General features: G+C 38.8%; 6 protein-coding genes and 1 long non-coding RNA gene across 12 annotated transcripts; 5 read left to right on the forward strand and 2 right to left on the reverse strand.

Annotated features, from left to right (window-relative positions):
- Nucleotides 1-1,458: 1,458 nt before the first annotated feature.
- Nucleotides 1,459-12,260, forward strand: sgk2a (serum/glucocorticoid regulated kinase 2a). The gene is made up of 13 exons (XM_067446978.1): nucleotides 1,459-1,597; nucleotides 2,078-2,199; nucleotides 2,281-2,330; nucleotides 2,494-2,551; nucleotides 2,740-2,823; nucleotides 3,187-3,318; nucleotides 4,439-4,551; nucleotides 4,645-4,681; nucleotides 4,778-4,864; nucleotides 8,151-8,246; nucleotides 8,341-8,496; nucleotides 8,590-8,679; nucleotides 11,415-12,260. The coding sequence occupies exons 2-13, from the start codon at nucleotides 2,182-2,184 to the stop codon at nucleotides 11,574-11,576; spliced, it is 1,083 nt and encodes a 360-aa protein (XP_067303079.1). The 5' UTR covers nucleotides 1,459-1,597; nucleotides 2,078-2,181; the 3' UTR covers nucleotides 11,577-12,260.
- A 1,796-nt stretch (nucleotides 12,261-14,056) lies between these two features.
- mybl2a (v-myb avian myeloblastosis viral oncogene homolog-like 2a) lies at nucleotides 14,057-38,563 on the forward strand. 3 transcript variants are annotated; one of them, XM_067446979.1, is made up of 7 exons: nucleotides 14,057-14,230; nucleotides 23,246-23,351; nucleotides 28,446-28,517; nucleotides 30,795-30,887; nucleotides 31,206-31,426; nucleotides 33,231-33,378; nucleotides 36,082-38,563. In XM_067446979.1, the coding sequence occupies exons 1-7, from the start codon at nucleotides 14,193-14,195 to the stop codon at nucleotides 37,837-37,839; spliced, it is 2,436 nt and encodes an 811-aa protein (XP_067303080.1). In that variant the 5' UTR covers nucleotides 14,057-14,192; the 3' UTR covers nucleotides 37,840-38,563. The 3 variants fall into 3 exon arrangements, with proteins under 3 accessions (XP_067303080.1, XP_067303081.1, XP_067303082.1); XM_067446981.1 differs by having other exon boundaries at nucleotides 14,091-14,230; nucleotides 23,246-23,383; XM_067446980.1 differs by lacking the exon at nucleotides 28,446-28,517.
- Nucleotides 38,564-41,203: 2,640 nt separating this feature from the next.
- adtrp1 (androgen dependent TFPI regulating protein 1) lies at nucleotides 41,204-50,569 on the forward strand. The gene is made up of 6 exons (XM_067447388.1): nucleotides 41,204-41,439; nucleotides 41,541-41,690; nucleotides 44,275-44,376; nucleotides 44,538-44,653; nucleotides 44,742-44,902; nucleotides 49,450-50,569. The coding sequence occupies exons 1-6, from the start codon at nucleotides 41,266-41,268 to the stop codon at nucleotides 49,473-49,475; spliced, it is 729 nt and encodes a 242-aa protein (XP_067303489.1). The 5' UTR covers nucleotides 41,204-41,265; the 3' UTR covers nucleotides 49,476-50,569.
- Nucleotides 50,570-51,053: 484 nt separating this feature from the next.
- On the forward strand, nucleotides 51,054-62,549 carry ptpdc1b (protein tyrosine phosphatase domain containing 1b). 3 transcript variants are annotated; one of them, XM_067447389.1, is made up of 10 exons: nucleotides 51,054-51,388; nucleotides 53,036-53,070; nucleotides 53,386-53,560; nucleotides 55,469-55,549; nucleotides 55,646-55,764; nucleotides 55,920-56,057; nucleotides 57,100-58,142; nucleotides 61,885-62,067; nucleotides 62,139-62,249; nucleotides 62,325-62,549. In XM_067447389.1, exons 2-10 carry the CDS (start codon nucleotides 53,061-53,063, stop codon nucleotides 62,409-62,411), a joined length of 1,947 nt encoding a protein of 648 aa, XP_067303490.1. In that variant the 5' UTR covers nucleotides 51,054-51,388; nucleotides 53,036-53,060; the 3' UTR covers nucleotides 62,412-62,549. The 3 variants fall into 3 exon arrangements, with proteins under 3 accessions (XP_067303490.1, XP_067303492.1, XP_067303491.1); XM_067447390.1 differs by lacking the exon at nucleotides 51,054-51,388 and having other exon boundaries at nucleotides 52,311-53,070; XM_067447391.1 differs by lacking the exons at nucleotides 62,139-62,249; nucleotides 62,325-62,549 and having other exon boundaries at nucleotides 61,885-62,128.
- A 416-nt stretch (nucleotides 62,550-62,965) lies between these two features.
- Nucleotides 62,966-78,227, reverse strand: fbxw12 (F-box and WD repeat domain containing 12). 2 transcript variants are annotated; one of them, XM_067446982.1, is made up of 10 exons: nucleotides 78,082-78,227; nucleotides 77,216-77,253; nucleotides 73,843-74,012; nucleotides 72,043-72,164; nucleotides 70,135-70,341; nucleotides 69,879-70,043; nucleotides 66,077-66,287; nucleotides 64,402-64,580; nucleotides 64,190-64,320; nucleotides 62,966-63,100 (listed from the first exon to the last, which is right to left on the reverse strand). In XM_067446982.1, exons 1-10 carry the CDS (start codon nucleotides 78,175-78,177, stop codon nucleotides 63,001-63,003), a joined length of 1,419 nt encoding a protein of 472 aa, XP_067303083.1. In that variant the 5' UTR covers nucleotides 78,178-78,227; the 3' UTR covers nucleotides 62,966-63,000. The 2 variants fall into 2 exon arrangements, with proteins under 2 accessions (XP_067303083.1, XP_067303084.1); XM_067446983.1 differs by having other exon boundaries at nucleotides 73,843-74,055; nucleotides 78,082-78,219.
- Nucleotides 78,228-89,294: 11,067 nt separating this feature from the next.
- On the forward strand, nucleotides 89,295-110,166 carry LOC137079048 (protein Wnt-7a). Its single transcript, XM_067446985.1, has 4 exons — nucleotides 89,295-89,693; nucleotides 90,119-90,345; nucleotides 96,975-97,246; nucleotides 107,484-110,166. Exons 1-4 carry the CDS (start codon nucleotides 89,623-89,625, stop codon nucleotides 107,964-107,966), a joined length of 1,053 nt encoding a protein of 350 aa, XP_067303086.1. The 5' UTR covers nucleotides 89,295-89,622; the 3' UTR covers nucleotides 107,967-110,166.
- A 25,570-nt stretch (nucleotides 110,167-135,736) lies between these two features.
- On the reverse strand, nucleotides 135,737-136,587 carry LOC137079578 (uncharacterized). Its single transcript, XR_010905529.1, has 3 exons — nucleotides 136,541-136,587; nucleotides 135,975-136,044; nucleotides 135,737-135,756 (listed from the first exon to the last, which is right to left on the reverse strand). It is a non-coding gene; the product is annotated as an uncharacterized lncRNA (long non-coding RNA).
- Between the last annotated feature and the right edge of the window lie 7,592 nt (nucleotides 136,588-144,179).

Consider the following 144,179-nt stretch of genomic DNA (forward strand, 5'->3'; position numbering starts at 1 on the left):
CGTTTTAAGTAAGGCCTAAAGAAAAGCAATGACTACCTTATAACTATACTGTTCATATATCTATGTCACTTTAAAATTTTGTAGTCTATTAAATTATGTTTTAATTATTCTATGTAGCCTACTGTATGATAATTATCTTTTTTTTACGCTGCTGGTCCTGAGTACGTATTTCGTTCTTATGTGGTAACATGTACAGAACGTCAATAAAAGACCTTGAGTTCTTGAGTTGAGTTCCATGTTTGATGTCTAACAGGAAAATTATGATACCACTGAGCTGAATAGCAGTGCAGTGCAATGAACACACACGGATGAACTTGCTGAATAAAAAGACTGATAAAGTGATTTTCACTAACCATCAAAGAAACATTTTTAATTGACACCAGAGTTTAAAAGGCAAAAACAGCACACGATAACAAATTTTGCTGGACAATAAATTGGTCAAGAAATTATTGCGATAAATGATAAGATTTTTCGTTCTAAACCCATTTTCATCTAAAATAATGATAATGGCATAATAATGCAGGTACACCTTTTTTAAGATCAATAAACTTTTATCTCTAAAGACTCTGATATGGAAAACATTTTAAATATCCACAATAAATTAACAAAACAACCAAAAAACAAGAAAAGCAATGGACTCTCAGTCTGTTAACAAAAAATACACTTGAATAAATACCAAAAGCAATAAATAAAATTGATGAAAACTGCTTTAGGTACACATTAGGGGTGGCACGGTTCACAAAAGCCACGGTTCGGTTCATATCACGGCTTTAGGGTCACGGTTTTTAAGTTCTGTACGGTTGTTGTTGTTGTTTTTGCTTTTACTTGTTAACACTCCAGAAATTTACTTCAGCATAATATGATATATAGCTTACTTATCCACAATTCAGGATACAGTATTAACACAATTGTTATATCATGTAATCATGCACAAACTGAACTTGACTATCTCTGAGGAAAGCTAGGTGAGATTTTGATACAGCAAGAGAAAGACATTGATGACATGCTTTCATTTATTTGGCAAAAAAAAGGAGAATGTGTATTGCTATCTCTACAGGAACTTATGTGCCTTTTTTAGACACAAAGATTGAACTGAAGAATTAACTTGCATTTATCAAACGGCCAACTTCAGTGTAGCTTTAAGCCTTGTTTATACTTGACGAGTCCGCACGAGCGCGGCAAAAATTGCTTCAACGAGGAGTGCGCGAGACCCAATTTCGCTTGGCGGTGTGCACGTCAAATTTTGTAACTTTGCGTGCGGCTCCGCAACCGAAGAAGCTCGAGGCGAATCTGGCCGAGCATGACGTCTCATCACGCCTGCACCCAGTCTGCGCTTCGAGTATAATAAACACCTCCCCAAACAGATGAGGCGAGGTGCGTGCGCTCTCTAGGGGGCCCTCTGCAGGCCACGGGGCCCTTTGCAATTGCAAGGGTCGCTTAGTGGCTGGGCCGGCTCTGCATGCACACATGGGTTGATCATTCACCCGGGCCTTCAGCCAAACCAGCTGCGAAACGAGACGGTTCTGAGACATGATGCACTTCAACAACACTTTATCAGCAAAACTTCATAAACTATAGCTACATTTAACGCTGACAGGTAAGCTAGCTGTTTTATTTTTAGCAAATTATTTCAAATGCATGTTTTTGTCTGACATGTTTACTCTGTTTTTATATTATCAGAAACTGTAGCATTAAAACTGCTTGTCAGTGTATATAAAAAGATTTAATATAAACATATTTATTATTATGTGAGTTATTATTATTATTTAAGGTTATCCATATGGTGTTGAATAAGATAAATAAAAACACAAATAACTTAATGATTATGGTTACCACTTAACAAAGTGATCTTTTTGTTTTAGTCCATTGTGTCTATCAAACAAAGAGCACATTTAGTCAGTCCTGTACACTAACTAGTGTACTAGAGATGACCTTTTGGAACAGTGTTTATTCCTAGTCCTAATTTGCAGGAGAATTGCTGTATTTACTGTGTAAACTCGTTAATGCTGAGTTACCAAACGTCCTTCATGGGTCTGGTGTGTCACCAAAACCTGAACATCCAGTTTCTCATTTACAGTCGGACCAGCATAAGGGCTCAGTGCTGGTGGACACATCGGATCTTTACATTCAGGACAGCAATTGCTGTGAGGCTCTCCACAGAAAACACAACAGGAACAGAAGATGGCTCATTATAATCCAGTAAGAAGTTTTTATACTTTACTGTTAGGTTTTAGATTAGCCATGCAATCTATGTTTAATATATTTCAACGTCCCCTTTAGCCATCGTCTCCATCAGACGAGGTCAATCTGGGTGTGTCCGTCAATCCTCAGTAAGATTTTATTAGTCATTTGTCAAAAGAATCCTGTAAACCTTTCAGATGCACAAATGAAAACAGTAATGGATTTATGTGCATAGATAGTGATTGTGATGCTGTATCATAACAATTTTTTGCTAGACTGTTGACATTTATTGTGTCTTCTTGTGTGCTTCAGTGCCAAACCCACTGACTTTGATTTCCTGGCCGTGATTGGTAAAGGAACATTTGGGAAGGTGAGGCGCCTGATTAACAGAATTCACAAATGATTAACACTTCAGAAGGAAGTCTACTAAGGTTACCTTGATGAAAGATTTTTGATTTTTTCCCCCACTGGGGTTGTTTTGAAGGCGTAAGTGACCTGTGCAAGAAAAAAAGTGCTATTTTCTCCAAAACAATATCTGAGATATCATGTGGGTTGCAGGTGCTCTTAGCAAAACTGAAAGCAGATGGAAAATTCTATGCAGTGAAGGTTTTGCAAAAGAAGGTTATATTGAAGAAAAAAGAGGTTTGTATTTGTTTTTCCATACCCAGCCCTATAGAAAGATCAAAACACTTGCTCTGATAATGAGAGAAGCTAATCTAATCTAACGTTTACTCTGTCCTTTGTACCATGGCAATCTACTTGCTGGTCAAAAGACAGATTTTTTATTTACTACAGTTGTAGCAGTGAATAATAATACCACAAGTTTTGATGTTGGAATATAATTAGTGAAACTAACCCTAACCCAGTGTGTAATACACATACAAGTACTGTACTTATGTCATTGTGTTGTCATTTAAAAGCTCAATTGTAGGCTGTAGCATTGTTACTTGTCTCATGTCTGTATTCTCTTGTTTACCTCTGTCAACGCTGCGTTGTGTACGACAGCAAAAGAATATAATGGCCGAGAGGAACGTGCTGCTCAAGAGTCTGAAACATCCTTTTCTAGTCGGGCTGCACTACTCCTTTCAGACCACTGAGAAGCTCTATTTTGTCCTGGATTATGTCAATGGCGGAGAGGTATGGGATGAAAGCATGACTGATAGTGATTTCAAACTTTTTATTATCTGTGAAGAAAATTCTTTAGAAAAAAATTCTTAAAATGGAGTATTAAATAATTGTGAAAAAGTAAAACAATATAGAAACAACAACAACAACAAAAAATGTAGTGCAGCTACGGTGTGGTTGTCATGTCATATTTAACTCCATGTCAAAAGTTGACCTCTTTCAACCACTACTAAACAATTGCATTGGTGTTTTGAGGTTTTCTATTTAGTCGCTATTTAGTGGTGGCCAGTGCGAGCGCATATAGTATATACACTATATTGCCAAAAGTTTTGTGACGCCTGCCTTTACATGCTCATGAACTTTAATGACATCCCACTTTTAATCTGTAGAGTTTAATATGAAGTCGGCCCACCCTTTGCAGCTCTAACAGCTTCAGCTCTTCTGGGAAGGCTTTCCTCAAGGTTTAGGAGTGTGTTTATAGGGATTTTTGACCATTTTAGAAGCGCATTAGTGAGGTCAGGCACTGATGTTGGACGAGAAGGCCTGGCTCTCAGTCTCCGCTCTAATTCATCCCAAAGGTGATCGATCGGGTTGAGCTCAGGACTCTGTGCAGGCCAGTCACGTTCCTCCACACCAATCTCGCTCATCCATGTCTTTATGGACCGCCGTTTTGTCATGTTGGAACAGGAAGGGGCCATTGTTGTGGTCTGATTGGTTGAAGGACTATCCAATTGCATACAGAGTCATTTGAATTATGCTCGTTTATCATGCCTCTTGTGCAGTAGAAAATACAGAGCAGACTCTCCAGAACAATGTTCAATCTTAAATTTAGCTTGGTCTAGTGATAGCCAGACAAGAGAGCGACTCATTCTTCACAAATGATTGTAGAAGCGTCTGCATGCCTGGTTTTATGCACATGTGGCCATGGAAGTTATTGGGAGACCTAAATGTAATTATTTGGAGGGGCATTTCAATACTTGGGACAATATAGTGTGTTTTGATATGCTCTTATGTTTACAGGCAAACTGTAGGTTTAAATAGATTTTTTACAATTTACCTTGTGGGGACAAGCAGCATTATTGCCTGAATGTGTTAAAGCAGGTCTAAGTGTTCCTCTCTTGTCGCCCTTCAGCTGTTTTATCACCTGCAGCGAGAGCGATGTTTCTCAGAGGCACGAGCTCGCTTCTACTCCGCTGAGGTGGCCAGTGCCATCGGCTACCTTCACTCTCTCAATATAGTATACAGGTCAGTAATGGGGACACTTTTTATTCACAGCACAGTATAATCCCATTTACAGTTGGCCTGACCTCACTTTCATATCTTCATGCTCCCATCTAGAGATCTCAAGCCAGAAAACATTCTATTAGACTACCAGGTAATACACATTTGAATTTAGAAGTCACATAGTATGTACAACAATAGATACATTTTGGCAGTGCATTTATTTATTTATTTATTTATTTTCATTCAGGGCCATGTGGTCTTAACAGATTTTGGCTTGTGTAAAGAAGGCATAGAACCAGAAGGAACCACCACAACCTTTTGTGGCACTCCAGAGGTACGAATCAAGATGCAAATAGTTCTGACCTGAGTTAAAGATACACTATGGCTGCGTCCGAGAACTTAAAAATGCTGGCTTTGGGGGACACATTTCAAGGTAGGAAGGCTTCAAGGCACTTAGTCCAATGTTAGCTTTACTTCCTGCCTCCTGAAAGACCTTCATCTGATTAATTTTTGAAGGAGCATAGATACAGAGGGGAAAAAAAAGTATTTAGTCAGCCACCAATTGTGCAAGTTCTCCCACTTAACAAGATGAGAGAGGCCTGTAATTTTAATCATAGGTGCACTTCAACTATGAGAGACAGAATGAGAAAAAAAATCTGATTTTTAAAGAATTTATTTGCAAATTATGGTGAACATTAAGTATTTGGTCACCTACAAAAAAAGCAAGATTTTGTGGCTCTCACAGACCTGTAACTTCTTCTTTAAGAGGCTCCTCTGTCCTCCACTCGTTACCTGTATTAATGACACCTGTTTGAACTCGTTATCAATATAAAAGACGCCTGTCCACAACCTCAAACAGTCAGACTCTAAACTTCACTATGGCCAAGACCAAAGAGCTGTCAAAGGACACCAGAAACAAAATTGTAGACTTTTAGTAATTGTAGTGCACTAGGCTGGGAAGACTGAGTCTGCAATAGGTAACAAGCTTGGTGTGAATAAATCAACTGTGGGAGCAATTAAGAATATGGAAGACAACTGATAATCTCCCTCGACCTGGGGCTCCACGCAAGATCTCAACCCAAGGGGTCAAAATTATCACATTAACAGTGAGCAAAAATCCCAGAACCACATGGGGGGACCTAGTGAATGACCTGCAGAGAGCTGGGATTAAAGGGATCATATTTGTATACGTTAGTTCATTGACAGATTGTTACAGCTAATGCCAATAAAAACTTTTGTGCATCTGTTAATGTCAGTTTGTCAGTGATGCATAGCGTTATCTATGCATTGTAATAACTGTTACAACACAATTTGTTTTTTCAGTAACAGACACCGTTATAAACCAGCTACATAATTAAGCTTAGTGTAGTGTTACCACGTCCAAATTAACTTTAAAACCAGCGTTTCAAACTACACTCACTTCTGGAGGGGCAGCAGGAACATGACAGATCTGAATCCTTTATTCAGGAGCAGCCTCTTAGCAAAACTTTATACTGACCCTCATTTATAAAGCAGTCTGGTAAGAAATGCTTCGCGGTTCGCGCAAACAAAAGCATTGACGAAAACAAAACTCAGCCACTGCATCTTCAGCGGTTCGGATTTAGGAACATCAAAATGACTGCTGTGTTTATTATTAGACCCAAGATCAGAACACAACAATCGCTTAGACGCCATTCTGCCCCAGCCTATCCACAATGGCGGACTATGATGAGCTCACTCAAGGCAGGTCTGAGTTGAAACGCTGCTTGTCAATCAACCGTAGTGGGAGGGGCGTGTGTGATGTCACACGGTCGAACGGCTTGATTTGAGATGGGAAAACATATAAGGAGACTTAAAAAAAAACACTGGATGGATTTTTATCATTATAGGATGGTTGTGTACAGGCACTGCCAACACACATTTCCAAACAATCGGCTTGTAAAAGTGCATGTACCATTATATGACCCCTTAAAAGTAACAAAGGCTACCATCAGTAACACACTACACCCCCAGGGACTCAAATCCTGCAGTGCTAGACGTGTCCCCTTGCATAAGCCAGTACATGTCCAGGCCCATCTAAAGTTAGCTAGAGAGCATTTGGACGATCCAGTAGAGATTGTCATATGGTCAGATTAAACCAAAATATAACTTTTTGGTAACAACTCAACTTGTCGTGTTTGGAGGAGAAAGAATGCTGAGTTGCACCATACCTACTGTGAAGCACGGGGGTGAAACATCATGCTCTGGGGCTGTTTTTCTGCAAAGGGACCAGGACGACTGATCCATGTAAAGGAAAGAATGAATGGGGCATGTTTCATGAGATTTTTTATAAAAACCTCCTTCAATCAGCTAGGGCATTGAAGATTAAACTTGGCTGGGTCTTTCAGCATGACAATGATCCCAAATACACCGCCCCGGGCAACAAAGGAGTGGCTTCGTAAGAAGCATTTCAAGGCCCTGGAGTGGCCTAGCCAGTCTCCAGATCTCAACTCCATAACAAATTTTTGGAGGAAGTTGAAAACCTTGTTGCCCAGCGACAGCCCCAAAACATCACTGCTCTAGAGGAGATCTGCACGGAGGAATGGGCCAAACTACAAGCAAAAGTGTTTAAAAGCCTTTACGTGGCGACTTACAGAAAACGTTTGACATCTGTCATTGCCATCAAAAGAGTATATAACAAAGTATTGGGATTAACTTTTGTTATTGACTAAATACTTATTTTGCACCATAACTAGCGAACGCTAGAAAAGCTGCTGATAATGCATAACATTTGTGGATAAATAACGCAATACCTTATTTTAATAAACAATTTGGTTTTTAATGTATGACTTCCATAAACAGTGCACCCGTAGGAGCTGCCATTGTTGTTTCAAAAAATGCCATTGTTGTTATATCAAAAAATTCTTACATTAAGAAACATTTACTAGATAAGTAAAAATTATTGTCTTGTTTTGGGAAAAAATAACTCAAAATAAAGAGAGTTTTTGCTTAAAATAAGCAAAATAATCTGCCAGTGGGGTAAGTAAAATAATGTTGTTTTAGATTATTTTGCTTTCCCCATTGGCAGATTATTTATCTTATTTTAAGCAAAAACTCTCTTTATTTTGAGTTATTCTTTCCAAAAACAAGACAATTACTTTTGCTTGTCTAGTAAATACTTCTTGTTTTAAGATTTTGTAAATATTTAGACTAGAAACAAGACAAAAATACTAAGTAAGAAAAGCATTTTTTGCAGTGCAGTGCACTTTCACAGGTAGAGGTTGGAGAAACACGGGTAACGGTTAAAGTCCTGCCTTCTAAATAAAAGAGCCCATCAGCGATGGGTAAAGTCATTGTGTCACTGCAGCTGCCATTAAACGCTTATAACTGCACATGCACATTGGCGGCTCCAGCTTGAATTTTATTTCTTTATTTTTTTCTTCATGATTTGAGCATTTAGAGATACAATTTATTAAACAGTTTTCATATTTCATTGAGTATTTCAAATATGAAATTTAGTTGTAAGCTTGGTGAACAGCTTTGCAGAATTTTAATGTACTGGCATGCCCGAGAGGCGTTTCAAAGATGGCCACAGAGTGAAATGACTTGCCTTACAGGGACTTTAACGTGACCCAAAGCATGTGATATTCTCTCTCTCTTAGTATCTGGCACCCGAGGTCCTACGGAAAGAGCCGTATGACCGCACGGTGGACTGGTGGTGTCTCGGAGCTGTGCTCTATGAGATGCTCTACAGCTTGGTAAGTTCACGATCGCCTCAATATATTTTATTCAGCTAAGCCCAGATTTAATGGAATATAATCAGATTTGTTTTTGGATGATTGCGACACACAGCCTCCATTCTACAGCCGTGATGTGTCTGAGATGTATGATGCGATCCTGCATAAAGCGCTCCACCTGCCGCCGGGTAAGTCTGAGGCCACGTGTCACCTGCTCCACGGACTCCTGCAGAAAGATCAGCATCGCAGAACTGGAGCTATTGCCGATTTTGTGAGTGACCATCTGGATATCTTTGTCATTGTGAAATTGTTTATCAGGCCAAGCGTCACAAGTGCTAATGTGTCAATTGTTGTGATTTTGCAGTTGGAGATTAAAAATCACATGTTCTTTGCCCCCATAAACTGGGACGACCTCTACCACAAGCGAATCACGCCGCCATATAACCCCAATGTGGTAGGTTCTTACGAACTCCCTCTGGGCCTTTGGTCTTTATTGGGTAGCAAATACAGAGATTGTTACATTATGTATGATGTATTCAGTTCTGACACTAAAGGCGATTTGGGTACACTGTAAAAAAAGAAAAGTTGACATAACTCAGTATTTTTTAGTTTACTCAACTTTTACACAAAGTAGGTCACTCAACTTCATTAACTGAGTACGGTCACATGTCTCCCAATTTAAGATCTTTTGTTCAACTGATTGAGTTTTAATCTTTCTTCTTTTTTTGCCTTGAATTTATTTGTATATTTTATGTCACCATCATGGTGTTTAGTGTTTTCTTTAGTTGGGCAGTTTGACTACTTTTTAAATGCTAGTGTTTCTCTGGCTTTCTGAATAAGAGCTTAATCATTGTGTAGTGGTTTAATTCACTGATTTTATGACTTGATTTATGAGTTTAATATGAGCAATATACTATTAACTTTGCTTTATTGTAATTCTAGAAAAGATCCAGCATAGTTTTAATCAGAAAAGCTGGATAAAGTTTAAACCCAATTGTACATTATTAAGCCCTTTGACCTCCTGTGAGATTTACCTCAGCCTATGAATCTCAACATCGGTGACATGCTTCAGCCGCAATGCATGCTGGGAGCCGTGGATGAGTTATGCAGGATGCTCCCAGAATAACTTGTTGCAACTTGTATGCTTGTTAAGTTGCAATTACAAATCGAATTTACAGTTAATACTAGGTTGATCCAACAATTGTTGAACCAACTTCTTTTCACTGGTTAAGCCAACTTTTTAGCATTTAATTGTCCAGTTAAAGGGATACGTCACAGTTTTTTCATATTAAACTGTTATTCCCTTAACTAAGATAAATTGACACACACCTCTCTCGTCTGAGTGCGTGACTTAATCTCTCTGATGCGCGGTGACGAGCTTTGCCCAGTAAGCCCAGTTCATTCACTATGGTACCAAACAGAGATCAAGTTAGAAGCCACCAAACACCTCCATGTTTTCTCTATTTAAATACAGTTACACGAATAGCTGAACGACCTAGTATGTAGTGTTGTCAAAAATATCGATATTTCGATATGTATCGATATGAAACGATATGAACTCAGTTTCTATCGCTCTCCTCTCCGACCGACAGCGAGTGGACACGCAGCCGCATATTCTCATTCAGCCCGGTTAACCTCTGAACACGGCGAACGCACGTTCTGCTAGACTTTTCCTCATGACTGTGTGTTAGTGTGTGTGTGTGTTCGGTCTGAATTTCGCGCGGGATTGCACATAATTCTACTAATTCCCACAGATTTTGCGCTCACATCTGAAGCGCACAGACACAACGTAATAAAGCCGCCTCTGACATACAAGTGCAAACATTTGCTTCTTTTTCCAGCTTATTATTGGTCAAATACACACACAAAAATTCTCAGTGCCCATCTTGAAGAGTATTAATGTAAACACAGTCGTAAATAATTCAGGAAGAAATGAAGAATGAGTAACAGGAACAGTGTTCAGGATCCATGCGTGCGTTAGTCTTAAAGGGACAGCAGTTATTCAAAGTCAAACTACAAACTACTTTTTTTTTTTTTTTACAAAGAACATTATCCAATGTTGTTTTAAATTGAATTACTTTGCTTTTTTTTAAATTCAGTTTCTTATCTGAATGTTAGACCTACCTGAAACAGTAAAGCAGTCTATTTCATTTGTATCTTTTATTCTATTATATGTATTTTTGCTATTGTTTGTAATCTGTTTATTTGTTCTTATTTTATTACTGTTTACTCGTCTTTTTAAATTCAATTTACCATTCGAAATCAAGCTTTCTTGTGCTGTGTGTAAGCTATTGCAACACAATTACCCCGTTGTAAAAAATACATTGAGTTAGCAAATATTTGTGAGAATTTTAATAGTAATTGATCAATGTTTATATATGAGAAAAAGCTTAAAAGCTTTATCATATAAAGTGATCTCTTCAGAAGAAATTTGATTGCCTAGACTTTCAATAGATGGACAAAAAAAATATTATATTAAAAATATCTATTTGACAGTATATGCAGCGCTTTCCCCCCGTGGTATCAAAAATAGCATTGAATATCCAGTAGGAATAATAAGTTCTGTTGTCATAATATTCATATTATCTTTTTTTTTTACTGTGGTATCGATTTAGTATCGGTATCGAGGTATTTTAGTCTAGTATCGTATCAAAGTCATGATTTTGGTATCGTGACAACACTACTAGTATGGTGACACAGAATAAAACGTGGTGCTTTTCTAAGTACAAATCTCCCCCTCACCCTCTCATTTCGTCAATACACTGTCAGAAAAAAAGGTACATTGCTGTCACTGGGGCGGTACCCTAATGTACAAAACCATATATACCATTAAGGTACTACTATGTTCCTTTAAGGTACTAATTTGCACTCTTAAAGTACTGATATGTACCTTTTAAGGTATTAATATGTACCAGGTAGGGGTTAGTAAGGAACAAAGCTGTACCTTTTCACTTTTGTACCTTAGGTTACCGCCCCCCAGTGACAGAACTGTACCTTTTTTTCTGAGAGTGTAGGTGTGGAGGTGTTTGGTTTAAGATTTTGGTCTGTTCTTGGCTTGGTTAAGGGAATAACATAGTTTATTATGAAAAAGCAGTGGAGTGTCCCTTTAGCTAAAACATAATCATTAGCCTACATTTTTGGGAGTTTGATTTTTTACAGTGTATAAAGAAATGTGGCTTGTTTCTCCAGAGAGGCCCGGCAGACCTTCAGCACATTGACCCAGAGTTCACCAGAGAGATGGTGCCTAATTCTGTGGGCCGAACGCCAGAGCCCACGCCCAGCCTGGCCACCAGCAGCTCCAACGCCTTCACCGGCTTCTCATATATCTCTGAAGGAGATAGCTTCCTCTGAGGCCACTGAGAGCGCTTGCAGCCGTTTCTGGACAATGGGAAACACTGGACTGTAATCGGGGTAAAAGCTGCACGAAACGCAGCTGCTGGATGCCGAGTTTTGCTCATTTTGCATTCGCAATAAAATGTCATATTTCATCAGTGTGCATTGCACTCATCTCATGTTCGTTGTGTAAGGACATTGCTGGAGATGTATTTGTTGATTGCACCACTGGAAAAGCAGCTAGTTGCAAAATCTGTAAAAGTCTTGATTTCTTGCTCGTCTCTTAGGGATTGTGGATCTCCGGGCCATCATCTGATATTCTTTATCTGATTACTGAAACGAGCGTTGGAAAAAAACAGCTTTGCTCTGAGCAAAACTTGCTCTTCTGCTGTTATTAAAAATGTCACAATCAAATCTATATCATGTATGATCCATAAATGTGAACAATATAGGACTGTGCTTTATGAAATCACATATAATGATAATAATAATAATAATAAATTTTATTTATAATGCACTTTATATTAAACAAAATCTCAAAGTGCTAAAATATAATATATATAATGCTTAACATGTCTTATGAAATGTGATACTACTGACAAATATACATAATATTTTTTTTCTCATCGTGTCTATACAGATATACTGCTAATATTGTTACATGTTTTTGTGTACAGTTTAATAAATCCTTTGCTTAAGGTTCCCTTGCTAATCTGTGGGATGTCAGATTTCACTGTGGAAAAAAGTACAGATAGAAGTAACGTCACTTTCCTCTGATGCGGCAATTTTTGTTTCCATATGACAAAGCAGCAATGAATTCAGGCATGACATTTCATTCACACACACTCTTTAATTCAACTGCACTGAGCAGAGCTTATCCACTTATTTCAATGGTAACATTCATTCCTCTTATGTTAACTGGCATTTAACTGCTAAATTAACTATTTGTGTGATTTTATAGTGAACCCATTCACCAGCTGTGTAGACGGTAGACAACCAGAAAGAGCCATTAACCCTCGTGTGGTGTTCATATTTTTGTTATTCAGCCAGTGTTCGTGGGTCTGGTGGACCCACTGCATTTTGGGGTTTTTAATTCAGCACAATCAAAAATGTTATGTTAAGAATTTTCTTTTGCTTTTTACTTTAAGATTATTAGAAACTATTATTAAGCCAGTCGTCTAGGCTTCACATATGGGCCCTTGTCAAACTCCGTCAAATCCTTACGCGTGCCCATTTTTCCTGCTTCTAACACATCAACTTTAAGGACAAAATGTTCACTTGCTGCCTATTATATCCCACCCACTGACATGTGCCGTGATGAAGAGATCATCAGTGTTATTCACCAAGGTCATAATGTTATGGCTGATCAGTGTATATGTTATATATAACTCAGAGGACATTCGCAGAAGGCATGTGGTCACATATACTGCTATTATGAGTTTGTTTTGCGAAGAAAATACTGGTCATGGCTTAGAGTTTAGGGGCTGATTGAAGGTGTAAAAGCAGTGTGTGTATTTTGGTCTTCATACTTATTTACAAATGATTGTTTTGCATCTGTTCCTGTGACCAGCAGATGAAAAATAGACAAAAATGAATTGACAAAAAATAGACAAATAAACTCTGGTCACAACGCTAATCCAGTATATGCATACAGAACTGAACTCCTGTCAATTACAATTACATAATTTTAAATAAATGGGCCATACTGACTTTAATAATTTAAATAAATGCACTTCTGCTTCTCAGCTCTGGCATGCTGCAGAGAGTTATGTTGTATTATCAGTAGCTATTATTCTGCAAATGTTTTCAGCCACAAATTGTATAATTCACAATCAGCCAGGATTAATTTATCCTGCAGCAGAAGTGTGCTTCGTGAGCTCAGGCCTCTATCCTGCAATTCCCACATTCTGCAAATGGCTTTCCACCGCTGACATAATTATAAATACATAAATAAATATACAAATTGGTATTTATATTTAGACAAAGAAAAGTGGCAATAAATAGAGATACATACAATTATACATAAAATAAACATGGAAATAATTAAATGTGAAAATAAATAAATGTAGAAATAAATAAAAATATACATAAATAAACTTGGAAAATTAAATGTTAAAATAAATAAATGTAGACATACATACAAATATACAAAAATAAATGTGTAAATAAATAAATGCGAAAATAAAATAATGGGAAAATACAATCATACATAAATAAGGAAATAAACGTAAACAATTTATTTGTATTTAGGTTATTTATTTATTAGTATAATTTTGTCAGCTTTGGAATTCCATAAACTGCAGTGGGAGGAAAGACCCGTAGGCCTCTGTGTGTGTGTGTGTGTGTGTGTGTGTGTGTGTGTGTGTGTGTGTGTGTGTGTGTGTGTGTGTGTGTGTGTGTGTGTGTGTGTGTGTGTGTGTGTGTGTGTGTGTGTGTGTGTGTGTTCTGCACACAGTGCGCGCAGACATGACGCTGTGCAACACAGAAGCCGCGCGCGCGGGCTCAGCAGCAGCAGTTGGAGGTTGGAGGAGGCGAGGCGGCAAACTAACGACACAAACAAATACACTGGAGATCATTGCGCATAACAAACACACATATCGACTCCTGAATTAATGGTGGAATTGAAGAAACCCCATGCAGATCAGCGAATATATGTCCGGGCAAGCTTGTGGGTAAGAAAGAAAAACAACAGTTAAAAAGAGTTGCTTTAAAATGGCTGTAAATGTTCTCCACTGTATTCAAACGAAAGACTAAATAATCTAGTCTCTGTCAACTGACCGATGGCCAGATCAGCAGAAGTGCTAGCAGCCGTTGAGCCAACTGTCGAAGTTTTGTGCTCTTTGAGTCTGGAATATACCAGAACAACTAGGAGTAAGCTTGTTAGTAGATTAATGTTAACTTACACGTTACTAAAACATCTAAAGTTAACGTTACTTCAGCGCGAGTTTAACGGTTTTCCCCAGGGCTGTTGGTGGTTAGTTTGCCTCTGAAATAACGTTAGCTAGACATGCTAATCATGAAGTTTCACTGTCTGAAATCGCTCACTATCACCCTAAACACGGTGCAAACGGTGTTTTGTAGTGTTTTCCTTGAACAATTTTCTTTACTTAACCGTTTGCCTTTTATTAACTACACGTTTTGGTGTATAATATGCAGTATGTTCACTAACGGTCGTGGTTGTGCCCATAATGCAACGCGCGAGAAGAACCGAGCTGGTGACCGTCGAAGTATCGCAACAGGCAGTGTTGGGTCGACATTTTCCAGCCCAAAAGCTCACCAAAACCCGCCAACTCCAAGAAAACACGCACAAAACATTAACTGACAAAATAATGTGATACAATTGAATTGCCATAACAATCAGGGTTGATCAAAGCACTATTTTGATCTCCTTGCTTTAAACAAAACAATTTCCCAGCAACGGATCAAAACAGCGCACATACATTAAAGGTGCACTATGTAGTATTTTTGCATTAAAATATCCAAAAACCACTAGGCCGGTGTTATATAGTTTGTTCAGTTGAGTACCTACAATATCCCAGATGTTTCTAAATATTTGTAAATTGTGAGAAAATTGCTATTTTAACGGCGGACCGGGACGGTTCAGCATTGCGTTTGAGGGAGTCGCCTGTCAATTGCGTCATATCTGCGTTACCCTCGGTTTCAGCTTTTATTTGGCAGGAGTGCTTTACTCTTAGCAGTGTGAACAAGTGAACGCACGGAGTAACGTCATAACATCGTTTTAAACACACTTAAATGTATCTAATATGATAAACAGAGCTGCATTACCTCAAAACCGGAAAAAGCGGATCAGTGCAGGCTCACGGCGAATGTGTCACGTCCCGTCATAATAAAAGTCCCGGTATTCGCGAGGCGGGTATTTGTTTAACAATCGCTCCAGTAGCTGTGCTCAGGTCCATAACACTCGGTCCTGCTCTGCTTCACTACAGTAACGTTAATAACCGCATCAATGAACGTGATTCTGTCAGTGTCCTATTTTCCTCCAGCTGTGATGTGAAGACCACATCTCCCAAGATGCTGCGCTCACACTTTGCGTCATAAAACTACGCATTTGTTTTGAATAGGCGCCCTCAAGTGGACGGAAAGATGCATAGTGCACCTTTAAAGAGTATTGTAAATATAAAATGTCGAGGTGGAAACTGTCAAAATGGTAAATAATAGAAAGAAATTCATATACAAAATTAACTGATGACTAACCATCAGAAATAAACACATGCATAATTTTGAATGTCAACATTATAAATAAGCCAATTTAAGTGCAAAAAGTACCCAATATAAGAGTTAAAATGAGCGATTAGCAGGCCTTTCACACACATTAATGCACACACACCACAGCCAAAATGTGTCATTCATTGATACATACTGTACTTTAGGGCTGTGCGATATTGAAGAAAAAATGCGATACCATGTTAAATAATGCGATATTCAATATGCGAGACGATATTGCAATTAGTGTGTAAAATATATTTAAATAAATAAAATAAAAAAACTGAGAATACCATTTATGTGTTTCACATTCTTTCTGGGAAAAGAAAGCATCACTACAACTTCAAAAAGTGACCAGCAGTGTTTTAGCAAAAATGTGTGTCACAAATCTGACAATATAATTTTTACATCAATGTCAACAAACAAAAAATGTAATTTCAAATATAATGCAGACACGAAACTGAACTGAAGGGATCACACACGTTTCGGTATGTGTGTGTGTGTGCGTGTCAAACAGTGCGAGACTGCAAGTTGTTGTTTTTCGCAAGTTATTGCGTATAATAACTCTTTTTCAAGGGATTGGGACACTTTTTTCCCCAATTATTTCAAAGGCAAAAACTGTTAGAATCATTTTATTTTGTAAACTATCCGATACACGCAATAATCTAATATAGTCTATATTTCAAACTGACTGTCAAAGTGCAACATTGCTAAAAATTTAACACTAGTGCAGGAACAAAATGTATGCAACTTAAATTAAATATTCAGGAGTCAGGATTAGGTTTATCACCATAAAACAAACCAAATGTGGGACGATTACTAAGTTTGTGTGGGACAATGTGAGAAATGTTACAGACAATAAAACATAACCTGAAACTGTACTTATATAAAGGTCCTTCTCAAAAAATTAGCATATTGTGATAAAGTTCATTATTTTCCATAATGTAATGATAAAAATTAAACTTTCATATATTTTAGATTCATTGCACACCAACTGAAATATTTCAGGTCTTTTATTGTTTTAATACTGATGATTTTGGCACACAGCTCATGAAAACCCCAAATTCCTGTCTCAAAAAATTAGCATATCATGAAAAGGTTCTCTAAACGAGCTATTAATCTAATCATCTGAATCAACTAATTAACTCTAAACACCTGCAAAAGATTCCTGAGGCTCTTAAAAACTCCCAGCCTGGTTCATTACTCAAAACCGCAATCATGGGTAAGACTGCCGGCCTGACTGCTGTCCAGAAGGCCATCATTGACACCCTCAAGCGAGAGGGGAAGACACAGAAAGAAATTTCTGAACGAATAGGCTGTTCCCAGAGTGCTGCATCAAGGCACCTCAGCGGGAAGTCTGTGGGAAGGAAAAAGTGTGGCAAAAAACGCTGCACAACGAGAAGAGGTGAGCGGACCCTGAGGAAGATTGTGGAGAAGGACCGATTCCAGACCTTGGGGGACCTGCGGAAGCAGTGGACTGAGTCTGGAGTAGAAACATCCAGAGCCGCCGTGCACAGGCGTGAGCAGGAAATGGGCTACAGGTGCCGCATTCCCCAGGTCAAGACACTTTTGGGCTACAGAGAAGCAGCACTGAACTGTTGCTCAGTGGTCCAAAGTACTTTTTTCGGATGAAAGCAAATTTTGCATGTCATTCTGAAATCAAGGTGCCAGAGTCTGGAGGAAGACTGGGGAGAAGGAAATGCCAAAATGCCTGAAGTCCAGTGTCAAGTACCCACAGTCAGTGATGGTCTGGGGTGCCATGTCAGCTGCTGGTGTTGGTCCACTGTGTTTTATCAAGGGCAGGGTCAATGCAGCTCTAGCTATCAGGAGATTTTGGAGCACTTCATGCTTCCATCTGCTGAAAAGCTTTATGGAGATGAAGAATTGGTTTTTCAGCACGACCTGGCACCTGCTCACAGTGCCAAAACCACTGGTAAATGGTTTACTGACCATGGTATTACTGTGCTCAATTGGCCTGCCAACTCTCCCGACCTGAACCCCATAGAGAATCTGTGGGATATTGTGAAGAGAAAGTTGAGAGACGCAAGACCCAACACTCTGGATGAGCTTAAGGCCGCTATCGAAGCATCCTGGGCCTCCAGAACACCTCAGCAGTGCCACAGGCTGATCGCCTCCATGCCACGCCGCACTGAAGCAGTCATTTCTGCAAAAGGATTCCCCACCAACTATTGAGTGCATAACTGAACATAATTATTTGAGGGTTGACTTTTTTGTATTAAAAACACTTTTCTTTTATTGGTCGGATGAAATATGCTAATTTTTTTAGATGAGCTGTCTGCCAAAATCATCAGTATTAAAACAATAAAACACCTGAAATATTTCAATTGGAGTGCAATTAATTTAAAATATATGAAAGTTAAATTTTTATCATTACATTATGGAAAATAATGAACTTCATCACAATATGCTAAGTTTTTGAGAAGGACCTGTAATGTCTAAGTTAATAAAAAACATTTGTATTCTGCCTTTCAGATGATAAAAATATTTTGTTCTTTAGTCCCTACCAGAAGACACCATTACATCACAATGTAACATGACATGTCTTTATTTTACATTTAATTTAAATTCAACATCACTGAGCCCAAAGGCAGCAGGCATCATGCAGATAAACTATTTTTGAAAGAGTTCTGACCAAGTCCAACTAAAACCCAACAAAATAAATCAAGAACATATTAGGGATGGCGAAAGCTAAACATTTTCTTGACCGACCACTGAGCCTCATTAGCCGGTTGAAACCGGTTAACCGATTAGTTTAAAATATGCTGCGCTATTTGAAATGACAGTCGTGAGCCGTGCCTGCAATTTCGCAACTCTGTCGGATCTCTCTATGCTCTCTCTGCCGCTCTGCCTCACACACACACACACACACACACACACACACACAGTCCCGGCGTCGCTGCCTCCCTTCCACTCACGTCACTTTTTTAAAATCCCCTACAGCATGAAACATGAGTCCCGCAAACGCGGCGCCGAGAAACTTGTATGTAATCAGAGGACAAATGGCTCCTTAGTTTCGAAATGGTTTGGGTACAAGGTGATCGCGTTGAAAATAAAGGCATTTGTCACGCGTTAGAAGCTCATTTATAACATTGCCGCGGCTCATTTAAGAAAATGACAGCTCCGAAGAGACGCCGCTTTAGTTCGAGGTAGTGCTAACAATAATAAAGAAAGACGATGATCGACACCTTATGTGTTACCACTGAAATTTAGTTGTAATATATTTTCGAATGTAAGCCCATCTTATGCGGAATTACGCGGGTACACGCAAAGCGGGACGGGTGGTCACCCTAATAAGGATTAGTCTGAAATGCAGGTTAAACTCACAGCACATGCAGTGATGGAGCGCATCATTATGAACAGAACCACTGCGAGTATCATGAGCTGCTCGCGTGAACAGTGCAGGTGCTTTGCTTGCCTTTGGTTTCGTTTAAAAGTGGACATCAAAGCTTTCTAAAGCCTACACATGATATATATCATGTCTGAGGCAAGTAGCCTGCTGAGTTTTGGTTTATTTACAATGTTGTTTTACCGCTGAGCGGCCCAGGAGTGAAGCGCGTCTGCATAGAGCAGATTATTGAGCTGAGCGTCCGTCACTCCGCTCCTGGCGGCCATTCGCACAGGGCGTAGGTTTTAACGCTTCCCATTTACTTTGAATGGGTGACATCATCCGTTGCCGAACTGAATTAATAATAATAATAATAATAATAAATTTTATTTATAATGCACTTTATATTAAACAAAATCTCAAAGTGCTACAGAATTTAAAAAAACAAAACAATCAACAACAATAAATAAATAAAACCGAAAAATAAAATTAAATAAATTAAACAAGTAGCAAGTCAATTAAAAGCTCTGCTAAAAAGGTGGGTTTTAAGACCACGCTTAAAAGTATCTATAGTCTGTGGAGTCCGCAGGTGGTCAGGGAGAGCATTCCACAGACTGGGGGCTGCAGAGCAGAAGGCCCGATCTCCCATAGTACGGAGATTGGCTGTGGGAGTTTTGAGGCGATAGAGCGAAACAGAGCGGAGGTTACGAGTGGCTGTTTGTGTGGTGAGGAGTTCCTTTTGAATTGTGGGTTCCGTCGCGTTGCTTCACTCGCATTGCAAGCGGCAGAAGTTGAAGATTTCTTAACGTTTCTAGCACCAGCGCAGGCGCCATTCAATCAGATCGCCGTATGCAAATGTCCTAGAGCAGACGCTGGCAAATTGCGTTCATTACTGCTCAAACAGTGAACCATAAAGACGCAGCTCCCGGACCAGTACGTGATATTCTCCCCGCTGTCGGCGCTTTTTCAGGATTTAATGTACCCAACAGCTTCGAGCACCTGTGCAGTGCACTGACAACAACTACATGAGCAATCGCATTCGCACATATAACCAAATCGGCATCCATTTAGTCTCACAGACTAGCTGTCAAAAAGGCGCTTTTTTGTGTTGTGTTGTGGTCCAAGCGGCAAGTAATGTGATTGGCTGTTGTCACTATGGCGATCGCGTCAGCACCAAGCTTCAGCCACGCCCTCCGTCAAGTGTTGACGCCTACGCCCCGTGTGAATGCAGCGTTACAGGCTCGTTCTCGTCGGTCAGATTCAGAACCCAAAAACTGAATGTAGCCTTTGATAAAAATAGCAATAAATAAAATAGGGCTAGTTATTGTTTTAGTTGTTTTTAGTCCATGTTACCTTAATAAAAAAGGTTATGACACCAAACACTAATAGCCTGACTTGTGTAATTAATGTCATTAAAGACAGCCAGTATTAAAATAATAACAAATTATCAAATTATGAGCAATAGCACAAATAAATACAACAGAACAAACATACAAATAAAAAAATATTTTATTTTAGTTTTTTTTATGTAGGTTTAAATTTAGATTTTCAGGTACAGAAATAGTGATCAAATGCACTTTATAAATATATATAAACCCTTCAGTCAAGAGCAGTGACTTTGCTTGTCTTTTGTTTGGTTATTATATAAAAACTTTTGACTATATTGAGGTCCGAATCCAGAATGTCAGTGTTTTTCTCTCGGGATGCACCGAAATAAAAGTTCTTGACTGAAACCGAAAAAGAGGAACCCAAGGCCGAAAACCGAAACGCAGAAAGAAATTATGGCTATTATTAGTAATTGTTACCTATAGTAATCATACACATACATGCATTTATTGCTATGACTAAAAATTAAGGCATTGCAATTGCATAAATTAATAATAACGTTTCAAATAATAAATCAATTACAAATCATGCATACATTTATTTAGCACATTGCAACAATGCACAGTATAAAATAAAATTCAAACTAAAATGTTTAACTTGACCTCAATCATGTGTAGCCTACATTAAATAATATACAAGCCTACTAGTCTGCAGAAAGGTACAGACATTTAATAAAGTAATCAAATGTAAAATAACTGCATATTTAATTGTTTAAATGAAAGATTAATACTTATTAAACTTACAAAAGCTATTCAATTAAAAGCAGTGAGTGATGTCCTTATCTTTTGTTTGACATGAAACAGAGTAAGGCCGTGTGTGCACCAAAGCGTTTTTAGACGTTTTGCATGTTTTTCTTTTATTATCGCTGGAGCCAGTAACGTGACGTGTATCCATCAACAGAAACATAAACAGCATTATTTTCAAGTTACAACCCATATTATAGATGCGTCATCAGATGTGAGATGAACCACATACGTCTCGATCAGCTCCCTAGTTCAGTAGTCAGGGCACTGATCAGGACATAAGTCAATGGGCTGACTCCCTTATCAGTGCCCTGACTACTGAACTAGGGATCGGATTGAGACGCACTCAAGCACGTGCAGGTCGTAGTGTCTGTTTGCGTCATCACATTATTGTTTCGGTGATAAAAGTCATGTTTTTGGGCCATTTTCGGACGAAAATTTTCAGTGGCCGAAAATTCAGTGCATCCCTATTTTTCTCCCACCACCACAAATCTCCGGCCGAATTATCTCCTGTTTTTTGACAAAACACACGTTTTTAACAAAAGGTAGTGTGGTGATTTAATTGCCGTCCTAATCCACATCTCTAAAGATCGCTTCAAAATGAACTGTTTATATCCACAGCGGAGCACCGTATCGTTGCGCTTAGCTGTAATGTGAATGCATTTAACGATCTAGCCTACACTTTTATTACTGAAATGCTGGAAAGTATTTACAAGAATAAGCTTTCATTACTGCTCAAAAGAGAAAAACAAACAAACACGTCAACATTTGAAATGAGGCTTTATAACAGCAGTAATTAATGTAATATAGGTTAAATTTGCAGCATTGTAGTAACTTATTTGCGCTCATTTCCACATTTTTAAAATGGCATCTTCCTATTTATAAACAGGAGATTTAAATAATTTCCTTTTATTAAATAAAATTTTATTTTATTATTATTATTCCAAGCATATGACATTTTTACAGCAGACAATCTTTCACCTGACCCCGTGAGCAGCGTTCCCAGGTGCGGATCACTAAACTCGCTCCTCCACCGATTAATAAACAGCCATCCGAACGCACGAGTTTTATAACTGAGGTGGCAAGCACATACATTTTTACGGACGTCCACATGAGAAACAATTACCATCCGAATAGCTTATGTCTGTTCAAACTCAGAAAGAGTATTTGCATGCTGTGAAACGCGGCGTTCTGGGTGCGAATGTTGGATGTGGTTTGCTGCCATGGATAGACTGTAAAGAAATATAGACGTACTGTCCGTGACATCAGCCATAGGTTTCTAAACAGCATTTTTAAAGCCCAAAGTCAGCCGTTACCATCCTGGCAGCACGTCACTCCCGGATAACTGAAAATTGTGAAAGAGGCTGGATGTGGGCGGAGCTGAGGTGATGCAGTGACTATAGATGGCGGATAAATGGCTATCTTAAGTCACTTCCGTATTGGTTTCAAGAGAGATCGCGGGAGTTTGCTATGCACACAAAACTTATCACACAGCGCACGAGTACCAAACTGAGCTTAGGGGTGGGAATCTTAAGGCACTTAAAGATCCGATTCTGGGAGTAACGATCCGATTCCCAAAATGATTCTTAACAAGCTTTTTTGGTAACTAATTATCCTGCTGTGCAAATACATTAACTTTACATTTTAGCCAAAATTGGAGTTGCTATGCTTTTTTATAGTTAGAATAGAGAGAGTCTATTGAATGTAAAAACCACTCGAACGTCATTCCCTTAGACAACAGTATAAAAAAAATGTAAAAAGCCAGTTCTTGTCACCTTTAAAACACAAATATGTTTATAAATGTTTACAAAGAAATTATGAAAACGTTACTAGATTTTGCATGTAGGAATATTTAATTGCATCCTGTTTGCAACCTCAATTCAAATTTAGCACTTGAACTGGAAAAATTAGACATTATACAATGAACAAAAATACAGCTGGGAGCAGAAAGCAGTGTGGTGTGCTGATTGTCATCTCTGTGCTTGCAGTGTAATGGAAGCTGTGCTAAGTCTTAACCCTAAGTGTGCGACTGATCTTGAGTCTGATATTGATGAAGATATTGAGCCACTGAAGAGCAAATGGACTTCCAAAGAGGTGAGCTGAGGTGCTTTCAAATCATCAATAAGGTAAAATACATCACTTGAGTTAATTCACATGGTTTCAGTATTTAATGCGAGACAGTGACGCTGCCCAGTTGAATAATTACAAGATATAATATGTATAGATGTTTTTAATTAAAAACTGTACAGTCTTCCTGTAACCAGTGTTAAGGAAAGTTACTTTGAAAAGTAATGCATTACAATATCACATCCCTAATAAAAGTAACTAATTGCCCTATTTAGTTACTTTTCATGGAAAATAATGTGTTCTGTTTTTCTCATCTGGGCTTGCTTGCTTGTTTTTGATGACGACTAGGACTGTGCGATATTGAAGAGAAATGCGATATGTAACACCTTGATATTCGGTATGCGTTACGATATTGCTATTAGTGTGTAAAATCTATTTAAATTATATTTAAAAAAATATTTAAAGACTGAAAATGACACCATTTATTTGTTTTACATTCTTTCTGGGTAAAGAAAGCATCGCTACAACAAAAATGTATGTCACAAATCTGACAGTATAATTTTAACATCAATGTAAACAAAACAAAAAAAAGCAAATATTTAAATGATTGACTTGGTAATATATAGTTATATCTGCCTAGAACTGAACATCAAGAACATCCAGGGAAAAAACAAAGAAACCTGAACTAGAGGTGGACGATTAGTTTTGTTATTTTAATTATTAAAAATAATATCTAAAAACAGTAGTCTTTACATGAATTAAATATACACTGATACGTCATAAAGCTACAAAGGTTATTCAGCCGAGAGCACAGTGATTTTAATAACCCTTTTTAACATCAAACAAGTCGCATAAGTAACAGTAATGTCCAGTTTATTTTCTGCTATACGCGTCGACCTAAAACATACACTTTTCACAATGTTGAAGTAGCCTATTAAAATCACTCAGATGTTGCGTGCCGTTGCGATATGCATATTGCAATATTTCGATAATTTTTATATATTGCACAACCCTAATGACGACCAGTTTTTGTCAAATGAAATGGCTCTTTCACACCAACAGTGAAACGAATAAGCCTCAGGCTAAAGGTAATGCAGATTCGCACCTGTACAGTAGAGGATGCAGCTCAATCCTTTCAGCTCTGCTGCTATTCTTATGTTTCTGTCGATGGATACACGTGCTGGCTGCTCAGTGATACACTCAGGGTATCCGCGGGGTCTTGAAAAGTCTTAAAAGGTGATAAATCAATTTTGGGAAAATTAAGACCCTTATAAAGTAAGTCTTATCACGGCTTTATAAAGTCTTAAATTTTGAAAGTATTTTGTTCAAGCTTTGTCAAAAGAGTTTGACTCCAAAAAGTATTTATGAATATATTTATTTTCATCCCCATAAGTATTAAAAAACAACGGGCTGCTCAGTCTGAGATCTGCTCGGAGCGCGCGCGCCAGGGATGGAAATTAGCACCGCTACCACCCAAATGCGGCTGATTTAGAGTTGTGGCGGGTAAACTCGCCTACCAAGCTGTTTCACCTCTTTGTAAACTGTGTTCAATACATGAGAGTGCTGCCGTATGTGCGCATATAACCAGTCGTTTTCTCCATCATCACTCGCGTGAAGACGCGCTGTGAGACTCGCGCGCGCTGAGAGATCTGACGCTATGCATCATCCGAGAGCGCGCGCGAGTCTCGCAAGCGCGCAAATATTGAGTTCTCTTTCAAGTCTTGCGCTTATATGGACTAACTCACACAAGAAGTATGTCAACATGTCCATCTTGATGAGTATCCTAGCAGACATAGTCTGAATATGCCTTAAGAGAACTGTATAGTATGCACAGTCGAGAAAGACGAGCATATCCCTGCCTCAGGTCTTAAAGGCGCAGTAGCCTTCTATGCTGCCTGAGTGATGTCCTTATATTTAGTTTGACATTAAACAATGCTCTTGATTGAATAGCTTTTGTAAGTTTAGTAAGGATTAATCTTTCATTTAAACAGTTAAATATGCAGTTATTTTACATTTGATTGCTTTATTCAATTTCTGTACCTTTCTGCAGGCCAGTAGGCATGTGCATTATTATTTAATGTACACATGAGTGAGGTTGAGTTAAACATTCTAGTTTGAATTTTATTTTTCGGTTTTCGGCTTTGGTTTCTTCTTTTTTTGTTTCGGCCAAGAATTTTGATTTCGGTGCTTCCCAATCCCTACTGACAATGTTCTGCTCGGTATGTTGTCAACACGCTTCAAAGATGCCAAAAAGAATAGTTTCATTCTTGGGACTAAAAACCATAAAACTGGAAGCCATAAAAGTGTCAGTATTTCATTGAGACTTGAGATTAAATAAACTGCCCAAGTATTGTAGAGCTTGTAGTATTAATTTGTTAAAAACAAAAAAGTGGCTGGTAAAAACATTGAGTGGTAGACTTTGAAAAAAGTTAATTTCCATCCCTGGTGAGCGCTGTCTACGGGTGACGTCATGTATTTTGCGAAATGCACAGTTCTCTTGAGTTCTCTTTCAAGTCTTGCACTTGAACGGACAAACTCACACTAAAAGTATGTCAACATGTCCTTCTTGATGAGTATCCAAGCAGACATCGTCTGAATATGCCTTAAGATAACTTTATTCAGTCGAGAAAGACGACACATATCCGTTGATTAGCTCTTAAAGGGGCAGTAGCCTTTACTGCTCTGTTAAATGGCAAACAAAAGATAGACATCACTCACTGCTCTTTAATGAATCGCTTTTGTAAGTTTAATAAGGATTAATCTTTAATATAAACCGTTAAATATGCAGTTATTTTACATTTGATTACTTTATTATGTATGCTTGCACATTATAATGTACACATGATTGAGGTCAAGTTAAACATTTTAGTTTGAATTTTATTTTATACTGTGCATTGTTGCAATGTGCTATATAAATATTTGCATAATTTGTAATTGATTTATTATTTGAAACTTTAATATTTATGCAATTGCAATGCCTTGATTTTAGTAGGGCTGCAACGATTCATCGAGTAACTCGAGTTAATCGAATCAAAAAAATCCTCGAGGCAAAATCATCTGCCTCGACGCTTCGCTTAGTCCATTTAACTACACACAGATATTGGAGAAAGACATTTTTTGTGTAAGGACTCGGAGTATGAGCGGATTGCGGTTATATCCGCGGTTCAGGTGCGTAAACATCCCAAACATTGCAGGTGGATGAGAGAAATCGTTAATATGTTGATTTTAATAAAGACGCGGAACTCTCATATCACGCTAAAACACAATGAATGCGTGTCGTTCTTTAACTTTCGTTTTCAGCTCATGTCGAGATCAAAGACCGCAATGCGAGAGATAGAGAGAGAGAGAGAGAGCGGGCGGGCATCAGCACTGGTAATATCATTTAATATCGCTGTTTTTAAATGAAGAAAACTGTGTGTTGAGCTTCAGGATGCGACGCTGAACATTTAAGTTTCATTTGCGGCAGTTCACGCGTCAGCTGAGGAGATACGAGCAACTCCAAACACATTAACTCGATGGAGTTTGCAGCTTTGCACATGGATCACCGTCATTGTGATGTGTGTGAAATCTTTAATGAGACTTTATATATCCTACTTGATAATATCTTCGAAATGCACCATTAGATGTTCTCAATACTAGGCGCAACAAATATCAGAACAAGCTGTAACGCGCGCGTGTGCGTGTGTGTGTGTGTGTGTGTGTGTGTGTGTGTGTGATTAGCAGCGCTCGTGCTTTCAGAGCTCAGAGCTGCGTGCTTTCATTGATTTGTGTAATTTAAATATCACACTTTAATCATATTTATAGCTACTAACTTAAAGCAAGCTGTGTTACAATGATGAATGATTAGCTCAAAAGATCAGCATGTGTGATGTACTTTATCTGAATTAAACATATCTCGCGTTTGATCACGTTCTAGCGGTTATTCCTCTGTGTGATGTATAGGTTGTCGACCCTGGTTTATGTAAATGTAATTTTGCCAAAATAATTTTTTTTGTTTTGTTTAGCAACCTACTTCAGTGTAGCTAATATGTGACGATCGGGTGCGGGTGAATGGTTTGCTTCTAACAGCTGATTCGGTGACGATAGAGCTGATCCGCACATCTCTTATTCCAAGTTAACCTGTCCAATATGTGTTGCTCCAGTAAAGGAGTAAATAAGACAGTAAATGCTTATGTCATGCCTGAGCTGAAGCTGATACATGAAAGTTAAGTTGCACAACATAAATACAATGTTTAGTTATTTATATTATTTATAGAATATTTATAGAATATTAGAATATTTATATTATATAGAATTTATAGAATATTTATATTATTTATATTGGCATTATTGTTATTTATATTACTACTATTTAGATTTATTGGTTGTAGGTTTAGTTTTAGATTGAACTATGTTTACCTTTTTAAAGTAATTTGAAATAGATTTTTATTTAATATAATATGGCAATTGTATGCATTAAAATTGTTTAGTTTCACAGTTATTAATGTATGCAATTTCAGCAATAAAACTTAATTTTTCTAAAAAGAAGACAAATTAGATGTTAATTTTAAGATACCCGTCTTATTGTCTCTTATTGCTCTTTAATAAAGAAAAAGTAATTATTATCCGATTAATCGATTAATCGATCGATTAAGTGGTAGATTAATCGATTACAAAAAGAATCGATAGCTGCAGCCCTAGATTTTAGTAAAGTTACACAGTCATAGCCATAAATGCAATGGTACTAATAATTGGCATAATTTCTTTCAGTTTTCAGCCTTGGTTTCCTCTTTTCCGGTTTCGGCCATGAATTTTGATTTCGGTGCATCCCTAATAATGAGTTCTTTTGTCGGGTCGCATTACGCCACTCTTGTCTGGTGTAGACTCGGTGTTAAGCTGCCTCCCAATTCGCCTACTATACTAAAAATATGTGCTCTATTTGTGAAGGAAAAGTACATATTTTTTAGTGTGTAGCAAAACAGTAGACAAGGCTTTGTGACATACTATCATATTATAAAATAGCATCTTTAAGGAAGTGGCGAAATCACGGAGGCTGTGACGGATCATTGACGGCAGAAGAAAGTCCAAAAATATGACTATGAAGGTTTCTTGATATTTAACCGTTATATGGCTTACTTTTAGGATGAAAGTCTTGCGTCCCTCGTGGGGAGGTTTGGAAGGGATGAGTGGGAACTGATTGCAGGCTACCTACCTGTGAGTGATCTAATTTCAAGTGCCAATTCATAAATATTGAATGTTTATGTGGTAGGGGTGTGCGATATATATCGTCTGTGATAATATCATAATTGTTGTTTTAACGACAGATGCAGCCTCTGATACTTATTTAATTTGATTGGTAACAGCCCTATTGTGTCTCATTGTTAAAATTAAATTTGACTATATTTATGAAACTGACACAAAAGATGTCACATGGATATAATTAGGTTTAAAAAATAAATGTATAAAGGTAAAGTGCACATGAAAGGTAAACCTTAATTTAAACTTTTTGGAAAAGATTATTTCTGTCTAGGACTGGGACGGTTACTGTTTTACCGCAATACCGCGGTCACGTGATGCCTACCGCGGGAGTCTGAGATCGTCACCGCCATCACCGCAAAAATAAATAAATAAATTACATTCCAGCCTTCATATTTTTTGCTAGAAAAACTAGCATGTTCACTTTATCGTTTTTTTTTTAAAAATTGTATAAAAAGATATAATTTACTATAGGCTACTCTATTTGATCTCTTTACATAAATATATTTTCTACTTAAAAACTAAATGTTCTTATTTTAGTAACCCGAATAAGGACTCATCCGCGCTAGTTTGCACGTGAGAGGAAAAAGTAGCTTGCTTCCACTTAGGAGGAGCTGTGCACTTTTGATTTAAATATCTCCTTTCATACCTACTATTTTCTACTTAAAACTATAATTTCGAACTATAATATTGACCCAGTGTTTTTTTATGTAAACGCCGTTTTACGTGATTTTTACCACAGGGGTGAAGCACAAAGCTTTTACAAGGGAAATACATTTGCAGATGTTACATCGCAGTCATGAAAACAGGCTGTGGATTCATGCCGAATGAGAGAGGGAGGCTGAGCCCAATTTAAGATTTGCCAGCTTTTTAATTCTGTTTTGCAATCTGGTCATCCGATATTCCGATTTCTGTGAATTTTCACAATAGGCCGAACGTTAGTTCATCTTATCCCACGGGACCTCTCGTTTCTATTCCCAAATCTTCACTCGCGGCGCACTTATTTTTGCAGGGAATTATAAACGTTTCTTTCTTTCGTTTGCTTAAGTCTATTCCACCCGTTCACATCTTTTACTGTGGTAAAGTAGGAAAACACTGTAGGACGAAATATTATTTAACACAGTTTGTGCTATTTATATTAGACTTGAGGCGCGTTAAGTTTATTTGAATAGCGCAGTTCACCTGCACCCAGCGGTTTTACTTTCGTTTTCTCTCGCAGTGATAATAAAATGAAAATGATGAGAATAAATGTATAAAAGTAAAGTGCACCTGAAAGGTAAACCTCAATGTAAACTTTTTGGAAAAGATGATTTCTGTCACTACTGTAAACCCAGTGGTTTTACTTTCGTTTTCTCTAGCAGTGCATAATCAAACATAGCCTAAATGTCTTGACCCTGTGGAAGATAAAACTCGCTCTTCAGACGTTTTACAACAAGTGAAAACATGAAGACGAGAGTCGAGACGGTGTCTATCCAGCTCGTGTCCCACATTCATCTCAAAGCGCAGACCGGCATAGGACGCATCTTTGCGGGGCAATAGGCTATAAAACAAATATTTAATTTTCTTATATTCTTAAGATTACCATTATTTACTTATAATCATTTAAATGTTTTACAGGCTGTAGGCTATGTGTTGTTTCACTGACGGAAAATAAACACACATGCTTATGAAAATGGAAGTTTGTGCGTTTATTATTGTAACATGTAGGCTATATATATCTGGAATACAGTACAGTATTTAAAATAGCATACATTAGTTATACTCTCAATTTAATTTACAGAGCAAACTATAGAAAAAGATTAGTGTGTGTGGCACTCACAACAAGACCCGCTACAGGGGGCGCGGTGCCACGCCTGTTGCACGTTTTCTTAAACTTTTTTTTTAATATCACGGGTTTAAAAGCGGTTTACCATTGAACCACGAGAATTTCTTGCTTTTCAACCGCTGTAAAAAAAAAAAATCATACCGTCCCAGCCCTATTTCTGTCACTGCTGTGAATTGATCACCACAGAATATGAAGAATATCAAAGTCAGCTGACCACTGCAGTCATAAACTTGCAAGGTAAAAACACAATAACACACTCAGCTAACTATCCTCTAATTATTGTTATCGATAAAATCCCAGAAAATATTGAGATATAATTTTTGGCCAATATTGCGCACCCCTATTATGTGGATATTTGTGGTTTGGACATATTTGAGAAATTGTTGGAACTATGATATTATGTATTGCAGGGACGCTCTCCACAGGAATGTAAAAACAGATTCACGGTTGTCTTAGACCCAGAGCTCATTAAAGGAACCTGGACCAAAGAAGAAGATGAAAGGGTGAGCATTATTTGGTGTATTTATTAGACTTAAAGTGTCAGGGCTGCACTAAAGGGCATGGTTTGTGTTACTTGCCCTATATTTAAATGTTATGGCATCAGTCGATGACACAGTTTGCATCTGTGTTATCAGACAACCTCACCATTGCACCAAATGCATGGACCGCATGCATCTTTGCAACGAAGTAGGCATATCAAGGGTGTGGTTATATCCATATCTTCAGTCTTTTCTAAGAAGTATTGTCTTGAGGGCAACAATTAAGAAAACGGATCATCTTGTTAGCTCATCATCTAACTGTGTTGTCCTTTCTCTCTGTAGCTCATTCAGCTGGTGTCTTTGTATGGTGACAAAAAGTGGAGCACAATTGCAAAGAACCTAAAAGGTCGAAGGGGCAAACAGTGCAGAGAGCGGTGGCATAATCATCTCGACCCTTCTGTGATTAAGACGCCCTGGACCACAGAGGAGGATCTTCTGATCATAAAATGTCATTGTGTTCTGGGATCTCGTTGGGCACAAATTGCAAAGTTTCTCCCTGGAAGGTAATTTAGAAATTTGTAGATTTTTAACTTGTCGTGCTTGTGTTGTTAAATATACACTGATCAGGCATAACAGGTGAAGGTGAAGTGAATAACACTGATTATCTCTTCATCACGGCTCCTGTTAGTGGGTGGGATATATTAGGCAGCAAGTGAACATTTTATCCTCAAAGTTGATGTGTTAGAAGCAGGAAAGGATTTGAGCGATTTTGACAAGGGCCAAAGGACCAGTCTCTATCAAAAGTGCTCCAAGAGGAACAGTGGAGAACCGGCCACAGGGTCATGGGCGGCCAAGGCTCATTGATGCACGTGGGGAGCGAAGGCTGGCACGTGAGGTTCGATCAAACAGACGAGCTATTGGAGCTCAAACTGCTCCAGAAGTTAATGCTGGCTCTGATAGAAAGCTGTCAGAATACACAGAGCATCGCAGTTTATTACGCATGGGGCTGCACAGCCGCAGACCAGTCAGGGTGCCCATCAGGGATATGATGTTGAAGAAATTTTCCCACTGGTTAATAAATGGGTGTGACAACACCGAGAATACCGGTATCACCAGCAGGGAGCTTTTAACCCACTAATTCTAAACCAAAAGTGAAAATACGTACAGCCACTTGGGCATTCATAACAATGAATTTCAATGCATGAACTGAAAGCATGCCAGTGGACACGCACTGTGAATGACAGTGCAGCCCTAAATGCGTGCACCTGTGTGGCCGTGAATGAATAACTGCGGCCATGCACATTTTTCTTTCGGTATAGAATTGACACCAATTCGGGGGTGGGTTGCTTGAAGTATGGGTTCATTAGCCTATTATTCTTAATTAAAAACACAACAACAAATCAGTAGCCTATAATGACCAACTCACTTAAACAGGCGCTTTTACATTTCACTTTAAATCTAAATTTTCTGCGGTAATCTTGTCAATCATCTCACTCTCGTGATGAATGAAATCTGACTCCTGCTGCGACTCGCGTACGGCTCACGCTTCATTTAGCAGACACGTTCAGTTTTTATTTGTAGTGTCTGTTCTCTAAATGAAATAAATTATTTTATTACTATAGAAATCAAAACAATGGTGCCAGCAGTGCCAGGGTGGGAAAGCGATGTAACCAGTGTTTTGCCTAAACACCGTCAACACCGACTATCACAGCAAGCCTAGTGCCCATGCTCACCCCTGTCCACCTCCGAAAAGCAGCAACAGGGGCACGTGAGCATCAGAACTGGACCACAGAGTAATGGAAGAAGGTGGCCTGGTCTGATGAATCACGTTTTGTTTTATATCACATGGTTGGCCAGGTGTGTCACTTAGTGGGGATCACGTGGCCCCAGGATGCACTATGGGAAGAAGGCAAGCCGGCGGAGGCAGTGTGATGCTTTGGGTAATGTTCTGCTGGGAAACCTTGGGTCCTCCATCCATGCGTATGTAACTTTGACACATAACTCCTACCTAAGCATTGCTGCAGACCATGTTCAGCCTTTCATGGAAACGGTATTCTGGTGGCTGTGGCTGTTCAAGCAGGATAATGCTCCTGACACAAAGCAAAACTGGTTCAGGAAGGGTTTGAGGAGCACAACGAGTTTGAGGTGTTGATTTGGCCTCCAAATTCCCCAGATCGCAATCCAATCGAGCGTCTGTGGGATAATGTTATGCCTGATCAGTGTATAGATGGTGTTAAATAGTCTTATTGTATTGTCATCTATTTTATCTTTATTTTTAATTACTGTTCTAATTTTAGGCATTGTACTAATTTAGTTTCCTATTGGTTAAGGCACAGAAACTGATCAGCATTTGGTATTGTCTGATAGGACGGATAATTCCATAAAGAACCATTGGTATTCAACCTTAAAGCGTAAAATGGACAAGGGCAACTATAAGATGGAGGATGTTGATTTGAGTGATCTTGGAATCTACATGACACAAAAAGAAACATCTGCTTCCACAAGTCATGAAAAGGTATTTTGATATCTTTACCTTGTACTGTTGTGTTAATATCCAGCTTGTTTAGCACTAGATCTAGTTTAGTCAGACTATGAATTTACTGTAGGTGGATTTGTTCGTGAAATGGAATCTGCTAGTAGTCTTTTACCGTGGTCGGTATATCATCGGTCGTATATCGTCAGTGTTGATTTCAGCAGTCAGGTTATCCACGATGCCAGAAAAAAATGACACCCATAACCATTACCATAACCATTCACATCTTTGTTTTATTGTTTTAGCATTTAAACACGATTTCAATAGGCCTACATTCAATACGTATGGCGATATGCTGTTTAAAAGCGGCTACCTGAGTCATGAGACTATTTCTCAATATGAAAGCTATCTGTGTAGTTCACCATCTCTTAACTCTGTATCATGCTTGAAGAAAATTGTGTCTTGTTTGCACTTTGAATTAGAGGTCGACCGATTCATCGGATTTGCCGATTAATCGGCGCCGATAGCTGATTGGTGGAACAATCGGTTATCGGCAAAAATCAATACCGATAGTTTTTCAGGTTTGCGTCCGTTGCGGGAGCGGCTGAGAAGGCTGCTGTCATTACACAGTAGCCTACGAGAGCTCTGAGAAGGGTCTGCTGGCATTATATAGCGCGAGAGCGGCCTCTAGAGGCCAAATAAAAAACTATCACTGATTACATTAGCACGCGTGAGGCTGTATGCTTCACAGCACACGCTGCACAGAGCGCGCAGACTAATCTGATGCGCGTTTAAAACACCAACAGAGAAACGGTATGAATACAGAACACTTCAGTACATGTTGCCAAATCATTATAAAGTAATTGATTTGTTGACTAGATGCTTTAGCAGGGGAAGAACAGCAGTATATGTACTTTGTCGTCGAGGCTGACAGGACGCTAATATTAGCAGCAACGGTTACCTCAAGCATTTAAAACGATGTAACTGAAAAACTTTTTTTAATGTGAGAAACTGTATCATGCATCCAACAGAAATATAAACGCATTAGACGTCAATACGTGTTGTTATTTTGATAAGAAAACTGTTGTGTTCTAAAAAAGCAAACTGTTTGGATTTATATGAAATGATAACACTTAATATAATACAATAATATTCAATGTATAACATTAAGTAAGGTTAATAAATGCTGTAGAAGTATTATTCATTGTTAGTTTTATCTGTTAACCTTTTTTATGCACTATGAACTAACATGAATGATTAAGGTACAATTGTATTGCTCGAATATCAATACATGCTGTAAAATGTACATTACATAATGCATTTAGTTCATGTAAGCTAGCTAAATAAATACATCATTGTTAACAAATGGGATTTGCAGTCTGTTACCTGACATTTACACACATGTTTATAGGTTATAGCTAAAGAAACATTTATTTGTAATATTTTAATGTTTTAGTTATTTTCTGTAGAATTTTTTTTCTATTTTTAATATTTACATTTGGTTCAGTACTTTTTAAAATGTCTTGTAATAAAGTTCAGCACTGCTTTTTTACCTGTTATTTTATGTATTATTATTATATTTTAATCTAGTGTCTTTTTAAAAACTATCGGTCGATTAATCGGTTATCGGCAAGCGAGGTCCAACCTAGCTATCGGTATCGGTAAAATCCACTATCGGTCGACCTCTACTTTGAATATTGAGAATATTGAGTACTTTGATTATGGTTGTACTTATTGTTTGCACTTGATCTATGGTCAATTTGTGAAAAGGAGTTCAGTTAAGAGGTTAAAAGGTTGTAAAAGCGCGTAACTCGTGCAGTTCTAAGGTCTGAAGAACAATCAAAAAAGAAGCCAGTGAGATGAGTTTGTGCAAAACTTTTTACAGTGCTTGAGTATTGTTGTCTTTTATGGCATATGATAATTCATACTAAGAAAGTAGAACTGAAATTACATTCATTACAAGATGATGAGTTAAAACATTTCAAATGAAACAATTTTTTTAGTCATGTATTTCAACAGTTAGGGTTTCTTAAAAATACTATGTAAAAAATCTTGTCTCGTGAAATAAGTGTCTCGTTACAACCCTACTATATTGTGATATAAGATTTTGGTCATATCGCCCACCCCTAGTCTATGTATTTTACATGAACATTTCTTCTTAGCTTTTGTGTTTAGTTAACTATTGACATCAGTCGTTCGAGTCTGTTTGTGACAGCGCACACCCTGAGAAGATTTAGACTCTCAAAGCCGTGCTGGAAAAGTCACCCATGATGGTCATGTAATAATTAATATGTAGGACAAATGCAGGATCGATCTATTTAATTGCTGGCATTTGCTGCTTTTCCACCGTTGGGCTGAATGGTAAGGAACAGTTCCAGTTGTATTTCACGTTGAGCTTGGTTCAGCACGGCACAATTACAAACTTGGCTAACCATTCTGAACCTTGCTGGCATAATGCGTGTATTGACAATGCCACAAAGGATTGGTCACTTGTTTGTTGTCTGCACCAGTTTCTCTAGCTGGTGACATACTCAAATGAATAATAAAATTAAATAAAGTGTAAACTCTTGCATTACCAAGACTGATGCATTTGGATGCCAAACATCTCTGCTGTGGAAAGTGAAACCATATTATGAACGCTTAAGCAAAAAGAGCGGTGGAAAAGCTGCTACTGTAATTGGGATTAGTTAGAAGTTAATGTGTTTGCCTACACTTGTCATTTTAATCTTTGACTTTAACCCACAGTTGAAAAGTACAATGGAGCCATTGCCCAAGGTGAAAGAGAAGAATAGGACAGCTTTAGAAACAAACCTGAAGGCCAACAGTCCACCTCTCTATCCATGTTCAGCTTCACCCTCTTTCTCCAGAAGTCCTCCCATTGTGGAGTCGAAACATAAAGCATTTGTAGAAGATGTTTTGCAAATGATTGCAGAGGACATGCTACCGCTAAACTTCACTGAAGGTTCTGGGTTTCGTAAGTTCATGACTTCAATGGGCCCTCAATACCCACAGCTCTCACAGCGCACAATAGCTTCACACCTTTATAATGCTGTGGAGAAAACCATCAAGCCACAGCTGATCCAACAGCTCAGCAACTGTGTATCTTTGAGTGGAGGTCATAATGTTGTTCACATCACTGCTGATATTTGGGCTAGTGAACATACAGAACCACTTCTTGCTGTTCAGATGCACTTTCTTGATGCCGACTGGAACATTCACAGGCCGACTGTGGCTTTCCGCCATTTGGAGTGTAAACAGTTTACAACAAAGATTGGAGCAGAAATCGAATCAGTTCTTCTAAGCTATGGGCTTTTCCCCCATAACATTGGTTACAGTATCATCCACGAGGCCAAGAACACTATTACCACACATGATATTTTCTCTGACTACAAGGTCATGTATTCTGCACAGAAAAACGATCCAGATGAAGTTGAATTATTGAGTTTTCTTGATGATCAGGTCGCCATAAATGATTTCTCTATAGCTGAAATTTCCTCCAGCAAACATTTGGATTGTATTACTACCCTACTGCATTGTGTAATTAAGGAGGCCATAAAGAAGTCCAGAGTTGTTGAGCGTATACTATTTGAGGTACAGGGTGTGGTGTCTTTTTTTCGCCGCAGCGCCTACTGGCTTGAGGTTCTTTCAAAGAAGTGTAAGCTCTCACTATCTGGTACTTACAGCACAAGCAGCTACACCTGGAACTCCACAATCACTATCATCCGTGAAATAATGCAAGAATCAGTATGGGACTCGGTGATGAGCCTTGTGAACCAAGCCCACACAGATGAAAAAAGCTGCCACGTTTGCCCACCAGTGGTTAATGTAACGCGTGATAAAGTGGTGGACTTTGTTGGCTTACTGGAGCCTTTTGAAGAGGTGGTCCAGGTACTTCAAGAAGATGGTGTCACCTTATCCCTCGTCATTCCAGCCATCATTGGACTTGATAAAACACTCGAGACCAAGGCCACAAAGTTCAGCCTTTTCTGCTCATCTCTCCGCTCCGGTCTCCGTTCTTACTTCCAACCGCTTGTTTTGCGAAGGGATTTCATACTAGCCACAGTTCTGGATCCACGAATCAAGCTTCAACCCTTTCACAGTGGAAAAGAGAAATTCAAGAGTAGCACACTGTTTATACCTTCCAAAAACCGTGCCTCCTCAGTTGTAAAATCAGCATTGAACGAAACTGCAACAGAAACGGGATGTGATAAACCAGAACACGTTGAGTCCACTGAGCTGCATCAGTATTTATCAGAGCTCTTGTCTGAGGAAGATGTTTCCGTTCAAACCTTCTGGAAAGAAGCCACCCGCTTCCCTCGCCTACGAAGCATTTGCCGCAATTTGTTGGCTGTCCCGGCATCTTCAGGGGGATTTAAAAAACTATTTCCTTTAGCTTGCTGTATCATACGGGCCCGAAGAAGCAGGCTACCGCAGCACACGACAGAACGACTTCTGCTGTACAGAGAGTCTCTAAAGAAGGACAGCAGAAATGCAATGGACTAAATACTGAGCATTTTGCCTTAAAAGAACTGGGAAAGATATGTAGATATAATGTGTTTGTACTTGTGTTTTGTTTTTGAGTGGATTTTTTATTTTTTTGAGTGACTTTTCATGAGTATGCCACTGACAATAAACCTGAAACTTGAATGTTCTTGAAACTTTTGACATCTAGAACTATATAGAGGGATAGTCTGTTTATATATGACCTGCCTTATCAGACACTTTCACCTCTGCATCCTCCACTTTGGGGTACCAATGGGCGGGATGTGCGAGGCCCACGTATGACACTTTGTCTGGCTACCTCTTTATGATTCTGTCAGTAACGTGATTGTCTGAAGACACGTGTTCAGAAATAAGTGTGAACATTTGGCTGAAGTTGCAGTAAGAGATTCTGACAAACACTGTTGATATGTGAAATGAAGCCAAACAAACACACCCCTTCTTTCGTTGTTCTGCCCCCAAACTGCACAAACAAGCAAAAATTGATGTAACTTGCATATGGACCACATAACTGTCTATTTTCAGGCCTTCCCGCTCTAGGGTCTGCTGGTTGGCTCACTCTCCTCCCCATTATGAGTAGTAGCTGTTCTCCATGTACACATTCTCTCGCTCTCTTCACTGTACTGCATTAGACATGAAAACCTGATCAATCAAAGCACAGTGTGAAAGCATCTCTTCTCTGAAAGCTGTGTGGCTAATAAAGGTTTAATCCAGAATATCTGCTCCATTTAGTTTGCAACGCACACTTTTTCTTTGCTTCTTTCAGATATATGTCACATTGAGAAAAGAAGAATCGCCGCAGTGTATTGGGGTCAGTTTGGCCATAATGCTACTGGATACTATAGTTCTTTCTTCAAGGACAAACTGAACCAGTGAATGTCAACTAAGCAATTGCATGATTATGGTTCTGATTAAGGACAGCAGCAGGACCAAATGATCCAGTGGATGTAGTCTGTTAGCTTAAGATTGAAGGTAGTCAGAGTTTGTTGAGACTCATTAATCCTCAATTCATATTTCTGAGGTTGCATTAGGCAGAAAAACATGGGAATAAAAACCCTTGTTACTGTTTTTGAATGGAAATGTGTGCATTGCAACAATAAACTAGAAAGTAACCAAATCAAGGAAAATGTTATATTTAATTATTATGCACATTACCAGGTTATTATTAATATTATACTGTATGAAACAAAAAACACATAAAGGAGAACAGAATTCACCTCTACAGGAATTAAATCACATCAGAGCTTTATGTAAAGTTTCACCAACACAAGAGAGGGAGAGACTAACACAAACAGGGGAAGCATGCATCAGTGGCATTAGCACAACAACAACAAAATCTCTTTTAAGAATCTTTCACTTTTCTTGTTTTCAATTAACCAGATAGATTTGAGAAATGTGTCAATTTAAGAAATGTGAAAGTAAGCTGAGTTAGAGAAGTTTTGCTTATGAAATCAGTTTTCCAAAAAAACCATGTAATTCATTGACGTATTAATTGTACCTTTATAGTAATCAAATATATATATACAGTGAGGAAAATAAGTATTTGAACACCCTGCTATTTTGCAAGTTCTCCCACTTAGATATCATGGAGGGGTCTGAAATTGTCACCATAGGTGCACTGTCAACTGTGAGAGACATAATCTATTAAAAAAAATCACAATGTTTGATTTTTGAACTATTTATTTGTATGATACAGCTGCAAATAATTATTTGAACACCTGAGATAATCAATGTTAATATTTGGTACAGCACCCTTTGTTTGTAATTACAGAGGTCAAACGTTTCCTGTAGTTTTTCTCCAGGTTTACACACACTGCAGGATGGATTTTGGCCCACTCCTCCGCACAGATCTTCTCTAGATCAGTCAGGTTTTTGGCCTGTCGCTGAGAAACACTGAGTTTGAGCTCCCACCAAAGATTCTCTATTGGGTTTAGGTCTGGAGACTGGCTAGGCCACGCCAGAACCTTGGTATGCTTCTTACAGAGCCACTCCTTGGTTATCCTGGCTGTGTGCTTCAGGTCATTGTCATGTTGGAAGACCCAGTCTCGACCCATCTTCAATGCTCTAACTGAGGGAAGGAGGTTGTTCCCCAAAATCTCGCAATACTTGACCCCCTGGTCATCCTCTATGTCTCAAACATATATGAAGATACAAACTATTCCAAAAATTATTAGTTTTTTCAAATTGGAAAAATAAATTGATCAGTTTCATCCTTATTCTCACAAAAAGAGCAAGAACTGTCAACATTCATATATTTTGCCACAGTATCATTCACAGGATATATATTTCATGTAATATCTTAAAATGAACTTATTTAGTATTATTGGGAATGCAATACTTATTTATTCTGATTTTTTTAGATAGTATTGTTTTATTCTGAAGAATTTATTGAATGCTTATTTTTTTTGTTACGTATACTTATTCCATCTAATCAGACGGGAAGGAATCGCTTCATGAACTGCATTATATTCTTTAAATGGCAAGGGGAAATTATGAATACACAAATTCTTTATAAGACAAAAAAATACCAGATTTATTGAAAATTGAAAGAATCTCTGTTAAATTCCTGGTAAATAAACCATGCGAGAGGAATCATTTTTGTATTCCTAATCATTATATCGGAGTTGTTCCATATAAAGGTTTTATGTGGTGAAAAATTAACATAACGAAAATGTAACTTCCCAGCAAGAAGAGCCTGCTGATAAAATTTACACAGTGCAACTGGCAATCTATTAGGTAAGAAGTAAAACAAAACAAAAACAAGGAAGGCCACTAATATGAAACGGAGAGAAATGACATGATGGGGATGGGAATAACAGGATGTGGAGTAATGGGATGCTGGAGGAGTGGACAAGAAGGTCCCTGAACTGCTTCCTAATAAAAACAAATGCTGCTTTGAAAATGAGTTTGAGGGATAGTTCACGCAAAAATGAAAATTATCATTGGAAGAGGATAATTACAACTTGTAAGGGCCTGGACATTTTTTATTTTAACTCTGATTGTATTTGTCTCAAAGAAGGATTTCATATACACTTAGGAGGGCTTGAGGGTTATAGGATCATTTTTATTTTTGGGTGAACTATCCCTTTAAAAACACTAACTAAACTTTCAAATATTAACGATTAATTTTCACTCTATGATGTTGCGATATGTATGAACGATATTATGCTTTCACTCTATGATGACAATTTGCAGTTGGCTGCCATTATAAAGCTTGTATTAGCCAGGACATTTTTTTTTAACATAACAGAACTCAGATTGTGTTAATCTAAAAGAAGAATGTCATACACACCTAGGATGGCATGAGGGTGAATAAATTATGGGATAATTTTCATTTTTGGGTGAACTATCCCTCGCTAACTCCAGAGGATGGCAGTAGCGCAACCGTCAGGCTGCCGGTAAAATCCAAAGAAGAAGAAGGCGACGACCATGGCTGCCATCGCCACAAGAACCGGACCAAAGGTGTGCCTGCTGGTTCATCTGCTGATTTTCTGCTGGTATTTGTTCACTATCTGGAGTAACTGCACCCTACAGACCTCCGACAAACACCCGGGTGTGCGCTCATACGGAGGCCGCTGGAAGTACCTGACCTTCATCAATCTGGTAAGAGAAGCCCGGCAGAATCCGTCAATGTCACTGCTGTCAGTCAGGTGTGAGCGCGTGTTCATAGCACACCTGTGTGTTTGTGTGTGTGTTTCTGGCAGGTACTGCAGGCGGTGTTTTTCGGACTGTGTGTGTTAGTGGATGCGATACACACCGCAGTGCCAGTGAAGCAGACCCGGAGCGGGACTCCTCTGACCCTCACTAAAGCCAGAGACTTTTACTACACTGCCCTGGCGTTTCCTGTCGGGACTGTGAGTAACCTTGACACCAAAGTCCGTTTTACACACACACACACGCGTGACCCTAGAGCACAAAACCATGAAACATTCTTGCATTCTTGCATCTTGAAAATTCACAGAAAGTTTAAGTTTTTTTTTGTCCATTTTAATTATGTTTTAGAGAGTATCCAGGGTATTTCTTTGAATAAATGCCGTTTTTCATTTTTAGCTAATTTATTAAATAATTTTAAATATTGCAGAGACATTTGAGCATGACTAGGTGTATTTTTTGGAAAAGACCAAATACATATGGTTTATATTAAAATATAAATATATTAAAAAAAAAAAAAAACTTGGGTAGCACTTTATTTTACAGTGTCCTTGTTACACATCATCCATGTACTTACCAGTGATGCCAGTAACGCGTTACATAGTAACGCGTTACTCTAATCTGACTACTTTTTTCCAGTAACGAGTAATCTAACGCGTTACTATTTCCAAACCAGTAATCAGATTAAAGTTACTTATCCAAGTCACTGTGAGTTACTATTTTAGTCATTTTCCTTAGTAAAAACCGACAGCTTATCAAAATTCTCAGCCCGAGTCCGGCTGGAGCCCGTGTTTTTTATTTATTTATTTTACTTTTTACATTGTTGCAGCCATTAAAATAGTTCAGTTTTGTTTTTAATGTCAGAGTAGTTATTTTTCGTTTCGTTTCTTTTTTATCCTTATTTAGAACAATGTTCAGAGCAATTTTTTGTTTGTTAAAAATTAAAACTTTAATTTAACAAACAAAAATTGCTCTAAACATTTTTCTAAATGAACTCAATAAAGAAATGAAACGAAATATAACCACTTTGACATTAAAAACAAAGTAGGCTAGTTATTATACCACCATAAAGGCATTTCTGACGAGCTGAGGCAGGCTGGTAGATTAGCCTATTGCTCGCAACGGTGCTCAAAACAACGAAACGGGCTACACAATCTAAAAAAAAAAAAAGGACATGCAGGTTGTCTTATAGCCTACCTTAGACTTCAGCTAAATTAATATAAATCCGATCTTCAATTCCCGCGGTATAGCCTATGCTCATTTAACGGAGTTTACATCAAAGCAAAAGATTCTAGCATTTTATTCAGCAGCCCATTTCAAATTCAAAGATCGCAATATGAGAGAGAGAGCGACCTAAGCACTGGTAAGATCATTAGTCTCATTAATTTATATTGAAGATGATTGTGTTTTGTGTGACTTATTTTAAAGTTTCATTAACGGCCATTTGCGTTGGCTTGCTTTACTCATTTGCAGCGATGTAGCAGTAGCACCGTCATATCTATCTGACTACACCATAACACGCTCTCACACATTTATTTCTTAATTATTTGCCAGGAGTAAAATTTACACAAGTGGTTTAAACAACCAGATATATTTACATTTGTCCGGTTTAGTTTGAAATGCTTTCATGCACCTTCTGAATCGGTTTGTTTGAGTGATCAGAATTAAATACGTCTCGAAAGACTCTCGGAAGGCATTTAGGCCTAACGTTACTCCTGGTCATTTAGCAATCCGATAGATACCTGCTCAGAGAAAACGAATGAAGGAACCGGTTGTAAAAAGGCCATAACTCTAGCAGCTGCACTGAAGAAACGGACTCTTTAACCCTGCGCGAGCCATTTCTCGACAGTGGCGCAAGCTATCATGGTCTCATGTTGTTTCCACCAGCACATCTCATTGTTCATTTTAATTATTAAAATAAATATAAAACGAAGGAGAAGCCTAAAAAAGGGGCGTAAAAAAGTCGGGACCGTCAGGCTCGGGCATAAATGCAATAAAGTGTGTTGCCAAAAACGGTTGTCATTTCTATTTTGAGGCGGCAGGGGTGTTGTCGGCAACTCCTGAATGTAACTAATAAAGTAACTTGTAATCTAACTTAGTTACTTTTAAAATCAAGTAATCTGTAAAGTAACTAAGTTACTTTTTAAAGGAGTAATCAGTAATCAGTAATCAGATTACTTTTTCAAAGTAACTGTGGCAACACTGGTACTTACCATAATAATAACAACAGTAAATTATGCATAAATTCAACCAAACCCTAATCCTACCCTAACCCTATAGTGAGAGCATGTTGTTAATTCATATTAGATTACTTAAATATATTTACACTGTAACAGACACCTTACAATAAAGTGAAAACAAAACGTTTTTATGAATTTTAAAAGTTTTAGTTTTTCCCAGTTTTAGGTTCAGTTTTGTAATTTTGAAAGTGTTTCTGACATGAGTATGTGAATAACTGACAAATAACATGACAATAACAACACAAATTATGTTACTGATAGGTTTAAATGTATAGGAGGAGAGTGTATCTTAGATTACCATTTCAGTTTTTCACCAATAGTCCAATATATTTTTAAAACGGTATTTCATGCATCGTACAAATATTTAATGCCGTCTCAACATAAGCATCAATATGAGCTCTTAAAATAACAATAGTAGAACTAGAAGATTGCTATTTAAAATAGTTTATTATTGTGTGAAGTGACAAGCCTTAGATATCAGTATTTGGTGCTTTATTGCTCAAATACTAATGTTACAGTTGAATTTATTGATCATCTTTGCTTGCAGTTTGTGTTTGCTTCCTTCTGGACTCTCTACACTTACAACCGAGAGCTGGTGTATCCCAAAATTTTAGATGAGATCATTCCCATCTGGCTGAATCATGCAATGGTGAGAACATTATTTAATATTATATACTGCAGTATTAATTGACCCTTGAATGCATGTGCACAGCCTCAGTATAGATCTCATTTAATGCAGGATGGACACATGTTTCAGGATTGTTTTTCAGCAGACGCATGTTCACGGATGATTTGTTTATTTTCCTCCAGCACACAGTGATCATGCCTTTGCTTCTGGTTCAGATGTTCCTTCAGAATCACAAATATTCCAGTCGCACAAAAGGGATTTCCGCTTTGGCTTTATTTGCTGTCCTGTATTTGTTATGGTAATCTCGCTTACATGGATCTTTTTGTCTCTTTTTATGTCTCTTATTACCAGACCTCCATTCATGTGTTTTTATGCTTGTGTCTCAGGGTGTTGTGGGTGCGCCATGCTTCAGGGATTTGGGTGTACCCGATCATGGGTCACTTAAGTCCCGTTGGATTGTGTCTTTTCCTGGGAGGCGCATCCCTCAGCATGGCTCCTCTTTACCTGTTAGGAGAGAGGCTCAACCTCATGATGTGGAGCACCACAGGTGAGAAACTGACCAAACGGCCATTAGACGGAGCTATCTTTTAAAAAGCGATGATATTTAACAGTAACTGGTGACTTTAAACCATTTTAAAAGCTACTGCTTTGCTTAAAGGTGTAGTTCACCCATAAAATTAAGAGTTACTCACCCCCAGCCGTGCATGACTTTCTTCAACTGGAGAGAATTTAAGGTTTTAGGTGAAAACGTTCCAGGATTTTTCTCCATCTAATGCAAGTGAACGGGGATCATCGCAGTCCATTTTTGACTGTCCAAAAGCAGCTTTAAAGGCCACCACACGACCCCACGAATAAGGGTCTTCTCTTGAAATGACAATCAACAAACCCTTGAACAAGCCCTTAACCCTTAACAAACCCTTAAAATGACAATCAGTCATTTTCTGGAGAAAGAAAACAACTGTACTTACTTTTTAACTATTAATGTTCGCCTTGGTCCAGCTTTGCAATGCTCAAGACTCATGACTTCACCTCCTTTATGACCTACTGTATCGATGCTGGGAAGGTCACGCTTGACGTAGGCAACAGGAACCGCCTCATTTTGAGATGTTTTTGAGAAAGAAATGTATTATCTGACTTGCATGTACAAGAATCAGGAGTGCCTCAAGGAAGTTTACTTTCAGTAACACTTTTTAGTATTAAATGAAAGGTATTGTAGGTGTTATGGGATCTAATATATTCTGTGGTGTATATGCAGATGATGTGTGTATTTGTTATAAAGGCAAAAAATGAACATAATTGAGACGTTGACTGGTCAGTACAGAACGGCTTTCAATTTTCTAGGTCAAAAACCGTATATATGCATTTTTGTCTTTTGCAGTCTATGCACTTACAGTGCCTTGCGAAAGTATTCGGCCCCCTTGAACTTTGCCACCTTTTGCCACATTTCAGTCTTCAAACATAATGATATGAAACTGTCATTTTTTTGTGAAGAATCAACAACACGTGGGACACAATCATGAAGTGGAACGAAATGTATTGGATATTTCAAACTTTTTTAACAAATCAAAAACGAAAAAATTGGGCGTGCAAAATTATTCGTCCCCTTAATTTAATACTTTGTAGCGCCACCTTTTGCTGCGATTACAGCTGTAAGTGGCTTGGGGTGTGTCTCTATCAGTTTTGCACATCGAGAGACTGAAGTTTTTGCCCGTTCCTCCTCCAGAACAGCTGGAGCTCAGTGAGGTTGGATGGAGAGCGTTTGTGAACAGCAGTTTTCAGTTCTCTCCACAGATTCTCGATTGGATTCAGGTCTGGACTTTGACTTGGCCATTCTAACACCTGGAGATGTTTATTTCTGAACCACTCCATTGTAGATTTTGCTTTATGTTTTGGATCATTGTCTTGTTGGAAGACAAATCTCCGTCCCAGTCTCAGGTCTTTTGCAGACTCCATCAGGTTTTCTTCCAGAATGGTCCTGTATTTGGCTCCATCCATCTTCCCATCAACTTTAACCATCTTCCCTGTCCCTGCTGAAGAAAAGCAGGCCCACACCATGATGCTGCCGCCACCATGTCTGACAGTGGGGATGGTGTGTGTTCAGGGTGATGAGCTGTGTTGCTTTTACGCCAAACATAACGTTTTGCATTGTTGCCAAAAATTTCAATTTTGGTTTCATCTGACCAGAGCACCTTCTTCCACATGTTTGGTGTGTCTCCCGGGTGGCTTGTGGCAAACTTTAAACAACACTTTTTATGGATATCTTTAAGAAATGGCTTTCTTCTTGCCACTCTTCCAGAAAGGCCAGATTTGTGCAGTATACGACTGATTGCTGTCCTATGGACAGAGTCTCCCACCTCAGGTGTAGATCTCTGCAGTTCCTCCAGAGTGATCATGGGCCTCTTGGCTGCATCTCTGATCAGTCTTCTCCTTGTATGAGCTGAAAGTTTAGAGGGACGGCCAGGTCTTGGTAGATTTGCAGTGGTCTGATACTCCTTCCATTTCAATATTATCGCTTGCACAGCGCTCCTTGGGATGTTTAAAGCTTGGGAAATCTTTTTGTATCCAAATCCGGCTTTAAACTTCTCCACAACAGTATCTCGGACCTGCCTGGTGTGTTCCTTGTTCTTCATGATGCTCTCTGTGCTTTAAACGGACCTCTGAGACTATCACAGTGCAGGTGCATTTATACGGAGACTTGATTACACACAGGTGGACTCTATTTATCATCATTAGTCATTTAGGTCAACATTGGATCATCCAGAGATCCTCACTGAACTTCTGGAGAGAGTTTGCTGCACTGAAAGTAAAGGGGCCGAATAATTTTGCACGCCCAATTTTTCAATTTTTGATTTGTTAAAAAAGTTGAAATATCCAATAAATTTCGTTCCACTTCATGATTGTGTCCCACTTGTTGTTGATTCTTCACAAAAAATTACAGTTTCATATCTTTATGTTTGAAGCCTGAAATGTGGCAAAAGGTCGCAAAGTTCAAGGGGGCCGAATACTTTCGCAAGGCACTGTAGATCCAGAGCTTCTTTTGGATAAAGAACCTATAGAAAAAGAGATTAAATATTTAGGACTTAATTGCAATAACAAACTGAATTTTGATAACAATCTAAACAAACCAATTCCTCATATAAAATTATGCTGCGAAATAGATGTTTTAAAGCAATAGATATAATAAAAGTGCTTAAATGGGAGTGGAGTACTCTTGAGACTTTATAGGACACTTGTTCGATCAAAAATGGACTATGGGAGTATAGTTTATGGCTCTGCCAGGAAGTCATACATCAAACTACTGGACACAGTACATCTTACAGGATTGAGACTTGCCCTAGGAGCATTTAGGACCTCTCCAATTCAGAGCTTGTGTACAGGATCAAGAGAACTATCACTATTTAACAGAACTATTTAACTCAACTATGTATGAAAGTACACCCAGCATATCCGTCAGTCTTTCACATCTGTATGAAGCCAAACCCAGACATCAGTCCTTTTGAAATTCGCTTGGAAAATATGAACATTAATCTGGATTTTCTAACATTGACACGCATCTGTGCCCTAGACTAACACTGAACATTAACAAACCAACCATCATCATGAACCTGGTTCAGTATTTTTTTTTTAAATCTGGATATAAGATGCAGCTTACCATCCATCTCAAGATCCATCTCATGTACCAGTGTACCCAAATGGATCAAAGTCAGACAGTCAGGTTTCTGCTGCTGTTGTGCACTCGAGCCCATCTGTTCGCGCATTTGTTAGCACTTTATTTTAATGAACTGTATTTTTTTATGTTATTTAAAGAACGGGTGTTAATGTGCACCTATAAGTGAGTGCACAACATGCATACACTCTGATTATTACACACACATGCCAAATAATAAAAATAAAAGATTTCCTCTCTAGAAGCATTCAGTCTTTCCGTTCGTATGTAAATAGTGAATTCGACATGGTGTAACACCCAAAACACACCCATGACTTATTAAGAGACGAGGTACACCCCTTTTGGACCATGCGCCCGGCCTGTGACAGTTTTTTTTCCGTTGTTAAACAAACAAAAGTGGATTCGGACTAAGTGCACCTTTGCCATGCGCTTCAGTCCGTGGCCTGACTGCATTGTGGCAAGTGTAAAGTTTGGTGGAGGGGGGGATTATGGTATGGGGTTGTTTTTCAGGGGTTGAGCTTGGCCCCTTAGTTCCATTGAAAGGATCTCTTAATGCTTCAGCACACCAAGACATTTTGGACAATTTCATGCTCCCAACTTTACGGGAACAGTGGGGATGGCCTCTTCCTGTCCCAACATGACTGCGCTCCAGTTCACAAAGCGTCGGCCCATAAAGACATCTGACCTCACAAATGCACTTCTAGAAGAATGGTCAACAATTCCCATAAACACACTCCTAAACCTTGTGGAAACCCTTCCCAGAGGAGCTGAAGCTGTTATTATGGGATGTCATTTAAGTTCATGTGCATGTAAAGGCAGACGTCCAAAACTTTTGGCAATATAGTGCGTGTCTGATTTTATATATTGTATGTATTTTAAGATTATACTTTAAGATTTTAAATGTATTCAAGTGATTGTAATCAATTATTTTTAGATAAACGTTAAAACTGTAGATAAATATAGCCATTGATGCTGATGTGTTGTTAAATCGTGAATAAATAAATAATTTACAGCAATGACTATTCAACTTTTGGACCGCACTCCTCCACACTTGTAAACAATGGGGCAGTTCTTGCCGTATGACGTACTGTATGCATGTTGGAAAGGTCACGCTTGACAAGCTGATGGCTAAAGTATATTATTATAATTCAGAAAATGGCTGGGGTCTTGGGAAGGCCTTTAAAGCTCCTTTTGGACCGTCAAAAATGGACTACAGTGATCCCCGTTCACTTGCATTAGATGGAGAAAAATCCTGAAATGATTTCCTTAAATCATGTTTAAATCATGGGGTGAGTAATTAATGAGGAAATTTTCATTTTTGGGGTGAACGATACCTGAATATTTAGCTAACTATATTTTTTGCGCTATCAGAGTGTGGTAGACTTTTGTTGTTATGATCCATACTGACTGTAATTTTTCTCTATAAGGGAATCAGAAGAAGAAAAGGAAGTAAATGTCATCTACTGGAATCCGCATTAACCACGTAGGTCTCAATACCAGCCAAACAAAACATTTTACAGGGAACAAACGCAACAGATGAAGTGATTGCTTGTGTTTTTCACAAGAGGGGCTTAATTCACCCCAGCATACATACCGAAAGAAACTAGAACACATAAGTGCATACATACAAGGTATGTATACTAATAGTTTTATTCAATTTTCTCTTTTGATTTAATTGTGTGATGTAAATGAAAATCAGCTGCACTTACAAATTAAAATGCTGTATTTGTAATTTACAAGACTGAAATATCCCAGAATGCTGTGTTGCTGTATGGTTAAGGGACAGTTAATACTGAGCACTTTTCCTGAAGCTGCTGACCAATTTTCCTGATAATATTCAATTTAATTTCTATGTTAGCGTCTAACTGTGCATCTAATGAAAGCGATGAGGCGTTTTATTAATTGAATAAACTAATTTCTAGAATAATCATGAGCTGAGTTTGAGGGCTTCTTGAATGAGGCGTCATCCTGCGTAAACTCACGTAATCTCACCCGTGAAGCCCTTAATGTGATTTTCCAGCTTTACCGAGAGTTTGATGATGGACTTTATTGGAAGCAAGTAAACCCAAGTAATCTGCCTCCTCGCTGTAAGGTGCATTTCATTATTTCGTTGACATATGCACAGAAATGGCTCTGCAGTAATGCTTTCAGTGGCATTTCATGGACTCTGAAAATGTTTTTTTTATTGTTTTGTCACCTTGTTATAAAGCAGAATAGTGTTACATTGTCATTACAGTGTATTATGCTGTTTGTTTTGTTTTTTGCATTTTAATATGCGTGTAATCTTATCTTGTTTGCATTAATCAAAAACAAATATTGTAGAAACACCCGAAACAGAAAGGACTAATCCGTTTTCTGATGTTTACAAGGTCACGAATATGCAAATGATTCCTCCGTTGAAATATGGCACTTGTGGAAAATGTGTGATGATACACCTAAGAGGGCCAATCAGGGTCACCGTTGCTGCTCTACACAATGTATGATTGTTTATGTCATTTATGTCCTCTACTCATACACAATAAATGCTCAGAGCTATTCTTTTATTCAGCTAAAGTGTCTTGGTGTCTTTAAATATGAATCATCTCCCTGCATCACAGCCAGCACTGGCTCTTGATGCTGATGTAAATGTGAAGCAGTACGTCAGCTGTTTATTAACTTCCTACTTAGGAGACTCTCCTTTAATCAGATTTGCTGTAAGTCGATCAGTTTGCAAAGCTTTGAGAGCCTCACCTCATTTTCAGTTACTGGGTTCAGTACGAAGCTGTATTGACCTCTTTTTTGCTCAAAATTGAAGGCCGTAAACGAAAAGAAACTGAATGTTTGCAATATGTTGGTCTGGCTCAATTTGTGCAGTGTTTATCTACTCCAGGTTTGAACAAAGGAGAAGTTATTTTACACTTTTGCAGAGATTCTGATCGATCATAGAAGGAAATTGTTTTCCCCTAATTTTCTTTCTGGAATTAATTGTAAAATAAGAGTTGAAACAACTGCAGATAGAAGCAGTGTGCGCTGAGGTCAGGGGCCAGAGAAATGGGCTATTTCAGGAGTAAGTGGATTAGTTGGTAAATCTTGGGTGAGTCTCAATAGCTGCTTTATTCACTCTTTGGCCTGGTGTGACTGCTTGCATGGCAAAAGAACAGCAGCATTGACTTCACCTCAACCCAAACGCTCGCCATTTGAAAATGACCAGGATGTACAGCTTATCTGGATGGATCCATACGTTTCACACAGAGAACGAGATTGTGCATCTGTAAAACAAATGATAAAGAGGCATTTGCTTTTTACTCTAACATCAAGTTGTCAAATCTGCTGAGGATTCAATGGATCGCAGAGAGAGAAAAGTTCATTTTCTCTAGCAGTGTTTGGGTGAGTAATCACAACTCGTTATTTCACATGATGGCAAAGGATTCGCGACGACTTGAATGTCTCTGAACACTTTGTGCAAGGAGAAAATAAAAGGTGGCTTTATAAAATGAGAATAAAGTGTGTATGAAGACCAGTTGAAAAGCCTTGGATTCCTGGAACTCCCATGGAGTTAGTCTTTCTTCCTATTTTACACACAGAATGAAACGTGATTTTGTGGCTTTTCATGGCACACTACCATCCCAAATTTACTGCATCCAGATATTTAACTTTTTAGGAGGTTTTATAGTAAACATTACTGTAATAGCTACAATATTTTATTTTAATCAACATAAATTTTATGCAACATTATAAATACCACAATGAGCAAAATGTGTAATTTTCACATTACACTAATGAGAACTGAGGAAAAATTGTTCTGATTGTCACAATGCAAAAAATCATAAGACTTCAAAACTTTGGTTACATTGAGATTTTTTAAAGAAAAAAAACACTTATTCAGCAAGGACATTAAATTGATCACAAATGACAGTAAAGACAAAATTACAAACGATTTCTATTTCACAGTAATGTTTTCTTTTTTTCTGTTCATCAAAGAATCCTAGGGGGGGAGTACAGTTTCCATAAAATGTTTTCAACACATATGTTCAACACTGATAATAATCATAAATGTTTCTTGAGCAGCAAATCCTCTTATTAGAGTGACTTCTGAAGGATCATGTGACACTGAAGACTGGAATAATGATGCTATTGCCATCACTGGAATAAATCGCATTTTACAATATTCAAATAGAAAACTAGAAAAAAAGCCATACTATCACTGGATTTTTGACCTAATAAATGCAGGCTTGGTGAACATAAGAGACTCATTCTTGACTCACGTTTGAACAGCAGTCTGAGCTTAAAAGATATACACTCACCTAAAGGATTATTAGGAACACCATACTAATGCTGTAGCCCATCCGCCTCAAGGTTGTGTGTGTTGTGGCTTCACAAATGCTTTGCTGCATACCTCGGTTGTAACAAGTGGTTATTTCAGTCAAAGTTGCTCTTCTATTGGCTTGAATCAGTCGGCCCATTCTCCTCTGACCTCGAGCATCAACAAGGCATTTTCGCCCACAGGACTGCCGCATACTGGATGCTCTTCCCTTTTCACACCATTCTTTGTTCACCATGGATCTATCATGCCTTGTTACCACTGTGCAGGCTGGTGGTGGTGTAATGGTGTGGGGGGTGTTTTCTTGGCACACCTCACAAAGCTCGAATCATTTCAAATTGGTTTCTTGAACCTGACAATGAGTTGACTGTACTAAAATGGCCGCCACAGTCACCAGATCTCAACCCAATAGAGCATCTTTGGGATGTGGTGGAACGGGAGCTTCGTGCCCTGGATGTGCATCCCACAAATCTCCATCAACTGCAAGATGCTCTCCTATTAATATGGGCCAACATTTCTAAAGAATGCTTTCAGCTCCTTGGTGAATCAATGCCACGTAGAATTAAGGCAGGTGAAAGGGGGTCAAACACATTAGTATGGTGCTCCTAATAATCCTTTAGGTGAATGTATACCAGTTTGTTAAATTGTTTGCCAAGGTTCTGAAATGACTTTGCGAGCTGTAGTGCTAGTTGGTTCTTCCTGTGCCCAAACAGATATTGCCATGGAGGAGGGTGTATCATGGACTTTGGTAAGCAATGACAAATAGTTACAGCCACAGTGTAGATCTGTTGTTTTAATAGGCAAGTAGTAACCATCAGAATGATTTTACAATGTGTTCTTCTAGAGTCCAACTATCATCTTGCCTTTTTTAAAGGCATTTTGATTTCATGCTGTAATCAGTAAAGCAACAAGGATTTATGCATCTACTAGACATCCATATTGAGCCAATCTCATTAGTTAGCGAATTGTTTTTGCTCACCTGAGTAGAGTAGAAATAGATTTCAGACAGTCTTTCCCTAATACGAAGTGACTCGACTCTTAATATATGATTTTCTTTTTAAAGTGACGGGTTCCCGGGTTCCCAGAGCAAAATACACAATGGTTGGAGAGGCACTGCGTTATGTCATTCCCTGCCACATGCAGTGCTCCATGGGATGTGGAGGGCAGGCCTGCAAATATGAGGACCCTTCGCACTGGAGCGAGGACAGTCAGGCCATCAGAGGAATCTACTCATCCTGGTACACTTACACGCTTCAATTGTGGTCTTCAAATATAAAGCCTTTGGACTAGGGGTGTTACGATTCGGTTTAACAACGATTTCGATTCGTATCGCGAGTTAAGGTTGTCGATACGATTTAAGGACGATATTGGTTTATTTAGAACGATATGATCCGAAACGATTCAGTGACTTGAAATCGATTCAGTAACTTTTTAGCCAAAAATTTAAATCAGTGACATATTTTTTTTTAGTCGAATTGAATCGTTGTTAAAACGAATCGTTACACCCCTACTTTGGACACTTATGGGAGTTTTTTTGCCTCTTACCTCGATTTCGCGCTGCATGTAAACGCATTAACCTGCTTTATGTCAGCTTACTGAAGTGTGCATGTGTGATAGGTGACAAAAACGCAAACGGAGCAGATTTAAACACATCCAGACAGAGCGAGCTAACGTTTTGCATGAAATAAGGACATACATCACAAACGCAGACTCGTTTAAGACCCAGAAAATTGTAAAGATGTGTTATTCTCATCTCATTCAGTCAAAACGCTGCATAATGGCATACGGGATAATATGAGCCGTAAATCTCCCACTGACACGCTTTATTTAACATCACACCTGACGTAACATTTGGAAAACTCAGAGTCAGATACGGACATTATTATTATTGACGTCATTACAAGGAAATAACCTGGTTAATTTTATTTTATTAATAAAGTCATGTAAACGCGGTGTACTTGCGATGCCAGTTTACTGGTTTGCAGGTAAACGGGGAAAACTGGTTACTTCAATAAGCTGATTTTTTGAGTTATCAGCTTACAGGTGTGTAAGCACACTCACTGTTGGCATGTTGCTATTTTGAGGAACTGAAAACGACTGTGCCATTGACCAGCAAAAACCTGCTGTAAAGTCAATAGTGCAGTATTTTTGTGTTATTTAAAGGCCGTGTTAGTAACGTGCGCCTATAGGCAGGTGCACAATGCACATACACTGATTATTACACACACATAACAAATATCAAAACCAAAAGATTTCCTCTTTGGAGAAGTGTTCAGTTTTGCCAGTTCTGGCATGTAAATAGCGAATCCGCCATGGTGTGTAGCCAACTGGCTTTTAAAGGGAATGGGAGATGAGACTTAGTTGCAAAACACACCCATCATTAAGAGGTACACTGCAAAAAATGCTTTTCTTACTTAGTATTTTTGTCTTGTATCAAGTCAAAATATCAAAAAATTCTTACATTAAGAAACATTTACTAGACAAGTAAAACATTATTGTCTTGTTTTGGGAAAAGTTTTTTCTTAAAATAAGCAAAATAATCTGCCAATGCGGTAAGCAAAATAATCTTGTTTTCTGTTTGAAATGTGATTATTTTGCTGACCCCATTGGCAGATTATTTTTCTTATTTTAGGCAAAAACTCTCTTAATTTCAAGTCATTTTTCCCCAAAATGTATTTTTGTTGTCTAGTAAATATTTCTTGTTTTAAGAATTTGTAGATGTTTAAACTAGAAACAAGACAAAAATACGAGGATTTTTTTCAGTGTACACCCCTTTTGGGCCATGCGCCTGATGCGCAGACTGTTCTTTCCACCGTTAAACCATCAAAACTGGATTCGGACACGCCATGTGCTTACCATGCACTCAGACCGTTAAAAATTAGGCCCTTTGGGTGTGACTATGAACAGTGAACCTATATCTATATATTCTGCTGAGATTTGTCAAAGCATGTTCATTTTTCCTTATTAAATGCCAAACAGAATTCCTAAAATAATGAAAGTCGACATATAATTAAACGCCTGTTTTTAAATGCCAAAAATTCAGCTTCAAGATTTTTCTTTTTTGAAGTGACAAAAGGTTTATCAGCTTTATCTAGTTTTAATAGATTAGTTGTTAATTAATGGTTCCTTTTTGTCTCTTTTTCTAGGATCACTGATAATCTGCTCGCCATGGCCCGCCCTTCCTCTGAAATTATTGAAAAATTTGACATAATAGACCAGTTTTTGAGGTAAACCCGAACACCTCAACTAGAAGTGCCTTTAGAAAACTGGTTCTGGGTTGTGCGTTTGGTACACTCTTGTAAGTCAATGTTTTTTGTGTTAAGATGTGGTTTGAAGACTGTTATTAACCTCCAATGTCCTGGCGAACATGCCAGCTGTGGCAACCCGCTTGATCCCAAGAGTGGCTTTACTTACCGACCGGAGACGTTCATGGAGGCTGGCAGTGAGTAACATTCAATTCTGCCAAAATCAGCTTTCCTGTGTAATGTGACATAAAGAGGTTAAAGAATCTTCTTAAAGTAATGACGCGATAACATAGTAGCTGTGGTTGTTCTTATGCCTTCAAGTTATAAAGCTACTCTTGTTGCTCTATTGTAGTATATTTCTACAACTTTAGATGGAATGACTATGGTGTGGCGTCTCTCACGTCAATCCTGGATATGGTGAAAGTCATGTCTTTTGCCATTCTAGAAGGCAAGATCGCGGTTCACTGCCATGCGGGGCTTGGCAGAACAGGTACAGTTCTGTTTTGTATGTTGACAGTATATTTTGATGAAAGTGGAGCAGTGGTGGCATCCTTTTCGAGGTGATGTGGCTTATAGGCTTAAGACGCTAAAGGTGGCTGGCAGCTTTAAGCTATCATTATTGTGTCCTCGAGCAAGACACTAAACCTCAGGTAACTCCAGAGGGATTGTCTCGGATAGCGCAAGCATCTGCGTAAGCACTACAAGGCAAGATATTTTAACAAAGAAAGAATATTTGGTAACATTTTAATTTTACAGTGTCCTTGCTACACATTTTACATGTAGTTAATATAGTAATAACTACACTGCAAAAACTGTTCTTCTTACTTAAAACTTTTGTCTTGTTTCTAGTCTCAATATCTAAAAAAATCTTACATCAAGATACATTTACTATATAAATCAAATGACATAAGATATTTTTCCTTGTTTTCTTAAAAAAAAAAAAAAAAAACAATGAAGTGAGTTTTTGCTTAAACAGGCAAAATGATCTGCCAATGGGGTGAGAAATATAATCTTATTTCTGATTGAAATCTTGTTTCTTGTTTCCGTCCCAAACAGAAATAAGATTATTTTTCTCACCCCACTGGCAAAGAATTTTGCTTATTTTAAGGAAAATCTCATTTAATTTGGATTTTTCTCCCCAGAAAACAAGAAAAAATATATTATGTCATTTTACTTATCTAATAAATGCATCTTGATTTAAGAATATTTAGATATTTGGACTGGAAACAAGAAAAAAAAACTTAAGCATTTTTTGCAGTGTATAAATTGTGCATAAGTACATGCATAGTGTAAGTATATGTAGTTAATAAATAATACGTAGTACTTAAATGTACAATTACACTGTAAGATGGACAACTTAAAACTAATGGACTATTTTAACTACAAATACGTTAACCTCATGTCTTGTTTTGGTAACAATATTTAGTTTCCTAGAAAGTAAAGTACTGAAACAACCTAGCCTCAAACAAAATGCAATGTTGTGGTATGTATGATAGCTGGATACTAACTCTTTTTGCACATTTTTGTCATAGGTGTGTTGCTGGCCTGTTTCTTGTTGTTCACCACACAGATGACTGCGGATCAAGCCATTCTGTTAATCCGAGGCAAACGCCCAAACTCGATCCAGACTAGAGGACAGCTCCAATGCGTCAGGCAGTTCGCTCAGTTCCTCGTTCCCCTAAGGAACCTGTTTGCTAACGCTGAGCCTAGAGCACCGTCTGTCACTCTTTCACAGTATTTAATGCGGCAGAAACATTTACTGCACGGATACGAGGCTCGGCAGCTGAGGTACGTGCCAAAGCTCGTTCCCCTCATCTGCAAACTTCTGCTGGACATCGCAGAGAACCGTCAGGTTATTGAGGAGGACATTGTCGAAGTTCCCGACATCACACCTGTGGTAGAGAAAGTGTTTAATGAAAACGCGACATACCAGTTGAATCAGCAGATTTTGGGAAATGGGGTGACTATGATCAGGCCACGTCTTCCTGGTCTACCCAGGGCCAATCGAGACAACGCACAACCTCTTTATTACGTCCGTAAGAGCCTTAGCTACAGTGATTCGGACCTCCGGAGGTTAGCTGCCTCTTTAAACCTCTCAGATAACCCTCTCGGTGTTTTAGCCTGTATCCACTCATCTACCATCAGCGATCAGATGGGACTTTCCCAGAACTATGTCCCCCCTTCTCTGGGGACTTATAAGGACAATCCTGTTTACAGCTCAACCAGCAATATATGGGAGCTGAAAACACTGATGGACCAGACAGAAGGATCTCTACTGCTCAAAACCAGAAGGCAGTCTGTCCTGCAGCGAAGCCGATCTCTGGGCGTTTCGGACGAGAAAGACTCCACAAGCATCGCCAAAATGCTGTCATTCTGGAAGAAAGACCACAAGCAAAGTTCTGACCCTGACGAGAATAAAAATATTAATGAGATAGACCATTCAGAGGTGCCTGTCATCACTGTCCAGTCCGAGTTGTCTCTGGAGTCACGCCGCCTCCTGGTGGCTCAGTCCCTTGCGGTGGACCTTGAGAAGGACGGAGAGAAGGAACACATTCAGAAAATGGCTACATGGCAGGTATAGGTGCTTATGTACTAAGAATCATAACTATCTAGGGTGTGAGTTAGGAGCTTTAGAACAAACATACACTAGATTGCCAAAAGTTTTGGGAGGCCTGCCTTTACACACACATGAACTTTGTTGCCATCCCATTGTTAATCCGTGGAGTTAAATATGGAGTCGGCCCACCCTTTGCAGCTCTAACAGCTTCAGCTCTTCTGGGAAGGCTTTCCTCAAGGTTTAGGAGTGTGCTTATGGGATGTTTTGACCCTTTTAGAAGCGCATTTGCGAGTTCAGGCACTGATGTTGGACGAGAAGGCCTGGCTCTCAGTCTCCGCTCTTATTCATCCCAAAGCTGATCTATCGGGTTGAGCTCAGGACTCTGTGCAGGCCAGTCAAGTTCCTCCACATCAAACTCGCTCATCCATGTCTTTATGGACCGACGCTTTGTGAACTGGAGCGCAGTCATGGTGGGACAGGAAGGGGCCGTACCCAGACTGTTCCCACAAAGTTAGGAGCATGAAATTGTCCGAAATGTCTTGGGATGCTGAAGCATTAAGAGTTCCTTTCACTGGAACTAATGGGTCCTGCACACTGTGCGATTTTTAAAAATCCTTTGCGAATGTCCCTTGTCAGACTGTACGAACATGACCCCCTATGTAAGCCATGTCACACTGTAAGATCTCAGTTGGCATTAATGTCAGACATGCACGATGGTGAAGGCGCGCTAAAAACGGACGCGCACAAGAAAACTCGTCCAGAGTTTTTATATCATCAGTGAATGACGCGTTCGGTGACGGTGAGCTGCATTACACGCGGGACTGAAATGCTGGCTACAAAGAAATCTCTAGCTCTCGTTTCGTCATAGTTTGTCTTGAAAAACGGAAATATTTGACTGTTGTCGTAGGAGAAGTCACACTGCAGGATTCTGTGGCTAATCTTCTGACACTGCCAGAATTTTGTCTGAGGTAAAATTTGATCGCAGCGCTCATTAATCGGCTGCCGGTGAACATGTCAAACTAACGACCAAAGACGTCAGATTTTAGCCTAGGATCAGAGGAATCTTTTAGGATTTGCTAAATTTGTCTCAGACGGCCAAAATTGCACAGTGTGCACCCGGCTTAAGGGGCCAAGCCCAACCCCTGAAAAAAACACAAAAAATCCCAAAAAAGCAAAATCCCCCCTCCACCAAACTTTACACTTGGCACAATGCAGTCAGGCAAGTCCCGTTCTCCTGGCAACCACCAAACCCAGACTCGTCCATGGGATTGTCAGACTGAAGTGTGATTGGTCGCTCAGAGAACACGTCTCACTGCTCTAGAGTCCAGTGGCGGCTGCTTTACTCCACTGCATCCCACGCTTTGCATTGCTCTTGGTGATGTAAGGCTTGGATGAGCTGCTCGGCCATGAAAACCCAATCCATGAAGCTCTCTACACTTGAGCTCATCTGAAGGCCCCACGAAGTTTGGAGGCATGTAGCTATTGACTCTGCAGAAAGTTGGCTACTTCTGCGCACTGTGACCCTCAGCATGCGCTGACCCCACTCTGATTTTACATGGCCTTCCACTTCATAGCTAAGTTGTTGTTGTTCCCAATAGCTTTCACTTTGTTATAATCCCACTAACAGTAGGCCGTGGGAATATTTAGTAGTGCGGAAATGTCAGGAATGGACTTATTGCACAGGTGGAAACCTATCACGGCCCCACGCTTGAGTTCACTGAGCTCCTGAGAGCGACCCATTCTTAGACTAATGTGTGTAGAAGCGTCTGCATGCCTAGTGCTGGATTTATACACCTGTGGCTGTGGAAGTGATTGAACACCTGAACTCAGTGATTTGGAGGGGTGTCCCAATAATTTTGGTAATATAGTGTACCTCTAGATACAAGTCTTCCTGTTTACCACTTCTCCGCTATTCAGAAGTTTGGCTCTAGTGGTCTAGTTCTTGTTCTGGTTTTGGCAAAATGCACTTTATTTTACTTTATGTGAACTTACAGCAGTGGTTCTCAAACCTGCCCTGGACTCCCCACCAGTGCACATTTTACATGTCTCCCTCATCAGGGGGAGAATTAATCAACTCATCAGTATAGCCTGCAAGACTTAAACTGGGTGTGTCTAATGAAGGATAATGGCTTCTTAGTTTTTCTTAGTTCATAAATAGTTTCTGAGAGAAGTTTATGAGAAACACATTCATTTATTCTGACCAATCAGCGCCTGAGCAGGGGTATATAAGCAGCTGCTTACCTCTGTCCTACGTACTACTGTCCGGCATCCCTTCGCCTCCCAAACTGAGCCTTCTCAGTTGGTCACCCCTAAAGCCAGAAAAGCAAGTTCTAGGAGGGCACTTCGGAGACCGTGTAGTGCTTTGAATGCGATTAGTAGTATCTTGTATTGAATACGGAAGTGAAAGGTTATTTAATGGAGTCTGCATATGATAGGAGTAATGTGGGAAGATTTATTTTTATATGTGAGGACCCGTACTTCTAAATATATTGGATCTTATTTATTTATGTATTAAGCCATAGAAAAGAGAATTACAGCCATAAAGGGATGAAAGCATGAACTAGGGGCTCAGCTTTGCTGACATTTAAAAACAGACGTACTTGTCTTAGTGCTGTGAGGATGAGAAAGTCGGAATGGAAACATTCAGGAGGACAAAACAAAGGTTACGAGATGACAAATACACTTGAAGTAGAGTAGTGACCACTGTCTCAAGCAGCTTTGAAATGAATGGAAGATTCACTGCAAAAAATGCTTTTCTTACTTAGTATTTTTGTCTTGTTTCTAGTCTAAATATCTAAAAATTCTTACATTAAGAAACATTTACTAGACAAGTACATTTACATTTTACGTGTATGCATTTGCCAAACGCTTTTATCCAAAGCGACTTGTGTTCAAGGTACACATTTTACATTATTGTCAGTTCTTGCTTTCCCAGGGAATCAAACCCATGCCCTCGGTGTTGCTAGTGCCACGCTCTACTGGTTGAGCTACAGGACAGCATCATATTAAAATTGAAAAAAAGTTAAAATTAAGTAAAAATTGTTGTCTTGTTTTGGAGAAAAATAACTCAAAATGAAGAGAGTATTTCTGCTTAAAATTGTAAGCAAAAACTCTCTTAATTTTAAGTAATTTTTCCCCAAAACAAGAAAATTACTTTTGTTTGTCTAGTAAATACTTTTTTTTTTTTTTTTTTTTTAAAGATTTTCTAGATGTTTGGACTAGAAACAAGACAAAAATACTAAGTAAGAAAAGCATTTTTTTGTTGTTGTTGCAGTGTTCAAAACTGGTCTGTAATTTGCATGTCAGAAAGGTTAAAGGTTTCTTTAGGACAGGGGTGATAGCAAGCATTTTTAATTTCAGAGGAACAACACCAAGACAGAGTAGTTGGGAAATGAAAAATGAAATGGGCATAACAGGTAAATAACGATTACATGAACATGTGAAATGAATGCTGCTAAAAATTCAGCACCTTCTCTGTTTGTTTAGTTCATTAAAATGCCTAGCCAAGTTGCTAACCCACAGGTCAGGGGTTAATGTGGCCTGGCATTGACAAATCTGCATCCCAGTCCTTTCAATAGCTTCAGCATGTGAAGTCTTAGTCTGCCTCCTTCCCATCCATCCTCACTGTCCTGCTGAAGAAAGGCAGCTCTTCATACAGGACCTAGCTGTTGTCTTATCTGGCTAAAAACAACAATCTATTCACATATTAGAAAAGCTTTCTGAATGCAAGATTAGTACATATGTTCATTCTTTCCTGCAGACCGATCTCAATCGCCAGGGTGCGTGGGAGCGACTGTGTTTGGAAAAAGACCCGTTTATTCTGTCTGGAATATTGTGGTCCTGGCTGGAGCAGCTGAAAGAGCCAATCATCTCAGCTCATGATGTCCACAGGCTAGAAGAGAGCAGTCAGGACCCCACCACTGTCCTCAACGGCCTAGATAGGGTAAGATTAACAACAGGCATTATACTAAATGGAACTCCATGAACTAAATCCATTCTTGTTACCAACTTTAGGCTTCGAGAGAAACAGTGACATGTATTCTGGACTGTTTTGCTCATTTATTCACAATACCCGAGGAAGTCGAGAGCGCTTTTCTGGAGCGAGCAGCAAAAGCTTTCACAAAGGTACTGTCTGTCATTCTAAAGTTATGCCCGAAATACTTACAAGCATACTTGTATTCACTTCGGTTCTTTCTTCAGATGAATAACACAGACGGCGGGAAGAGTGTCTTGAAGCTTGTTCTGCATAATTTGAGGTCGGCTGCCATGAACGAGTTTGAGGTGTAACAAAACCTAAATGAACACCTTATCTACAAAGATAATTAGTTAATTTACATCTTTGTCCATCATCAAAGAAAGGCTCTTCACATCGGTTGCTTCAGGTTCTCAGTAATCAGTGAAGCTTGGTACAGAACTGAAAAGCGGTGTCATGGGAGAGCGGTGTCATTATTGAAGTCTTTATTTGTTCCTCGGGTGACAGTTCAGATGAAGAATACATGATATCATGCACACTGTAATTCAGTCCACAGACTAAATTATACTGCTCCCACTTGTAAAAGCTGAAAAATGTATCTTATATGTAGAAAATCACACACTGTATGTTATGTGCCATGGTGTTAATACTTGAAAAGCACTCATTTTTGTACCATGTTTGTACAGTTATTTGTAATAAAATAAGTAGACTGAACTAAATATAAAAAGCTGTCTTCATCTTACATGAATGTAAAAGTGAAGGTGTGTAGGCTAACTGAAAATTACCTTATTGCAAAGAAGAACAGTTTTATGCAAACAATCAACCCCTTTTAACAGTTTTGATATTAGTTTTTATTGTCTCTAATCTGTCTCAGTGCAAAAGATCTGAATACATTTGGTGGTTTCAGAAATCAAAGGTGTAAGCCTTCAAAACATCCTTCCCATCCAATGACTCCACAGAGGCCACAATACTCGAATAATCACAGGCAACGTTGGTGAATCCTCTGGAAATAGAAGAAAAGAAGAATAAAAGTCCATTTACAAACACACACACTATATTGCCAAACGTTTTGGGAAGCCTGCCTATATATGCACATTAACTTTAATGACATCCCATTCTTGATCCGTAGTGTTAGATGTGGATTTTCCCATTCTTTTAGAAGCACATTTGTGAGGTCAGGCACTGATGTTGGACGAGAAGGCCTAGCTCTCAGTCTTCGCTCTAATTCATCACAAAGGTGATATAAAGGGTTACCCAAAGGGTTGAGGTCAGGACTCTTTGCAGGCCAGGAACGGGCCACCCCCAAACTGTTCCCACAAAGTTGAAAGCATGAAATTGTTCAAAATGTCTTAGTATGCTGAAGCATTAAGAGTTCCTTTCACTGGAACTAAGGGGCCAAGCCCAACCCCTGAAAAACAACCCCACACTATAATCCCCCCTCCACCAAACTTTACAATTGGCACAATGCAGTCAGACAAGTCCCGTTTTCCTGGCAACCGCCAAACCCATACTCGTCCATGGGATTGCCAGACTGAAGCGTGATTGGTCGCTCAGAGAACACGTCTCACTGCTCTAGAGTCCAGTGGTGGCTGCTTTACTCCACTGCATCCCACGCTTTGCATTGCTCTTGGTGATGTAAGGCTTGGATGAGCTGCTCGGCCATGGAAACCCAATCCATGAAGCTCTCTACACTTGAGCTCATCTGAAGGACACACAAAGTTTTGAGGTCTGTAGCTATTGACTCAAAAAGTTGGTTACTTCTGCGCACTGTGACCCTTAGCATGCACTGACCCCGCTCAGTGATTTTACGGGGCAGAGTTGCTGTTGTTCCCAATTGCTTACACTTTGTTCCACCTATCACAGTACCACGCTTGAGTTCACTGAGCTCCTGAGAGCGACCCATTCTTTCACTAATGTGTGTAGAAGCGTCTGCAGGCCTAGTGCTTGATTTATACACCTGTGGCCATGAAGTGATTGAACACCTGAACTCAGTGATTTGGAGGGGTGTCCCAATACTTTTGGCAATATAGTGTACCTGTCAAAACATGGTGCATGTAAACATCACTCGCCAGTATGGGCGATAATTCTGTACCTGGACCTTGTGTGGGAGCCTCCGAGCAAGTGATACTGGCTCTCAAGGGTAAGCCCATGTTCTGGATCATTTTTCCAGGTCAGTACTCTGAGAGACAGGTCACGAGATGCTGTCACCACCCTAAAACTGTCCTGCAAGATCAGCACAATTTATGCTTTATGAGTGAGACTATTCACAGGGAAAGTTTTGATATGAATGTTGAAAGAGCTTACCACACAAAGACCAGTGATTGGCTCTAAATGGTCTTCAAAACTAGCTACAAGTTCTCCTTTAAATGTGTAGACCTTCAGATGGTTTCCGTCTGCGACTAAAAGAGCGCTGCTCCCTCTCGCCTCAAGAATGATGTCTGAGCGATGGCTCAGTTCTACCCGAAAAGATGCGACTTGCTGAGCTAAATTGGGATGGCATGACATACTATTTATCAGTATATATTATTACATCCTAATACCTTCAATTGACCAATCGGTAAGCCCCGCCCCTCGAACACAGATGAGCCAATAGCAGTTGAGCATCAGTTGCACTGGCACCGGAACTCGGACATCTTTAGGTTTCAGCGCCATAGAGAAACATTGGAAAATCTGAAGCTCTCATCAGTTTGATGGTGTTTTTGCTACAAAAAGGGTAAAACGATGTTCTGTGACACTGATCCCAGGTATCCTGAGAGGAATTTTTTTTGGGTTGTCATACTCTCATTAAGTAACGATTAAAGTGATAGGTGAACTGTTCTCACGTCACGTAACGGTGTAAGCTAAACCAAAAACACAAACAATGATCTACATTCAGTGCATCTCTCCATTTTAAAGCTACACTGTGTAACTTTTTTAGTTTATTCTTAGCTAAAAACACTTAGTTCTTTCAAACATATATGTGCTCATTAATGTATATTTACTTCTTTCAAGTAATAAAGTATTCTGGTAAGTTTATAATATGCCATTGAAAATACATACGGGTGAGGGTTTCGAATGCCAGTCGCCATGTTGGCCCTCCATCTTGAAAGCCAAAGAGGGACATACCCGTAAATTCAAGCTTCAACTTTCGCGTTTTAACACTCGATGGCACCGTGTCGAATGTGAAGAGGGGGATTGCCGTGTTAATCTTGGACTAAATCGGCCACCGTAGGAGTTAAAACGAAATCAGAATTGAGAGGAACAGAAACTATTATTCAATGGATGGTCATATACCTTTACACCGCTAGATGGGGGAAAATATCACACAGTGGAGCTTTAAGATGGTTACATGTGCATTAATTTAACCTAACCCTAACCTGTGCATGAACAGTGTTGATCCTGGATGTTATCATCTGCGATCGTAATGATCAAGGCTTCTCCTCATATTCTTCTTTATCGTTTTGTTTGTTTTTGTAAACATTTTTGATATTTCTGTGAGTTTAAATATGTTTAAGGTCTACATTATCTGTCTTACTATAGTTAAGGGATTCCTATTTTGATGGGTATTATAGTTCACGGGTAACGTTAGTGAAAGTAGTTTAGATTCACCAGTTATAAACTGCACCCACAAAAAAGGCACATGGTCTGTTTATTTTTGTTTATTTTTAGAGTGTTTTTGTGTAATTTGCTGTGTATGTAAAGGATAATGCAACAGAGTGAGAGTTTGTGAATGAGACGTTAATGCGCACGTTTGTTTGTTCAGCTTTTACAGTGATTTTTTGGAGTGAAAAACGATGTAATAAACGTTATAAACCATCAGTAAAGTTTGGTGTTCATTCAGTGTCAAATCCGTTTGTTTCTCCGAGTTAGCAACAGTAACTAAGGGGGGCAGGGCTTACCGATAGGTCAATAATAATATGTAGGTACGTGAAGACTGTAAACAAAAATATAGCATTAATTAAACCTCCAGCAAGAAAAACAAAACAATTCTATGGCTGACCTTGTGGTTCCTTTTTGTATTTGGATTCCTTTAAGGTCAGGTCAAAGACTGTGAGTGTTTTGTTGCTGAAGAGGCCGTCAGATTGGATCAGTGCGAGCCGAGCCGGATGAGATGGGAGGAAGACAGCGGCACAGCAGCCAGTCACTGGCAGACTATAACACACACTGTCCTCGTCTTCAGCAGGAAAACACACACTCTCACTGTAGAAAACCTCCCCAAACACACACACACACCAGATGTCATTAGTTTCCAAACTAATTTAAACACGCTTTTTCAAACGGGGTGTCTTATAATGCTTTAGTGCTGCAGGGATGATGTGTTTTTGTAGGCTCAAACCAAGTTTGCCGCACACAAAAGTGAAGCCAAAAGCGTCTCAATCTAGCCTGGATGGCAGCCGAACTTAGCCCCGCCCACAACATTTGAGTGTCCAGTTCGGTCTGGACTTGATCCATAGAGGAAAGTAATTATGCCTGAAGAGAAACTGACCAATGAAATCATCAGGGCGGGCTTTAGACGATGATGGACAGATGATCAACAGTCACGTTATCATCCACGTCATCAAAGGCGCTTGGACTGAGTTTGTTCTAATCCTTAACGGAGAACTTGTTCGTATCTGCATTCACCTTCACTATTTCTCTCTGAAATGATGATCATGTTGGTAAGTGCATGTTGGTGTGTATTATTAAAATCTTTTATTTTTTTACAACACCGGCTAAGATCGTTTATTTCAGCGTGCGTGCAGACAGGGTTGCCAAGTTTTTACAACAAAACCCGCCAACTACTAGCCCTAAACAAGCCCAATGGCTTCTCGGGAGGGTTCTCCGGAAAAAAATGGTGTTCGGGGGTAAAATGTTATTTTGACAGGGTTGCCTGCTAAGATTCGCATTCCTGGGTCTAAATATCACATAATTGAGGTCGCTTCAACCCGCGGACAAGGAAAACATCCCGCGTAAATAAACCGCAGACTTGGCAACACAGTGCAGTTGAGCTCTGTTGACATTTGACAACTAGCGCAATGCGTCGCTCCGCTGCTCTGATTGGTTGTAGGACTGTCCAATCGAGGTCTTTCCTGGTTCGGTTGAAACACGCCCCCATAATCACAGCCCAATGGAGCATCAGACTCATATTCTGACTAGGGTTGATAATAGGCTTGTTCGAGATCCATTGGTGCTGCGCAGACTGATCAGCATATGACATCAAAGTACCGCGAGAACGATTGTAGAGCAAACTCCTTATGCTTTTGAATCTCTCTCGCGGTACTTTGATGTCATACACCGATCGCTTTCCGCAGCGCCAATGGATCTCGAACAAGCCTTATGACCACGTCAGGCTAGTCTCGATCGCCCTCAGGTGGTTGGTCTCATAAACCCCGCCCCCTCCATTTATTATAATGAGCCACGAGAGGAAACTAAACAATCAAATTACACTTCAAATACATTTTTTCTAAAGATGGTTTGTTCCAAAATAAGTTTAGTTTTAGTTAGTTATTTGATGCTATAAAAAGGCGGGGTGAGACGTCATGATTGACAGCTGAGATTGACAGCTTCTCTGAGTGAGGCACCAACAGACTTTTTTCAGGAGGAGATTGGACCTTTAGGTTTCATTTTTTACATTTCCATAACTGTTTATTTCACACCAACATGATGAGTTGTTCTGCAGTAAACTGTGCTAACAGATACTACACCCCGTTGATATCGCGGCTCTACTTCCTGCTCTCTCTGCTCTGTGCCAGATCAGCACAAAATATCAGCGCCATATTCGGACATTGGCAGCTTCACTTTTCTTCAATGGACAAAAGTGAAGGGTCCATCTTTTTTTGATTACATATTCCGTCCTAATGGCTTCTGGGCTTCTGGTTAAATGCCTGAAATAAGATCTGGGATGAACACAAGCTTATATTATCACGTTTCATTTTACAACGTAAAATACATCAGTATTGGAACTACAGATGCTGTCGGGACATTAAACATCACACCAAACAGATAAACTCTACTCACTAGTCGCTTTCACAGCCTCATTGTGTTTATAATGGCACTCTATTATAACACTATTATAACTCAAACTTTCAGGGAAACTGTTTTTCAAATAAAGACTGAAAGAGTTGTCGAAAGCTTAGCTATGGTGGCGTTGAAGCCTATGTTTTTACTTCTGCCGATTGCATTTAGGCTTCAAAATTCATGTGATTACTTGTAAATTATCATGATAAACAAAAAATATATGAATCATAATCTTTTGTTGTTCACAGAGAATATTTTCTGCAAGTAATCTAGAAAAATCCTATTGGGAGGGAACCCGTGTGATGCTGACTCCAAAAATACGTCATCGCTGCTCATCGTTTAACAACTCTCAGTTGTTTCTCCACAGGCATTATAGTTTTAACCCTTGAGCTCCAACATCATACACTACAGTAAAACATTTGATCTGAAGCAAAATAATTTTTGAAAGTTGGAAAAAGACCAAAAGGTACAAAATTACATACTTAGCACATTTTAAGAGACTATGACCTGATTTAGATTTATACAGCATTGAGAACGATAATCAGATATAAAAATGACAGTAGAATTTATTGACTTTAATTACAATAACTTTAAGATTATCACAAAACACAATTCCATACACATCTCAAACTGTAATTATCTCAATGGCAGTGCTTTATGGGACTGGGTGATTGCTATAGTCTATTTTTTCCACTGAGAATTTGACCATTAAACAATGTTGTACAAGTGAAGATAAAATTACACTTTTGGTTTGTGCAGAAGTATATGTGAATGGGGGCTCTGTCTGGAAAGGTTGATATGTTGATATGTTATATATATATATTATATACACACCGATCAGGCATTATGACCACTGACAGGTCTGATCTCGTCATCACCGCTCCTGTTAGTGGGTGGGATATATTAAGCAGCAAGTGAACATTTTGTCCTCAGAGTTGATGTGTTAGAAGCAGGAGAAATGGGCAAGCGTAAGGATTTGAGTGAGTTTGACAAGGGCCAGATTGTGACGGTTAGACGACTGGGTCAGAGCGTCTCCAAAACTGCAGCTCTTGTGGGCTGTTCCCGGTCTGCAGTGGTCAGTCTCTATCAAAAGTGCTCCAAGAGGAACAGTGGAGAACCGGCCACAGGGTCATGGGCGGCCAAGGCTCATTGATGCACGTGGGGAGTGAAGGCTGGCCCGTGTGGTCCGATCAAACAGACGAGCTACTGGAGCTCAAACTGCTCCAGAAGTTAATGCTGGCTCTGATAGAAAGCTGTCAGAATACTCAGAGCATCTCAGTTTGTTGTGTATGGGGCGGCACAGCCCATGCTGACCTCTGACCCCGCTGAAAGCACCAACAGTGGCATGTCAGCATCAGAACTGGACCACGGAGCAATGGAAGAAGGAGGCCTGGTCTGAGGATCACGTTTTCTTTTAAAACGAGTTTGAGGAGCACAACAAGTTTGAGGTGTTGACTTCTCCTCCAAATTCCCCAGATCTCAATCCAATCGAGCATCTGTGGGATGTGCTGAACAAACAAATCCGATCCATGCAGGCCCCTCCTTGTAACTTACAGGACTTAAAGGATCTGCTGCTAACATCTTGGTGCCAGATACCACAGCATACCTTCAGGGGTCTAGTGGAGGCCATGCCTCGACGGGTCAGGGCTGCTTTGGCAGCAAAAGGGGGAACAACACAATATCAGGTCATAATGTTATGCCTGATCAGTGTATATATCTATGGAGATTTTGTTTTGTTTTTTATTTCTGGAACCCTACTGCTGTGCTCACTTTCTGATCTGGACTGAAATCTGGACTTGGCTTACCTTTGGGCTGGAGTTAAAATTTTCTTTGGAGGCAGCGAGTATCCATTTTCTATCTGGCGACGAGAGAAGGAGGTTTAGCCTGAAGGAGTCGCACACCATGTGCCTCGACACTTCACACAGAGCAGGACAAGTCAGGACGAGCAGAGACCCCAGAACACTTCCCACCTAAAAGGTGAAATACTACATATTCATTGGGCAGCTACACATTTAACAAAGAAGTCTATAAATTATATTATATATCTATAATTTATTCTACCATGAGGAAAGAGCTGTCTCTGTGGCTGAATGACAGTAGTGTGGTCTCAGAGAATCCAGATGTGAAGGAGGACAGCTCCTCTCCGGTTGCACCCTTCCAGGTTTTGATGGTTCCTGTGCTGTCAGACGTGACCACCACAGACTGCACCGGGTCAACTGTGATGTCCTTCATAGGGCTTTGGGCAGGACTTGACCATAAATTAACACCCTGCATCAAACAAGAATCAAAAACTGGCAAACTTGATTTTGGATGTGCTTAGTTGTCATAAAAAATGTCATAGCACAAAAAATGAGTTCAGTTTCTTTATGCATAATAAATATGAGATGACGCAGAGTCATCCTGCCAAGTAAAATGATGAAATATATATTTTTAAATTCAATAATATTCAGAATCAGAATTGGATTATTTCTTCATTTTCAGTCACATGATTTGAGTTTGGGTCACTGTCACATCTGTCTTGCTTGGGTAAAACCAGACAAGGCTTAAAGGTTCACCCAAAAATGAAATTTATGTCATTAACTCCTCACCCTAATGTCGTTCATCTTCACACACAGTTTGAGATATTTTATATTTAGTCCGAGAGCGTATGCAAGTGTATGCACACTATACTGTCCATGTCCAGAAAGGGAATAAAATCATCATCATAGTAGTCCATATGAGACATCAGTGGGTTAATCAGAGTCTCTTGAAGCATCCAAAATACATTTGGGTCCAAAAATATCAAAAACGATGCTGAATAAAGTCATAGTCTTCTCTTCCGGGTTTGTTTACATAAAGATTGATTCGGATCGCGTGTCAAACTGCTGAAATCACGTGACATTGGCGATCCGAATCATGAATCAATCCGCTGAATCATAACCCGAACTTGAATCTTTATTTGAGGATTGAACACAAATAAGGAAGAGAAGACAATGCTGAATAAAGTCGTAGTTTTTGTTCTTTTTGGATCAAAATGTATTTTGGATGCTTCAAGAGACTCTGATTAACCCACTGATGTCTCATATGGACTACTGTGATGATGTTTTTATTCCCTCTCTGGACATGGACAGTATAGTGTGCATTCACTTGCATACGCTCTCGGACTAAATATAAAATATCTTAAACTGTGTGTGAAGATGAACGGAGGTCTTATGGGTGTGGAACGACATTAGGGAGAGATTAAATTTCATTTTTGGGTGAACTAAACCTTTCAGCTAGCCTGACAAGCCAGTCCCACATCAAGATGTTTGGTCTGGAAACTCACCATTGACAGCTCAATCCGAGGGGCGGGATAAACGGTTGTCTTTCAAACTCCCTCTGCACGCGATAGGATAGCGCTACACCAACCAGAGCAACGAAGGAGAAGCAGAGCTGGCTGACTGATTAAACATTCGCCGTATTCGGTCGGCTAAACTCCGAACACATCTTCCCTTTTTAAGAATGACTTCAGTGCCGTTCTTTGTTCTTTTCTCAGAGAAAAGCTTAACTCCAAGTCTTCCAGAGTCGCGGTCAAAGCTGATTCGAAAGACCGCCGCCGTTCGCCAGTTTCTGTGTTTACTAGAAGCACACAACCCCAACTCGGCCGTCGTCATTATGGCCCCGCCCACTGACTCTACACGCGATGTGATTGGCCCGACCAGAGTGAGAGGAATACAGCTCAGAAGGGTATTGAGAGTTCCTAGACGACACTTGCGGGCAAATTAAATTTGCTGCCGCTAGGGTGCGTCTAGATTTCTAGGCTACCTTTCAGCTAGTCCCAGACTAAAATGCATGTTTGAGCTGTTTTAACTGAAAGCAACTTGCACTGACATATTTTAAAATGTCAGTGCCATTGTTTATGTCTCAAGATACACACCAGTGCACTTGTATTATGTATCTGCCACATGAATTAGAATACCTGTAATACCTTGTGATATGAGCCTGCGGTACCTTGTGAATGTCCCACGCTTTGACTGTGCCATCTGTCGATGCACTGCAGACAACTGGTGTACTCTTCCAAACCTCTGAGCAGCTATCGCTTCCCGTCAGGTATGCAAAACCAACAATGCTGCCTATGGGATCAGAGAACGACTCAAAAAATACACAAATACATTCACATGCACTGATTTTCCTCAATTCAACTCAATCTGATTTCAGATTCATAAAGTTCTGTTTATATGAACCCAAAACTTGTAAACCGATTCACATTACATGTAAGATTCATGCTTTCTTTGGTTCTGAATGCAGTGACATGGCAGTTTTTTTAGAAGCATGATATGTACAAGTGAAATCTTACAATTATTTGGGGTGTGTGATGGATAATAAGTTGAATTTCAATTCCAATGTAGAGATGATTTGTAAAAAGGGCCAGCAACACTTGTTCTGTTTACAGAAATGGTCTAAGTTTAATATTGACAGGTCGCTGATGACCTCGCTTTATTAGTCTTACGACAGTGAGTCACATTAATTTCTCTTTAAATAGTGAATAGTGGTGAAAATAGTGAATACCAGTAGTAATATTATAGGAGCTCATCAGAGTCCCCCTACTGACTTGTGTATACTGTATCAGGAATCGTAAGAAAGCCCGATCCATTCTAATGAATTCCTCCCATCCACTACAGTCTGAATTTAGTTTCCTACCTTCTGGACATAGATTCAAATTTCCTACTGTTATAAGCAATAGGTATATAAACTGGTATATTGAGGTATATGAATATTATATAAGGTATAGTACCTTATACTGTAAAAAAAATATTGTTGGTTTAACTTAAAGTAATTAACCTGGTTGCCTTAAAATTTTGAGTTTAATGAAATTAAAAATTTGAGTTGATACAATGAAGGAAATTGGTTTAATAAATAGACACTCAAAGTATTATTGTATCTGAACCACATAAAAATGTGATAAATCATGAAAATAGCACTATTTGGCATGTTTCATTGTGTCATCACAAATAAAACACACACAATCACCCAATATGCTTACTAAATCGTTTAATAATATTCTAATAATGGTTGTGGATTCTCAAAAAATGTAATTGTATTAACTCACATTTTTAATTTAAATGAACTCAAAAAAAAAAAAAAAAAAAAAAAAAAATTATATATATATATATATATATATATATATATATATATATATATATATATATATATATATATATATATATATATATTTTTTTTTTTTTTACAGTGCATGAATTCATTTATTCCTACTGCGGTTTCTTTGTTAAATTCTGGTATGGGAGAAGTTGTGTGAAGTAGATCAATTTTTGGCCTTCTTTGGTGTTGTTTTTTTGGTGTTTTTTAATGTTTGTAAACTGTTTTTATGTATATGTGCTGGTCTGGTAACAAAGCAAATTTCCCTTCGGGGATATAAATAAATACAGTAAAAGTGAATGTCACAGTGAGTGTAATTTTTTTTGCCTTTATGACATATCTAAAACAAAAGCTGACATATGTCAGCAGAGCTTTGAGCAAATATTTAGTCTCCTCCACTGAACAGTTCCTAAGACAAAAGATGAAAATAAATGTTTGTGAGCTGTACAATTTATGAGTGATGATTTTCAAGCATTATTTCTGCACCACCCCTTACAACCTGATTTACTTTACTAACAGATTATTTGGTTGTATGTAAATGTGGCCAATGACTCGTAAAATATCCTGATGAGTATTTAAAGTAGCCCTTGATGTGATTTGCATTGGCATTATTACAGCTCTATGTTTGCTGAGCTCTCTGATGAGACCGCTTGCCTTTATGGCCCCGTAGGCTGTAGCAGGTGTAGTCCGCACATGCCCTGCCGGTTTTCATTTTCATCTCCAGGTGAGAACGGCGCAGGTAATAGGCTTTCCATGAGTGTGTCCCCGTGTCTGAGAGAAGCTGGGAAACATTGCAGAAACTCCACCTCTGCAGACACATTCTCCTGCACAAGGACTTCTTCTTAAGTTTCTCATCAGAAAAATGTGCTTTAAAACACAAGATATAAACTTCCTAAGATAAATGCTTTTGAAGGGTCCTTCCTGGTATTCGGTGCCTTTTGGACATTTTTTTCAAACATTTGAAACTTTTTTTAAATAAATGTGATCATTTATTAAACAAAATCATTGACGTGGTAGATCAACAATTTTCACCTTAGAGACAAAACAACAACTTAAAATACACTGCCCAGCCCAACACACACAAAAAAGTCACTATTTGGATTTAGATAAGAAATACTTACGAGTCTATTATCGGATCGTTACGAGTCTATGATCGGATCGTTGCGAGTCTATGATCGGATCGTTGCGAGTCTATGATCGGATCGTTGCGAGTCTATGATCGGATCGTTGCGAGTCTATGATCGGATCGTTGCGAGTCTATGATCGGATCGTTGCGAGTCTATGATCGGATCGTTGCGAGTCTATGATCGGATCGTTGCGAGTCTATGATCGGATCGTTGCGAGTCTATGATCGGATCGTTGCGAGTCTATGATCGGATCGTTGCGAGTCTATGATCGGATCGTTGCGAGTCTATGATCGGATCGTTGCGAGTCTATGATCGGATCGTTGCGAGTCTATGATCGGATCGTTGCGAGTCTATGATCGGATCGTTGCGAGTCTATGATCGGATCGTTGCGAGTCTATGATCGGATCGTTGCGAGTCTATGATCGGATCGTTGCGAGTCTATGATCGGATCGTTGCGAGTCTATGATCGGATCGTTGCGAGTCTATGATCGGATCGTTGCGAGTCTATGATCGGATCGTTGCGAGTCTATGATCGGATCGTTGCGAGTCTATGATCGGATCGTTGCGAGTCTATGATCGGATCGTTGCGAGTCTATGATCGGATCGTTACGAGTCTATGATCGGATCGTTACGAGTCTATGATCGGATCGTTACGAGTCTATGATCGGATCGTTACGAGTCTATGATCGGATCGTTACGAGTCTATGATCGGATCGTTACGAGTCTATGATCGGATCGTTACGAGTCTATGATCGGATCGTTACGAGTCTATGATCGGATCGTTGCGAGTCTATGATCGGATCGTTGCGAGTCTATGATCGGATCGTTGCGAGTCTATGATCGGATCGTTGCGAGTCTATGATCGGATCGTTGCGAGTCTATGATCGGATCGTTGCGAGTCTATGATCGGATCGTTGCGAGTCTATGATCGGATCGTTGCGAGTCTATGATCGGATCGTTGCGAGTCTATGATCGGATCGTTGCGAGTCTATGATCGGATCGTTGCGAGTCTATGATCGGATCGTTGCGAGTCTATGATCGGATCGTTACGAGTCTATGATCGGATCGTTACGAGTCTATGATCGGATCGTTACGAGTCTTTGATCGGATCGTTACGAGTCTATGATCGGATCGTTACGAGTCTATGATCGGATCGTTACGAGTCTTTGATCGGATCGTTACGAGTCTTTGATCGGATCGTTACGAGTCTATGATCGGATCGTTACGAGTCTATGATCGGATCGTTACGAGTCTATGATCGGATCGTTACGAGTCTATGATCGGATCGTTACGAGTCTATGATCGGATCGTTACGAGTCTATGATCGGATCGTTAGGAGTCTATGATCGGATCGTTACGAGTCTATGATCGGATCGTTACGAGTCTATGATCGGATCGTTTCGAGTCTATGATCGGATCGTTACGAGTCTATGATGGGATCATTACGAGTCTATGATCGGATCGTTACGAGTCTATGATCGGATCGTTACGAGTCTATGATCGGATCGTTACGAGTCTATGATCGGATCGTTACGAGTCTATGATCGGATCGTTACGAGTCTATGATCGGATCGTTACGAGTCTATGATCGGATCGTTACGAGTCTATGATCGGATCGTTACGAGTCTATGATCGGATCATTACGAGTCTATGATCGGATCGTTACGAGTCTATGATCGGATCCTTACGAGTCTATGATGGGATCATTACGAGTCTATGATCGGATCGTTACGAGTCTATGATCGGATCGTTACGAGTCTATGATCGGATCGTTACGAGTCTATGATCGGATATTTACGAGTCTATGATCGGATCTTTACGAGTCTATGATCGGATCGTTACGAGTCTATGATCGGATCGTTACGAGTCTATGATCGGATCGTTACGAGTCTATGATCGGATCGTTACGAGTCTATGATCGGATCGTTACGAGTCTATGATTGGATCGTTACGAGTCTATGATCGGATCGTTACGAGTCTATGATCGGATCGTTACGAGTCTATGATCGGATCGTTACGAGTCTATGATCGGATCGTTACGAGTCTATGATCGGATCGTTACGAGTCTATGATCGGATCGTTACGAGTCTATGATTGGATCATTACGAGTCTATGATTGGATCATTATTGCAACGATTTTTATGTTCCTAGCATGTTAAATGTTTGCCATCAGTTCTCTTAACCCTGATCGTTTTTTTTTGTTTTTTATGTTGTATTTATCATGCAAATGGGATACACAAGCCTGGGGACGTGTGAAAAATAGTGATATACAGTCAAAACAACATTTATTAAGAGACCTTCAACAGTTTCTGCAACAGTTTATTCGCTATAGTTTAGAAAATGGTAATAAAATATGACAAGAACTCAGAGTTGAACAGTGTCAGAGCAATTTCATCTTGATAATGCCAGATAACTGCGATAGAAAGGGATGCAATGGATAACAATCAACTGTTAAATTGAAGGATGCAATTAGATAATACCAGTTTAGCTCAACCAATGGCCAAGCAATGGTTAATTGTGTTCAGTCAGTGGTGTTAAAGGTCACATTAGCAATCAAAGAAAAAACACTGAAGCACAGCATGCTTAGGTCAAAGTGTCTGAATCATTTGGGCATTTTTGGTTTGTCTGTATGGTCAAAATGCAGTAAAATGGCAATTATTTGATCAACTTCAAAAGAGTTCAAATGGTGTTTTTTATGATGTTTTTTTAGTTTTATACAGCTTTAAAATGGATATTGATCAAGATTTTAAGGCAGTAATCATGATAAAATCATGATCCTAACTGGGGACACAAAGGGCACTGAATCCCAGGAATGACCCTTATATAGTACAGGTACAGTACAGATAATTATTGTAATTTTATGGTTTAAGCCAAGTTTCATGACACTTTTAGTGACTTACCTCCACAACCATGGTGTCTCGGCAGCATTGTACCATTCCTACACAAACATAATAATTATATACAGTGAGGTCCACAAGTCTGGCCACTAGGGAAAATGCTTCTATATAGCTCTTTATTTTAATTTCATTATAATTTTACAAATTATATTATCAGCATCACAATTTCAGTGCAAAATCGAAACATGTACATTGAATTCTCAGTATTTTGGTATGTCTTCTTCTTACTTTATGATTAAAAAAACTGATCTCTGTGAATCCATGAATCATGATGAATCACTGAGAACCAGTGAACCAGTGTTTGACCTGATCTCTTTTCAGCATTTGTAGACATTAGTATAATTAAAAGGAATAATAGTCTCGCATTGGCCTGTTTATCTGAGCCACCCATGGAACAAACAAAACAAGCCCTGACAACTGATTAAATAAAATATAGACACGTAATATTTATTTGTATTATATGATTAGTTAATTGCATTTGAAAGATTTTACTTTCAATAAAACAAAACGATTTGTGCAAGGTGTTTTTACAAAGCATGTTTGGCCTTGGGTTTTTGTTGCAGTGACATGTTCTGACCAGCAGCGGTCGCCGTAGAGTCGGGTGTGTCAGATTGAAACTTGGACACAACAACACGACACATTCTTCAAATGCTTCAGTTAAGGTCTGCACATCACTATATTCAGGCGACAATTCATTTGTGTGTGTGAAATATAATATATATATATATATATGAAAATGACAAAAGGCCGTCCAGCCCCAGTAGCAAGGGATAATAATCGATCTCTTTCTGATGAAAACAAGGAAGGAGTGTCCAGAGTAAAAAAGCCTCTCTGTGGTGTCGATTAACACTTGGATGTCGTTTGCTCACCTTACAGACTTTGGATGATCTGATTAAATCTTCATCTTGAAGAAGAGAGAAAACACTGATCAGACAGTCCAGCGGTAAACTTTGCCAAATCTCCATTTCCACAGCCGCTGCCTGTTTGGTGTTATATTCAGTTCCGGTAAAAGACTGCGCCAGTGGGTGGAGTACACATGAATATTCATGATATATCCCTTGCTGTGGGCGTGGCAAACGAACTGAAATACCTGGTTCAAATGGGTAGAGCTCACATGAATAGTCATGAGACCCTCATTAAACACAACCATTAATCCATGTACAAATATATAAATAAATCGTGCGCACAGTTTACCCTACTAGTTTTTTTTCCTGCATGTCATGTGCGGGGCTCCGTAGGTTTTGAAGCCTGAAATAAAGATTTTTCTATTGGATTTTTTATTTTTTTTATTAAAGGGTGGTTTAACTTCCAAATCGTGTGTCTTTAACGTAGCCTACGACAACACTGAACGTCTCGGGGGAAAATCACCCGGTCCTAATTTCATTATTTAATCTAATGTCTCATAAAACTATAAATGTTAAAGGAACTGTATGTAAGAAATGTATTTCAATTAATCATAAACTGGCCCTGATATGTCACTAGACATTAAGAAATCATGTTAATTTCAAATACTTATATCACTGACAACAGGAGTCCGGCCAGGATATTGTCATTTAAAAGCATAGACAGTAAAAGAAATAGACAGAGCTATCCCATAGACTTCAACGGCGGAAAGTGAGGTCAGTAGCACTCGCTTCCTGATGGCTGAGCGAACTGCGCAGGCGCAGACTGAGCGAGCCTCCTGTCTGACAGCTGTAAGTCTTCTAGTAGTTGTGGAAAGTAAAATCTGAATCACGTTGTTTAAATATTTGTCCCATTGCTTTTGGCTCACTATGGGCTTCTCCCCATTCTTCCCTCTTGACTTTATCAGACTTTATGTCTCTACGCATCCCCCTGACTGTCTCATAGACAGTAAAAGATTGCTTCTGAGCGTCTCCTCCTGTCTATACGGTAATTTCTCAACTGTACGACAGAGTCGAGTTGGTTATAACGCAATCGTTAGCCTATTTTTACAAAAACAGCTTCTACGGGCGATAGTGTAAGATACAAGGTAATGGAGCCTTTTATGCATTGTCGTGTTTCTTTAGAAATAAACAATGGACAAATGGAGTCTTTAAACGCCTCAGATGTAAAGTTATTCACTGTCAAAGTGACTCAAAAATGAATGGGAGTCAATGGGATGCTAACAGCAGGTGATGGCTTGGTTAGCAATGGCCACTATGGGTGGAGCGCTTTCCGAGCGCTAGATTACCCCCTTGTTTAAAAGTTGTTGTTGCAGCCCTCAGCTGATGTTGATGTTGACATGTTGTGTTTTGGTCTGAAGCTCCGCCCTCCACCTATCGACCAATCACAAAGTCAGTAGTGTTTGGGGTTGCCAGATCTGCTCTAGCTGCAAAGCTGCAGATCTACAAACATTCCTGCAGCCAATCTGGCAACCTCGAGTCAGGGGGAGGGGGATACACCGTTGTACCATAATTTGAAAGGGATTGCAGTACCAGTTTTGGCCACAATCTTATACACACTTCCTTTAATGTCACTGGATTGTGAAGTTAGAAGTAAGTTGGTTTCGCTCTCAGTCCCCTCTGTCAGCCGCCTCCAAAACTGAATCATATTCAGAAAATCATTTTCAGACCACTGGGGAAATGAAAAAAAGAAAGAAAAGTAAAGTAAATTGGAAAGTTATTGCATATCGATGATGCAGAGAAAACACAGGCTCAACAATCACAGACAGAGACACGTGTATAGACACGTATAACTGTTTTTTTGTTGTTTTTGTTATTGTTCATAATATCGAGTAGCTTAAATGTCAGGGGTTTTCAAACTTTATTATGCCAAGGGCCACCAAATATATGAGGGACCCCCTTTCCTAAAAATCTAAACTGTCTAAATAGCAAGTGTAACATTATAAAGACAACATATATTTTCTAATAATACTATACTAATACTAAAATTGGCTATACTTAATGTTGGATGTATAAACCTGAAGAATGTTGTTTTATATAAGCAATATAAATGTGTGTAAGCAGCTTGCATACTGCTTTAAGGACCCCAGTGAGCGAGATATAGGGGACTATAGGGAGAAAAACTCACCAGAAAGTTACAAAGCAAACATATACAATTCTGGAAAGTATATATTCGGCAAGAAAGGAGAGAAGCATTTAGGGTGTACTCACACTAGCCAGTTTGAACCGTGCCCGAGTGCGTTTGACTACCAAAGCGCGGTTCGTTTGACTAGTGTGAGTGCTCTGAACCGTGCCCGGGCGCGGCTCGAATAGCCGGCCCTGGCCCGCTTGGAAGAGGTGGGCTAGAGCGCGATTCAGTTGGACTTGGGCGCGGTTCACATGCAGTGTGAGCGCTAACCGTGCTGGAGTCCGTAATCAAAGCTGTAAAGTCCTTGCTACACTTCAGCTGGTACCTTGCAAACCTCAGAATACGAGCAGCACGATTACGTGAACATTTTCGCGCCACTAAGGCGACACATCTGTTTAACAACAGGCTGTGAGAGGGCTGTGGACCAAACGACACAAAATTATGCACAAAGAAAACAGAGCGATGGACTCGATCGTGTTCAGAGAGCGCCGCTCTTCCTGTTTATCCCGAAACCGTCGCACCTTAATGACGTAAGCGTGCTCCGGCACGAATGCTGGAACCCGAAACCGTCGCACCATAATGACGTAAGCGTGCTCCGCCACGAATGCTGGAACCCGAAACCGTCGCACCATAATGACGTAAGCGTGCTCCGGCACGAATGCTGAAACCCGAAACCGTCGCACCATAATGACGTAAGCGTGCTCCGGCACGAATGCCGAAACCCGACACCGTCGCACCATAATGACGTAAGCGTGCTCCGGCACGAATGCCGAAACCCGACACCGTCGCACCATAATGACGTAAGCGTGCTCCGGCACGAATGCTGAAACCCGACACCGTCGCACCATAATGACGTAAGCGTGCTCCGGCACGAATGCTGGAACCCGAAACCGTCGCACCATAATGACGTAAGCGTGCTCCGGCACGAATGCTGAAACCCGAAACCGTCGCACCATAATGACGTAAGCGTGCTCCGGCACGAATGCTGAAACCCGACACCGTCGCACCATAATGACGTAAGCGTGTTCCGGCACGAATGCTGAAACCCGACACCGTCGCACCATAATGACGTAAGCGTGCTCCGGCACGAATGCTGGAACCCGAAACCGTCGCACCATAATGACGTAAGCGTGCTCCGGCACGAATGCTGGAACCCGAAACCGTCGCACCATAATGACGTAAGCGTGCTCCGACACGAATGCTGAAACCCGAAACCGTCGCACCATAATGACGTAAGCGTGCTCCGGCACGAATGCTGAAACCCGAAACCGTCGCACCATAATGACGTAAGCGTGCTCCGGCACGAATGCTGAAACCCGAAACCGTCGCACCATAATGACGTAAGCGTGCTCCGGCACGAATGCTGGAACCCGAAACCGTCGCACCATAATGACGTAAGCGTGCTCCGGCACGAATGCTGGAACCCGAAACCGTCGCACCATAATGACGTAAGCGTGCTCCGGCACGAATGCTGAAACCCGAAACCGTCGCACCATAATGACGTAAGCGTGCTCCGGCACGAATGCTGGAACCCGAAACCGTCGCACCATAATGACGTAAGCGTGCTCCGGCACGAATGCTGAAACCCGAAACCGTCGCACCATAATGACGTAAGCGTGCTCCGGCACGAATGCTGAAACCCGAAACCGTCGCACCATAATGACGTAAGCGTGCTCCGGCACGAATGCTGGAACCCGAAACCGTCGCACCATAATGACGTAAGCGTGCTCCGGCACGAATGCTGAAACCCGAAACCGTCGCACCATAATGACGTAAGCGTGCTCCGGCACGAATGCTGAAACCCGACACCGTCGCACCATAATGACGTAAGCGTGCTCCGGCACGAATGCTGAAACCCGAAACCGTCGCACCATAATGACGTAAGCGTGCTCCGGCACGAATGCTGAAACCCGAAACCGTCGCACCATAATGACGTAAGCGTGCTCCGGCACGAATGCTGAAACCCGAAACCGTCGCACCATAATGACGTAAGCGTGCTCCGGCACGAATGCTGAAACCCGAAACCGTCGCACCATAATGACGTAAGCGTGCTCCGGCACGAATGCTGAAACCCGAAACCGTCGCACCATAATGACGTAAGCGTGCTCCGGCACGAATGCTGAAACCCGAAACCGTCGCACCATAATGACGTAAGCGTGCTCCGGCACGAATGCTGAAACCCGAAACCGTCGCACCATAATGACGTAAGCGTGCTCCGGCACGAATGCTGAAACCCTATGTGAGTGCAGGCCAGCGGGGGAGTGGGGAGGGGGGACAATCGTACTCGGGCCCGGTTCATGACAACCGTGCCTAGTGTGAGTACACCCTTAGAAATGAAACAGTTAAAGATGCCCTAGAATGATTTGCAACAATGTTAAATTGTTCTCTGGTATCTACATAGAGGGAATGTGGCTCCATTTACAACCCTATAAATTGTCCCTGGGATGTAATGCTCTGTTTTGTGCCTTATTTGGAAGGTTCATGAATATTAATGTATACTCTGCTCTGATTGGCTTATTTCAGCAGCTCACAGCAGTTCACAGAGTTTTTCTGTGAAAAGAACTCGTATACTATCCGGTATTTTACCTAAACATGTCCAATCTGGCAACCATATGCACGCGACCTCTCTCTCGCGCAGCGGTGAACTGAAAACACCAATAAACAAGTAAGCTGCATTTCAGCAATCTCTATTTGAGATGTTCTGCTTAAAGTGTCATTCAGTCTACATTTTAGACTTGTCTTTTTTCGTCAGAGATATTGCATGTTTATGTAACGTTAGTCTCAATGTAGGCTAACGTTACGCAGTCACTGTGATGTACTCTGAAATACAAATAGGTAAAAACATCATCAGAAACACCATACTTCAGTTCTCAGAAATATTAATATATAACATATTTTTACAAAATGAATAGCCTTGTCAAATGACTGTCGTTTTAACTTCTATGGTGGAAAAGGTGACGTTTGCTAGAAGGATCGAGTGAACGATCTGTAAGCAAAGCACACGGTTGTATTTTGTAATAAAAAGTAATATTACCCTTCGTCATTAGACACACTATTTAGTTTTGTATGGTACTTGGTGTTTCCTATTGTTACTGTAAGCATCTTGCGAACATTTCTGTCTCTCTAAGAAATTTTCAATTTAATCAGAAATTGTTTAAACAGTCAATAAGTGGATAAATCACTACTTACTGCTTGCAGGAATCAGTTGTAATCGCCTCTTTCTTCAGTTTAAGACGCTGAGCGAAGATTGCTTGAAATGGGCCGAACAAACGAACGATCTTGAATTAAATTGTTGTGGTATCGGATTATAAACATCAACCATGTCTGTTGACATTTTTTATCTGTGGGAAGGATAGAAAAGTCCTCACGTCTCCTGGAACATGAAGTGTGTCCTTGCGAGCAGTTTTGATCTTTTGATGATTTGCTGCCTGACAATGAACATGTTTGGACAGATGCAAATGTTGGGGGCGTGCATATAAATGATCCCCAACGCTTACATCACGGTTGGGTTTATGCTGAGAATCAACTTTTTTTTCCGTGGTGTTTTTTGATTGACAAGATTTACATAAGAAGGAGTCACAGTATGTGATGTCCGGTACTGAACTCTTATTATTTCACTATGGTAATTCAATTTTTCATTCTAGGGCACCTTTAATGTTTGGTTGACCTTATCCATTTTTGCTCTGTCTTTTCTGGGGACCCCATAGATCCTTCTGGAGGACCCCTGGGGCTCCCCGGACCCAAAACCCCAAGTCTAGATTTTAGAGGCCTAATTTTATAGTTTATATTTTATTTGTTTGGTTTTATTTGTATTCATTAGCCCACATAGGAACTTATATTACAGTTTTTTTTCAACTGCTTACACACATTTTCCAAAGGTTTCCTCTTTTTTTTCAAAACTTAACACACAAATTCAAGAATTCCACACACAAGATGCAAAATGCCTCACATCTCTTTCAAAATGAAACAACACAGTCAAAATATCACAAACATATTTCAAAAGCAAACATTTGTCTTACATTGTAAACAACTTTACCATAAGGTTATATTTTTGATTATGTCATATACACACTGTTATTCAAAACCTAAAGCTCTTCTTTTAAAAGCTCACATGTACATGAATGAATGTAATTGGGAGAGAGCTGTTGAATATATAAAGTAAAAACAAAAGCAAAATTGAAACCAAAACTTTTATTTATGTTTTTATTTATTTTTTGCTCTTTGTGGTTGTAAATGTAGTATTAGTGTACACAGTTTGAAAAGAAAAAGAAAAAAACACATCAAAAATATGTAGTGTTGTAGCATGGAGTGTAAAACCAAACATAATGTGTTTGCTTGCATGTGGAGATGGTTGGGTGTATCTAGGCTCCATCTCTCCTCCGGGCTGGGTCCCGCCACAATACTTCATCCACGTCACATGCTATATTCTCTCTTGCCAGACACCGTGGAAAGAACCTTCTTGTATGGCGTATCCAACCTTGGATGGAGGCAGCATCAGTGTCTCCACATGTCTCCTCCATTGTCCAAAAGCTATTACTTGACCTTTGGCCTATTTATAGGCCACTACTAAAGTTATGATTGGTTGTTGTTAAGTAAAGCAACAAGTGTTTGCACATGTGAGGAGTTAGTGTGAGGCACTGATGAATTAGTGTGGCATTTTGATTGGTTGTGTTTATAAAAGGAAATCAAGAAACTTCCTGTCAGATTTTTGTGTGTTGCATAGAAAATTGTGTGTTGTGCAAAAAGTGTTTAATGAAATTGAAAAATGAGTAAAAAGCCAAAAATTAGTGTATGGTTTTGCAGATTTAGTGTGTGGTTCTGGTGTTTGAGTGTCAGGTTTTAAAAATTGTGTGACAAGTAACAATTTTGTGTGTAAGCAGTTGAAAAAAACTGTAATACTGTTTTATTGTTGTTAGTGCAATATTGTATATTTATTTTATACTTTTCATTTCCTGTGTATGCTTTGGCAATATTGTAAACACAATCATGGCAAGAAAGGGCTTTACAGTTTTTTTCCAACTGCTTACACACAAAATTTAAAAAAAGTTGTCACACAATTTCAGAAACCTGATACTCAAACACCAGAACCACAAACCAAATCTGCAAAACGTTACACTATTTCTAGCCTCTGACTTCATAAAACACTTTTTTCAAAAGACAACACAATTCACACAATGTTATACACAAAAATATAAGAGGAATTATCTTAATTTCCTTTTCCAAACACAACCAATCAAAATGCTACACTAATTCATCAGTGCACAAACTCCTCTAAAGAAATGGTATTCTTTACTGTATTCTAGAGAATATACTTTTGGTTTGCATATGTTTATGGTTTTGTTGCATGCTACTGTATTCAACAGTAATGTTTGGCCTAATGAATATTTTCTTTTTCTGCATTGCATTGGTTTACACCCCTCTCATCAGATGACTTTCACTGTAGAACATTGTATTGAAATGTAGATATAATCCTATGGAAGACCAAAGAGCTTTAGATTTAGAGCAACAGTGTTTACACGGTATATCCAAAAATGTACTATAATGAAAGAAGTGTTTGCCATTTGATGCAAATGCTTCATTCTGCCACGTGTTTATGGCATTTTAAATGCAGAGTTACATTTTGAAGGAGGCATTTGATGTGAGGCATTTAGCATTTTGTGTGTGCAGTTTTGGGCATTGTGTGTAGTTTTGAAAAAAGGAGACATATTATTGAAAACGTGTGTAAGCAGTTGGAAAAAACTGCAAATTGAAAAATGTAATTGACTGAAACAGCGCCACCTACCGGTGAGAGCAGGAGTTGCGGAGGACTCAAACACTGAGCTGATCAAACACGGACAGAAGGACTCACTGTACAGCGCGAAATAAGGAAAAATCATAAATCCTGTTTTATTTGTGAGGTGAAATGCGACTAATATGCGCCCTACTCAAGGCTTTAAAATGGATAAGCAGGATGTTTCAGACGTTAAGTTCAGCAAAATCTCCCCTTACCTCAGAGACAGCAGAGTGGCGCAGCGGAAGCGTGCTGGGCCCATAACCCAGAGGTCGATGGATCGAAACCATCCTCTGCTAGACCCTTTTCCCAAACCATCCCAAACCATCCTCTGCTAGACCCTTTTCCTGCTCAACACTTCAGTGTTTGATGGTGTCGATGCGGCCAGTGTTTGTTATAATGATTAGAGTAATGCATTTCTTCAGATTTAAATTGTAACTGGCTAATTAGATATATTAAAATAGACCTATGTCAGAAAGAATTGTAAATCTTATAACCTTTATACCTTCATAAATTGGCAAATAAAGATTCCACCTGAGTATGCATGTGAATACCATGCCTTCAGAAAGTATAGGCTATTCTAGCATAATTTTAGGTTGGCCTATTATTAATATACTATTATAATTTTGGTTAATGTTTTCAGTGTTAGTACTTTTGTAGTTTTGTCATATTATAGAACTATTTTTTTTTTATGTCTATAGGCTCATGGTGAAAACTATTCAGGAAACTATTGATTTCGTTTTAGTTTTTAGTTATTTTACTAGTACTTGAACTTAAACCAAACATGGCAATGAGCAGTACTAGCTTCTTTTTAAAAAAAAGATAACCTTTTTTATGCTCTTGGTTTTAGATTAGACTTGAATCAGAGCCCTTATTTTTTTCCACATTTTGTAATGCTAAAAAAATGTTCACATCAATCTAATGCATCACAATGACAATGCAAAAACTGGTTTGACATAACTTTGCCAATTTTTTTTTTTTTAAAGAAAAACTGAATGAAGGGGCCGAGTGCTTTCTGAGTGCACAGTATAAAATATAATATTTTAGAAGAGTGTCAATATTAGAGAAATCATTGCAGGTTCTCTGATGATTTAAAAAAATAATGGTTTCATTATAGGAGTTACCTCATGATTTCCTGAAGGTGACAATTTTATTTAAGTTTCATGATTTCTATTTATTTTGTATTTATGTATTGTATGTTTAATTTATTCTGCTTTAGATGGTTTGTGAAAGTTTTTTTTCTTCTTCTTTTTAGCAGATTATGTTTACTGTATCTTGCAAATTTGCTTTACAATGTTCTCCAGTGCTTATCCAGTGCAGTTTTTTGTGATATATGTATCCGCTGTAATCTTTGTTCAGTAAAAAAAAAAAAGGTTTTCATTATCACACCATTACTGTAGTGACCTTCAAGTCAGTCATGCGCTTGAACAGAGTCCAGTAATGAACAGCCATCTTGTCTTGATTTGGTGCCCAACCGGAAAGAAACTCACCTGAATCTGAGGTGAGGAACCGGCCTGAGAGGATTGTGGAAATATAGGAACAAACTTTACAATGACAGTTTTCATTTCACAAACATTTATCACATATGCATTTTAGTCCTTTTTTCTCTTTGCAAACTAAACTATTTGATCATAATAAAGTTTTAAAGCTCAAATGAATAGGGCACTGAACTTTGGATCTGACAAACATGAAAGTGCAGCAAGATATAGTTAATGTCATAAATGAGGCAATGTGTTGAATTTACCACATTTAAGAAAATAAATCTTCTTAAAACATATAGATAAGTTCAAATCTACTCGCACTTGTGATATATTGCCTTCGAGTCAATGAACTGATGATGCCTGTAGGGGGAGTGATTGCAAAAGATGTTTTCTTGAATTGATGAGCAATACTGCTAAGTAAAATGCTGCACATTTAAAATTGGGATCATGTGCCTCCATATAGAGAATGGGCGGACAGACATCTGACACTAATGCCTTTTCTGAAGTCTGCAGACATTACTGAAGCACCTGCGGTCTTGTGTGACTTCAACACTCATAAACCACATCAAAACACATCTAACAACTGTGAGTTTTGAGTCCAGGAGCTCTGGGTTTATATATATATATATACACACACACACACACACACACACACACACACACACCTAGCAGGCACAATATTTGAATAACACTGATTATCTCATCATCACGGCTCCTCTTAGTGGGTGGGATATATTAGGCAGCAAGTGAACATTTTGTCCTCAAAGTTGATGTGTTAGAAGCAGGAAAAATGGGCAAGCGTAAGGATTTGAGCGAGTTTGACAAGGGCCAAATTGTGACAGTTAGACAACTGGGTCAGAGCATCTCCAAAACTGCAGCTCTTGTGGGCTGTTCCCGGTCTGCAGTGGTCAGTGTCTATCAAAAGTGCTCCAAGAGGAACAGTGGAGAACCGGCCACAGGGTCATGGGCAGCCAAGGCTCATTGATGCACGTGGGGAGCGAAGGCTGGCCCGTGTGGTCCGATCAAACAGACGAGCTACTGGAGCTCAAACTGCTCAAGAAGTTAATGCTGGCTCTGATAGAAAGCTGTCAGAATACACAGAGCATCTCAGTTTGTTTTGTATGGGGCTGCATAGCTTTGGGCAATGTTCTGCTGGGAAACCTTGGGTCTAGCAAAAATCTCATAGCATGGATGGCAATCCATGTGGATGTTACTTTGACAAGCTCCCCGTACCTAAGCTGCAGACCATGTTCAGCCTTTCATGGAAACAGTATTCCCTGCTGGCTGTGGCTCTTCCAGCAGGATAATGCTCCTGACACAAAGCACAAATGCTTCAGGAATGGTTTGAGGAGCACAACAGCGAGTTTGAGGCCTTGACGTGGCCTCCAAAATCTTCAGTTCTCAATTCAGTCGAACATCTGTGGGATATCTGAACAAAGAAGTCTGATCCATGGAGGCCCCACCTCACAACTTACAGGACTTAAAGGATCTGCTGCTAACATCTTGGTACACACCTTCAGGGCTCTAGTGGAGGCCATGCCTCGACGGGTCAGGGCTGCTTTGGCATCAAAAGGGAGACCAACACAATATTGGGTCATAAAAGGTCATAATTTTATGCCTGATCAGTTTATAACAGAGAGAATATAAATAACACAATAATTTAAATAAGTATGATTAAAAAACTAAATTAATTGAAAAAAGATATCAATAGGCCCATACATTAAGATCAGAAAATGCATTTTGTTATGTTGAGTCATGCTAAAAATGTATTTTGTGTTTAGTGTTAATTGTGTCAAATGGTTGGTTTCATTAACAGCAGGATTTATGGAACAGAATAAAAGTATTCAGGGCTTCTGTAATGCATATGAGAGTGCATGGGTGGGCTCAAAAGCCCGTGAGAACACGCCCAGATATATAAAGTACAGTAGGAGGATGAAGGGCTCAGATCACCCGCATCTGCTCGCCCTGTGCCGCGATGCGCGCTCCACACAGCCTGGGTACACCTTGACGGTACGCCTGCGGGGGGACGTGTCCTGTTGGAAATTCATTGCAAACTGACTTTATCTGCTAACTGACCGGCTATTCGAGTTTGTCGTTGCGTGTGAGCGAAAAACGAGAACAAGACCATCATGAGCCGAAAAACACGACGTTGGATATTTCACATTTTCCTTTGTCTCGGAATAATCTACTTGAAAATGGGGTGAGCTGCTGCGAAATGTACTGCACAGCGTAGCATACCATAATGTTATGCAATTTTGTTTGGTGTCTATCTGTAAGTTCTACTTTTCCAGTTCCAGCTGAAGTTAATTTTAAGTCGTATCGGGATATTTTAGAGCAAATAGCAAATTCAAGCACTTTTTGGGAATATAATGCATTTAAATAATGATGCTTTTCCAAAGGCATGCTAGGATCTGCTGCGCACTTCGCATGGCTCTTTGGAGACCTCCAATAGACCACCGCTGGACGCCTGTGGTGCGCGCGCTTGCGCGTGAGGTGTCCAGTGCTCGTGCAGGCGCAGTTTTTGTATCCTGTAACAAAACTGCAATTTCCTTCCCGTTTTGCGTCCTATATTGGGTATGCATTTACAGATGTGTTTGATTGGCGCTCATCTCTGATCAATTATAGGGGGTTCTCCACCGTGCTGGCGCTTGGAGCGAGCATCATTTGCAGTAAGATCCCCGGACTGGCGCCCAGGCAGCGGATCATCTGCCAGAGTCGGCCGGACGCGATCATCGTGATCGGAGAGGGCGCGCAGATGGGCATCAACGAGTGCCAGTTTCAGTTCAAACACGGCCGCTGGAACTGCTCCGCGCTCGGCGAGAGGACCGTCTTCGGTAAAGAGTTGAAAGTGGGTATGTTGGCGCTCTTCTCATGCATGTCTTTGGGGGGAAATATCGCGTAGAGTGCCGCTGAAGATAAGAAAGCAGGAAAGTGTTTACCAACGTGGTTACGGATTATACAGTTTGTTTAATTTGGGGTAAAACAGTTACACTGTAAAAAAATACCCATCAAATTTACGGTAAAAAACCGGCAGCTCTGGTTGCCAGAACTTCACCGTAAAAAATACGGCAGTAACGTTTTAGGTTTTACGGGACAACAGCATATAATTTAAAGGTTTATAATGTGGTAATTACGGTTAAAAATTGTTTATTTTACAGTTAAAAACCCTATAATTTGAAAGTTTATACTGAAATAATTATGTGTACATAGTACACTATAAAATAATAATGGTAAAAAAAATGTATTGAACTGAAATATTAAATTACCGACTTATTGAAATGCTAATATCTGTTATTTTCCTTTTATATAATTTGACAATCACCAATTATAGTGGTGATGAGAATCACATGATGAATCAAAGCTCATCACACGCAGCTTTTGGAGGAACAATATTAACATATAGAAGGTGCACACACAAACACTAAACACCAAACACCATCATGGTAGCACACATGATGTTTTAAAAATGCAATAAACATTAATTTAACAACATTAGATGTAACATAAAACCTTAATGTACATAAGTGATTAGAAAAAACTAAGAAGAAACATAGTTAATTCAATGAAAATGCATCAAATGCGAAGTGCCATGTGGGGAATTCTGGGAATGTCAATTTACGTTTTTTCACTGTAAATTACACAATGCCCTGTTCTTTTTCACTTCGTAAAACTGTAAATTTAACGGTATTTTACTGTAAAATAAAATAAAATGTATAAATCTTTAAATTATAGGGTTTTTAACTGTAAAATAAATGTTTTTTAACCGTAATTATTACATTATAAAACTTTAAATTATATGCTGCTGTCCTGTAAAACCTTAAACGTTACTGCCGTATTTTTTACGGTAAAGTTCTGGCAACCACAGCTGCCGGTTTTTTACCGTAAATTTTATGGGGATCTGTAAAAAGTGTACACTGTAAAAAAACTACAATTTTTTATTATTTTTACAGGAAAATGCTGGCAGCTGTGGTTACCAGAGAATTATGAAACTATGCGCACTATGAAATTCAAAATTAGGCGGACAAGTACAAGTCTGTGGTTAGAGGAGGCACAGTTTTTTTTATTATTTTTTTTATTAAAAATAAATAGAAAACCAGTAAGTATTACATTAAAATGTAAAGCATAAGATTTATGTATGTAAACTGCATATGCATTTCCAATAAATTTGGATTATTTTTACATAGACAAATTAATAAACTGAAGGTGATTGATAAATGCCAGTTATACGTAAATGAAACAGTTAGGAATTATGTAATAGTACACAGAAAAACGGCAATGTTAAATGAACACTTCCTAGTGTTGATGTGTGTGCTCACTACTGAGTTAAAGTACCATTGAAGCAGTGTTGAAGTTAATGAGATAATTAAGAGATGATTGAGCATTAATGATGAACACCTGGTGATAATGAGCAGAATCACTGAAGGAGAGAACTACAACTGACTTCAGCCACAGCTTTAGATGAAATCAACTGAAGATAAAAGAAGACATTAAATCTCTGAAGATTTCAGCAGAGGATTAAACAACTCCACAAACAGCATTACCAGCTTCACACATTACTAACCAAACTGACTTTATTGTTGTAATTTCTGTTTTAATTAAAATAATAGTTTTTTTATGAAGTCACCATGATGGTGAGCTATGTTTGCTTTAGTTGGGCTCTTGACCCTTGACTCTCCAACATTAGTTTTCTGGCTGCTTAACCTGTGTTTATAAAGCACTTTGGTTATGGCATGGAAAGCCAAAATCCATGGTCAGGTGATTTGGCTCTTTAATGATGATTATATAATCATCATGTAGTGGCTGAATCACTAAACTCATTCAGATTCCAATTCTCTGGATATGGAGGTAATGTGTTAATTGTGTAGTATGTGTAAAAAAGCCATGTGGTTTATTTTGTAAACTCATGCATCGTTGTGACAATCAAACAATTTGCAGGACCAAAAAAAAGGTTTAATCTACGGCATTATTTAGACAAACACAGACATCAAGAATCAGTGTGTGCATCTCTACAATGGTGACAAAAAAAAAAAAATCACAATTCAGATGCATAATTTATTCATGCCGCAATGCATGCTGGGACCCATTGGAGAGTTTTGATTGGTGGTACCCAGCATGCACTGCAGCATGAAGCTTTTCATTGATTGTCACCATTGTTGAGATTCATACACTGCTTCTTGATATCTGTTTGTGTCTAATAATTGCCATAGATTAAACCTTTTGTGCACTATTTTTTTTTTTTTACATTCTGCATATTAGATTGTCACAACAGCACTCATGCTAAAGAATCAACTGACCACTATTATGATAAAACAAAATTAATAACACATAAACAGAGTCTTAGACTCTGAACGAGTTCAGTGATCACTAGATGATGATTATATAATCATGAACTAAGAGACAAATCATCTGACCATGTTTCTGCTTGGCTTTCCATGCTGTAACAAAAGTGCTTTATTAACACAGTTAAAGCAGCCAGAAAACTAATGATGGAGAGTCAAGGGTCAAGAGCCCAACTAAAGCAAACACTGCTCACCATCATGGTGACTTCAAAAAAACTATTATATTCAATAAAACATCAACATCCACAGAAATAAAGTCAGTTTGGTTAGTAATGTGTGAAGCTGGTAATGCTGTTTGTGGAGTTGTTTAATCCTCTGATGAGATCTTCAGAGATTTAATGTCTTCTTTTATCTTCAGTTGATTTCATCTAAAGCTGTGGCTGAAGTCAGCTGTAGTTCTCGTGTTTCTCTTTCCTTCAGTGATTCTGCTCGTTATCATCAGGTGTTCATCATTAATGCTCAATCATCTCTTAATTATCTCATTAACTTCAACACTGCTTCAATGGTACTTTAACTGATTAGTGAGCACACACATGAACACTAGGAAGTGTTCATTTAACGGCTGCGATTTTTCTGTGTACTATTACATAAATCTTAACTGTTTAATTTACGTGTAACTGGGATTTATCAATCACCTTCAGTTTATTAATATAATTAAATAAATCTTACCTGTTTCATTTATAAATGATTTACAAATAAGATTTATCTTACTGATTCTTAGTAAGTTGATTAATTTGTTTGTTAAACTTACATAATCCAAATGCATGGAACATTTATATGCAATTCAAATACATGTTTAAACATTTTTTAAGTGCATAAACGTGTAAAGTGACTTACATTTTTAAGAACAACTGACAAAAATTTTAATTGTCACAATATTTGCATGTCAAATTAACAAAATAGTTTTTACAGTATTTTCTCAAAAAACTTACAGGTTTTTAATACCAATATTTGTAGTTTTATCAAATAAATTTTATTAATCACATGTTGTAAATATAACAAAATATTCTGTTTAATAGTTTACAAAAGTTCACTGTGATTCAAACAAAAAAATATATGCTTTTGGGTTTTCTATACTTTTCTGTTGGGATTTTACATTGTTTTTCTGTAAATTTCACGGGCATAAGGTTAGATTTATTGCAGTTATTCACCGTATATAGTAAGGAAACTTTGTGTTAACCAAATAACAGTTTTTAACTGTAGCATTTTTACAACCTTTGACCGTTAAAATCACGATCATTTTTTACAGTGTACCTCCGTTAACTGTTAACCGTTAAAATCTCCGTAAGATTTTTCCTGCCACATGCCTGAAATGTCTGGCAGATGAGATATAGGCGAGCTATATGCGCGCGTGCATGTTTCTTACCTGCGGTCATATTCACGCGCTGCAAAGCATCAATCATTAAAGATGGGAATGCTCCAATAAAGATACAATCACATACATTACTAAAAGCACTTAATTATCCGGTTAAATTTTCTATTTGTTTGTTTGGGGAAAAAATGTGTTTGCGTACTGTGCTTACAGCACTTGCCTTGGCCTTGTTTGTTTCGTTGCTTCTTTGCTCTCCCCTTTTTGTAAGTCGCTTTGGATAAAAGCGTCTGCTAAATGATTAAATGTAAATGTAAATTACTCTACTAATAGAGAACCATTTTGGAGGTGGTGTTCTTGATTTGCTTTGTTTATTTATTGTACCTTTTTAAGATGAAAAAAAAAAAAAATTCCTTGGTTCTCTGAAGCACCAGCACAGATGATTTTGTAAAGAATTAAAAGTTTTGTGGTTCTCCTCCGACAGAAGGGCGACTTGTTTCTTGTTAGGACCTTTATTTTTAAGAATACATCCGCCTTTCCAAACTGAAAGCTGCCTTGTGAGATTGGTATTAACGTTTTTTTTAATGATGTTTCAGTGTTTGGGTTGGTATTTGCAGCCTGAAGAGTTTTTCCACAGGTGTAAATTACAGAGCATGAAAAGATGTCACCTGAGACAGTTAATGGACTCTTACTTTGCCAATCCTTAAAAAATATGGCACAACTGTATCAGTTTATAATAGTCCATGGGGTCCTCCAGATGAGTGAATTTAAAGACCTTGTGAATGCAGTCAAGTCAAGTCATTTATTTATAGTTATATTGCTTCAGAGATTAGAGATTGTTTGAAAGCTGCTTTACAGTGAAAACAGGAAAATTATTCACTTGTGAGTTCATTTCTGTACAGCAAGCTCTAATAGTGCCATTGTTCAGCTGAAGTCCGTTCAGTGTTGATTCAGTTTCGTTGTAAAGATCATCAATTATTAAATTAGTTAAATTAGTGTCTTATTAAGCAGCTCTGGAGAAAACAGTGATGTCATTGTCCAGCTCCGTTCAGCTCTGTCAGTCAGATCAATAATGGTGTTGAGTATTAAGTGTGTGTAATGACATGTAAAAAAAAGTGTGTATGTATATTTCTTTGCTATTATAACTAGCTTCAAAAGTCCCAGGTTACATTATTTCTGTATGGCGTCTGTGAGAGCTCAGATATACACCGACCAGGCACAACATTATGACAGGTGAAGTGAGTAACACCTGTTAGTGCGTGGGATATATTAGGCAGCAAGTGAATATTTTATCCTCAAAGATGATGTGTTAGAAGCAGGAAAAATGCAGCCTCATACGCAACAAACTGTATTCTGACAGGGTCAGGGGTCAGCATGGGCTGTGCCGCCCCATACGCAACAAACTGAGCTGCTCTGTGTATTCTGACAGCTTTCTATCAGAGCCAGCATTAACTTCTGGAGCAGTTTGAGCTCCAGTAGCTCGTCTGTTTGATCGGACCTCACGGGCCAGCCTTCGCTCCCCACGTGCATCAATGAGCCTTTGCCGCCCATGACCCTGTGGCCGGTTCTCCACTGTTCCTCTTGGAGCACTTTTGATAGATACTGACCACTGCAGACCGGGAACAGCCCACAAGAGCTGCAGTTTTGGAGACGCTCTGACCCAGTCGTCTTACCGTCACAATTTGGCCAAACTCACTCAAATCCTTACGGTTGCCCATTTTTCCTGCTTCTAACACATCAACTTTGAGGACAAAATGTTCACTTGCTGCCTAATATATGCCACCCACTAACAGGTGTTATTCACCTCTCCATTAAGTTATCACATTTACTTGGATGACAGCTCTAATTTACAATTTGAGTTAATGGTTAAACATCTGCCGATTTTGCAAATACTGCAGTGGTTGTCAATGATTTATGGAGAAGAGAAGAGTGATAACCTCAGGAAGTAGATGTTCGGAAGTTCATTCCTTTCTTGAACTCGATCATTAGTTTTTCCCCTTTTGAGCTCATTCATATTTTGCCTAATTAAATGTATTAAATGTTCTCTGTCTGTGATACATTCAAAACACAAGTTTTTTTTTTACTCAACAAAAAAAAAAATACACAAATTTATTAAACTCCCAAACACTACCACTTCATTATTCAAAATCTATTTAAGCTTCTAACCACATTAAACTAGACATCATGGCCGATATTTGATTCTTGGCCAGCCAAAGTAGCCAACTGTTCAACACTTATCTATATAAATACAAATATCTTGTTGTGATGTACAGTAACACCATCATGGTGTTTAGTGTTTTCTTTAGTTGGGCAGTTTGATAACTTTTTAATGCTAGTGTTTCTCTGGCTTTCTCAATAAGAGCTTAATCATTGTGTAGTGGTTTTATTCACTGATTTTATGACTGAGTTTAATATGAGCAATATACTATTAACTTTGCTTTATTCTGATTCTAGAAAAGATCCAGCACAGTTTTAATCAGAAAAGCTGGATAAAGTTTAAACCCAATTGTAAATTAAGCCCTTTGACCTCCAGTGAGATTTACATCAGACTATGAATCTCAACATCGGTGGCATGCTTCAGCCGCAATGCATGCTGGGAGCCGTGGATGAGTTTTGCAGGATGCTCCCAGAATGCATTGTTTGCTTGTTAACTTGCAATTACAAATCGAATTTACATTTAATACTAGGTTGATCCAACAATTGTCGAACCAACTGCTTTTCACTGGTTAACCCAACTTTTTTGCATTTAATTGTCCAGTTAACTAAAGCATAATCATTAGCCTATATTTTGGTGAGTTGTATGTTTTACAGTGTCTCTCTCCTCTGTGGCCAGGCAGTAAAGAGGCTGCGTTTGCGTACGCCATCATCGCGGCCGGAGTGGCTCATGCGATCACAGCCGCCTGCACTCGGGGAAACCTCAGCGACTGCAGCTGCGACAGGGACAAGCAGGGCTTCCACGGCCACGCCAGCGGCTGGAAATGGGGCGGCTGCTCCGCGGACATACACTACGGCCTGGGCTTCTCCAAAGTCTTTATGGATGCTAGAGAGATCAAACACAGTGCCAGGACGCTTATGAATCTGCACAACAACGAAGTAGGAAGAAAGGTATGAATTTCAAAGTCCCTTTAAAGGGTTAGTTCAAACAAAAATGAAAATTAGATGTTTATCTGCTGACCCCCAGGGCATCCAACATGTCGGTGTGCTTGTTTCTTCAGTTGAACACAAATGAAGATTTTTAACTCAACCGCTGCTGTGTGTCAGTCATATAATCATGTGAATGGGTAACAATTCTATGAGAGCAAAAAAAACATGCTTAGACATCATGCACACAGAGCCCTGTGGCTCATGACGACACACTGATATCTGAAGACACAAAACGATCCGTTTGTGTGAGAAATCGAGCCGTATTTATATAATTTTTTACCTCAAATACAACGCTATATCCAACAGCCTGGAACCCGCTTCACTTCTGGTAAGGTCAATAATACACGATCTGGATATACGAGCTAGAGCGTGGATATTGACCTTTTTTACCAGAAGTGAAGCGCGTTCCAGGCTGTTGGATATAGCGTTGTATTTGAGGTAAAAAATTATATAAATACGGCTCGATTTCTCACACAAACGGATCGTTTTGTCTCAATATATCAATGTGTCGTCATGAGCCACAGGGCTCTGTTTGCATGTTGTCTAAGCATGTTTTTTTTTGGTCTCATAGAATTGTTACCCATTCACACCATTATATGACTGACACACAGCAGCGGTTGAGTTAAAAATCTTCATTTGTGTATAACTGAAGAAACAAGCACACCGACATGTTGGATGCCCTGGGGGTCAGCAGATAAACATCTAATTTTCATTTTTGGGTGAAATAACCCTATAAGGCATGTAATTTCACTTGGCAGCCATTTGATATGTATGATGTGAATTTGATGAAAAGGTAGGATTTTTAGATAAAAAAGTAGGATGAAGGTTCACCATTAAACATAACCGTGTTTGGGGCGAATTCAGATGGTATGAAAACGTGTTGCAGTGGAGCACAAAAGGAGTTCATGCAGTTCTTCTCCTTTCACCAAAAGCACACAGCTACTATACCCAGAAAGCAAACCACCATTGAAATAATGTTAAATCAGTGTTAACAAAATTGAATCACTTTTGCTCCCGCAGTTGATATTTAAAGAAATTTGGAAGTTTTGTGGTAATGCCATAGCCTGACAAGCCAGATCCACATCAAGATGTTTGGTGTGGAAACTCACCTTTGACGGCTCAATCCGAGGGGCGGATAAACGGCTGTCTTTCAAACTCCCTCTGCACGCGATAGGATAGCGCTACAACAACCAGAGCAACGAAGGTGAAACAGAGCTTGTTGATAGATTAAACATTCGCAGTATCCGGTCGGCTAAACTCCGAACACATCTTCCCTTTTTAAGAATGACTTCAGTGCCGTTCTTTGTTCTTTTCTCAGAGAAAAGCTTAACTCCAAGTCTTCCAGATTCGCGGTCAAAGCTGATTCGAAAGACCGCCGTTCGCCAGTTTCTGTGTTTACTAGAAGCACGCAAACGCTACTCTGCCGTCGTCATTATGGCCCCGCCCACCGACTCTATACACGATGTGATTGGCCCAGTAAGAGTTAGGTGAATACAGCTCAGAAGGGTATTGAGAGTTGTTAGACGACACTCACGAGCAGATTAAATTTGCTGCCGCTAGGGTGCGTCTAGATTTCTAGGCTAGTAATGCCATTGAATCAACAATAAATCTCTCAAGATCACAGCAGAAACTCTGAGGATTAACAGATATTGATGTTTTATTGAAAATGTTTGGTCACCAATATGGTGATCAGTGTTTCCTTTAGTTGGGCAGTTTGACTCTTGATCTGAGTCTGTATCTTTGTATCAGTATTTGCTGAAATGCGTAATTTTCACACACAGACATTAAAAAAATCAGCATGTGAATCTCAATAATTGTGACATGCTGCAATGCATGCTGGGAGCCACAGGTTTTCTATTATGGTGGTTCCCAGCATGCATTGCAGCATGTCACCATTGTTAAGATTCACATGCTGATTTTTATTTTTTTCATTTGTCTTTGTGTTAATTTCCAATAAGAGATTCTGCTGAGATCTTGTGAGATATGTTGTCTTCTTTTATATTCCTTTGATTTCAGACTTCAGTCAGTTGTTGTGCTTCATTTTCTGAACCAACATCACAATGAAACATTGATTCAATGCCGTTACCATTAATTTTAATGAAATTTCAACATTAAGAGGGTACAAATGTGATGCTGATTCAATGCAATTACATTGGCCCAGCATTTAACATTATATCAATGGTGGCTTGCTATCTGGGTAGTGACAAAAACACAATAATAAAGTACCATAAAAGTTGTATATATGGCTTGTGCAGACCAAAATTAAAAAAAAAAAATCAGATCCACTGCAGCTCAAATCGCATCATGTATTCATATTCAATATTAGTGTGTCATGTTCATCTGCGAGACGCACTGCGTTTGGTCATGCCTTGTCGTGTCGAGTTTGAAAAAGAGGATATGTGTTTTGAATGGCATGAGGGTGAGTGAATGACCGAATTTTCATTTTTGTGTGAATTATTCCTTTAAGAGGTATTATCTATCAGTGAAGTGATGTTTTGGTTGCACTGAATGGATCAAGTGAAAGTCAAGTACAGGGAAGGCTTCAGTAGCTATGGCATTGCGGTTTGCACCCGTCAACAATTCGGCAGCAAAGCCAAGACTCAACTGGCACAGCGATAATAGGAAGCTTTTAGGGGTAAGAGCAGTATAAGTGCTAGAGTTTGATTACAAATCAGATGAGCTCCTCCAACACACCGAGCTCTGTACAAAACCACTCCCATTTTCTGCTCAGTTAAATAGACATTGGCGTATACCAGTATCCCCTATCTCTACCCTTTGATGGAAATCCTTCATCTTTGATGACGTGTTTTTGTCTCAACTTTCAATGCTCAGAAGTTCCTAAAAGGCGTTTTCACTTTCACCTGCATTTAGAGGCTGTGCTTTTTTCCGCATATAGTGTTCAGACATTTGTACGTTGTCTTTGATGTGGAATAAGGGATACTGTCCCTTGGGGGAAAAAGTGTGCTTAATTGTATTGAATGTGCACTTGTAGTGTACTTCAAATCTTAAAGTATATATTTATAAAAACTGTACATGTACACTACACTTAAAAAGGTACAAAAGCTGCCACTGTGGTGATACCTTTAAAAGGTACACTTTTATTCTCTTTAGGTACAAAAGTGTATTCCCAGCATTTGGTTTGTCCTGGTTACCAAAAGTGTGTTTGCTGCAATTGTACATACATATTTTATTGTAAATAAAGCTAAAAATGTTTTGTTTATATAATGAGAACTTACCATACACTCTCAAAATAAGGTACAGTGGAGGTACAATTTTGTTCCTTGGGGAACAAAATGTATAACTGTACCTTTAAAGCAGGGGTCCCCAAACTCGGTCCTGGAGGGCCACTGTCCTGCAGAGTTAAGCTCCAACCCCAATCAAACACACCTGAACCAGCTAATCAGTGTCTTTATAGGACCTAGTTAAGGGATTGATTAGCTGGTTCAGGTGTGTTTGATTGGGGTAAGAGCTAAACTCTGCAGGACGGCGGCCCTTCAGGACCGAGTTTGGGGACCCCTGCTTTAAAGGTACACAATTGGTCCTTAGGGTACAATTATTCCATTGTGTTCCTCCGTTCGGTCCTAGTGAGCCGCTGTCCTTCAGAGTTTGGCTCCAGCCCTGAAAGACGTCTATAGCAACTCTTATAGAGAATTAACAGGTTTAGATTGTAATGTTTTATTGAAAATGTTTGGTCACCATTATGGAGATCAGTGTTTCCTTTAGTTGGGCAGTTTGACTGGGCTTTTTTTTTTTTTTTTAAGTAAGTTTGTTGTTTTTGTTAAAGTGTAAACAAAACACAATCCTTCAGTTTAGTCGTTTCATAAGTCATTAACAGAATGTATCAGGAAGAATAATGCTTGACTAAACTCATCACTGAATAAAAATGTTAATAAAGAATATTCACCAGCAATATCTTCCTGTCACAGATCAGTTGTTCTACATTTTGATTTTTTTGTTTTAAGGGGGGAAAGTTTAGACACACACAGATATCAAGAATCAGCATATGAATCTCAACAATGGTGATATACTTAAACTCTGGAGGACATCAAAATCTCTAGGACTGAACTTGCCTACCTCTGACTTAGAGGTACAAAATGTAACCTTAAGGGTTACAGTGACGGCCACTAGTACCTTAAAAGGTACAAGTTTGTACTCTTTTTTTGACAGTGTAGACCATTTGTAAAATTGTTTTAAAACTCTTATAGAAATATATATATTGTGAAATGCCATTGCCATTTTGATTAAAATGGCACAGCAATCCCTTTTATTCACCCACCCCAAAATCTGACTGCACCACAGAAGTGTTAAATTAACTCTCCTCAGAGTTTATTTGGCTCCACACTCAAGAGTGTTAAAAGTAACTCTGAAGAAGTGTTAAAGTTAATGAGATAATTAAGAGATTAATTAAGTGATGATTGACCATTAGTGATGAACACCTGATGATAACAAGCAGAATCACTGGAGGAAAGAGTCACAATTTTTAAGCCACCATTATGGAGATCAGTGTTTGCTTTAGTTGGGCTCTTGACCCTTGGCTTTTTAACGTTAGTTATTTTTTCTGGCTGCTTAAACTGTGTGTTTGGAACAGACATTTGGCAAAGCAAGCACAGAGAAAATCTTTTCATGAGTTGGTGATGTTTTGATTAACATAATCATAATTTAGTGACTGGATCAACTAATATCATTCTGGACAAATTTCTAGCTATATGGGGGCATGTGTTGATCTTACATTATTAATTACAACAGCTCTGTGAAGTTAATAGGGTGACATTCTGCACAAAAAAGATTTCAAACTACTTTGTTACTTTAGACACTCACAGACATCAAGAATCAGTGTATGAATCTCAACAATGGTGACACACAGCCTTTCAGATACACAGATCAACTCTGAACATCACAAAGAGTTTTGATTGGTGCACCCAGAATGCACTGCAAAAGCTTTTTGATGGCCACCATTGTTGAGATTCATAAGCTGATCATTGATGTCTCTGTGTGGCTGAATGACTAAAGATTTCTTTAGAACAGAATAATTTTTAAAAATCCCTCTGATTATATTGTCAAGACCAGAGCATATGCTGTAGAATCACAGAGCTGCTATAGTCAATAAAGTAAACCTAACTCAGAGATTAGGCTCTAAATGACATCAGTGATTCAGCTCATGATGATGATGTCAAAACAAAAACCATCAACACTTGGTCACATTTTCTCTGGACTTGAATAGCTGCTTTGAAGCAGCCAGACGAAGACTAATATTATAAAGTCAAGAGCCCAACTAAAGCAAACACTGATCTCCATAATGGTGACTTAAAAATGGTGACTCTTTCCTTCAGTGATTCTGCTTGTTATCATCAGGTGTCTTCACTAACTGTCAATCATCACTTAAATAATCTCTTAATTATCTCATTACCTTTAACACTTCTTCAGAGTTACTTTTAACACTCTTGAGTGTGGAGCCAAATAAACTCTGAGGAGAGTTAATTTAACACTGGAGTTTTTGCTGTGTATAAGGCCTAGTCCACACGAACACGGGTATTTTTATTACCAGAGTTTTTCCCCCTCCGTTTTAAAAAACAATCGCGTCCACACAAGCACGGTTTAAAAAAAAAAATCTGTCCACATGAGAACGCAAAACTACGCTATGATTGGCTGCCTGATTTCCACATGGGTCCCATTCACTGCACTGCACCGATGCTGCCATGGGCTCAAGTGAAACACTTCTACGAGTTCCTTTACTTTGGACTCAGTGACAGGTACACAGGTGCAGGGCCGAAGTGGACTGTAATAGCTTCACACACTTGCTTTACTATTTTGTATTATTGCATTCTGGCGCCTTTGTTCTGCAATACAATGAAATAACTGAACATCTGTAGGATATGCTGTTAGTGGAGTCCACCGCATAGAATCGACTCACGTAAATCAAAAGGAGATGTGGAAAATCTGACGTCAAACAAAGGAGAGAACAGCGTGCACTTCAATTTAAAAAACCGAAATCTCCGGTTTCACCATCTACACGACAACGGTGTAACCGGAGTTTCTAAAAATCTTCACCCTGGCCGGAGTTTTCAAAAAAGTCCGGTTTTAGTAACCGGATACAGCGTTTGCGTGTGGACGAACAGCCAAACCGCGTAGAAAAAGCTGCGGTTTTGAAAATACCCGTGTTCGTGTGGACAGGGCCTAAGCCTTCTGAAGCGTATAGCACAGTTTGGGCGTCACTTTAATCGAACATTGGTTCTCGCAGGTCTCATGACCAAACATCAATAATGACAATGCTGTTAAATACAGTTTGACAGAAAGTGCATTTGTCATACAGCATTTTCGTTTTTAAGTGACCTATTTCTTTGCTCTGTTGGACAAAAGAGGGACTAATCAGTCAAGTTTAATGAGGGGCAAAGAAGCTTCCATCTTGTCTAGCTTGTTCCCCCTTTGGTCACAGAGAGCTAATTCATGGCACCAACACTTCTCCTCATTCACGCTGACATTGTGCAGCTAGTTGAAGGAGCCTTTTCTGTAGCGCTGCGGTCTTATCTGAGCAGCTAAATTGCCTCTTAGTGAACTGACTAGCCTTACAGGATCATTCTAGCTGCAGGTTTTGTCTTGAGCAAACTAAGAGTGCTCTGTTTGAATGCCCCTCTCCCATTCTTAATTTATGCCAGCTAATGTAATGACATTGGCTGATGGTGCCCATCTCTGAAGAAAAGCAAAAGGTCTTGGCATTAGTCGCTGAAAGGATGTGCGATAAGTACGGCCGTTTTGAGTGGTGTTATTTCTGGTATGTTGTGGAGAACAATAGCATTATGTGCAATGACACTATTGTTTGTTTGTTGAATGTGAAGTCATGGAAAGAGAAGATATCTGATTGTAATTTAAACAAGTAACCTTAAATATTACTACTAAAACTAACTAACTTGTCCCGTGTGCTGTGCTGTGAACATGAAATAATCCTTATACTTTTTACCTATTAATTACACGATAAAATGTAGACATTTATGAAAGATCCCTAGCCATTTTTGAGAACCTAAGCAATGTTGCAGACCATGTTCACCCTTTCATAGAAATGATATTCACCGGTGGCTGTAGCTCTTACTGCAAAAATCTTTCAGGAATGGTTTTAAGGAGCACAACAACGAGTTTGAGGTGTTGACTTGGCCTCCAAATTCCCCAGATCTCAATCCAATCAAGCCTCTGTGGGATGAGCTGAACAAAGAAGTCCGATCCATGGAAGCCCCACCTCGTAACTTACAGGGCTTAAAGGATCTGCTGCTGACATCTTGGTGCCAGATACCACCTCACACCTTCAGGGCTCTAGTGGAGGCCATGCCTCAACGGGTCAGGGCTGCTTTGGCAGCAAATGGGACCAACACAATATTATAAATAATGTTATGCCTGATTATATACAACTAACCATAACCCTAACCTAACAGTCTACTAATACAAAGATAGTTGTCAACACATGTAGTTGCAAATTAATGAGGGGTTAGTTGACATGTACGGTACTTATAGTTGAAGAATGTCCAAAGTGGACTATAAAAATAAAGTGTAAGCAATGTGATGTTGGCGCTCTTCAACACGAACTCGTCCATGTTGAGCATGTCAAATGTGTTTTTTTTGTTTTGTTGTTGTAATAAGTATTTATTGATCCTTATTAATTTCAAATAGAGTTGAACGTTATACCCAGCAAGTCATGGTTAAATATAAACCCGATAGTCCGGCTATGAGTAACCCACTGCTAGCCAAAATAACCCTGAATTTGGTTATGTCGTATTTGCCAAAATACCTTGCAAGATGTATCATGTAAGAAAAGTCACATTTCTTTGAAAAGTTCTTTGACTAGTCGATAACTAGTCTATTCTTGTGCTGTGGTTAGACGTTTATTAGATTTTCACTGACAGTCCTAATTTTGGCTTTGTTTTAGACCAGACGTCATGACCAGACGTGTTTGGACGGCTATTAAGACGTCTTTTAAAACACAAAATTGTCTTGCTGGGTATACAGTACCTATTATGTTACTCATGATTAAGTAGTATCGTATTTCAATGAAAACCTTTTTTTCCGGTAATTAAGCAAAAGAAGTTATTATCAAGAATGAACTTCAAAGTATTTCAACACAACTTCTGCTGAAGTGTTTGAAGGCTGTTGTTGGATCATTGAGAGTTAACGTTATATTATACAACTACAGATATGAGCTTAAAACCTAGCTACGTAAAGTACAGACTAGTCACATAGTGTGGAGTTTACACTCCAATTTAAGGACGACTGCTACACTGTACATTTTTTTAGTTTTTTATTGTTGGTTTAACTTAAAAAAGTAAGTAACCTGGTTGCCTTAAAATTTTGAATCTGAGTTGAGTTGATACAATGAAGGAAAATTGTTTAATAAATAGAAATTCAAAATATTTTTGTATCTGAACCACATTAAAAATTTGATAAATCATGAAAATAGCACTATTTGGCATGTTTCACTGCGTCATCAGAAATATAAAACACACAATTACCCAATATGCTTACAAAATCTTTTAATAATATTTTAATAAAGGTTGTCGAATCTCAAAAATTGTCTATTGCATTAACTCAAAATTTTAATTTCAATGAACTCAAAATTTTAAGGCAATCAGGTAACTTTTTTTCTAAATAATTTTTTACAGTGTAGTTGAAATGTTACTTGTGTCTAAAGTGGACTATTAGAAATGCACTTTAAATACCCGGATGATGCACTCATTTAATTGGAAAAAAACGATGTGTGGTATGTGTGGACTCAGTGGCCACACAGCTTTCTTTACATAGCCCTAGCACACTTTTGCATGAGCAACAAATTCTGGTTCTTCAAATTCTGGTTTTGTGTAAGTGTACCAACAGCTTCATGTTTTCATATTGAGGATTTGTCAGCTGCTTAAGCAAACCTTGCCTGAGTACTGAAGTTCAAACAAAACGTCAACGTGAAATGATATCGCAAGCACACAAATTTCCCTCACAAACAAGTTTGTGCAATTTATACAGTGTTGTATTTGTATGACTCAAATTTTACACATCATTTGAGTGTGTGAAATGTGAGCACAAAACGAGCCATAATATTAGTGGCAATAGCAAACAATACATTGGACGGGTCAAAATTATATTTTATTCTGTTATGCCAAAAATCATTTTATTTTGATTTTGATATTTTGTACATATATATATATATATATATATATATATATATATATATATATATATATATATATATATATATATATATATATATATATATATATATATATATATATATATATATATATATTAGTAGTAGTATGCATTGCTAAGGACTTCATTTGAACAACTTTAAAGGTGATTTTCTCAATATTTATATTTTTTTGCACCCTCAGATTCCAGAATTTCAAATAGTTGTATTTCAGCCAAAAAATTTATATATAAATTTCAATTTCAAAAAAGTTCCCCTAATGACTGGCTTTGTGGTTCTGGGTCACGTATGTGGTGTATTCATATTGAGTAAAGAGCCATTTAAAGGGTTAGTTCACTCAAAAACGAAAATTCTGTCATTAATTCCTCTCCCTAATGTCGTTGGACACCCGTCAGACCTCCGTTCATCTTCACACACCATAAAGGCACTAAAGACGTCGTTACAAAGCCCATCTCACTACAGCGGCTCTACAATCATTTTATGAAGACACGCTTTTGTGCGCAAACCCGAAAAAGCAGATTGCTCTACAATCGTTATCGCGGTACTTTGATGTCATACACTGATCGGTCTGCGCAGCGCCAATGAATCTCGAACAAGCCTAAAGTCAGGTTTGGCAGTTTGGCACGCGATCCGAATCATGAATCGATTCACTGATTCATAACAGTTTGAAGATTTGTTTTGAAATTGGCCCATCATATAAGTTGTTATTTAATTTTTTTGCGCACAAAAACTATTCTGGTCTCTTCATAAATGATTGTAGAGGCGCTGTAGTGAGATGGGCTTTGTAACGCCGTCTTTAGTGCCTTTATGGGTCATGAGAGAGGAAATGACATTGGTTGGCAATGAAGGCCTTTCTGAGCCATCGGATTTCAACACTAATATCTTCATCTGTGTCTAAAGATGAACGGAGGTCTGACGGGTGTCGAACGACATTAGGGAGAGGAATTAATGACAGAATTAAAATTTTGGGGTGAACTAACTCTTTAAAGCACTAATTTTTCCACACTCTTGATGCCGTTGCAGGTCCTAGAACGGAGCATGCGTCTGGAGTGTAAATGTCATGGTGTGTCTGGATCCTGCACCACCAGGACCTGCTGGATGACCCTCCCCAAGTTTCGTGAGCTCGGCTACATCCTCAAAGACAAATACACCAACGCTATCCACGTGGAGCCAGTGAAAGCCACGCGCCACAAACGACCCACCTTTCTCAAGATCAAAAAGCCCTACTCGTACCGCAAGCCCATGGACACAGATCTGGTGTACATCGAGAAATCGCCCAACTACTGCGAAGCGGACCCGGTGAGCGGCAGCATCGGGACCCAGGGCCGCGTGTGCAATAAGACACTAATGCACCATCACAACGGCTGCGACCTCATGTGCTGCGGCCGAGGATACAACACACACCAGTACTCACGCGTCTGGCAGTGCAACTGCAAGTTTTTCTGGTGCTGTTACGTCAAATGCAACACTTGCAGCGAGAGGACAGAGGTGTACACGTGTAAATGAGCAATGACTGCTTGACCTTCTGTCAACCCTGGCCTTAAAAGACTGACTCAATCAGGTGGCATTCGCCCTTTTGCACAAGACCTTACTTTAGACATGCTTTCTTCACTTTAATGGACGATCATCAAGATTGTCAAATCCTAACTCTGGAGAATTCGTTGTGAGAAGGAACTAAAAAAGTGTATGTTGCTCTACTTCTGATGCCGCACAGTTTTACCTGCTTTCCTGAAGCTATCTGGATTCAAATAAGGCTCTCTTGTCTTCAACCTGCTGTAAAACTGATAACTACCTGCACATTGATTTACCAATGGAGTTACTGGGACATGGACGTCTTGCAGGCATGCTATAAAAAAAATTATCGAGCAAATACTCCAATAGAGCACAACAGCAGAGGTCCAGAAGTAATTCCTATCCATCGTCTGGTTTATGACGAGTGTATGATGTTTCAAGACAGACCTACCATGAGTGTTGATGTTCCACGTAATCAATTAAACAACTAAATCATTGCTAGGGTCCTAGAAATGTGGTCCTGAAAATGCAGCCTCGGGGTTTGCAGGCAAGTAAGATTATATATAAATATAAATATTACTTTGAATCAAGATTTGTAATGTTGTGAAACTGGTTGATTTGGTTCATGATGACACTGAATGCCTTACTGAAGAAAATTAATGGGAAAACTTCTTCCGGAACTAAGGTTACTAAAAATGTGAGCGATCATTTTTGTGCTCTGTTTGTTAAATTCTTCCAAACAACTGATTTTATTTATTTATTAAAAAATGTTGATAACTGTAATTCATAAGCAGAAATAGTGGTTAAATGCAGCTCTGCATGTTTGTGAATGCTGAACTTATTTAAGCCCCTTTCACACTGCGATTCCGGCAAATACACGGATAATACGACCCGGTATTTGTTCCCGGGCCGCTAGATTTGGTCCATTCACACTGCCAGGGAAATACCGTAATATGTGCGCTTTCACACACAACACTTAACGGTCCCGGGTCGAGTGGACACGTGATATCCGGCTGTGACATATAATGGCGAGCGATCTCAGCTTCAGCGCGGATAGTAAGGAGCTCCGTGGTCTGGACTTGTGTCCAGTTTGCGCACATTTCTGCTTGTTTAATTTTAGTTTCTTTTGTATACGAACACTCTCTGCGTTTAAAACACCGACTAGCTCTTCTGGCACTGCAGGGTTGTGTTATTGAAAAAACAAGCTCTAGGAGTCGCACGACAACTACGTACACGTTGCGGCATTAGTTTCGGCTTTTGTTCACACAGCGCTCGTCCCGGGTCGAATCCCGCAATATTACTAGGTCCCCGACCCGGGTCGAATTCGGTAATCAATGCCGGGACGTGGTTGCTTTCACACAGAAGGTGACCCGGCAATGCTCCGGGAATATTGCGGGTCCGATGTGCAGTGTGAAAGGGGCTAGAGAAACACACTGAGCTTTCATCTGAAAGAATAGTTTTTTTTTTAGTTTACATAATGCATTGTTATATGACAACAAGCAATATTTTTTTTTCTTTGAGAACTTTCCTGTATGCTGCTAGTCTGGAATAATCACATTTGCTGTAATATTAAGAAACTACTGACCACAAGCTTTTTGTAACTGGTATAGTGATAAATCCAGACATAGAATTTACACTGAAAAATCGGTAAGAGAGTATATTTTGTGAAAGACTATTTTTATATGAATGTTTTATTTATACTTTGTAATTTCAATGCATTCCAGTCGCATTATGCAGTCATTTTAATTTGTGGGTGACAACGTTGGAATGTGGATAATAATTATTAAAATCAAACTTAGATCTAATCATGCAAACATGGTGAAATTATGAATTGTGTTTTAAGGCAAGCCTCACTGTTACGGTTGAACATGGGTGTGTTGTTACTTTTCAAGTACATTAAATGGGCAATAAAATAGGACATGATCCATAGAGTGATAACGACAGAAGCGATTGGGTTTAAGCTTTTTTGATCTGGGCCATTGAGCATCACCCAAAAACCTCAATGACTGCAATGCACTTTAGCGAACACATACACATCACATAAAACCCCACTGACCCATTAACATTGAACACGAGCTTTGCACAGGCATACACCACTCACATTTCCTTGAGAATATGTAAAAATGTTAGTAGTGTTAGTGTACCTCATGTGTCTAAGCATGTGTGAAACGTCTTGTTAAGGAATTCATGCTAAATAAACATTACGCAACAGTGATATGCACAAATGCTCAGTTTGGACAGTGACTCTGTCCCGTGTGTAATTGATGAGCGCAGTGACTGTTATGGTGATGACTTGCTTAAGTGGGCGGAGCTGGAGCTGTCAGGTGATGGATGACTCTGGCATTTCTTTCATTCAGACCTTTGCTACTAGTTGCTAAACAACTCCATTGCCTGCTGCAAAATGTCAGCCAGTCACTCAGGGCAAGTCAGCTTGCCCATTAATGCTGATAGCTTTCAGATTCAGACAAATGTATACACACAGAGTACACGGCATTACCTTCAAGGTCATAGTGAATTAAGTGATAGATAGATAGACAGACAGACAGACAGACAGACAGACAGACAGACAGACAGACAGACAGACAGACAGACAGACAGACAGACAGACAGACAGACAGACAGACAGACAGACAGACAGTGTAATTGAAACACAAGCTTTTGTTTGTTATTTTATGGTTAGCATTTGCCAAAGATTAGTAAACTGATAATTTATTAAGTAATGAAATTCTCAGCTGTGTTTGTACATAAACATCTCCATTTCACTGCCAGAGCAGAATCTGTATGTTGTAGGATATGCTATTAGTAAGGCTATTTTAGTGTTATATTTTATAGCATATTTTATTTTAAGAAGGGCCTTATTGGAAGCTTTTTTTATGCACAAAAAAAGAGTCAATATCCAGTATAAAATGAATGTGAATGGCATAGTTCAAAACTCATTGATCATTTGATCTTTTGTGAATTTGATGAAATGTGAAATCTCAGACTGTAGACTGGCACCTTGTCATTTCTAAGGATGTTGACACATTGAGACATTGGGCCCTATTTTAACAATCCGAGTGCATGGCATGAGTGCACTTTTGCTAGTTTAACGATGGAAAAAAAAGGTTGGCACACACTACACACGGTCTAAAAGGCTTCTCTTAATGAGTCATGGGTGTGTTGGGAATAATGTGCAATAAACCAATCAGAGTCTCATCTCCCATTCCCTCTAAAAGCCAGTTGCATTAAAAGGAATCCTTTTATTTTTAATATTTAAAAAAGTTTGTGTGCTGCTGCACGTCCCTGTGTGTGTAATAAGCAGAGTGTACAGGCATTATTAATGTACTGTTTAAATAACACAAAAATACTGCGCTATTAACTTTAGACCAGGTTTTTGTCTGTCAATGGTGCGGATGTTTTCCGTTCCTCAAAATAGCAACAGGTCAAAAATGCGCCTGAACACACTTTGTCCATGGGCAAACAGATTGGCGCCAGTGCATTTGCTTATTTAAACAATGTGGATCAGGATGTGAAAATGATAACTATGACGGACTGAAACTAGCAAAAAACACTTGCATCTCGCCTGGCGTCACACTGTGCTGGGTGTATGATAGAGCCCATTGTTGACATCTTAAGATCCTCTCTAAATTAAGTTACTCACTTAAATAAGTCTTGCGTCTCCACATATTCTAGTATGTTTTGTGAGGTTTATTTGGTACACGCTCTGATCATTGGGCCGCATGGACCCCTGCTGAAATCCAAAGTAAACTAGCATGAATTGGTTGATGAAAAGGCTGGTTTACCATGGTTTGAGCTGGTCTAGCTGGTCCACCTGAGTTCCCACTTCCCATGCAGACCTGCAACCAGCGGGCTATTTAAAACATACCTGATTTTTTAGCAGAGACAGAAACAGAGTTGAGCTTTAAACAGATATGCTTTTCCGCAATGCGTAATCAATCCGTGTTGATTATATTGAACAGACAATGTTGATCTCGCAATTTTTTACTCAAATTGAGGGTAAAAACCACAAACTATCAGTAGTCTAAAGATAATAATAACAGCAGTAATAGCATGTAGTGAAGAGGTTGGAGAAACGTGTGTTTTGCTCCCGCTGCCTGTCTATAAATCACCCAACACATAATTCCATCAGTCATACGTTTGTTTTTCATCTGGTTGAGACATGCACATGAAGAGAAGAAGAGCTCTGCAAATTGCAAGGCAGTCTTTCTCTGGTTTTCATACATGTGCAAAGAACAAGTGTGAGTTTGACTTCTCCCATGCTTTTTCATAGGAGCTGTTTTCACCAGCAACACCTCTGCGGTTCACCTCTGTAATATGTTATGGGATATGGACGGTTGTTTTTGACAGCTTTTCTTTGCCTGTAACCTTTCCAAAAGGTTCAAAGCTTCTTAAACCCCACAGGGAACATTACTAGACGCTTAGATTAGACTTGTAAAGTTGCAGCTCTCAGGCAAGCAAAGCTGATATTGTGAAAAAAGAAACTTCCCTTCAGGTCTGTATTTCGCAAGACTGTTTGAGATATGGGGAGATGGATTTGTGAGTGAGCCAAAGTAACAATTGCCTTTGAAGATCATGCATAAATGTTCTGGGATTCATACTAATCGTAGGGTCCCATATGATACTTTTTCTTTAGCAGTGTGAAATATGGTGGTCCCTCATATGCCCCTCCACCTGAGAAGCGATTACTGAAAACTTCACATGTCTGATAAATTGCCATGTAAAAAAACACACATGAGAGATATTCAAGAATTACAGAATTTTCTCTTCTGACACTTTGGGGGTGTTTCAAACCTGATACAAACCCCACATAAACATTGAGAATGCCATGATTTTCATTGCATAAATCAAGCAACTACTTGTTCATAAGTTTTGCTTTCTAGTTTAATAAAACCACATCCAACACCTGCAAGATACACTCACACACAGGCATCAAGAATCAGCCTATGAATCTTAACAATGGTGACATGCTTCATGCCACAAAGCATTCTGGGTGCATCATGCAAATCTCATCCATGGCTCCCAGAATGCATTGCAGAATGAAGCATGTCACCATTGTTGAGATTCATAGGCTGATTCTTGATGCCTGTGTGTGAATAAATTTCACAGGCATTCATAGTGTACAATTTAGTTTAAACCTTATTCAGCTTTTCTATCTAAAACAATATCTAGAATCATAATAAAATAAAGTTGATTGCATATGCAATTGCTCAGTTGTAAGATTGATGAACTAAATCACTGCAGAATAATCACATTTTGATCATCATGCAGCTGACAGGACCTTATTGTATTTTTGCTTGCTTTTGTTACCATATCAAACCCAGATACAGCAGACAGAGAAACACTAACATTAAAAAAAAAACTGATCACCATGATGGTGACATAAAAAAAACGATTTTCAAAAGAAAATCAACATCAACACCCCTTTTATCTAAACCTCTGTTAATTCCCACAAAGAGCTTCTGTAGGCGTCTGACAGAAATAAAGTCAGTCTGTTAGTCATGTGTGAAGGCGGTAATGCTGTTTGTGGAGTTGTTTAATCCTCTGCTAAGATCTTCAGAGATTTAATGTCTTCTTTTATCTTCAGTTGATTTCATCTAAAGCTGTGGCTGAAGTCAGTTGTAGTTCTCGTGTTTCTCTTTCCTTCAGTGATTCTGCTTGTTAGCATCAGGTGTTCATCACTGATGCTCAATAATCACTTAATCATCTCATTATCTTAAACACTGATTCAGAGTTATTTTTACTCTATGTCAGGGGTCCCCAAACTCGGTCCTGGAGGGCCACTGTCCTGCAGAGTTTAGTCCCAACCCCAATCAAACCCACCTGAACCAGCTAATCAGTGTCTTTATAGGCCCAATTAAGACATTGATTAGCTGGTTCAGGTGTGTTTGATTGGGGTTGGAGCTAAACTCTGCAGGACAGTGGCCCTCCAGGACCGAGATTGGAGACCCCTGCTCTATTTAGAGAGGGACCATATGTACATATGTGATATGCCTGCCCCTCGAAAGCAAACCACAGAAATGGTCTGTGTCGAGGAAGAATAGTGAGATGAAAGTATGAAGGTACACTCTCAGAAAAAAAGGTACAGTGGAGGTACAATTTTGTTCCTTGAGGAACAAAAATATAACTGTAACTTTAAAGGTTCACAATTGGTCCATTGTGTTCCTCAGTTCGGTCCTAGTGAGCCGCTGTCCTGCAGAATTTGGCTCCAACCCTGAAAGCCGTCTATAGCAGCTCTTATTGAGAATTAACAGGTTTAGATTTTGATGTTTTATTGTTTTATTGACTGTGTATAGTGCTAGTTTAGACGCACATTGATATCAAGAGTCAGCATATGAGTCTTACCAATGGTGACTTAATGCTGCAATGCATGCTGGCTAAGATGTCTCTGTAGTGGTTAAACATGAGATATAATTGGTCTTGTGTACATCTAATGGGCGATCTGTGGTCTAATAAATCTATTGTTGCCTCCCAAATAATTTTGACTGAGGACAAAGTGAAGTTTCTTAACTTTATATTTTTTAAGGATATAAAAATATACATGCAGTGAAGATCCAGGTAATTCAGGTAATGTCAATGCGTTGGCATTTGTCTGGCTGTTTGTCAATCCACATTTGTCTGGCTGTTAATGCTTAATTAAAAAAAAAAAGAAAATAAAAGGGGCAGAGTGGTGTTTTATGACATTTCTCATGGAGCGCCTTGAATGCACATCTTTAAATGCTCGATTTCTATGCGCATACAAATCACTGCAGATGTGCAAATGGATTCAAAATGTTCAGGCATCAAACTAGACGCGGTACACACGATTTTGATGCTCTATTCGCATTCAGTGTGAACGTAGCATGAGTCCTTCAGATCAATCACTGTAAACCAATCCATAGGCGAATGCATTCAAAAATGCATTTGGCTGTTAGCATCTTGAACGAGAGCTCGTGAAGGGCCCAATTCAAGGTAAGCAAGTCCAGAATTGGTTATAACCCTTCAGTTTTATTGGATACAATGAAGAATGGGCTGTAAAACCCCAATTTAATGTCGGCTGGAGGGACTGAGTTGATCGCACCCTTCGCCAGTAACAATCTCTGTTTGCAGGTCATATTCCTGCAGCGGGAACAACCTTCATCCACGAATGCCTCATGTGGCTTTTAGACGGACCCATATACTGATCACACCCAAGAGCACACAGGTGAAATTACATCTTAAAAAAGACACAAACCACCTGTGTTTTAGATGGAAAAAGCTCTTTCAGAGTCCTGAAGAGCACAGGGAATCACAGGCTCGATGGCAGGAAGCTCAAACCTGTACACCATTGGCTCGTTTTGTCACCACTCGAAGATGATTGCCTCTGAATGACTCTAATGGGAGGTCGAACGTGTCTGACTGAAAGGGAACTGGTTTTAGAGTCAGAAACTAACCGACTGATTCTAATAATCTAATTTGACTGAATAAATCAGAGTGTTTGTTCATATTTGATTGAGTACAAATTTTATCTAGCATGACCTGCTACACATCAACAAAATCTTCAAGGGTCCATCAGATTGAACAAAAGCACATTTCCCCTTTTACAATCTCTGAACGTGCATGAATACAGCATATCAAATGTCCACTTATTAACGTGTATAAAAGCCGAACAGCTTGTGTGATCAGTCAATAAACACACACTGTTCTCTATATCTTTTAGAGATCTTTATGAATAGATATCCTTATGAAACAAGGCTATCATATTAGTGCAGGCAAACGGTGATGAATATTTCTCTTTGAACCTGCTGTATGTCTTTCATGTCCTCTGGCTTAATGACCACATGTGCAGATCAACAATGTTGTGACAACAGCACAATGTCTAGTCCAGATTACTGTTGTTGAATTAAAGGCATGTTTACTGTGTCAACAGGGCTTTAATATACAGGAAAAACCGGGCTTGTTTGCCTTTTTTCTCACAAATGAAATCTGGTAGCACTTATAGCTACTATGGTAAAAGATAAATACTAATTTTGATAATTTCTACTCTGGACTACAAGGAGAAAAACTCACAGATGACTTGCCATACTACATATTGTATTTCAAATGGCATAAATGAATGAAAAATGAATGCTAAATGAACAAATAATAATTCCCTAATCTGGGAAGAATCAAATAAGATCATCGGCCCAATATACAAAAAAGAGTACAAAATTGTACCTTTTAAGGTACAAGTGGCCATCACTGGGGCGGTACCCTTAAGGGTACATTTCTGTACCTCTAAGTCAAGGGTAGGCAAGTTCAGTCCTAGGGATTTGATGTCCTCCAGAGTTTATCTCCAACCCTACTAAGCCTCCACAGTATAAAACTCACGGCTCCCAGCATGCATTGCAGCATTAAGTATCCCTGCGTCTTCGTAGTTCAGTAGTCAGGGCATTGATCAGGACGTAAGTCAATGGGCTGACTCCCTGATCAGTGCCCTGACTACTGAACTAGGGAGCTGATTGAGACTATTGTTGAGACTATGTCACTATTGTTGAGACTCATAAGCTGATTCTTGATATCTCTGTGCATCTATACTGCCCCTCTTTTGAATGGTTTTAAGAACCAATATTTAAAACATCTGATCAGTGACAAGCAAGTATTGTTGATGAATATTATTTATTATTATTTAGTGATGAGTTTAATCAAACATTATTCTTCCTGAGACAGTTTGTTTTGCTACTTTAGTTTTGTGCAATTATGTGTTTTGTTTACACTTTAACAAAAACCACAAACTTACTTAAAAATCCCAGTCAAACTGCCCAACTAAAGGAAACACTGATCTCCATAATGGTGACCAAACTTTTCTAATAAAACATCAAAATCTAAACCTGTTAATTCTCAATAAGAGCTGCTATAGACGTCTTTCAGGGCTGGAGCCAAACTCTGCAGGACTGCGGCTCACTAGGACCGAACTGAGGAAAACTATGGTATAATTGTACCCTAAGGACCAATTGTGTACCTTTAAAGGTACAGTTATATGTTTTGTTCCCCAAGGAACAAAATTGTACCTGCACTGTATCCTTTTTTCTGAGAGTGTATGCTCTTCAGGATCATGAATATCAATACACTGAAGTTGCATTTGGCTTTGGCTTCATTGGGTAGGATTTATGGCACTATTTACTCATTTATCTTCTTCAACAATTCATCAGACACACTGTACATAGACAGAAACCATATGCAAATGATTGAGACTGACTCTTTATTCCATGCACTGATAATAAATATATTATTTAAAAATATAACAAGGTATTATGGATATTTTTGGATTATTGGATTATTTTATGTTGCAGAAATGATCACATGATTAGAAGCTTTAGGCATCAGGCAATGCTCTGATGGTGAATAATATTTGCAAGACTGTTTTACCTGTGCTTTAGTTTGCAATTATTATTTAATATTCTTTAATATGCAATTATTACAAACTAAATCTTGTGAAAATCAGATGGGTTGGAATTAAATATTCTTCTTAAAAACCCTGTCCTATACAACATTACTTTGAAAAACTATGCAGGTCATTAATTAATATTAAACTTTCCAATTGTACATTAAGGAATACATTTGTAGATTACAATTCCCAATGATACCCATCTCCACACTGATTATTGTTAGACAAATTAGCAGAACAAGTGGACAAAGTGTGCAATGTGTATTTACATAACAGTATTTTTTCAGGTTAGTTTTCACCATACACTGAATGTTTACAGATTCCCTCCCCAGTTTTTCTGTCTCTCTCTCTTTTGTTTGATGTAAATGTGAGTTAGAGGAAAGATTGATGTCATAATGACTATGATGGCATGCTTTAGTCATTTAAACTGGCAGTATCATCTCAAATTATTTCATGGCTTTCTGCAATGATACATTCAGGACAGGTCCAGACAGGAGCAGAGATATACGAGTGAAAGCTGAGCGAGGCTGTATGTTACGGTGCCTGGAGGACATGGCTCTCTCACACCAGGAGCTCACTGTAAGAAACATCCGCAGTATATGATTCCTGCTGTAGCTCATTTTCAAGTACATTGACTTGAATTTGGGATTTGCTCTACATGTATGATAGTACATGCTCATAGTTTCCTTTGTATTATGTTTAAAGTCGCAGTGATACAGAAGTGGAGACAGATTTTTTCTTACATATTGTCGATAAAGATCAAAATGAAGGATGAGGACTTGGTTCTGCGCATTGGTTGCTGGTTGGAAGTTTAGATGTGGTAGAGTAATAGTCTCATGACTTCCGTCAAATCAAATCGCACTTTGAAAAATGTAAAAGTGCAGTGTGTACATTTTAGCGACATCTAGTGGTGAGGTTGTGAATTGCACCCGCTCACCCCTCCCTTTCGAAGCACATAGAGAAGCTACGGTGGCCGACTCAGGACAAAGATGTCATCTGAGACAGCAGAGAGTGACTAGCGCTCTGTAGAGAAGTTTGTCCATTTCGGGCTACCGTAGAAACATGGCGGCGCAAAATGGTGACTTCACTGTAAGGAAGTGGTGTGTGTAGATAGAAACGGCTCATTCAAAGGTAATAAAAACATAACAGTATGTTAGGTCTTTATACTCCACTGAAAGCATAGTTATGTATATTATATTGCATTTCTGTAACTAGATCCTCATAAATATTACACACTGCACCTTTGTTTTTTTAACTAATTGTACATTTTTACTAATTTTAATTTTACTAATGTAAAATACTTATATATATATATAATGCACATTTTTAATCACAACTTGTAACAAGGGAGGTACTGAGTACTTTGACAAAAACCTGATTTTCTCAGCCTTTTGCTCAAAATGTCCCTTTGTCTTTTGATATACTGCATAATCAGATTCAACAAAATATTCTGAAGGCCATGAAATTTTTGTGAAAGGTTCAAAAATGCTGCAGTGGCTGGAAAGAGGAAAGAGTTTAATAAGCTACTCTTTTACTCTTAGTCAAGTACCATAGTTTTTTTTTTTGGACAAGTACTTTTTGAAAAATAATGGAACAACTTTACCTGAGTATATATTTTCAGCAGGCCTATTCAACCCCTGGTCACCAGAGAGAAGTCATTTTTACCTGAAGATCGAGTTATGACATTGTAAGTACAATTTTGTTTAAAAAAAAGTTTTTTTTTAAAAAAGCTGAAACATACGCATGGATGTATCCTTCACAACATATGATATTTCAGGCATGTAGGAAAAATATGTATTGCTATCGTGGCCACCAATTTAAAAATTGTTCCCACAGCTTACTAATACATGCATGCATCTTACTAATATGTTCTCATTTTAATTAAATCATGCACACTTAATGCATTAAACTACTCCACAAAAGCTTGTCTGAAGGTTTTTTTTTTAAACGTTGTGTCTGATCCGTTAAAATTACAGCCTATTAAATCAGAGTCTGAAGGACATTTAGTTGAGCTTGAAAGCTCTGGGAGGAGTTATTAACTTCAATGAAGGACAATAGGGCCAGCTGCTATGGAAAATCATTCATTAATTATGTTTGGAAATTAATTATTTATTTGTATAGTGCTTTTCACAATGTAAATTGTTTTAAAGCAGGTTTACAGAAATTCATGATGTTGATGTTTATAATGTCTTAATATAGTCGCATTTAGCAGATTAGAGATGAGAGATGTAATCATGATTGCATGTATCGTCCTGCAGGAAGTTGAGATTTGCTAAATAGTATATCGTGAGTGTACTGTATATGTATGCAGATAAAGTGTGAGGTAATTATATTAAACTTTATATTAAAAAGAACTGGGTGATAATATAGATCCATTTCACAATCATGCAGTTGAGATTTGTATCACATCATTATAGAATGCTGATAAAGCTGGATATAATTTTTGACTTTATACATTAACGTATCACTAAGCTATATAAAGTCAAAAATCCTGTACACTGCACTATATTGCCAAAGGTTTTGGGACGCCTGCCTTTACATGCACATGAACTTTAATAACATCCCATTGTTAATCCATAGGGTTAAATATGGATTTGGCCCATCCTTTGCTTCAGGAAAAAGGAAAGGAAAAGGAGAGGAGAGGAAAGCTCTTCTGGGAAGGCTTTCCTCAAGGTTTAGGAGTGTGCTTATGGGATGTTTTGACCATTCTTCTAGAAGCGCATTAGTGAGGTCAGGCACTGATGTTGGACGAGAAGGCCTGGCTCTCAGTCTCCGCTCTAATTCATCCCAAAGGTGATCTATCGGGTTGAGCTCAGGACTCTGTGCAGGTCAGTCACGTTCCTCCACACCAAACTCACTCATCCATGTCTTTATGGACCGACGCTTTTTGAACTGGAGCGCAGTCATGTTGGAACAGTATTTTACATTTATTTGTTTATTTGGGAGCATGAAATTGTCCAAAATATCTTGGTATGCTGAAGCATTAAGAGTTCCTTTCACTGGAACTAAGGGGCCATGCCCAACCCCTGAAAAACAACCCCACACCATAACACCCCCTCCACCAAACTTTACACTTGGCACAATACAGTCAGGCAAGTGTCGTTCTCCTGGTAACCGCCAAACCCAGACTCTTCCATGGGATTGTCAGACTGAAGCGTGATTGGTCGCTCAGAGAACACGTCTCACTGCTCTAGAGTCCAGTGGCAGCTGCTTTATTCCACTGCATCCCACGCTTTGCATTACTCTTGGTTATGTAAGGCTTGGATGAGCTGCTCGGACATGGAAACCCAATCCATGAAGCTCTCTACACACTGGTCTTGAGCTCATCTAAAGGCCACAGAAGTTTGGAGGTCTGTAGCTATTGACTCTGCACAGCAAAAACTCCAGTGTTAAATTAACTCTCCTCAGAGTTTATTTGGCTCCACACTCAAGAGTGTTAAAAGTAACTCTGAAGAAGTGTTAAAGGTAATGAGATAATTAAGAGATTAATTAAGTGATGATTGGCCATTAGTGATGACACCTGATGAACAAGCAGAATCACTGAAGGAAAGAGTCACCATTTTTAACTCACCATTATGGAGATCAGAGTTACTTTTAACACTCTTGAGTGTGGCGCCAATAAACTCTGAGGAGAGTTAATTTAACACTGGAGTTTTTGCTGTGTAGGCTTTGCTGAAGTTGCCGACTTCTGTGCACTCAGCGCCTCAGCATGCACTGACCCTGCTCTGTGATTTTACATGGCCTACCACTTCATGGCTGAGTTGCTGTTGTTCCCCATTGCTTCCACTTTGTTATAAACAGTTGACCATGTAATATTGAGTATTGAGGAAATGTCAGGAATGGACATATTGCACAGGTGGAAACCTATCACGGCACCACGCTTGAGTTCACTGAGCTCCTGAGAGCGACCCATTCTTCCACTAATGTGTGTAGAAGCGTCTGCAGGCCTAGTGCTTGATTTATACACCTGTGGCTGTGGAAGTGATTGAACACCTGAATTTAATGATGTGGAGGGGTGTCCCAATACTTTTGGCAATATACTGTATGTGTAAATTATTTTTTATAGAGATGTTTTAGAGCTTTTTATAGAGCTTACATTTTTTGAAGATACATGCAATCAGGAAGTTGAGATTTGCTAAATAGTATACTGTCCGGCGTGAGTGGACTGTATGTATGCAGATAAAGTGTGAGGTACTTATATTAAACTTTATATTAATAACGTTATATATTCAGTCACGCAGTCGAGATTTGGAATTTAGAATAAGCTCTTAATTAAAGTATGACCAATAACAGAATGACCAAAAAATAAATTGAGTGTAAAATTGAAATGTGACGATCAAAAGTTCAAATGATCAAATGTTAAAGACCTCTATTCAGTGACTTTATAAATGACCTCTTTTAGCAAGAGTTCAGAGTAGGGTCAAAGGTCCTGCTCAGTGTCCCTGAAGAATAGGAATGTTAATGAGTCAAATTTGATGTGACAAAAGACATAATGGGAAAAAGAGAAAAGCCTTTGTATCTCACCAAAAGGACAGAATGCCTGGTGATACAGCACTGATGAATATTAACCTGAACTCACAGACAGACAGTTTCACACTAACTAACTTCTTAAATGCTCAAGTTAGTGAGATGTTTGTGCTGTACGACAATGTCCAAAGGCAGAGACAGACAGAGACGAATTTACTCTGAGAGAGTATTGTCTTCTGTTGTGCTCTATCAGGGTTTCTCCTGGCTCACAGAAGCAATCTTTTCCATTTGAGGGAGCTGTCAGTGGTTTTTGCCAGTCATTGAATGTGGGAAGGTGTCAAAGGAGTCTTTTCAAGCTGCGTCTCGGAGGGGAAAGTGAACACCGGCACTGCTATCTTCCATTGTGGAGGGTGTCTTGGGAAAAGAAAGTAGCACACTGGCATTTTGTGCTGTAACTGGTGTCATAACCCTCCTTTGTAAATGAGAGACTTTCTAAAGACCGAATCTCCCATTACATTAAAGACAGAAGAATCCAGAAAGCCAGTGAAGACAGGGAGGAGTCCGAGATTATCTGAAAGGAGCTGCTGCAAAGGAGAAGTGCCATAAAGACATTAATTAACCACAGGTGCCTCCTATAGAGGACCCATCTGAAACATCAGCAGACCATTGTCTTTTTTAGGCAATTGTCTAAGGGACACGAGACACTAATGTTGGGCAGGGCAACCCAACAAACTATTGAACTTTATAGTCTTATTCAGCTTTCAGCAGAAAACTCACTAAGCTAAGACAGTTGTTTTCTTTGAATATATATTTGTGTGTAAGTTTTCATATAAATCAGAAAAGCTCATATCCCATATTTTACACACCAATGACAATATTTTGGTTATTTAAAAACTTCTTAACAGTCCTTATTATTTTCTAAAATAAAACAATATGTTCTCATATAGCTACAGTTGAGGTTACTTTGTTAAAAATAATATAAATGCTTTTAAGCTACTTTTTATATCTACAATGTATTGCGATATTGGAAATATCACGTTTTTTCTTCTGTTGGACATAAAGGAAGATATTTTGATGAATGTTGATGTTCCCCATTGACTTCCATAGTATAGAGACCAGAAACTGTTTGATTATTTGTTTTGGTCTTTTCTGTTTTTGACTGGTACAATAAAGTACATCAATGTACGTCAGCTCAATTTAGGTCTCTTCCAATAGTGTCAGTGCAGTCAGATCAATAATACGGTGAATATTAAGTGTCCTCAACCAAGCAATCCAGAGACAACAGTGGCAATTAACCCAAACTCCATCAGGTGACAAAAATGGGCAAGCAACCTTGGGAGAAACCAGGCTCAGTCGGTGTGTGTGTGTGTGTGTGTGTGTGTGTGTGCTCTTCTCCTCTGGCCAACGAACCAATATGATGCGGTTATGATTCAGGCTGCATCGCAAGTCAGATCATGGATTGATATCATTCATATTTCATCCAGTTCCTTCTACTTCAGTTCAAGGTACATCCCTCTGAGAGGGGTTGTGACATTTAGCGCTGCGTTTTGGTTAAATCTAAGGCCCTGTTTACACTAGTGCGTTTTTGCATTTGCTAAGTTTAGGGCTTTCATCTACAATACATCGGCGTTTTCGAACCTCGAAAATGGAGACTTTTGAAAACACTGCACTCCAGGGTTGCGTTTCAGTGTAAACGGACCAAAATGGAGACTTTTAACCCTCTAAACCTGACTAACGCCCTAGCGTGTTCTGCTGGATTCATGACAGCGTAAAACATCTTAAAAAAACGTCATTTTTGGCCACACAGACATGAAGATATGTCTTTACAAAGCTTAAAGTGTCTACTTTTATTTGTGTATACACTCTCATTAAAAACTAAATGTTGTGCTTTTCACTAAAAAAAAAAGAAAAACAACAGGATGCGCGTTCTCCCATCACTCTGTCACTGAAGTCCACTCTGAAATGAGTCTGAAATGAAACTCAGTGGGGGCCAGAAACTGTTTGGTTACGAACATTCTTCAAAATATCTTCTTTTGTATAGGGCAGAAGAAAGAACAACTTAAGGGTGAGTAAATTATGACAGAATTGCATTTTTTTTGTGCTAAATTATCCCCTTAAAAATAGTCAATTGACTGTTTTGTTTGAGTTTGTAATTTAAAGGTTTAAACAACATATGTTTTCTGTTGAAAATAGACTGTGCTCATATATTTATGTATGTTTACAAATATATACATTTATATACAAGTTTGTGTGTGTGTGAATTATGTCCTTTTTTAAACAAAATCTGCAATTTCACTATAATTTGTGTAGCAACTGGCACAAAAAGTTAACCCAATAAAATCACACTGGCATTCCCTTACACAAGTGTCTATGGTCAACACATTAACTTTTTGTCTCATAACCATTTTCATGAATTACAGGTTACTATACAAGTTATCCCATGTTTTTTAAACATAAATTAAATTTGTACCGTTACGTGAGTAAAATATTTGTTTTGTGTGCCAGTAATGTCAGAGCTAACCCATGTCACACTTTTTACTTCAGTGAATATTTCTCAGGGATGTTTTAATCTTTGAAAGTACATTTCTAGATTTTGCAGCACATGAAAACGGTATCTTTAAATATGCTTTCCAAGTGCTTGTCATTAAAGGCTAAATGTGTTTTGTTGATTGATCTGGATGAAATGAACAGGTTGGCTCACGCCTCCATCATCTGCCGTTTCGAAGCCTGTCAGGTAATCACTCCCAATATGAGGAGCTCTCATTAACAAATATTGAAAGACCTTTCTTTTGTTTTCAGAGATATGTTTGGCCAAGACTGAGACGCTTTCAATGCAAATTGTACTTGTTATGACAAAGCATTTTTTATGGCTAGGCTTAAATTGGCAAGACAATCTAAATCCTTTGCGAGAAGAAGCCTGGCAATATTTCCCAGGTAAAGTGAAGCTTTCTTGTTGGGACCAAACAGAGGAAGCCTTGCTGCAGGTGACAATCGTTCCAAATCCCCAAAGAGAAACAAGTTTGCACACAATAAAATCACGCTGGATGTTATATATGGACTGCTTTTGGATTTAGGCCATTATCACATTCACACTACAGCTTTAATGCTGTTTATTTCTAGAATAGCTTGTAAAAAGCAAACCAACTGCTGACAGTCTTGAAAGTTTCACCTCTAAGTTTTCAAAGCAATGTTTTACAAGTATTGATATCATTCATAATATTTCATCCAGTTCCTCCTGCTTGAAGATCAAGGTACATTACTCTGGAATATGGGGAGAAGTTGAGGATTTGAAGCTGGCCATAAAAAAGTAATAAAAAGGAGAGTACAAAATTGTTCCTTTTAAGGTACAAGTGGCCGTCACTGGGGCTGGACCCTTAAGACCCATTTTTGTACCTCTAAAGCCCTATTCGGATGGGATTAGATTAACATGGGGACGTGGGGGTAAAGTCATTTTACCTCAGGACGTCTGTAATGTTAATGGCCAATTCGCACGGGATAAGACATCTCAGTAAAACTAGCAGGAGTGGGAGGAGTAACTCGCTTTTACGCACCTCCTTGACGTCATGTGCGTATGACGTTACCGTTATCACGTGAGCAAACACACAACCTGAGCGCCAGTCTGAACTCCGTCTCCAATATGTGTGTTTAAATAAACATTTAGGTCCAGTCTAACGATTCTGATTGGATTGTGTTGGTGATAGACACTTTTTTCCTAGAGCTAAAATAAGTGTTGTGCCTCTAATAAGTGCTTTTGATCTTCTTTTTGCTTTAAATGATATGCGGAAAAGACTGGACATTTGCCACAGATTTGTCCCTCCACCTACAACGCAACCGAATGCTTCAAGCGCCTCCAAGGTCGCAAAATATTTTTTACTTTTAAACAGGAAATGACGGAATTTTACCATACATTTTTACAGCAGGTCTATTCGAATGGGATTAGTATTACCCAAGGTCATTTTTCCAGACCTTTTTCCAGAAGGTAAAAGTCTCGGTAATCTTTACTGACATTGTCCGTAATGATTACCGAGATGGCACATTCGGACGGGACTAAAATCACAGAGAACCTCTGGTAATAATTACTTTACCCCCACGTCCCCATGTTAAACTAATCCAGTCCGAATAGGGATTAAGTCAGGGATAAGCAAGTTCAGTCCTAGAGAGTTGATGTCGTCCAGAGTTTAGCTCCAACCCTACTAAGTCCCCACAGTATAAAACTCACGGCTCCCAGCATGCATTGCAGCATTAAGTATGTCACCATTGTTGAGATTCATAAGCTGATTCTTGATATCTGTGTAGTAAACAATAGTGGAGCGATATCAGAAAGGAGTTTCTCTGAGAAAAATTTCAAATAGTTGGAAGTTATCATCCAAAGATTCAGAAAATCTGGAACAATTTCCGTGTGTAAGGGTTAAAGTTGGAAAACTGAACTGGATAGTGGATACCTGTGATCTTTGGGCCCTTAGACAGCACTGAAGAGACCGGTAGTAGAGATAGGGGCGTCCAAGAAGGAGGCTTTATCCGCGTCCTTCATCTCGGTCAAATTCAGCCAAAGGTGCCTCTCTAAGACTGTCAGGTTAGCCATATTCTTTTCAATGGCTTGCGCGGTGGCTTTAGTAGCACGAAGGGCCAAGTCCGAAGTTGCGAAGGTCCTTCGGAGTCGGGGACAGACTCGTCCAAAGAGCGGAGAAGTCTGGCCTGGAACACCTGAAGGACAGCCATGGTGTGAAGGGCCGCGGAAGCCTGGCCAGCGGAGGCATACGCTCGGCCAGCGAGAGCAGAGGTGGTGCGGCAGGGCTTGGAAGGGTGCTGTGCCCTGGCCCGCCATCCTCTGGAGGAGGGCGGGCAGAGGTGCGCGGCGACAGCCTCTTCGAGGGGGGGAAGAGACTCGTAGCCTTTTTCCTTGGCGCCGTCGACGGTAGAGAGCGCTGAGGAAAAGGCGGATCTCGCGTGAGCAGAGTAGGGAGACTTCCAAGATTTAGTAAGCTCGTCGTGTACCTCAGGGAAGAAAGGCGCAGGCTTCTGAGGAGAAGAGAGACGGCGGCTTTCTAGGTACCACTCGTCCAGTCTGCTGCGCGTTGGCTCTTCGGGCTGGGACCACTCGAGTCCGAGGTCTTCCACGGCCTTAGAGAGCATGTGGATAAGCTCCGCGTCAGCATTGTTTTTGGAGCTCGTGGCGGTCTGCGTCGAAGCGGGGGGCTCCGAGACAGAAATTGACCACTCGCTACCCGAAGCGGCAGTGGAGAGGCTGTCCTCATCTTCCTCTGTCGACGGGCCACCGAAGGAAACCGAACAGGCCGTTGCATGAGAGGGGCGGTTCCTCCTGAGTGAAGGTGACCGGCGAAGGCGAGGCACTCGGGGAATCATACGGCGTGCAGTCGCCCGACCGCTCTGGCAGCCTCTGGTCGCGGCGTTTCTTACGGCGCGGCCTAGCGGCAGGAGGAGGGAACTGGTCGAAGGTGGCGAGGCGAGGCGAGCCCGAAGGGTCTGCAGCGCCATCACATCACACTCGGGGCAGCCGCCCCTGGAAAGCGCGAGCTGCGCGTGGTCCCGTCCAAGGCATGTCACACAGATGATGTGACGGTCGTCGCCGAGGAAAGGGGCTCTGCATGAGCCGCAGGAAATGCGAGGCATTTACAACAACGCCTCGCACTCTTTTAGAAAGATGAGAGAATAAAAGGATACTGGCGCCCGATGGCGTAGCTGGAACGGCAGAGAAGGCGGAGACCGGGGGAATCCGTCGTCCTCAGCTGCAGGTTCCGCTGGTGCTTGTTCGATGGCGGTGCTTCTTCCGGAGGTCAGCAAAGGTGTCGCTGAAGGAGATAAAATCTGACACCTATGGCGAATTAGGGTCTTATATAGCCTCCTGTATGCAAATATAAGCACCTTTTACGGCGGGCTTTCTGGAACGCCCCCCATTGGTTCGTTCCTCTCAGCCGCCTCACCATAGGTTCCTGCAGTTGCCGCGGCCCGGCCAATCAGAGCGCTCCTCGAGCTGGGCTATGGCCGTACAGCGGCACTACGCTTTACATGGATACCTTTATTAATAAAGTTTTGCTTCATATTCCCGAGAAATGGAGTTTTTCTCCATACGTAATACGAGGAACCTCTCTCGAAAGGGAACTATTCATCACACATAAGCGTGTTATTTGTAGACTTGTATCTTTTACAAAGTGTACAAGTCATTTTCAAAGCTTTCTGCATCCCCTAATCAACACTATTCATCAAGCGTAAACGTTTCAAATCATTTACAGATTTCAAATATAATTAACAACACATTTTTGTTAATAATTAGCATGCCACATTAATCATTTATGAACCACATGCTTTGTTCATCATTAACTATAACTTTTAAGCAGGGTTGGGAAGGTTACTTTTAAAATGTATTTCACTACAGATTACAAAATTCATGCTTTAAAAACATTTGTAATGAATTTTGTTAGATTACACAAGTGTTGTAACTTAATCTAAATACTTTTATAATACTTTGGAATATTAATAAGGCATAAAACACAAAGGGACAAACAAATATAGGCATATTATTTTAAACAACACCAGTTTTCCACAATATTTCTTGAAGCAAGAAATGCAGACAATCTTAGAAAAAAGAAACAAAATATTGACGCTCAGAAGGCAACACGATGCATTAAGATCTGGGGTTTGTGAACTTTTTAAATTGGATGAACATGCTAAATTACACTTATTTTGTCTTCTGGGAAACATGTAGTTAATAGCTCCTGGAGGGCAGTATTAAAATAATAAATATGATCTTTGAACAAAATAAGAAAAATGTACACATCATCATTTTGAAAAGTGTTCACACCTGGCTCATGGAAACTGATTTCCACCTCTAAATATATATTTTTTTAAAATGTAATTGTGCATTTTTAGCCTACAATTCGAACTTTTTTAAGATTAAAACTCACTTACCTTTTTAATGTTTTTATTAGTCACAATTCTGAGAAAAAACATCAGTCTCCCCCCAAACCCTCTCATAATTGGACATCATATTTCACAATTCTCTGAAAAGAAGTCAAAATTGTGAGATATAATCTTGCAATTGCGAGGAAAACAGACAGAACACACAAATGACAACATGAAACATGAAAACGTTTCGTTTTGACGTTTCGAGTCGTTTCGAGTCGTGGATCCTCAGGTAACGACAGACACTCAGATTCAAGTAAAGTAAATCTTTAAATCTGGCAATTTGTATAAATTCAGTCCTTTTGTTTTGTGGAGTATATGTAAACATCTATTATGTGAAATAGCTTATTCAGGACACTAAATAAAAGTAATTTAACGATGTAACTAAGTTGCATGTATACAATATTTTGTTATAGAGAAGTCAGAGACAGTAAGCAAACTGGTGTGTCTTGAGTTGGTTCTCCCTCATACAGTGGAAAGAAGCTCAGAGCGATCTCTTTGAGCTCAGAGAGCTCGTCAAGCCGGTTTGCTGTAATTATGTGAAAAATTGCCTCAGTCCCTGGAGGCTTTGAGCCCAGCGGAGGCAGGAGCGATGTGAACCGGCATGCACTTCCACTGCTGTCACTGCTCATTACACACACACACACACACACACACACACACACACGCACGCACACACACCACACACGCACACACACACGAAATTAGTGAAATAAATCAACTTTTTGATTATATTCTAATTATATAAGAATATCATAAGACATTTTTTTTTTCGTGTCAACTTGACATTATGTCACAATTTTTGTAAATTACAGTTATACAAACTGAAAATAAGTTGTCTTAGTCAACAACAAAAAGCTTGGGAAAATTGGTAATAAGATGTTTTTGTTGTTGTTGTACAACCTTATTTTTTTTACAGTGTGTAACATATTGTAGACATTTCTAACATTTAGACAAAGCATAATTTCCCACACTATACAGATGGCAGTGTTTTCAAATTGTTTCCCTATGAGACACATGTCTAGATCCTGTCTATGGGTTTGATGAATGCATGATTGATTTCACATTGCGTTTATTTCACACACAGCAAAAACTCCAGTGTTAAATTAACTCTCCTCAGAGTTTATTTGGCTCCACACTCAAGAGTGTTAAAAGTAACTCTGAAGAAGTGTTAAAGTTAATGAGATAATTAAGAGATTATTTAAGTGATGATTGACCATTAGTGATGAACACCTGATGATAACAAGCAGAATCACTGAAGGAAAGAGTCACCATGATGGAGATTAGTGTTTGCTTTAGTTGGGCTCTTGACCCTTGGTTTTTTAACAATAGACACACATTTTTTGAAAAACATTTTGGCAAAGAAAGCACAGAGAAAATCTGTTCAGGAGTTGATGATGTTTTGATTAACATTTTACTAACATAATCATCATATAGTGACTGGATCAATTGTTGACCCTATCATTTTGAGACAAATTTCAAACTATATGGGGCATGTGATGATTTTACATTATTAATTACAACAGCTCTGTGAAGTCAATAGGATGAGATTCTGCACAAAAATACAGAGAGATTCAACCCTTTTTTAGAACAGAATAACTTCTAAAAACTCCTCTGATTATACTGAAAACACCAGCTCTTATGCTGTAGCATCAGGGCTGGTATAATCAATAAAGTAAACCTAACTCAAAGATTAGGCTCTAAATGACATCAGTGATTCAGCTCATGAGAATGATGGCAAAACATAACCATCAACACTTGGTTACATTTTCTCTGGACTTGTATGGCTGCATTAAAGCAGCCAGAAAAACATTAAAGTTATAAAGTCAAGAGCCCAACTAAAGTAAACACTGATCTCCATAATGGTGACTATTTCCTTCAGTGATCTGCTTGTTATCATCAGGTGTCATTAATAGTCATTCATTTCTTAATTAATCTCTTAATTATCTCATTATCTTTAACACTTCTTCAGAGTTACTTTTAACACTCTTGAGTGTGGAGCCAAATAAACTCTGAGGAGAGTCGTGTTTTTTTGTTTTATTTTTATTAACTCTCTGTTAGCATACAGTACATGCATTCTACCGGCAGTTGTGGCTGAATTTCACATCTTTCACCCTATATCAAGTTTCCAGTGGGATAAAGAGAAATGACAGAATGAAACTTGAATTAACATCGGTCGGTGTTCATATGGGAACCACCAGCAGGGTGTTAAAGTAACACTGAAGCAGTTAGTTAAGTGTCTTATTAACCGAGTTAATAAGACACTTAAGTGATTAACTGAGTGATGATTGTTAGATTATGGAAGATACCTGATGATAATGAGCAGAATGACTGAAGGAAAGATGGTGCTGTTTTCTTGGTTATCTCACCATTATCGTGATTAGTGTTTCCTTTTGTTGGGCAGTTTGCCTCCTTGCTTTTGAGGTCAGTCAACTTGCTGTGAAAGCAACAATATTTCTTTCATTATCATAAAGAAAAAGGTTTTTTTTTAACTTCTCATTGGTTGAAGCAGGTTTTTTGATGTTAATTACTTATATTCACCAACAATATTTTCTTGTGACTAATAAAACAGTCTAATAAAACAGTCAAACAATTGTTACAACCCCAAATCAGAAAAAGTTGGGAAAGTTTGGAAAACGCAAATAAAAAAAGAAAGTAGTGATTTCTAAATTTACTTTGACTTGTATTTCATTGCAGACAATATGAACACAAAATATTTCATGTTTTGTCTGGTCAACTTCATGTCATTTGTAAATATGCATCCTTTCCTGTCATTCAGACCTGCAACACATTTCAAAAAAAGTTGGGACAGGAGCAATTTAGGGCTAGTAATGAGGTAAAAGGGTTAAATAATGATTTGAAACAGGTGATGTCAACAGGTGAGTGAAATTATGATTTGGTACAAAAGCAGCATCCAAGAAAGATCTAATCCTTTAGGAGCAAAGATGGGCCGAGGATCGCCAGTTTGCCAACAAATACGTGAGAAAATTATTGAAATGTTTAAAAACAATGTTCCTCAAAGAAAGATAGGAAGAGATTTGGATATTTCACATTCAACAGTGCATAACATAATTACAAGATTCAAGGAATCTGGAGGAATTTCAGTGCGTAAAGGACAAGGCCGCAAGCCTAAGCTGAACAACCGTGATCTCCGATCCCTCAGGCGGCACTGCATCAAGAATCGTCATTCATCTAGAAGCAATATCACCACATGGGCTCAGGGCTACTTTGGCAAACCTTTGTCAAGTACCACAATACGTAGTTACATCCACAAATGCCAGTTAAAACTGTACTGTGCCAAAAGGAAGCCTTATGTTAACAGTGTCCAGTAGCGCCGTTGACTTCTCTGGACTCGGAGGCATCTGGGATGGACCATCACACAGTGGAAATGTGTACTGTGGTCAGATGAATCAGAATTTCAGGTATTTTTTGGGAGGAATGGACGCTCTGTGCTCCGGACCAAAGAAGAAAAGGATCATCCAGACTGTTACCAGCAACAAGTCCAAAAGCCAGGGTCTGTCATGGTATGGGGTTGTGTCAGTGCCCTTGGCAAAGGTAACTTGCACTTCTGTGAAGGCACCATTAATGCTGAAAAGTACACAGAGATTTTGGAGCATAATATGCTGCCTTCAAGAAGATATCTTTTCCAGGGACGTCCATGCATATTTCAACAAGACAATGCAAAACCACATTCTGCACACATTACAAAGTCCTTGCTGCGGAGGAAGAGGGTACGGGTACTTGACTGGCCTGCCTGCAGTCCCGACCTGTCTCCAATAGAGAATGTGTGGCGCATTTTGAAGCGCAAAATTCGACAACGAAGACCCCGTACTGTTGCCCACCTTAAGACTTGTTTGCAGGAAGAATGGGACAAAATTACACCTGAAACACTTCATCACTTGGTGTCTTCAGTCCCTAAACGTCTTTTAAGTGTTGTGAAAAGGAGTGGCAACATTACAAAGTGGTAAATGCTTTACTGTCCCAACTTTTTTTGAAATGTGTTGCAGGTCTGAATAGATATATAATCTATTAAGCATTAACTAATTTGAGCCAGGAATGAGTTTAATAAATATTTTCTTATGATGAACCCAGGTTTATCATCTGATAACCTTTGGTTAAACTTATTTTGCAACTAATTATGTTTTGATAAACACTGTTCCACAAACTGACATCAGAAGCCAAGAGGCAAACTGCCCAACTAAAGGAAACTCTGATCCCCATAATGGATCAGTTCAAGAAAACAGCACCATCTTTCCTTCAGTGATTCTGCTCATTATCATCAGGTGTCATTAATAATCAAACAATCATCACACAATTAATCACTTAAGTGTCTTATTAATGCTAACACTGCTTCAGTGTTAGTTTAACACCCTGCTGGTGGTTCCCATATAAACACCGACCGGTGTTAATTCAACACCGGGGAATTTACTGTGATCTTCACATTTCTTGTTAGTTGTTTCATTCATTTCAAAGCTTCATTTAATTTCTAATACCATAAAATATAATACACCACAACGCCATTCTCTTTACATATCTCATGCGCAAAATCCATGGCTCGTGTCATGTACACAGTTAGCCATGTAACTAGGTTTGAATGTCTCAGTAGTTGCTTCTTACCATGCTTGCTTTATAGTGTTTGAGTTCTTTGGTCCTGTGGAGACAAGTTTGGAGATCGCCCATAAAGGAAGCCCATATTCTGCTCAATGAGGCAAAGGAGAAAAACATGGCCCTGCAGGTAGCCATTATTATCCCGCAGGGAAGCACTCGTCCAGTGGAGAGAGGAGCTGATCCTGAGGAAGAATTCATGTTACAGAGATGACTGCATACACATGATTCAACTGATATTTAGAGTAGACAATTTCACATTTAAATAGATCCACCGCAGTATTGCACAGGGATAAGGCCATACACACCGCTGGTGTTTAATTGCAGAAAGCTCTGTAACACTTTACAATACGGTTGCACTAATATTCATTAATTCATGCTTAACTAATGCACAGATAATCATGAGTTAATGTTTTACTAATGGTGAACTAACCCATTTATTAATGATTACTGCATCAGCAGTTAATGAAGATTCATCTTGATTAATAGATTAAGGAATCATTAAAATGTTATTAGTTAAATATGCCTTAAAATTCCTTAATAACATATTATATTAACACATTTTTGGTAAATTAACGTGTTAATTACCGCAACGGGTCAAAGCCATGCATTTCAACTTCCAGTTTTATGCTTTAATTAATCATTAGCTAATGATTTATAAAGGTGTCATTATGTTATGACTTTGGGCACATAACTATTAACTAATTGATTAAGTAATATGTTATTGTGGTTATGGGTTTTGAATTAATTTTGAATTAGTTAATAGTCATGTGCCCCAACAAGTAAAGTCATAACATAATGAAACCTTTATAAATCATTAGCTAATGATACATTTGACCCTATTTACTTTGTTAGCACACATAAAAGGTCTTAGGGTGAACAAATAATCCATCCAAGTAAATAAACAGAAAACAATTGTTTGTCACGGTAATCTTTAATCAAAATCTGGAAATAGTATAGTAATAGTCTGGAAACGGCGTTCCTTCTCAGATGACGGCAGTTTGACGGCTTAGGTTTGAAAATGCTTCACCGCACGACCTCCAGACGTTCGTCTGATATGAGCGAGAGGTGGAGTGGATGGGAAAGCTGAAGTCAAACCCTATCCTCTATTCAATATGCAGTTTCACTTAGAAATACGTCACAGCTCTGAGGAAAACTCACTCGCTACTTCCGGTTCAGTGGGACTTTAATGAGCCATGGGTGTGTTTTGGGCATAGCGTGCAATAAACCTGTCTAGTCTCATCTCCCATTCCCTTTAAAAGCCAGTTGTGCTCGAACCATGGAGGATTTGCCATTCACATGCGAATGGAAAGACTAAACGTTTCTCAAGAGAGGAATCCATATAGCTCATTGAGATCAGACTTGTAGCCACAGTCTTTAAGGTCTACATTTCACGGCAATTGTAACCTCAAAAATCAACATAAACATTAACTCTTTTAAATGTTAAATATAACTGAACATTTAACTTTAACAGGTCTTCCCCTTTACTAAAAAAACACATTAAACACCACTTAATGTCAAAATTTACGTTCCTTATCTATCCCTATGCAATGCATGGGGATTTAATATTTAAAATAAATGAAAACACCTGAAAGACACAAGTTCGATCATGGTATATGCCACATCCATAAAAATGCATTTAAAGGGACACCCCCCCCCCCCTTTTTTTCTTTTTTTTTTTTAATAAAAGATCAAAATGATAAACATTGAAGATTTATTTTTACAGCCACCTTTTATCATATTTACGGGGCCAATAATTCTGACCACAACTCTATACTTTATATACTTTGCATTTAGAGACTAACAGTGATCATACTATCCTTACTAATAGTAATATTAAAACTACTTAAGCTTAATATTAAGAAATGTGAAGAAGTACACCAAATAAAATTTTATTATAAATTTATATTAGTAAGTATCGAGTCAATTGTCAGTAAATATGTTAATCGAACTATACTATACTTAGTGTTAAATAAATACATTTTGCTATAGATTTTTTTCACCAGGGCAGGGATATTTATTAATTAACGAATCCATGATTTATCTTTCCAAAGCTGATGCTGATCTATCAAAATAAATCATCCGGGGCAACTGTAGGAAATGAGGAACCGCCTACCAGGAATAGGCAATAGGACATTGTGTACTGTATTTGTTCTGTCTTTCTCCTAAACATTTACATGCTGTCATTCAGTAGACACTTTGACCCAAAGCGACTTATAATTGAGCAATTCATCTTGTAATTAAAACCCTGTCATCAGAATATTTATCAGAATCCTATATAAGTCAAGTATCACTTTCTCGGGTGTCTTTAGAGAGCAGTCGGCTTGTCATGCTCCAGGAAATTCCCATCTTCAAGTAGTTTTGTTGAAATTCCTGGGACTAAATGTCACGAGTAATGAGCCTTCACACCTGAAACATCGCAGAGTAAACTCAGATGAAAGACTTGACCAAAATGAAGCATCTCTATTGAGGTTTCTAAATTAGAAGGAGCGGAAATTCCCTCGCAAAAATCAACACTAAGGAAAGCCTGGTCTCTAAATACATGTTTATGGATGTAGCATTTACCATGATGAAACTTGTGTCTTTCAGGTGTTTTCATTTATTTTACAGTGTCTCACTGAACTCACTTGCAGTTGTGTAAACAATTATCAGCAGGAAATGTCAAAACGTGAAGTCTCTTGATGGTGGCTCTTCACTCTAAAAAAAGATAGTGCAATTCAGTTAAAGACAGTGGTTCCTATAGCTAACTTTTTATTTTTTAACATTAAAGATTATTTTTAATCTTTGCATAATCCTTGAGTTGCAACAACACAACTGATTGAAGAAGAATGTGTAAAATAGTTTAATTCATTTACTTCGCTGTTTTGATCTTGTAAAAAATGTCCAATTATTACTGATTGAAGCAATATATTGTTTAGTCTGCAATCAATATATCGACAAACTTAATCTTCTATGTGATGCTGATTTCATCCAGGACACCACCAAAAGGATTGTTTTATTATTAAAGCAATTCATACTCAAACTACAGCAATTTGTTTACTTGGGCCTAATGCACAAAACTATAGGATAAGGCATTAAGCCAGGATATCTTGTTGATTTTATCATCTGTATGCAAAATTGAATATACTACTGTCATGTAAACATACCCTGAAGACACACTCACACCAAGAACGATAACAATAATCAAAAATACCTGTATATTGGTGGATGAATTGAGCCAGGATCACCAAGACATTCCAGCTTAATTGCTTTTCCTAGCTTTGTGCAATAGGTTCCAGGTCCTCAACCCAAGCACAAGCTTTACCACAATGGTAACCCCCCAAAACACAAACACTCTCAAAATAAATAAAAACGGTCCTACAGATTTGATGTCCTCCAGAGTTTAGCTCCAACCCTACTAAACCATTACAGTATAATACTCGTGGCTCTTAGCATGCATTGCAGCATTAAGTATGTTACCATTGTTGAGATTCATATGCTGATTCTTGATATCTGTGTACATCAAAACTTCCCCCCTGAGAATGTTTTTGTTAGTGAACACTGCTGGTGTTTATATGAGTCAATATTCAGTGTGCTGAAAAGTAACACAAAGTGCTTAGTGTACAACTTGTTTTAAAAATTATTAGTTTTCTGGTTAAAACCATGCTGGATCTTTTCTTGAGTCACAATAAAACAAGGCTACCAGTATATCACTCATACTCTGTCATAAGATCAGTGAAATAAGCCACTACACAATGATCATATTCTAATCAACAAGCAGCCAACAGTATCTGACTGTGTTTTCTCTGCTTTTCTTGCCATAGCAAACCCAGATACAGCAGTCAGAAAAACACTAACATTTAAGAAGTCGTCAAACTGCCCAACTAAAGAGAACACTGATCGTCATAATGGTGACATAAAAAACCTCTATTAATTCTCAATAAGAGCGTATGTTGCTGTATAACAGAAATAAAGTCAGTCTGTTAATGCGTGAAGTTCATAATGCTGTTTGTGAGTTGTTTAATCCTCCTCTGCTGAGATCTTCAGAGATTCAATGTTTTCTTTTTTCTTCAGTTGATTTGATCTGAGGCTGTGGCTGAAGTCAGTTGTAGTTCTTGTTTCTCTTTCCTTTAGTGATTTTGCTTATTATATCAGGTAACCGCTTATTAATAGCAGGTGTTCATCACTAATGCTCAATCATCACTTAATTATCTCATTAACTTCATCACTGATTCAGTGTTACCTTTTAACACACTGAAGCTGTCCCAAAGTGAAGGGTGCGCACTTCGAAGGCCATGCACTTCGAAGGCCAGCCCAGGCCACGCCTTCAAAGTGCACGAAGCGGCACGAAGCGGCATGAAGCGACACAAAGGGCGAACTGAGGGATAGGGTTGCCAGGTCTGAATAACAAAACCCCTCTAAATGCTAATCAAAAGTTTCGGAAAATCATTTTGGACCAAAATGTATTTTCGATGCTTCAAGAGAATTAACCCACTGATGTCTCATATAGACTACTTTGATGATGTTTTTATTCCCTTTCTGGACATGGACAGTATTTTGTGCCTAAACTTAAATACGCTCTCGGACTAAATAAAAAATTCTTACAGGTGTGGAACACCATTAGCGTGAGGAGTTAATGACATGAATTTAATTTTTAGGTGAACTAATCCTTTGAGGCAGGGGTCTCAAACTCAAATTACCTGGGGGCCGCTAGAGGTAGACTCTGGGTCAGGCTGCACTGTAAAAAAAATCCCCGTAAAATTTACGGTAAAAAAACGGCAGCTGTGGTTGCCAGAATTATACCGTAAAAAATACGGCAGTTACGTTTTAGTTTTTACGGGGCAACAACATATAATTTAAAGGTTTATAATGTAATAATCACGGTTGAAAACCGTTTATTTTACCATTCAAAACTGTACATTGTAAAAAAATACCCATCAAATTTATGGTAAAAAAAACGGCAGCTGTGGTTGCCAGCACTTCACCATAAAAAATACAGCAGCAACGTTTTAGATTTTACGGGACAGCAGCATATAATTTAAAGGTTTATAATGTGGTAATTACGGCTAAAAACTGTTTATTTTACAGTTCAAAACCATATAATTTGAAAGTTTATATTGTAATAATTATATGTACACAGTGCACTATAAACAATTACAGTAAAAAAATATTTAACTGAAATAATATTAAATTACCAACTTATTGAAATGCTATTATCTGTTATGTACCTTTGATATAGATTGGCAGCCACCAATGACAGTGGTGATGAGAATCACATGATGAATCAAAGCTCATCACACGCAGCTTTTGAAGGGACAATATTAACATAGGTGCACACACAAACACTAAACACCAAACACCATCATGGTAACAGACATGGCTTTTTAAAAATGCAATAAACATGAATTTAACAACATTAGATGTAAAATAAAACCTTAATGTACATAAGTGATTAGAAAAAACTAAGAAGAAACATTGTTAATTCAATGAAAATGCATCAAATGCGAAGTGTCACGTGGGGAATTCTGGGAATGTCAATTAACGGTTTTTCACTGTTAATTACACAATGACCTGTTCTTTTTCACTTCGAAAAACTGTAAATTTAATGGTGTTTTACTGTTAAATAAAATAAAATGTATAACATCTGTAAATTATACAGTTTTAACCTGTAAAATAAATGGTTTTTAACCGTAATAATTACAGTATAAACCTTTAAATTATATGGTGCTGTCCTGTAAAACCTAAAACGTAACTGCCGTATTTTTTACGGTAAAGTTCTGGCAACCACAGCTGCCGGTTTTTTACCGTACATTTTATGGGGAAAAACTGTTGTTTTTACGGGAAACGCTGGCAGCTGCCGTTACCAGAGAATTATGAAACTATGCACACTATGAAATTCAAAATTAGGCGTGGTTAGAGGAGGCACTGTTTTTTTTTTTTTTTTTTTTTTTTTTACATAAATATAAATATAAAACCAGTAAGTATTACATAAAAATGTAAAGACTAAAAGAAAAAAGGAAACAAAAAGCATAAGATTTATGTATTTATATTGCATAAACATTTTCAATGGATTTGGATTTTTTTTACATAAACAAAATAATAAACTTAATGTGATTCATATTTCTAAGTATACACAGATTAAACGGGTAAGATTTGTGTAATTGTATTAATAAACTGAATGTGATTGATATATGCCAGTTATACGTAAATTAAACAGGATGGAAAAGCACACCAAAAAATGCTCATGTTAAATCAACACTTCCCGGTGTTCATGTGTCTGCTCACTACTGAGTTAAAGTACCATTGATTGATTGTTGATGTTAATGAGATAATTAAGTGATGATTGAGCATTAATGATGAACACCTGATGATAACCATGATGGTGAACAGTGTTTTCTTTAGTTGGGCTCTTGACCCTTATCTCTTTCACATTGGTTTTCTGGCTGCTTTAACTGTGTTTGTAAAGCACTTTTGTTATAGCATGGAAAGCCAAGAAAGAAACATGGCCAGGTGATTTGGCTCTTTAGTGATGATTATATAATCTTCATGTAGTGGTTGAATCACTGAGCTCATTCAGATTCTAATGCTATAGGTTGTTAAGGTGATTAGCCAAATGTGTAAAAATATCCATGTGGTTTGCAGTATGATAGCCAGTATGATTGTTGTAATCAAACAATATGCAGGTTTATAAAAAAAGTTTGAAACTACAGCATAATTTAGACACACACAGACATCAAGAATCAGTGTATGTGTCTCTACAATGGTGACAAGCAAAAAAAAATCAGATAAACATCTACTCTTAACATGAAACAAGCTACTATAAAACGTCACAAGAAAAACAGCAAAAGTAAAAAAAAAAGTTGTAAGAATCAAAGAAAATTTGTCAATTCAGATGGATAAGATGGACAATTCATGCCGCAATGCATGCTGGGACCCATGGGAGAGTTTTGATTGGTGGTACCCAGCATGCACTGCAGCATGAAGCTTTTCATTGATTGTCACCATTGTTGAGATTTATACACTGATTCTTGATATCTGTTTGTGTCTAGTTATTGCCATAGATTAAAACCTTTTGCACACTTTTGTATTTTATTTTATTAGCTCTGCATATTATTAGATTGCCACAACATTGCTGAAACTCATGCTGTAGAACGAAATAGCTAGTTGGCCACTATTATGAATAAAACAAAATTAACACACATAACAAGGACATTAGACTCTGAAAAAGACCAGTGATCACTAGATGATGATTATAACATCATGAACAAAGAGCCAAATCACCTGGCCATGTTTTTGCTTTGCTTTCCACGCCATAACAATAGTGCTTTATAAACACAGTTAAAGCAGCCAGAAAACTAATGTTGGAGAGTCAAGGGTCAAGAGCCCAACTAAAGCAAACACTGCTCACCATCATGGTGACTTCAAATAAACCTATTATTTTCATTAAAACATAAATTACACAAATAAAGTCAGTCTGGTTAGTAATGTGTGAAGCTGGTAATGCTGTTTGTGGAGTTGTTTAATCCTCTGATGAGATCTTCAGAGATTTAATGTCTTCTTTTATCTTCAGTTGATTTCATCTAAAGCTGTGGCTGAAGTCAGTTGTAGTTCTCGGGTTTCTCTTTCCTTCAGTGATTCTGATTGTTATCATCAGGTGTTCATCATTAATGTCCAATCGTCTCTTAATTATCTCATTAAGGTCAACACTGGTTGAATAGTACTTTAACTCAGTAGTGAGCTTCTCATCTGAGAATCTTGCCTGTTTCATTTATGTTTGATTTACAAATAAGATTTTCATTAAGTTTATTCATTTGTTTGTCAAAATTACATAATCAAAATGCATGGAACATTTATATGCAATTCAAATACATGTTTAGACATTTTTTAAGTGCATAAACTTGTAAAATTACTTACATTTCTAAGAACAACTGACTAAAACATAAGTTTTTACAATATTTAGATATCAAATTAACAAAATAGTTTTTAAAGTATTACAGTATTTCTCTGTTGTTGATACCAATATTTGTAGGTTTAACAAACAAATTTGTTTATAATCACATATTGTTGTAAATATAACACAATATTCTGTTTAACAGTTTACAAAAGTTCATTGTGATTTAAACAAAAAATATATGTTTTTGGGGTTCTAATAATATTCTGTTGGGATTTTACATTGTTTTTCTGTAAATTTTACAGGCATAAGGTTAGATCTATTACAGTTATTCACCGTATATAGTACGGAACCTGTACTGTTTCCTACGGAAACTTTCTGTTTACCAAATAACAGTTTTTAACCGTAGAATATTACAACCTTACACCGTTAAAATCATGGTCATTTTTTAGAGTGTGGGCCACATCAAATTTTCCAAAAAAAAAAAAAGTACACATGATCAAATATTCTCAATCTTTATTATTAACAGTTCTTCAACATTAATGTTTCTTATGAACATGGCTTCTCTTGCTTACTCGTGTTTTTTTTATTTTTTTATTGCCAATATATTTGAGATTTTTGGATCTGGTTATCCTTCGTCCTTCGCACCTATCTATTACCAACAGGTGTGTGATGGTAATTGTGTACTAATAAATATGGCCAATAGAAATTAAATCATTATGTAATACTGAAATAATAAATGTGTTTCTTTTTATTTAAAATAATAGACTATTTCAAAGCAAGGCCATAACCAGGTCAAACAGATCAGTGAACGAAATTCTACGAAATTCTGAACGATATTTGCATTAATTGTTGTCAAATATTATTAGTCCCGAGATTATTCCCATGAGTGAATAAATACGTACATCCGCTGTTTATATTTGAGTTCCTCAGTGGTCTAATAGTAGACTTTTAGTAAATCGTCTCAAATGTTCAGTTTTAATCCGCTCATATAGTTTTCTTCATTATAATGTTCATCAATGATTGTATATTAAGAGCATGGAAACGTCGCATTTTGTGTGCTTTTGTGTGTGTGCAATTTAGTTTTGTGATTTTACCGGAAAGAATAGTCTCTCTTCGCAACGGCATTACACGATAAATTGACACACGCTCGTGTGTGTGTGTGTGTGTGTGTGTGTGTGAAGACTGCGGGAGCATGTGCGCGAGCCAAAAGAGAATGTAAATCCCGCCTACTTTGATTTGATTGGCCATTTGAGCGCCGTTAAACCACATTCATTTCGACTGTCTGAACATGTCAATCACGCGGTGTCAACCAATTGTACTGCATGAGAGAGGGCCGAGCTAACTCTCTCAAACACACACACACACAAAGTGAGGCATAAAGCGCGGCACACGCAACGACTACGCCAAAAATGGTTTTCAGAGCAACGCGCGGGCCGCACTAACATTAAACTTTGATGTCAAGTAGGGGGCCACAAAATATCATCCTGCAGGCCGCAAGTGGCCCACGGGCCGGGAGTTTGAGACCCCTGCTTTAAGGTGTGAACACGCTTGCAAAACCATTTTAAACTTGCAAGTAGAGCAGCCACGTATCCGTTTAGAAGAAGTGGTTGAAATTGCAATAAAAAAGTGTAGGTTGTGAACAAATATCAACAAATTCAATGCGGCGTGGCATGGAGTCGATCAGTCTGTGGCTCGGCTCAGGTGTTATGAGAGCCCAGGTTGCTCTGATAGTGGCCTTCAGCTCTTCTGCATTGTTGGGTCTGGCATATCGCATCTTCCTCTTCACAATAACCCATGGATTTTCTATGGGGTTACGGTCAGGCAAGTTTGCTGGCCAATAAAGAACAGGGATACCATTGTCCTTAAACCAGGTACAGGTTGCTTTGGCACTGTGTGCAGGTGCCAAGTCCTGTTGGAAAATGAAATCTGCATCTCCATAAAGTTGGTCAGCAGCAGGAAGCATAAAGTGCTCTAAAACTTCCTGGTATATGGCTGTGTTGACCTTGGACCTCAGAAAACACATTGGCCCAACACCAACAGATGCCATGGCACCCAACCCATCACTGACTATGGAAACTTTACATTGGACCTCAAGCAACGTGGGCTGTGTGCCTCTCCACTCTTCCAACTTTGGACAACTCAGTAGTCCTTTTTGTCTTTAGCCCAGATGAGACGCTTCTGAAGCTGTCTGTTGTTCAAGAGTGGCTTCACAAAAGCAATGCGACAGCTGGAACTCATGTCTTGCATACTGTGCGTAGTGGTTCTTGAAGCACTGACTCCAGCTGCAGTCCACTTTTTGTGAATCTCCTCCCACATTTTTGAATGGGTTTTGTTTCACAATCCTCTCCAGGGTGCGGTTATCCCAATTGCTTATACTTTTTTCTACCAGATCTTTTCCCTTCCCTTCGCCTCTCTATTAATACGCTTGGACACAGAGCTCTGTGAACAGCCAGCCTCTTTTGCAATGACCCTTTGTGTCTTGCCCTCCTTGTGCAAGGTGTCAATGGTCATCTTTTGAACAACTGTCAAGTCAGCAGTCTTCCGCATACAGCCTAGAGAATTAGACTGAGATATGTCATTTAAAGGCCTTTGCAGGTGTTTTGAGTTAATTAACTCTTTAGAGTGTAATACCAGGTGTCCTCAGTATTGAACCTTTTCACAAACTTCAAATATTCTGAGATGAAGTGAGAGATATGAATAAAAAGAAAAAAGTGAGATAAAAATGAAAAGAAATGAACATTTGAAATATATCAGTCTGTGTGTAATTAATGCATATAATATACAAGTTTCACTTTTTGAATGGAATTGGTTAAATAAATAAACTTTTTTGATGATATTCTAATTATATGACCAGCAGCTGTATTTCTGAGAAGTACATAAGAAGTAGACTGTATGTTTTCACACATAGTGTAAATAGTTAAGGGGCAGGACTGAGACTTTCCTTCTACAGAGAGAGACC

This window comes from Pseudorasbora parva, chromosome 6 (assembly GCF_024679245.1).
Source record: "Pseudorasbora parva isolate DD20220531a chromosome 6, ASM2467924v1, whole genome shotgun sequence".
NCBI lineage: Eukaryota > Metazoa > Chordata > Actinopteri > Cypriniformes > Gobionidae > Pseudorasbora > Pseudorasbora parva.

Excerpts from the sequence above, each read along its gene's own strand:
- adtrp1 (XM_067447388.1), top strand. The coding sequence starts at position 41,266 with ATGGCTGCCATCGCCACAAGAACCGGACCAAAGGTGTGCCTGCTGGTT. Across the intron at positions 41,691-44,274 it reads TGGCGTTTCCTGTCGGGACT|TTTGTGTTTGCTTCCTTCTG; the intron begins GTGAGTAACCTT and ends CTTTGCTTGCAG. Across the intron at positions 44,377-44,537 it reads TCTGGCTGAATCATGCAATG|CACACAGTGATCATGCCTTT; the intron begins GTGAGAACATTA and ends ATTTTCCTCCAG.
- fbxw12 (XM_067446982.1), bottom strand. The coding sequence starts at position 78,177 with ATGGAGATTTGGCAAAGTTTACCGCTGGACTGTCTGATCAGTGTTTTC. Across the intron at positions 70,342-72,042 it reads AAGCGTGGGACATTCACAAG|GGTGTTAATTTATGGTCAAG; the intron begins GTACCGCAGGCT and ends TGTTTGATGCAG. Across the intron at positions 64,581-66,076 it reads ATACAAAAAGGAACCACAAG|CTCAGCAAGTCGCATCTTTT; the intron begins GTCAGCCATAGA and ends ATCCCAATTTAG.
- mybl2a (XM_067446979.1), top strand. The coding sequence starts at position 14,193 with ATGCAGATCAGCGAATATATGTCCGGGCAAGCTTGTGG. Across the intron at positions 28,518-30,794 it reads TGATTGCAGGCTACCTACCT|GGACGCTCTCCACAGGAATG; the intron begins GTGAGTGATCTA and ends TATGTATTGCAG. Across the intron at positions 31,427-33,230 it reads GCAAAGTTTCTCCCTGGAAG|GACGGATAATTCCATAAAGA; the intron begins GTAATTTAGAAA and ends ATTGTCTGATAG.
- LOC137079048 (XM_067446985.1), top strand. The coding sequence starts at position 89,623 with ATGAGCCGAAAAACACGACGTTGGATATTTCACATTTTCCTTTGTCTC. Across the intron at positions 89,694-90,118 it reads ATAATCTACTTGAAAATGGG|GGGGTTCTCCACCGTGCTGG; the intron begins GTGAGCTGCTGC and ends GATCAATTATAG. Across the intron at positions 97,247-107,483 it reads ACAACGAAGTAGGAAGAAAG|GTCCTAGAACGGAGCATGCG; the intron begins GTATGAATTTCA and ends ATGCCGTTGCAG.
- sgk2a (XM_067446978.1), top strand. Across the intron at positions 2,331-2,493 it reads GGTGTGTCCGTCAATCCTCA|TGCCAAACCCACTGACTTTG; the intron begins GTAAGATTTTAT and ends TGTGTGCTTCAG. Across the intron at positions 2,552-2,739 it reads GTAAAGGAACATTTGGGAAG|GTGCTCTTAGCAAAACTGAA; the intron begins GTGAGGCGCCTG and ends TGTGGGTTGCAG.
- ptpdc1b (XM_067447389.1), top strand. Across the intron at positions 55,765-55,919 it reads GACGTTCATGGAGGCTGGCA|TATATTTCTACAACTTTAGA; the intron begins GTGAGTAACATT and ends GCTCTATTGTAG. Across the intron at positions 62,250-62,324 it reads CAGCAAAAGCTTTCACAAAG|ATGAATAACACAGACGGCGG; the intron begins GTACTGTCTGTC and ends TTCTTTCTTCAG.